Below are 122,500 nucleotides of genomic sequence, written 5' to 3'. Positions count from 1 at the left end.
TGGCTCTAGGAGAGAGAGGTGGTGGGAGACTTAGTGAAAGTTGGCTCCAGCCTGCCACCTGCTGGTGAACAGATAGATGTGTGGAGAAAAGAGTCTCATGTACTTCATCTGCACATTATAAATACAGTAAGTATTCACCACTACGCACCCCTGAATTAAGTATAAGTATATAAAATTATAAATACTCTTTTGATCCCGTGAGGGAAATTTGGTCTCTGCATTTATCCCAATCCGTGAATTAGTGAAACACACTCAGCACACAGTGAACACACAATGAGGTGACGCACACACTAATCCCAGCACAGTGAGCTGCCTGCAACAACAGCGGCACTCGGGGAGCAGTGAGGGGTTAGGTGCCTTGCTCAAGGGCACTTCAGCCGTGCCTACTGGTCAGGGTTCAAACCGGCAACCCTCCGGTTACAAGTCCGAAGCGCTAACCAGTAGGCCACGGCTGCCCCTCAATTAATACATTAACAGAGGGGTTCCCAACCTGTTTTGGCAGGTGACCCTATTGATGTTGTCACAAAACATTGGCGACCCCAAACATTCACAACATGAGAGAGAGTGCATCTCATCTCTGTTGTAACATCCAGTTGAGAGTGGTATTTCCGCCCTAATGTCCTAGCAAGCTAATTTGTTTGTTTGACTAACTTGCCTGGTTGTTTTGCTTCTTTGAAGCAATCAAAGTAGCAAAGTTGTGTTGCTCAACTTTCAAAGAAAAGCACAAGTCCAACTTCTCCAAAGTTGACGCCAACGCCGATTCAAACAACCGCTCTTCGTTCGCCATAGCCACCTTCCTTGTTGTTCACCGTCACAGGACTGTCGCTATCCTGTTAAGCCCGCCTTAAGACTCTCTAACAAAATAGAGCGCTGTGATTGGATGAGGTCCACGGCGTCAGCCAATAGAAATCCCTATGGTTTGATACTAGACGTACAGGCTGAGCAAATTAATTTGCCGCCGCTAGGGTGCGTCTAGATTTCTAGGCTACCAATCATGTGGTGTGATGTGAAGACATCGTGCCAATCATGTGTTGTGATCTCGCCGCTGGAGCAAGATTGGTGTCGTGAAGCCTTGCGCACGTGCAGTTCGACCCAAAGACTGTGCCCGATGAGTGCCCATAAAACATTGGTATATGGCCGCCGAGTGGAGGGATTTGCCTAAAAGGACTTTGGTCATACTCAATTCTAGTCAGAATATGAGTCTGATACTGCTCCATTGGGACGTAATTATGGGAGCGTTTTTGTTTCAAACATAAGCCTAATCTAAGCGTGCTCAGATGACGTGATAGACCAGACGCTGTTGCTCACCTGTCCATCATCGTAAAGCCTGATTTGATTGGTCCGCCTGATATAGGGCGAGCATACTTCCACCACAATGAAGCAATGCCAGACTGAACTTCCCGACCTCAGTTGTGGGCGGGACTAAGTTCGGAATGGCACCCAGGCAATTATTACCCATAATGATCTCATGCGGGATGTCTAGGTTTGTTTTTAGGCTACATAGTTAGATTGCCATGAAGGATCTGATTAGTTACTTAACTTGGATATCATGGGGGTTTTCATATTTTTTTATATATATTTATGTAATGTGCTGGTCAATTGTAAGAAACCCAATATCTCAGCCGACCCCATTTGAACTCCAGGCGACCCCACATGGGGTCCCGACCCTAGGGTTGGGAAACGATGCATTAACACAGTGATGTGAATTATGGATGAATATGGATGAATAATAACTGTCATTTGAAGTTAAAGATAAAATAAAATCTTTGAAAACACATTTAACACATTTAACAGTTATGCTGTTCAGAATTGTAGCGGTCAGTAAAAGGATGCTCAAAAAGGCAGGTTACTCAGACATGTTTTAAATGACAACACATGATAGACATGACACGTAGATGATGGGTGCGGTGAAGCAGCGGTAATGTCACCGCATAACGGTCCGTCTCCCGGAGTTCAATTCCTGAACTCACCGCCAATGCAAGAATATGTCGCTTTGGATTAAAGTCAAATTTAACTTTAACTTCTGCATGACACTTCACCGCGGGTTACGTGGGCAACAAGGCCGTGTAAAAACAGGGCGGGATCGGGACTGACCTCACAGCTCACTCTCATGAAAGGACTGTGCGCCTCCCCTCTGATCTGAGCACCCAAACAGCGACCATCTCCTGACCAGCACTGAGGCAGTTCAGGGACAGATCAGGCCCAGATTTGGGCCGAGATCAGCCCCGAGGCAGGGAAGTGGCCATGGGAGGCCTCTGCCTGCGGCTGATACTAGAACAGATTAGCAAGCAGGTCTGGGCCATATCAGGACCAGGTCTGGGCCAAAGTCAGTGATCCGTATTTGACCTGCTGAGGCCCGGTAATGATCAGTCCGTTTCACTGCAGGGCCTGACGATCAGTCTGACTTGTGCACTCAGTGTATGTGTGTGTGTGTGTGTGTGTGTGTCTCCCCTCTGCATCTGCTGCCTATTGAGATGCAGAGAACTGTGAGCAATCTGGGGGCGGGAAATACCCCTCTGTTGATATAAAATCTTACCGTGACTTCCTCACACAAGGGACAATTACACAGACCAGTGGGCTACACACACACACACACACACACTGTACACACACACACACACACACACACTGTACACACACACACAAATCTGCTACCCTGGGCTACTCTGACAGCCACAGCTAGAACTATCACCGATGGAGGCCGTAACCAGAACCAGAACTGGCAGAACTATGGGATCTGAACTAGAAGTAACACTAGATCACTAGAACGTAGAACCGCACTGTCAATCTGCCAGAACAGACACCCTGGTCTAGAATTACAAATAAATGAAAAAACTAAAAACTTGGACCAGGGGCTTACACTACACCACTGACAGCACAAGTAGCCTATCAGTGTGGGAATAAAGCGTGTGAACTTGAGGAAGGTCCGTCAATATGCTGACCGCAGCATTACTCATCTAAGGCCCCTGTCCGTGGGGGACGGCTCTGAACATGTTAGAGTTAGCAATCAGACAGTGTATATAGTAGGGCTGCACAATTTATACATTTTTAATCAAAATTAAAAAAGGATACAATTAATTGTGCAGCTCAAAACTCTGTCCCAGTGGTTAATCTTCACATCTATGGTTATTACATTTACATTTAGTCATTAGCTGATACTTTAATACTTTCATATTTCATGTCATCCTTCGTGTGTGACAGACAGTGAAGCTCACCTAACATTTAGTCATTAGCTGACACTTTTTTTTTAAAGTATATTTTTTGGGGCTTATTATGCCTTTAATGATAGGACAGTGGAGAGTGACAGGAAGTGAATGGGAGAGAGAGTTGGGGTGGAATCCAGAAAGGACCGCGGGGCGGGAATCAAACCCGGGTCGCCGGCGTGCCCCAGCCAGTTGCCCCACAGCTGGGGTCATTAGCTGACACTTTAATACTTTCATATTCATGTCATCCTTCGTGTGTGACAGACAGCTCACCTAACAGGGGTGTTGTGCTTCTCGTGCACTAGGCTTGCTCACTGATCAAGACCTCCTGACAGAAACACTGATCTGAATTGGAATGTACAGAACCCAGCCAGTGTCCTGTACTAGGCTAACTACCCGAATGGGCCGCCCACATGAACAGAACCTCTGACTGACACTCGGCTGACCTCACTGGGGCTTGTCCACACCCACTCAGCCCACGTTCAGATCTCCAGCCATCTGCACACACACACACACACACACACAGGACCAGGACTTTCACTTCCTACTTTGCCTGGCCGGGGCGGGGTGTGTATGGGGTGACCTCATGCTTCGGGCTCCAAGCAACATAAATACCAGAGGAAAGGGCGGAAAACACACACACACACACACATGATGCAATCCACATGCAAGGGCAGCCTTATATTTAGTGTATGTGGGTTGGCGACTCTCTTCCCAAAGGGTACCAGAAAGTTCCAATAGTTCCTATCCATTCACTGAAAAAGAAAGGCATCCCGAGTCATGTGGTTCCCTTTGTGAGTGATTCACACATCAGCTCAGCTAGCACCACGTCATCATTACGCCCCGGAGTGGAGTATGTTAGACATCACTTTGTGACCGGTCAGACAGTGAGAGGCCTTTGTGAGAATCTGTGAGTAGGCGAGAAGCCCTTCACGCAGTCCCTGCGTATGAATGCTTCACTCAGTCCCCTCGTGTTTGGGAGATAACTGGCCGCAGGGCATGTTATCTGTGCAATTTGATCTTTCTGGGATTCACTCATTGGAGGGAAAAAAAGGTGTTCATGGATTGTTAAGGATGCTTGGTGTTAAGACACCGAACCTTTCATCATCATGAGGTAATCTGTCTGTTTACTAGGAACTCTCCATCAAATACTTCCAAATGGAGTCATCTCCGGTTCTTCAATGGAGACTGGCCAAAGAACATTTAAGGGTTCTAGAACGCACCCTTTCCTAGACCCAGTGATGTCTGTCTTGCATCCAAGACATAAAAAACAGGGTAACATGGCTAAGGCAGTGAGTGTGTCTTTACAGTAATGATGTGAAGCCAGGAAGTTGTATGTTATAGGTCTACTGAAACTGACTGCACCTAACGTAGAGACAGCAGGTGACTCTAAAAACTTGGACTTCTTGTGGTCTGTACATACCGCATCCAGGCCAGACCGGAGCCAGAACACAACCAGATCAGAGCCCAACCAGTACCAGAGTCGTTTGCCATCTGTCATGTGAGCAGTGCATGTGATAGACAGACGTGTGGAGTGGAGAGAGAGGCATGCTCAGGAGTGAGAACAACCTAGGCCAGTCTCTCACACACACACACACACACACGTCACACACACACACACACTCTCCATCACCTCAGGCGCAACATCAGCAAAACACAATGATGGGAAACCAGGCTTCAGAAAGTATAAGTCCTACGGTACCACATATTTATTCTAACCATTCACTAAACCATCTGCTTCTTATAATCTCAACTCTTCAGCCAGGTTGATAAGAAGTAAAATCACCTGTTTTAGGTTCACAGAACCAATACAATGGTTGTGTACAAGGTAGGACTTTTACTTTTTAAAAACATCTGTGGTCTACTCGGCTTCCACTGCTAACAATACCATCAAGGCCCCTTCAAACGTCTTGACAGGCAGCAAGTGATGACAGAAATGATTATGCAGCCGGATTCTTTGCAGACTTTGCAGTCAGTCAGTGCTTGTCATTGCAGTACACGAAAAGGAATTTGGAAGTTTGAGCCATGTTTATTAAAGTTTTAAAACATCTGAAAGAGATTTGGGGGGATGTAATCAGCAGTTTAAGTTAATTACGTCACGGCCATTCAATTTTAGCTAGTTTCCATTCACACAACGTGTGCTGTCCACTGCATTTAGCCATAAAGGTTCCCATGGATTAACACACATTCAATAATAAGATAGATAGATACTTTAGTGATCCCCAGGGAAAATTCAAGGTCTCAGTAGCATACAGACAACACACACACATTTACTAGCAGCAGAAAAAGTAATTAAAAGTATATATATATATATATATATATATATAAAAGTATATAAAAGTATAAGTCTTTCACTCCTCGCCCAAGAAGAGAACATTTAACGTCCACAGTTAGCGTCTGCATAGCACAGCTCTAAGCCGAGGAAGTGTACAGCTTTTCATGTCTTATTTGTGACCCGTCACGCCATGCGGCTGAAGGCAACACTCAACACTAATGAGTGCGCAATGAGGCTAACTGACATTTACCCAACAACACCGAAATAACTGACCTGGCTAGTGGCTACTAAGCATGTAGGCCTACTCTTCATTTCCAATGTCCAATCTGACTCACTTCTTCCGTAACCAAGAGTGAGCAAAGAAAGAAATACTAGGTAGGGAAAATATATCCATCGTTTTGCAAAGGCATCCATGTGACAGAGAAGCGGCAACAGAGTCGAAACTGTTTTCTGCGTTCCTAAATAAAGCGCATAGCGTAGGCTACTTTGGATTTACTGTGTGGCAATTTAAATGGCCTTGTTAAAGAGAGGATATTTAAATAGCTCATATGAGCGGCTGGATGTGGCCAACGAAGTTTGCAACTGCACGGCAGGTTTAGTCTAATATAGTGTTGCATCCTGATGCACACCACATCTGGCTATCTGGAATAACCTCCCGTTATAACGAGATAATGAGACTTCTAAGGATTAACTTTCAGAAGCTCGGACAGTTGACCATCATTGATGGACTTAATTCGTATGCCCCATACATTCCCCTCTACATCGTGCGTAAACTCCTTCTACGCCGTCGTGTAAGTTAACCGAAGGCGGTAGGATAAGCAGAACAAAATGTGAGAAACAAAACTTTCAAAAAACATGACCTACCTTTCAAAACGTGGGTTTCCAAGGAAGTCCCTTCCCTCGGAACATATGCGATAAAAGATTGAATTGATAAACAAAACAAGAAACCTTCAGGCGACAATGTAGGCTAAGTCTGAACGCGAAAAAAAGTTTGAGTAGCTACGTCAAAATGTGCCGGAGTTATGGAATAAAGTCCATTGGCCACGATAGTACCCCGGCCAAGCGATGGGAGGGTAGTTCATGCCTCTTTAAGGTAAAAGGATGTTTTGTAATATGTGGCGTATTCGGCCTCGGATAAATGGGAAATGAACGTACTTCCCAGTGGGAATGTATGCTTGGAATCTGCCTTAAAGACACAGTTTGCTAGCAAAGTCATAATTTGCAACAGCGCCAGGAGATTCCAGACATTCTCAAAGGGAATTATTTTCTATGGTCTGAGTTTCTAGACTGGTACAATTTGTGGGAGCGTCAAGTAAAGCATACATTGAAATATAGGAGGTGAAACATAATTGTATAACAATTTAAACTCATCTGGATTTCAGTAGGCCTAAAATATATCCTTATTCTCTATGTGTAGGTAAATTCCCAAGGCAACAAAAAATGACAAAACATGCAATTTTGAGGTCTCCTTTATCTCAGCAGCATGTTAGAGCTGGAGTGTGGGGGGGATCAACCAGCAGTTTACATATAATAAATACATGTAAGATCAGAGTGTAAGTAAGAGATAGGGGAAGGTTGGGTGCCTCAAAGCCAGCATTGAGACACACTCCAGACGGAGAGAGCATCGACAGTGACACGTTCAGCCCACACACTTCCGTGTCAGTCCAAGATCCATGGCCAGAACTTCTCCTGAGATGACCCAGCTGTCTTGACACATATGTTGCGATTCACAAAGTCAGCACCTGGCCAGCTACACTGCATGTAGTCATGTAAACATGTCAATATAAATAATGACTCTGATGCTGGTGGAGGTGACCATGCATAGCAGCGCGTCACATGACTGGGTCTGGCTGCTGCAGTGTGGCCGCTTTCTGCCTCTCGTAGATTTCTTTCAAAACCAGCAGAACCGTGTCCTCGGACTCCCTACAAAAGCACAAACATACAGGACGTGTTTCTAATGATAAGGGATAAAAAGTACTGTCCAACTAATCAGACTGCTCAGGGTAGAACTTTACAGGTTACTACAAAATGAAGCAAAAAAAAATCAAGAGTTTTAGAACAAAAAAGATGTCAGCTTGGTGGTCTGTTCTCAATGCAAAACACATACAGTTTCAGACTAATGATTAAACATTATGCATTGCATACCGTACAACAAATGCAATCCTCTTTGCTGTTAAGTTTGAACACATTCAACTAGTTTCTCTGCAGAGCTGTCCCTCAACCACTCACCAGTAGCACAGATGGCTCTGAATAGCAAAAAGATACTGGTTGAAGATCTCGATAGGCTTTTCCTGCAGGACGTAATCAAATCGCCTTCCTCCATTGAGCATTCCAACCTTAACGTCCTTCCTCAGAGCTTCCGGTCCAGTTCCCGCAGCAACAGTCTGGACTTCCATTCCTAATAAGTTCCACAGAGTTCCGTTCTGTTAGAATGGTTCTGACTGAGAAAGATATGTTCTAGAAGCTCTAAGCTCTTAGAAATTATCTGGAACATAAGTCATTTTCATTCTAAATCTTGACCTGTACAATGGGCTTTAATGCCTAATCTTTCTGGAAGGGCAAATACCCTGTATGTCATTTTACTTTATTTTCTCAATTAATTGAAAATGGATTTAGATCTCAATTTACAGCCAACATTAGAACATATTTAGAGTTGAATGATTGTTGTGGTGAATTTACAGGCGTGCGTGAAACCTACTGTCATCTTGGGAGTCTGAGGACGTGTTGAGGGCTGCATCGCTTACTCCACCCACCAGGGGCAGCGCTGAGTTGGGTACCTGAGAGAACACTTGCCAAACAGTGCGAATAGAACCCAGCAGCTCTGAGCTCACCCGCGTCAGGCCGTCTTTGAGCTCTACAGACACACACACACACACACACACACACACAAACCGTTATTCAAAGCGTCAGCGTCAGCTTGTGGTTGCTGTGGAGGGTGCCAGCTCCGAGTTCCTGTGTCATCAGAGCGAGTGGTAATTATGTGGTAGAGCTAGCTGTGGCTGGCATTACCGAGATGCATCCTCTTCCGGCCCTTATAATGGGGTATCTGCACAGGGGGTAGCTCCACACCGCCCGCCAGAACCAGGGGCTCGATCCGGTAAGCCACAGGGTCATACTGCAACACAGAGACACAGAAACAACGCTAATGGACCCTTTCAACAAGGTAAACAAAAACAATGCTTGAACGTTCTATTTGGGCCCCAATCTACTTCCTCTGCATTAAGATAACATATGGAATGTTAAAAAGGAAGTCTTGTGGGGCCAACTATGATGCTGATAATGGAACTCTTGAAAGGGTCCATATCACGAATATAACACAACACAACCTAATGCAACACAACACAATAAAACACAACACCACACAACCTAATGCAACACAACACCACACAACACAACACCATAATGCAACACAAAACAAAACAATGCGTATAACATGTACAGTAACACAAAACACCACAATATAACATAACACAATATAACGTAACGTATACAGCAACAAAATACAACTCAACACAAAACATAACAAAACAAAAAACATATAACATGTATAGTAACTATACTAAATATAACAGTAATCAGGTCACAATAGTGGCTTTTAAAGTAAATGTCTGTAATTATGTTATTAGGTAATATACTGTATATTTGTTTGTAATTGTGTAAGTGAGTGATTGAAAAGGCCACTGCAGAAGTAAGGCTTCTCACAGGATGGTAGATGTTGTAGAAGCTCTTGCAGGTGGGCAGGCTGTAGCCCGGATCGATCTTCTTCAGCCCTCGGACGGTCAGGAACATTCCGATGGGCGAGCCCAGAGCAAAGAAGGCCTGCGGGCAGAAGGTCAGCTGGGGGTAGTTCACGGACACCTGCAGGATGGAAGCAGAAGCATAGCTCGACGTCAGCTGGGGGTAGTTCACGACATCCGGCAGACACCTGTGGGTCGGTAATAGCGTAGCGGAGCTGGGCTAACATGCAGTGACCAGAAGAGTTTGAGCAAGGCAGACACTTAACCCCAAGTTGCTCTGGGGAGAGTGGCCCTTGCAATAATTGTAAGTCACTCTGGTTAAAAGTGTCAGCCAAATGATTGAGCGTAAGCACAAGCTGGCGGCCAGTCGCCTACACTCTGAGGAAAACAGTAGGAGCTTTGGAGATTCCAGAGGAACTCTCTGGCTTGTCTCCATGGTTACTGCCTTTGATGATGGATAACAAACACACACACACAATGAAACATTTTAAGTGTTTGTTGTATTAGTCAACTATCAAGACCACTTCCCCAGCTTTGAACATTTCTGTTCAAATAAGGCTTGGCAGTTAAATATCTTTCAGTTCATTTTTTTAGGGACTGGTGAAGGTATTGAACCTTTCATACAGTATATGTCAAAATATACTGTAGTTTGAATAATGTATTAGTACCAAAAGTGTATTACATGTATATGAAATCATACACATTACCATAATAGTATGTATGTATGTGTAATATATATGTTCAGTTTATGAGTTTAAATTACATACATTAGTGTAGCACATTGAACAATCTGTTTATTATTGTGACATTATTAGTGTAAACCACTTGTCATATCAGTGTTATGCACCTGTCCAATGCCCACGTTGGAACACTGGTAGCTGATAGAGGTGGTGTTGGAACATTCTGGGATATGTGTCCAGTGTTGCGTAAGACCCTCCTGGGCCGCCGGCCCGTTCAGAACCGGCGGAGAGGTCCCTGCTCTAGAACGCTGTGGAACATGGCAGGGAAAAGGGAAGAACTGTTTCAATAACAACAACAACAATGCACACACACACACAGACAATAGCATTTTATCTGGCCTGCACCGGCTCCATGGACCTGGCGTGTGTGCAGAGAACTCCTTATTGTCTCGACGCTCAGAGGAAGTTGCACAATAAGTCAGAACATGAGCTGAGCATTTTCCATAGCCACAAGGCAGAGGCGTAGTTAAGGGGTGTAGAGAGAGAGAGAGAGAGAGAGAGAGAGAGAGAGAGAGAGAGAGAGAGAGAGAGAGAGAGAGAGAGAGAGAGAGAGAGAGAGAGAGAGAGGGAGAGGGAGAGGGAGAGAGAGAGAGAGAGAGAGGATGCGTGCTAGGAGGGGGTGTCTTTTAATAGAATAGTCTGAGACCTTCCATTTCTTTGCCAAGTCCAAAATTTTCTTGCGAGGTCCTAGAGGAATTCCGAGGTCCTTCAAGTCATTTTCTGAGCAGAGAAGCTATTTAGAGAGAGGGAGAGGGACAGTGTAAGAGAAAGATACCACAGTGACTGGTACGCTAGCTCATGCTTAATTCAACATTACGGACTAGATAGATAGATAAAAACTGAGTAGATGGACTGTTTATAGTAAAAAAAAGAAAGGAACAGAGAAGTTCTAAGAAGACAGAGAAAACCGCTAGAGAAGTGATAGGAAGAAGAGAAAAATAAAGAGTTTAATAAAATTGCACGCAGTACACTTGGTGTGCCGCACTAACCAGGGACTCTGTGTCCACCTGCTCCCGGTGAAGAACTCGGAAGTGATCCTCCAGCCCCCTCCCCACCAGGACGTCCTCCAGGCTTACAGGCCCGCCAACCTGAGGCTCAGAGGCGCCTGACTCTGACTGACCGCTGCTCTCTGACTGCAGGAAATATGACATGCAAACGTCAACACATTTTCTGATGTTGATGAAGTCCGACACATGATTACAATGCAAGATTGTAATGCAGAATGTGATGTTGATGAAGTCCGACACAGGATTACAATGTAAGATTGTGATGCGAGATCACTCTCATACTCCCATATATGGGTACAGGTCATATCCAGCTGCTGTCTACTGATTATTTATGAAGCAGAATCAAGAGATCTCAATTATTGACAGAGGAATTCTGACATAGGCTACTAACATACCAACACAGTATAGCAACAATATCCGGTTGAAAGCAGCTATATCTATTTACTTGGCCAAACTATCTCTGTATGGAAGGAGGAAAACGTTTCTCCAAACACCATGTCTGATCTAATCTATCATTTGAAAATCACACTAAATGGGATTTAGAAGGATGTTTGGAATTCTTGGTGTTTTAGAGTGTAATTCACTCAAAAGCCACTAGGTGGAGGCATCAACATAAAAGAGTGGAGAAAGAACTTCTATAGAGAGATGCCCGTGGTTACTATATTTATCCCCTTATCTAGAAAGACATTTGCATCCCAGCCAAACAAAGATACACTTGGTGTTGTAATAATCTGAGCCTGTTACATAACATTACGTTACGTGACTATGAGCAATCCTATGACCTCATCAACATGGGACAGACACTTAATAAGAAGATACTATCCAATGTACACTGGCTAATATTAACATATTAAATTTCTAGGTTTAACACGACTGACCCAATAAGCCAAAGTTCTTTACATGTTCTATTTAGAACCATTCAACTTGTGAAGGCTACGGAGAACACCTTGAAGATTAATTTAAAGAGCACAAGGCAAAGGTCTCTGGAGGGTTTAAGAGTGAGGATGCTGGAACCCTGTGCTATTGGTGTGTACAGCTCCCGTACCTCCTCGGCCATCACTTCATCAGCGTCTGTCTTCTGATTGGTCAGGAGGTCAAACAGGATGAGAGAACCTGCCAGAGGAAAAAGACTCAGTGACCACAGCTGCAACAGGACATCATACCACTCAATTTCCACACACAGCACACGCATAGCTGAATTACATAGTCAATACACCGTTATACCATTACATGGACAATAATCTAATCATTCTACCATCATATGCCGAAAATGTACTGAGCTAGAACAGAGGATTTCTACTTTGGAATCAAAGATGCATGCCCTTCCATCAACGACAGATGAACTACGAGAGGCATCTCATGAAGTGAGTACAGCAACTACTGGAAATGCAGAGAATGTAACCCAGCAGTCTAATATCACTGCTAATAGAGCAGATGAATGCATCGACCTCACAAAGGGAAATGTGAGTACAGAGCCTTGGCACAGGCAAGGTGCCAGACCAAAAAACGTAATACAAGAACTGTAATTACCTCAACACCAGTAAATTCAGATGTTAACTTCAGGCCTCGTATCAGAAATACAGACAGATCAGCAAACTACTAATGGGCTTGTGGTCCTAAGGGAAGCCCACAGCCCCCAACACTATGGAACAGATTTGAATGCCTCCGGGACGTGAGAGAGGAATTTCCCAGGGAACAGACCCAAAGCAGGCAGTGATCAAACCACAACAATAGAAAGATGGGCACAGACAAGAAGCAGCACTCAACCCCTATTCATCCCACAACCCTCGTTCTAGGCGACTTTGCTGTGAGACATATAAATGGGGAAAGGATGATTGTATGTTGTTTCCCAAATGCTTCAGTGTCTGACACAAAAAACAAGCTTGCAGAACTGGTGTCAAAATATGCAACTATCAAGCGCATCATTGTGCATGTTGGAGCAAATGACATCTACAGAGAACAGCTGTATGTCAAAGAAGATTTCAAGGAACTTTTCTCAGCCCTATATGAGCTTGGAATACAAATTTTCATCAGTGGCCCACTCCCAGCAGAGGGAAGCTTTGTATTTTCCAGACTATTCAGTTTAAACACCTGGCTCGCAAAAACATGCTTTTCAGTTGGGATGAATTTGATTGACAATTTTAACCTTTTTTGGAATCGCAGGGAATACTTCAGACCAAATAGCACAGAGCTGAGTTGGACTGGGGCCAAGATCTTAACCGAATACTATCACCTCTCTCTCCTGCACCCAACATTTTTTCTGCCAACCTTGAGCCGAGCCTCTGATAAGCGCTCAGTGGCCATACAGACGGAACAAGCGGATGACATCAACAACTCAGCTAAACCAAAACACTCTGCACAGGCTGAAACAGATATGCCCAAGCTCCCCTGCTGTGGGGCCCTCTGATAACCACCCGCTAGCCTCCACTGAAATGCAGACCTTGGAGAAACATAAACAACCAGCTCAACAATGCCAAGCCATGTCCACTGGACAAGATAAGATGGGTGCTGCTAAAATGACTCAAAGTCAATCACTGGCGTCAAACTCCCTGGAATCTCAGCAAACAAATGGATGTGATGAGCATGAGGAGATATCCTCTCAGCAGCTTTGATAGGTGCTATCAGAAAGGAAGGGTCATGTTGTAACACCAGTACCAATACCCCTCCCCACCTCCGTCGTCTCCTTGTCACCACAAAAACACAACAACATGGAATACACTACTGGAATACATGCTGAAAGCGGAGCATCTGCAACAAACTTCCCAAAACCTCAGCAGGCAGATGGAGACTCTGGATCAATTTTCAACCCCAACATCCTTGATTTCCCATCACCACCCACACCCAATCACGTCCCCACCCAATCAAACTCCCCAGGCCACACAAACCCCCCTAATCTCCCATCCCCATCCCCACCCCTTCATCCCACCACCCACTCAAACTCCACAGGATCCCCTGAATACCCATCACCATCCCCACCCAAGCACATGATGTTCCCTGCAAGAATGGAGAGACTGCTACCAGTAGCCATGCAGAGTTTTACTAGCCCAAGATCATTAGCACCAAAGAAGCGAAGGGCACCTCCACCCCCTCGCCCTCCCCCTCCCCGTTTAGAAGGATCTCTTAAGCAGCAGCAACCTCTTAGTTCATTTTCTCAGCCGGCATATAGCATGGAATGTGCAGTGGAAAATACAGATGGCAGCAGCAGGGGACAATTATATGATGACTATTGCATGATATTCTCAGGGTCCCTGCAATATAAATGGTACTGACAGTAGTTTTGAGAACATGCCGGGACCCAGTAAGCCCATGCCATTCTCTATTCCTGTATTGACAAGAAATAGAACACAAATGCATCGAGCTTATAGGGTAAACCAGTCCAATCTCCTACCCGTACCACATCAACCTCAGATTTCCCCCATGGATCATATTTCCCCAACACTTAAACTAGCAAAACTAGCACTCCTAAATATCAGATCTCTTTCAAACAAATCATTCTTAATTCATGATCTAATTTGCACACACAAACTTGATTTTTTACTTTTAACTGAGACATGGTTAGATCAAGCAAACAGTGCTGCTACTCTCATCAAATCAGCTCCCCCAAACTTCAGTTTCTTGAGTGCTACCAGAGCAAATAAAAGAGGTGGGGGGATAGCCACAATTTTCAAGACGTCTTTTCAGTGCAATCAGTCGTCATTCGGTGACTTTACTTCATTTGAATATCTGTGTGCATGCATTAAGTCTTCTCCTCAGATTTTATTACTGACAATTTACAGGCCTCCAAAACATTCAGCTAAAGTTTTTCTTGAAGAGCTAGGTGAACTGCTATCAGTTGTTTGCATAGAGTATGACTGTCTTATTATATCAGGGGATCTAAACTTGCATGTGGATAATCCTGAAAACAATTATGCCAAGGAATTCATTGCACTAATCGATACTTTCTCCCTAACACAGCATGTACAGGGGCCAACACACTCTCTCGGCCATACCCTCGACCTTGTTATCACAAAGGGTCTCGATGTCTCTACAGCTGTTAAAGACCTGGCCTTATCTGATCATTTTTGCGTGTTCTTTGATGTGTCTATGTCCCCACACACTCAAAACACAGCTATGATGGTAAAAAGGAGAATCATAAATGATCAGACAAGTGCTCTCTTTGAGCAAGCACTTTCACTAAAGTCAGGTCAACTGTCAGACTCTGAAGACTTATTTGATCACTTTAATGCAAAAATGGCAAACATTATGGATGACATTGCTCCATTACAATTCAAGAAAGTTAAGGACAAACAGAAAGCACCATGGAGGCAAAATCCAGCAGTTAAACTTCTAAAAAGAGAGTGTAGGAAGACTGAAAGAAAATGGCGTAAATACAAACTTCAGATCCACTATGAAATCCATGAAGAGATGCTCCGCACATATAACTCTGAAATATGCAAAGCAAGACAGTCTTTCTTTTCTAACATTATCAATAAAAGTTCAAATAACACTCGTATTCTATTTTCAACTGTTGATAAGTTAACAAATCCCCCCTCACAATTAGCGCCTGAACTTCTCTCAACTAATAAATGCAATGAGTTATCTTTTTTTAAAGGTAAAATTGACAAAATCAGACTCAACATATCTGCTCAATTACAAATTCAACAACCTGAACTTCCAGCAACAAACAGAGGGAAACTAAACTTGATGTCAGAGTTCAGCTTGATAGACTTGAAAAAACGGTACAGAATCTCAGCCCTTCCACATGTGTCTTAGACACTCTGCCTACCAATTTCTTCAAAACTGTTTTTCACCTCATAGCGGCGGATGTCCTTCAAATTGTAAATGTATCATTGCTGTCTGGCACTTTTCCTAAGTCACTGAAAACAGCTGTTGTAAAGCCACTTCTCAAGAAGAATAACCTGGATGCCTCCATGCTAAACAATTACAGGCCCATATCCAATCTACCTTTTATTGGCAAAATTATTGAAAAAGTAGTCTTTAATCAATTAACCACCTTCCTAACATCAAATGGGTATTTTGATTACTTTCAGTCTGGTTTTCGGGCAAATCACAGCACTGAAACAGCTCTCATTAAAGTTTCCAATGACATACGCCTCAACACAGATTCAGGTAAAACATCAGTCCTAGTGCTACTGGACCTTAGTGCAGCATTTGACACTGTTGATCACAATATTTTACTACACAGACTAGAACACTGGGTTGGATTTACAGGCATAGTTATCAGCTGGCTAAAATCATATCTACAAGAAAGGAGCTTCTTTGTTGCCATCGGAAACTGTACCTCAACACCAACGTCCTTGACCTGTGGTGTTCCCCAGGGGTCGATCTTGGGGCCACTATTATTCAACCTCTATATGCTCCCACTTAGACAAATCATTCAAAATAATTTGATTTCATATCATAGCTATGCAGATGACACACAAATTTACTTAGCTCTATCACCAAACAACTATGGTCCTCTTGAATCTATGTGTCAGTGTATAGAACAAATCAACACCTGGATGTCTCAAAATTTTCTTCAGCTGAACAAAGAAAAAACTGAAGTAATTATATTTGGTAAAAATGAGGAAAGACTTAGGGTTGCCACTCTCCTTGACACAAAAGGGTTGAAGGCAAAGGATACTGTTAAAAACCTTGGTGTATTAATTGACAGTGATCTAAATTTCAATAGCCACATGAAAGCGATAACTAAATCAGCTTTTTACCACCTCAAAAATATTGTCAAACTCAGAGGGCTGATGTCAAAACATGACTTAGAAAAACTCATTCATGCATTTATCTCCAGCAGGGTTGATTACTGCAATGGACTGTTCACAGGCCTTCCTAAAAAGACTATTAAACAGCTTCAGGTGATACAAAATGCAGCAGCTAGGACTCTAACAAAAACTAAAAGAACTGACCACATTACTCCAATTCTTAAGTCCTTGCACTGGCTTCCAGTAAGTCACAGAATTGACTTTAAAGGACTATTGCTTGTTTATAAATCAGTAAATGGAGCAGGACCTAAATACTTGTCAGACATGCTTCAGCAGTACACACCTTCTCGTCCTCTCAGGTCCCAGGTGAAAAACCTGCTAGTAAAACCTACAGTTAGAACTAAACATGGTGAAGCAGCTTTTAGCTGCTATGCGGCTCAGCTGTGGAACCAACTTTCGGATGACATTAAAAAGGCCCCAACTGTAGCCAGTTTTAAATCTAGACTTAAGACCAAACTGTTCTCAGACGCTTTCTGCTAACTGTGCCGAGTTACAAATTCTGAATCTGCCTCGATAATTATTCTACTTTGTCTTTTATTACTTTTTTTACTACTTTTGCCTTTGTTTTTGCTTACTAATTATTCTTTATTTTTAAATGATTTTACCTTGTGTTTTATGTTTTCTTTTTATTATGATCTTTACCTTTTAACTATTCTTTGACTATATTGCCCTTCTATGCTTTTATTTGTTATTATCGTTTGGTTTTGTTTATGTAAAGCACATTGAATGACCTCTGTGTATGAAATGTGCTATATAAATAAACTTGACTTGATACATCTCGTCTGGCTGTCAGCTGTATGTGATGATATATTTTATATATATATATATATATGGGGCTGTGTCGTACTGGTGAGGTCATTACATTCGGTGTGATTATGTTGTCGAGGAGATGGTATAATCTATGGCGTGTGATGGTGTATTTTCAGCACCTAGACTGTGGCCAGCCAGGGAGACGGCTCCGGTGAAGTCTGGATGCCGTTGGAGGAAGAGTCGGTGCAGCCGGTTGATCTCCGTGGCGACCGCGTCCACGATGACCTGGCAGTACTTGGGGCTGTTGTAGAAGAGCACGTCTAGGATGGTGTCGTTCCCAAACTTACGCAGCAGACTGATGCTGGGCAGCGTGATCCGCTCCATGTCTCTGTGGAGAGAGTGTGTGTGTGTGGACAGACGGTTAGAACAATGTGTGTGTGTGCGCGCATGTGGACAGACCATTAGACCAGTGTGACCTAGTAAACATCTCTAACCTAGTCCCATGTGTGTGTGTGTGCGTGCACTAGTAGTCCTGGGAAAGGTTAGCTCGCTCACTTGTCCACGCCGGTGTCTTCATGCAGCACGGTGTGCCAGGTGATGGGAAGGAACTCCACGCGGCCCATCTGACACGGACCCTCTGCCGTCTGACGGAAGTGGGAGTTGATCAGACACAGAGACGCACTGCGGAAGTCATTCACTACACAGTGACCACAGTGTGTGAGAGAGAGAGAGAGAGAGAGAGAGAGAGAGAGAGAGAGAGAGAGAGAGAGAGAGAGAGAGAGAGAGAGAGAGAGAGAGAGAGAGAGAGAGAGAGAGAGAGAGAGAGAGAGAGAGAGAGAGAGAGAGAGAGAGAGAGAGAGAGAGAGAGATTAAAAATCCAGAAAGCAGTCAAAACACAAAAGAAGAGGGATGTGCCTAATAATGCCAAAGTTATTAATTACGTAAGGGATAATGTATAGAACACCGGTCATTATCGGGAAAATAAGTTTCGACAGGGCAAACCGGACCCTGACACGCAGTGAAGGGGTCTTACTTTGCCCTGAAGGGACATATTTTCACTTTTGAATGAAGTTCCTTTGCGAGAAGTGATCGGACTACTTGCGGAGTGATATGAAATGCGTGATTTAGAAGCACAAACCCGTTGCTATTGACAGCGGTCATTATATGTTTCAGCGGTCATTACATGGTGCACATTTCACTGTAAAAACGCTGGGAAATCCCATTCAAGTCAATTGAGCGTTCTACTAGCATTGTGAAGAGCTGTATTAAAAAAAATATATATAAAATATAATAAAATTGTTTCCCATGACATGATCCACCATACACTCTCTACAGCAGCAGAGCTCAGAGAAGCAGATAGCCGAGTTGAGGTAGGTATGTGTGTGTGTGTGCGTGTGTGTGTGTCTGTGCGTGTGTTGGGGGGCTTTCAGAGGGGGATCTGAGAGACTCACCACTATGCACTAGAGTCCTGGTGGGGGGTGGCGTGGGGTTTTCAGAGGGGAGGTGTGTGTGAGACTCACCACACTGTATCAGAGTCCGCATACGCAGGTCGCACGCTGGGCCAATCCCGTGCACCATGAACACCAAGTGGTCCACTGTCTCAGGCTCCCCTTAGGAACACACACACACACACACACACACACACACACACACGTATATAAAAACACACACACACACACACACACACACACACACACACACACACACACACGTATACAAAAACACACACACACGTATATAATAACAAACACACACCACATTTCAGAATAAATACACATAAGGACACACATTTTACAGGTGCAGTAATTGCTCAGACAAGACTCAGTAATATGACTCTATTGACAATAATAAAACAGCAGCAAAACATGTTTTGGATACACACAACACCTTCTTCTCCAAATGTGGAGACAGACACACACACACACACACACACACCACACACAAATGTATGTAGTTGATAAGGGTTTGGATGTATTTGGCACAACGTTGGACGTGTTTTGCATGGCTTTAGATGTGTTTTGCATGGGTTTGGATATGGTTGGCACAGGTTTGGCAGGGGTTGGATGCAGTTGCCATAGATGCATCACCTAGGCTACTGTACCTTCGTGCACGTCCAGTTGCATGTTCTCCAGCCCTCTCTCCAACACCCTCGGCGGGGTCGGCTCTGTGGGGGAGGCCGGCTGTTTGTCTTTGTCTGGGGTGGACGGGAGCTGTGTGATAATCTGAGGAGGACATGTTGGGACAACACCAGTCATGAGTGTGTGTCTGTCTCTGCCTCTGTGTCTCTCTCTCTGCGCATGTGCGGAGTGAGTGCTTGAGCGTGAGTGGAATCTCTTTGAAACCGTCTTTCTAACTTCTAACTTTTGTGCGTCTTATTTCCGTGTTTTCCTGTTTTTTGTATTTAGCACTAACTCTAGTGTCGCTGTAGATTTTTTTTAGTTTGCGTTTTTTTTGTAGTTTGCTCTCCCGCCGAGTCTGCGGCTCCTGTTTGGAGCGGGGCTGCTGCGGGAACAATGGATTTCGATCATTTAACGAGACAGCATGGCGTGAGAATTGTTTGTTCCGCAAGTGTTGAAGAATGTAGTTTGGTGGTGGGTCACGTTGTTGGCCATGGATATGTTAAATCGGCCTCTCGCATGAACAAAGCGATTGTGATTTTTCTTGGTAGGCTACAGTTGCAAAAGCAAGGGAGGTAGTTGCGACAGGTGTAGAAATAAACAACACACTGACGCCTGTACTCCCTCTCAGTTGCCCATCTAAGAAAGTGATCATTTCTAATGTTCCACCTTTCATTAAAGATGAACTGATTGAACGGGAGTTACAGCGGTTCGGCCGGCTGGTTTCATCTATAAGGAAGATTTCCCTGGGTTGTAAATCGCCCCTTTTGAAACATGTGGTGTCGTTTAGAAGGCAGGTGTATATGGTGCTAAATGACGGTGAGGCAGAGCTTAATCTGGTGCTTAAATTTAAAATTAGTGGTTTTGAGTATGTGGTTTTTGCTACGTCGGACTCAGCCCTGAAGTGTTTTCACTGTGGAGGTGTGGGTCATGTCGTTCGAGACTGCTCAAGACATAAGAGTGACAGTGCAGGACAGCCAGCGACTGGCTTGGCTGAACCGAGTGAGGGTTCCCCTTCAACTCGTCCCCCATCCGCAAGTGGCTTGGCTGATCCAGTTGTGAATGATTCTTCCACGACTCGCCCCCCGTCCGCTGTCGGTCTGTTATCGGAGCGAATTGGGGTGGATAGTGGCCCGTCTGGGGCAGAACTAGTTGAATTTGGTCCTGTGGCCACACATGATTCTGTGGCCGTAGATGGCACATCTCCGGTGGCTGGTTTAATTGATGCCAGCGTGACAGTGAATGACCTGATAAATAAGGAGCTTGCCGCGTTAAGCGGGAGTAATACGGTGCATAGGCCTTTAGAGGACATTTGTTTTGATGATGGCGTTGGAGCTTCGGGCTCACAGGCGTCTGTGCAAGATGTTGAAATGGTCACATTTAAAATCCCGGTAAAGAGAAAGAGTGAGCAGGAGGAGGGGAACGCTAGTAAGGCAAAGAAGGAAGAGGTGCGCCCGACTGATGATAGCGACAATGAGTCTGTTTTCTCTGACATGTCGGACTGCTCGTTGGGAGACCTCGCCGCATCTGGTGAGGGGCTACCAATGCAGCATAAAGCAGAAGACATAAGCCGCTTTCTACGTGATACGAAAGGGCTGCGTAACGTTCAGGTTGAACAGTACTTTTCCGATTGCGGTCAATTTATTAATGATGTTTCCCGTCTGATAAGAGAGCGTGCTTTCACTAATAAGGAGACTGCGCGCCTCCGAAAGTTCCTGACAAAGCTTAGGAGACAGGTACGGGAGTCGTCTTCCCCGCCCCCGGTGACATCAGTATGATGAATACGTTTCGAATCTGCACCCTGAATTTAAACGGTGCACGGGACAAAGCGAAGAGGTTAACTTTCTTTGATTTCATCACCCTGAAACGGGCGGATGTTATGTTGGTGCAAGAAACTCATAGTGATAATGTTAACGAGTTGGAATGGAGGAGGGAATGGGATGGCCAAATTGTTTTTAGTCATAAATCCTCTGTAAGCGGAGGTGTGGCGATTTTATTTTCAAAGTTGTCCATACCTCTTTCTTGCCACGTAGAGGAAGTAGTTCCAGGCCGACTTTTGACAGTCAGGGCCGTTTTTGATGACTGTGTAATGTTTTTTGTAAATGTGTATGCACCAACGAATGGGGCAGAGAGGGTGCGTTTTTTTAGTAAGCTTGATGAGGTGTTCAGTGACCTGGATCCGGACAGTCTTGTTTTTATGGGTGGTGATTTTAATTGCACTGTTGATGATCGATTGGATAGGAATCACTTGGAACCTCATACTCCCTCACAGCTGGCAGTACGACAGTTGATTAATACCCATGAGCTGCAGGACACATGGAGAACTTTGCATCAGAACACCAGACAGTACACATGGACTCATAGTAGAGAGAATTATATTTCCTTAGCTCGTTTGGATAGAATTTACATTTTCAGGCAGCATCTCAATAGTTTAGTATCATGTCATATTTTGCCAACGGGTTTTTCTGATCATTGTGCTGTAGTTTGCAGTGTGAGAATTAAGGCTTTTAGGCCTGGGAGTGCGTATTGGTGTTTTAATACTTCACTTTTAGTGGATGACCATTTCAAGGAGACTTTTATGTTTTTTTGGGGGATTTTTAGCCTACAAAAAGGCTCTTTTTCCTCCTTGCGGGAATGGTGGGACCATGGCAAGGTTCAGATTAAGCTTTTCTGCCAACAGTATACCTTAAGCGTTACTAAGGATATCATTCTCTCACTTCAAGGTTTAGAACATGATATCTTGAACTTGCAGAAGTCTGGGATGTCCACGGAGCAGTTTCAGCTCTTTGAGGAGAAGAAGGGCAGACTTACTGACCTACTGGGTGTCAGGGCACAGGGGGCGCTTGTACGCTCCCGCTTTCAGAGCGTTACCCTGATGGATGCTCCGTCCAGGTTTTTCTTTAATTTGGAACGGAAAAATGGTCAGAGTAGGTTGATCCATAGTTTGAGGTCTGAATTTGGCCAGGACCTGTCTGAACCTGCTCAGATTCGTAACTATGCGAGACTGTTTTACTCTAAGCTGTATGACTGTGAGTTAGTGTCGAGTGATATCCTGTCCAGCTCTTTCTTTACTGGACTGCCCAAAGTGGCGAAAGAGTGTTATGCTGCACTTGACATGACTCTTACGCTCCCGGAGCTTGAAAAGGCCCTTATGGGCATGGCCAGTGGTAAGTCTCCTGGGATTGATGGGTTACCCATTGAGTTCTACAAAGTCTTTTGGCCCTGCATTGGGGAGGATCTCCTGGCAATGCTGCGGGAGAGCCTGGAGGAGGGGTGTTTGCCCCTTAGCTGCCGCAGGGCAGTTATCACCCTTTTGCCCAAGAAAGGTGACCTGCGGGACATTGGGAACTGGCGTCCTGTGTCCTTATTATGCTCAGACATGAAAATTCTGTCCAAGGCTTTAGCTTTGAGGCTGAGGGAGGTGATTGGTCAGGTGGTCCACAATGATCAATCCTACTGTATACCTGAGCGGTCTATTTTTGACAATGTGAATGTGGTAAGGGACTTGTGGGATGTCTCACATGATCTGGGTATCGATATGGGGTTGATTTCCTTGGATCAGCAAAAGGCCTTCGACCGTGTGGAGCATGAGTTTTTGTGGGCCGCCTTAGCGTCCTTTGGTTTTAGTCCCGTTTTTATGAATATGGTAAAAGCTCTTTATTGTAATATTGAAAGTGTGCTGAAAGTGAATGGGGGTCTGAGTGCTCCTTTCAGAGTCAAGAGAGGGGTCAGGCAGGGGTGCCCAATGTCTGGCATGTTGTACTCTCTTGCCATTGAACCGCTGCTTCACAAGCTTCGTACTGTTTTGGGGGGTGTTCTTTTGCCTCATTGTAATGATCGTTTCTTTTTGTCTGCTTATGCAGACGATGTGACTGTGTTTGTTAATGGTAAAGATGATGTCATTATGTTAAATAAAACTGTTTTGGATTTTCAACATGTATCATCTGCGAAGGTGAACTGGGGAAAGAGTGAAGCCATTTGGTTTGGGGAGTGGGAGGAGAGGTGCTCTGGGTTGCCTGGTGGGCTGGTGTGGAAAAGAGAAGGGTTTAAGTATTTGGGTGTTTTTTTGGGTAATGACATTTTTGTCCAAAAGAACTGGGAAGGGGTCTTGGATAAGGTGGAAGGCCGCCTGGGGAAATGGAAGTGGCTACTTCCCCAACGGTCATATAGGGGGCGGGCACTTATAATAAACAATCTAGTGGCCTCTGCGTTATGGCATAAACTTGCCTGTATGGAACCCCCTGCTGGACTACTGGAAAGCTTGCAGAAGGAAGTGGTGAACTTTTTTTGGGACAAACTGCACTGGGTCCCACAGGCAGTTCTTTTTCTCTCAAAGGATGATGGGGGACAAGGACTCGTCAGCCTGTCTAGCAGGAGGGACACTTATCGATTTCAGTTCGTCCAGCGGCTGCTCACTGCTTCGACTACTGTGGCCTGGAGGCCGCTGGCTCACACTGTGCTGGGCCTGGACACGGCTCTGTTTCAAATGGACAGTGAGCGACTTGGGTTTAATGGACTACCACCTTTCTACAAAAGTCTTTTTAGGGTTTGGGGACTTTTTACCCGTCAGTGGGCTGGAGGGTTATCCTCTGTTCACTAGCTACTTGAGGAGCCGATTGTGTTGGGGTCACGTTTTGATGCATTGTGTGATTTTCCTGGTCTCACAGCCTTGCTTTTTGAGAAGGGAGCCCTGCAACTCCGGCAAATTGTTGACGGGGCAGGTTGCAATTTCCAGAATGTTCAGGCGGTAGCCTCCTTTTTGGGTCTGAGGGGTATGTGAAGTGATTTATTGACAAGCTTAAAGGGGTCCCTGAGTTGCCAGGAGAAAAGTCTTTTGGAGGACTGGGACAAGGGTAATGTTCTTTGTGACGATAGGGATGTTTTTCCAACAGTCTTACTTTCACCTGCTTTGCTAGAATGTGGTCATGCTAGTCCGCTGCTAGTTTCTGGGGACCAGGACAGTATTGTTTTGTGTTCAGCTAGTGGGAAAGTTCTGTACAAGAATCTGGTGAAGGTGTTCAAAACCAAAACCACTCTCAGGGGTAGGATGGACAATGTTTGGAGGGATAGGTTGGGCATTGATGATAAAATGAAACCTGTGTGGAGAGTGATTTACAAGTCCCCACTGACCAAAAGAACTGGGGATCTTCAGTGGAGGATCTGGCATGGTGCTATTGCTGTTAATGCTTTGGTATCTGTGATAAATCCTGCACTGAGTGACATGTGTCCTTTTTGTTCTGACAGGGAGACTATTCATCACTGTTTTATGGATTGCAATAGGCTTTCCCCTTTATTTTGTGTGTTGAGCCCTTTGTTTTATTCTATGGGAACAAGGTTCACAAAGCAAAAGTTTTATACTTGGTTTTTTATAATCAGAGACAGATGTCAAAGTGTGAACTCATCAATTTCATTAATGGCCAGGCGAAGCTGGCTATTCATCTAAGCAGGAAAAACAAGGTGCAGCAGAAAGCTGGAGATGATGTTGCAGTTTTCAAGAATTTAGTCAAGTCGAGAGTTACTGTTGACTTATTTTTATAGATTAACAAGGGCAATTGATGTTTTCAAGGACAAATGGTGTGCTGGTGCACTGTGCTCTGTAACATGTTTTTCTTTTAAACTCAGCTGTCTGTGTCCTGTCGTCTATTGTCCAAATGGAACACATGAAGTTGTTCCAGGGCCATTGAACTGTTCAATGCTTCACTTATAGGGAAGAGGAGAGATAGACTTCTCTGCATAGTCTGTCTGCCTCGTCACCCCCTCCATGTTTGGATACTGTCTGTCCACTAGCCACTTTTACCACTGTCTTTCTGCCTCACTGTTTGCGTGCTATATTAGCACATGTGCATAACCCCTCCCTCCATGCCACAGCCGAACTGTGGCCACACTTTTCTTAAAATAGTTAAATATATAGACTTTATTTCTGCATTGTTGCACTGTTGGACTTACTCATTTGCATTATCACCATGACCACTATCACCATTGCACTATCATCATGACACTCGTTCACATAGAGCACCTTACCTTACCTTACTATGTACAGACAATCACAGGCTCAGTCCCTGCCTCAGTCATTGCAAGCGCCTCTGATTGATTAATCACCACTATGTGGATACTGTTTTTAGAATTGATTTATATTAAGTGTTAGTATAATTTGTATTTTAGTATATTCTTTATCTTCTACTGTCCTTATTGCTTAGTTGTGTTTTTATATTATATACTTTAATTACTTTTTCTGCTTTTAAAGAATGTGTATGTGTTGTCTGTATGCTGCTGAGACCTTGAATTTCCCCTGGGGATCAATAAAGTATCTATCTATCTATCTATCTAAGTGACATGTGAGTTCGATCCAAGGGGCTGGCAACATTGGAAGGAAGGCACTTGACACTAGGTTACTCCATGGAGAATCTCCCCGTCAGTACTTCACTGTACGTGGCTGTCATTGGTTGCTCTATGTAAGAGTGTCTGCTAAATAACACATTGATATCTAAAGATGAAATCATACCTTGGGACTCTGCAGAAATATGGTCTCTCCTGTGGGGAGCATCACCTTCTTCTTCCATTCATTTTGGGCCACAGCTGTCTGGTAGGACTCCTGCATCAGCAGCGACACTTGGATCAATAAATAGCTTTAGCAATCATTAGTTAGTCCACACTACATTTTAGTTTTTGGCAGAAAATCGAAAGCTGCGCTCCCTCAGCAAGCTGAAGTGAAAAACTACAGTGGTCTAATTACGCTCTAATCATTTTGTTTCATGTGAATAATTTATGGTTATAAGATTGCTATACTACTTCTTGTCAAAATGGTGCTGGACCATGATTCTTCTCCTCACAGAATTATGCTGAATGTAGCAGTCCAACTCCAATCCAACCTGATCATAATAAAACATCTCATTTATTAAGCGTTTCTTATGCATTATGGTTTGTATAGTATTTATAGTATGTATTTATTTTCATTAGGCTATAGATTGAATTGACATTGTCATTTTTTTATTGTTGTTCTCCTTGGTGTAGTCTTACCAACTTTTTAACTTGTTTACTGTAAAATTTAACTATGGTATTGTTGAATTTGTATGTCGCACCTATTGTATTTGTATGTCGCTTTGGACAAAAGCGTCTGCTAAATAATTTCATTTCCATTTCGTTACTTTCTTCCACAGACCTGAGATGCTGGTGTTCACTTCACTCCCTGCAGTAACGCTCTGATCAGTCTCAGTCAGCCAGTGACAGCTTGGGCCTACAGATCCTTGGACTGGGCCTCTCACTCACCTCCAGAACCTGGCTGGTGTTCTCACTGTAAGGGGTGTAGGCGCTCTCCTTGTTCCCCTTGTAGAACCATAAGCACCGCCGGACCTCGGAGGGCGGCTCGGTCCAGTACACGGCGTGGCGGCTGCGCTCCTTCAGGCGCACGTCGTAGCGTCTGCCCTCGACTGGCACCACCACGTCCCGCTCGCTCCCCACCTCCTTACTCCACACTGGCACACAAAACCGACCAACCGCAGTCACATCACCACTCACTCACACTCACACACTCACTCACTGTATTCAAAAAAAGTAATGATGGCTGTGGAACGGGGCAACAGTGCTGGCTGACAAGGTTCACACCACAAATGGCACCATCTCAACCAATGCAGTAAAGACAAGAGGTATGGACTTAAAAGATCAGAGGTTTGATGACATTTAGTGATGTGCCATCAGCAGCATTGATGAATTCCACACTGTTATCCTTTCCTTTTTGAGATTTAAGTTGGGGCTGTGAGTCTAACAGATTTAATGTCAGTTTCAGAAGAGCTACAGTAGGAGCTCAAAGAAAAAGAATATCAGTTCAAAGAGCACTAGGCCATGAGAAACAAGTCCCTGACTGATTCAATGAGATGAGCTCAGCTCTCACATGCCTTTGGAAGCTTCAGACAGCTGCGCTGCCACTAGGGACCGGTTTACTCACCGTGCGCTTCCTCCAGCTTTTGTGAGTCCTCGTAGCTGAGGGGGAGCCAGGGCTCTTTCTCCCCGGCAGGCTGCCGGTAGAACCAGTGAGGTCGCACCGGCTCACACGAGCTCTTGCAGCTCTTACTGCTCATGGTGCCAGCGCCTTTGTCAATCTCAAGTGATATTTACGCTACAAGGAAAAAAAACATTAATCAAGTAAACAACCGTTTCAATTGTCCCTCACCTGTGCAAAGTGGTATAAGTAAAAAAGTAATATATTAACCCTATTATAACAACCATGTTAGACAGAAGTTGACATACAGAATCTGGATTAGACCAGCACAACAGACCAGTCAACAACAAACAAAAGTTATTTTTGTCCATCCCCAGTACAAAACACATTTACCCGTCATCAATACCAACACATGGTATGCCTTTTAAATCAATAAATAATAATCAATAGGCCTACATCCAAATCAATAAACAATACCAGAAGAGTTGTTCCCTTGACTGAGGCTGAGCAGTCTGATAAGCTGTTGTTGACACAGGAATATAGAAACCTATGTATGTAGTTAATCAGTGTCTTAATTGTTCAAACAGCTAGTGGAACATATCTTTTCCTGAATTCATTTAGAAAAATAGCCTGATGCATCATACAGTCTGCCTCGTAACGCGTCTAAAGAAGTCATAAATAGGCAATTATTAATTAGAGGACTTAATAGGCTACAGTCAAAACGCTCGAACACTGAAAGAAAAAAAAAACCGTATGGGATAACTTTTGTCATTTATAGCCTCTTTGACTTCTGACTGTAAGACAGATGTATATATAACAGAAAAAGTTACGCAGTTTTTTTGGGAACAGAAATGGTAAATTAGGCTACTAACCGTTTGCCGCTTAGCCTATAGATTGATAATCTCACCGCGCATAAAGCATTATGATGAGGTCAAAACACTGTCTGTCAAACTGTCGCAAACTCTCTTTTGTCACTGCTCCAAAATAAGGAACAAGCTATTCTGAAGTAGCCTAGTTAGAAATCATCAAGTTACCTATCGTCAATGTGCATGCAGGTTAGACCCTTCCCAAATCCCCGCCTTCAATAGTTTGACTTAACCTCTCTTCAGATAACCCCAGAAAGGGGATTTTACGGTTTATCATTATTTCTGACCCGATAGATAAACGAAAAAAGTTGCCCTCTGAAATGGTTTCGCTGAGTAAGGTCGCTCATGATGACACGAGTCAGCGACTCTTTATGATTGTGTAAGCTGTTGCTATTTAAAGTAAATGAATGGGACATGCAGTTATCCATGGGTTTCATCAGGTCCCTTTCCACAGGTGTGTTAATCAAGCAGAATGCAGTCTGCATTCATAATCTAGGTGCTTGATTTTAAACACCTGTGGAAAGGGACCGGATGAAACCCATGAATACATAAGCCTATACATTGCCAGTTGGTCGGCATCTAACTACTAGATGACATTACAGAAAAGGTTTAAAATAGCCGTGCTCATAAAGGCTGCTAGTTATTTAAGTAGGAGTGATGGTTGCAGTAGGCTATAAATCGCTCATCGTGTGGCATTGTGGTTATTCAAATGTGTAGACCACAATTTTTATATAGATTATGGAAGTGTGGGCATCATTTCTTGGTGAAATTGCCTCATGAGTAATGTCATAAAACAGTTTCATATATATAGTGGTTCACTGTGCTCAGTAAAAACAGAGAATGCCACAAAACATTTTGAATACTTGAGTATTTTAATTATTACAGGTGTCTTTACTTAAATCATTCAATTACAGTCTTTACCAATAGTAAACCTTTCAAACATCATGGCAACAGTAAGCTTTCACAGTCAATGAGTCATGTCCAAAAGAACACAGTGTTCCTTTTAGGATGCAGTACAGTAAAGATGAACTATGGGTGATATACGTACACCCGCAGATAGTATGGTCAAAGTTCTTACCTAAACAAACATAGTAAAGTTCTTTAAAAAAAGGTCAACCAGTAAAGTCAACATACATTTGACAAGTTACAAACTCTGTTGGCAAGTGGCCTGAATTGCATGTCTAAAATTCATAAATAAACAGTCATCTAACCATGACTGTGGACACTCTGACACAAACTCCCAATGTGTTTTACACAGGATCTGTTAGCGCAGAATACGGTTTATTTCACCACGTCAAAACCCTCCAAGAAAAGCGTGCAAGGCTTCATTCGACCCTGACTGTGCCAGAGGCAGCTCGCTGAAAACTCCACTGTCTGTCGCGCACACATACTAAAGTTCCTGAATGTTTAACACAATGCTTAACACGAGTGGCTTATGGACACCCAGCGGAGGCCAACCCAGTGCCTGGTGGCAGTACCCCTGTGGGTGAGACTGTATAACAACAGGCAGCATCTATAGAACTAGTCAGGGGAGCGTGAGACTGGGGTAGAGGGGTAGTGGAATAAATAGTTGGCAGAGTCGGGGTAGAGGGGTAGTGGAATGGTGGCAGAGTTAGGGTAGGGGTTGTGGAATGTTGGCAGAGTCAGGGTAGGGTGGTAGTGGAACGGTGTGGTGGTAGGGGTGGCAGAGTTGTGGCCACCTTCAGGTGGGTCGGAAGGCCCTGATGATGTGGCCACAGAGCGCTCTGCCACACCCTGGGAATGTGCTACTGAGACACTACACACTCCCAAGTCTGCTCCAGGGGCATCCACAGAAGAGGTGGGTCTGTTCTCTCTCTCTCTCTAAATTCAAATTCAAAGAAGCTCTCGCTCTCTCAATTCAAATTCAAATAAGCTTTATTGACATGACAAGAGTGCTTGTGTTGTCAAAGCATGTACACAAATTCAATACACTCTCTCATTCATTCTCTCTCTCTCTCTCTCATGCTCTCTTTCTCTGAGCCAAGTGGACACAGCTGACAGCTGGCAGCATCTCCAGCTTCTCAACAGCTCGTCGTATGCCTCTGCTAACCCTCAGAAGTGTTAGATAAAAACCATCACTGACGGTCAGGCATACGTTTAAGCTGACCCGTACGAAGAGGACGACGAGCTGAAACATATTGCTCAAGGCATAAGAGAGGAACCAATGCCTGGTTCCTCTGAACTGCGAGCACACATTAGCACTTGCTGTCATTCACATCATCCATTCAGCCCTGAGGAAACAGATATGGGTGAAAGTGGGGACAGTCTACTGTGTCCTCTGAGCTGTGGAAAACCCCAGGAGTCTGACTAAGAGAGCCGGTCCCTTCTGGAATGGACGTGAGGATGGGGGAGTGGGTGAGATAAACAGAGAGAGAGAGATGGAGACATAGAGAGAGAGAGAGAGAGAGAGAGAGAGAGAGATGGAGGAAAGGAAAGAACATGTGAAAGAGAGAATGAGTGTGAGAGATGGAGGTAGATGAAGGGACAGAGGGGGAGAGGGAGAGAGGGGGGGGGGAGGGAGAGAGAGGGAGAGGTTCTCCTAGAGTGGCAGGAGGTATCCAGATCGGTTCTGCTTGCTCTCCTGTGCTCCCCCGCAGGCTCCGGAAGCTTCTCTGAGGCGGAGCGGTCGGTGGCAGTCCATGTCGCTGAGCGGCGGGTAGTGCTGCCGATAGCACAGGTACGAGAAGATCATGCCCAGCAGAGACCCCACCAGCACGTCTGAGGGTCAAGGGTCACAACACACGTTACTCATGCAGTTCTGCTTATGTTGCCTTGGTGATGACATTCCAAAAAACATCAGGTAAAGGTCTATTTGAAGAGTTTGGTTCCAAAACGCTACAGTATAACCACCATTTTAATGATTTTTTATAAATTTATTTTTTACATTTTGTTTTCAGTCATCTGCAATTTGATTTATATTACCTGAAATTTCTGTATTTTTTGTATATTTGGTAGAGACTGGTGTAGTGTGGTGAAAAATATTTGTGGATGTCTATTGGTACTTTGGGATGCACCTCTCTGCAGTGGGTGTGCCTTCCAATTAGAACTTGATTGATGTACCATGTGACCCTTTCTACCTAATAAGTATGACGTGTGTCTATCTTGATTCAAGTCTGATGAAGAGCGTGTAGCTCGAAAACGTTCACTTGGTGAAATTAAAGAAAAAGCAAAACGGGAGCAAGTGTGCGGACATTCAATTTTGTTTTTTTATTACCTGAAATACACAATTAAATAGCATGACTTTTTCATTGTTTTTTTAAAACGGAGATATAGCATTTTGGAACCAAACTCTTCATTTAATGGGACGTAAAGAGGGGTCTACAATATGCAGCTACCATTAGGGGCACCTAGATAAAGTGCTACAAGTGTAACATGGTGTTTTTATTGTTGCATTAACATAGGACATGAACAGCACTAGTATGCCCTGTAGTTAGAATACACCTTCCGGTTACACTTTACTTGACAGTATCGACATAAGAGTGATATGACACTGTCATAAACAAGTCATAAAAGTTTATGACATAACGCTTCTGTCATTAAGTGTCATTTGGTTTTTGTCATAACAAATTAGGATTAGGATTAGGGTTAGGGTTCATGTGTCATGACAGTGTCATGTCACTCTTATGTCGATACTGTCAAGTAAAGTGTTACCCAACTTTCTGTTGCTATTCTATTTGTAACAGAGGTCAGTGGATATACCTCACATATTGAGCTCTAAATGCCTGAGTTTGTACCTACTCTCTGATAAAGCAAAGACACCTGTTCTCTGTGAAATCACAGCACTGGACTCCTGTGGTTGGAGGTCCCCACAGGAACAGAGCACGACACCCACTGAGGCATCTGATAACAGCAGGTGATAACAGCAAGCTAATCTATACCAGCCACGCTAAGGGACGTCACACACACACACACACACACACACACAACGCTGACGCAATGCTCAAGGAGGCAGCTAACATGAGCTACGTGGAGTTCCTGGAAGGCCGAGTGATATTACAGTTGGCGCCCACCTTTGTTCTCTCTCTCTCTCTCTCGAAATTGAGGACCAATCACGCTTAGTGGACACAGAGACAGTGTCCATTGAGGGTGCGTCAGTCAAAGATGTGTTAAAGCAGGGCGCACATCACACAGTGTAGGTGCTGGACCCAAGGCAGCGCAATAGGGGCAGCCGTGGCCTACTGGTTAGCGCTTTGGACTTGTAACCGGAGGGTTGCCGGTTTGAACCCTAACCAGTAGGCACAGCTGAAGTGCCCTTGAGCAAGGCACCTAACTCCTCACTGCTCCCCGAGCGCCACTGTAGCAGGCAGCTCACTGCGTCGGGATTAGTGTGTGCTTCACCTCACTGTGTGTTCACTGTGTGCTGAGTGCGTTTCACTTATTCACAGATTGGGACAAAATGCAGAGACCAAATTTCCCTCACGGGATCAAAAGATTATATATATTAATACTTATACTTTATACAATCTGAAAAAAAAGTATCTACATGTAGAAGTCCGACTCCGCACACTGTAGCTCCCTTTTCATGCAATTTTAATAAGATTCCCAACACAGTGACATTTCCAGTTTTATGCTCTTCTTCAGCCGAGATCAAAAACATCACTGTTTTGGGAATCTCATTAAAATTGCATTGAAAGGCTTCTAGATACGAATTGACATTGCACTGAGGGTGCATCCCCATGTCTGCCTGAGTGATGAATGGCCTTCATACCATTTAACTACTTCATTTGGTCCCAATATGCACCATTGTGCAGTGTGAGTTTTGTGCCAGAGTTCATTATCTGTATTTGGTTTTGGTTTGTATGCTCTGCTTTGTATATGACACACAATTATACACCTACAATAAACAAAGCAAGAAGATAACTATGCAAATATGCATGTCCAGGTGCCTGTGCCTCCCTGTCTCTCTGGACTTTTATATGTCTTCCTACCGGTCTGTCTGTCTACCTGTCTGTCTACCTGTCTGTCTCTCCATCCATACTCATAGTCATCCGCTCATCCGCCCTCTTCATCAATCACACAAAGTCAGGAAACACACACACACACAGGGAACACACACACACACACACACACACACTTACCCTGCCAGTGGGGTTTGTAGTCAGGAAACACACACACCACACACACACACACACACACACACACACACACACACACACACCGACTTACCCTGCCAGTGGTGTTTGTAGTCGCAGGTCCTGGACACGGCGATGAGGATGGCACAGAGGAGCGGCATGAGGAAGATGCAGAGCCTCCAAGAGCGCCCCCTGCCTACGGGGCTGAAACAGTGCAGCTTTCCCCCCAGGTACAACGCCGTAAAGCCCAGCCCTGCAAAGGCAACTGCAACGACACAGACACACACCAAAATTAGAGTTGGATGGCGGACGAGTTTTGACACAGGTCTACAGCACGGAACACCAACTGCCAACCACCATAGGTACAAGATCCACATATATTAATTAAAAACACATATTAGTGATATTACATTAAAAACATATACTCTACACCCACAGTTTAAAATGCAAATGGAACAATATCACTCTGAAGGTAAAAGTGAAAAGAGAGTGTTTCCTAGTGTCCCATTTGTTTATTTAAGGCATTTATTTATATTCTTTAAGAGAATATTAATACTTAAGGCTTAATACAGACAGAAAATATGCCTAGAGTGTACTGCATTGGCCACAACAGTGTCGTTTGACAATGGCTTCAGACGGAAACCACAACAAAATCTACGCACTGTGCCTTTAACAGCACTATATTTATCTGTGTGATCCAACCAGATGCTGTGTAAGTCTGGAAATAGGAACTGGTACCTCTGTGTACAACATCACAGGCAGCCACAACAAACAGAGCCCTATGATGACTGAAAAACAACACACACCTCCTCCATGACAAACAATAATAACAACAACAAGCTGCATTCATATGGCGCTTTATCAAGACACCCAAAGCACTCTACAGTGACAAACAGGAGCGCATCTGAAAAAGACCATCTGAGGGAGAAGAAATCTATTTCTCCCACTCGCGTCTGGTCTGAGTCTGAGCTCTGACAGGGCTTCTGAAGTCTGCCTAGCGTCAGAGAGATTCATAACCCAGTTGGACTGGGCGAGCTGACCTGCCAGAGCCAGGCCAGACGTCTGTGCTGGTGAGAAGGCAATTACGGCAGAACAAACAGCTCATTTAGCGCTCGCTCGCATACGCTAACGCCATGACAGCAAACCCTGGCAAAGCTGAAGCATGTTTACACAGCCTCCGAGAGGAAAATCTGTCCATTGCTTCCATATGCCGCACGCAGTCAGACACACACACGTTTATTACAGCAGCACAACACCATGACAGTGCCCCTCCAGCTTTACTCTATAACACTTTTTTTCCGGCATGTTGTACATGTTTTATGCCCTTTTACCATTTCACTTTTACCATTTTGGCTAATTCTTTAACATTTGCATTTCATGTTTATTAAATATGCAAAGTATCAATGACAATAAAATAAATAGAAAATAAATTAATCGTACAATATACCGACCAAAGATTTCAGAGTAGCCGCATAGCGTTCAAGAATCTTTGACTTTTTTTTAGTGGGAGATTAATAAATGGGCATTGAATAAGCAAAGTTAGGCTAACCACAACCACTCAAGCAAGCAGTAAAGCTAATTACCAGATATACATCAATTCTACATGGACATATATTTGCATTAATGTATTTTTGCAAGTACATTTTAAACTGCTACTACAAAATTCCCTGATATTCCATGACTTTGCCCCACAAATGATACAATTCCATGACTTTCCATGTCTGGAATAAATTTCCATGATATACCAGAAATTCCATGACCCGTGGGAACCCTGGTACTTCCTGGTTGGTATTTGCTAAAAAAAAAAAAAAAAAAAAAATACAGCACTGCCAGGGTCAGCTACAGAGTGGCACAGACCTATACGTGTTCTCCTGGACCACTTTAGCACATGTTTTAGGTTTTTGAGCGATCCTCAGCTGTGAGGAACATGTCTGTGTGTGTGTGTGTGTGTGTGTGTGTGTGTGTGTGTGTGTGTGTGTCCTCTTACAGGAGGAGTGTCCACTGGGGAAGCTCTTCCTGCCCTCCATGACCACATCCGGGTCACCGCTACACCTCAGCTCGGCGTTGAACTTCCCGTCCGGGAAACAGCGGTAAAAGAAGTCTGGCCGTGGCCTGCAGGGTGTAAAAAACAAACAAACAAGCAAACAAACCTTCACTCACAACAAGCAAAGAAAACAAACTCACTGCAGTCTGAGCAACCCACCCAGTCACAGGATGTGGTGGGCTTCTACAGTAGGGCTGGTACCAGAGGAACTGCTGTCCCAGAAGACAGCCTCACCCCGTCCGGATGTGCTTGATGGTTTCGTCTTGCTCACACACACTAAATATTTAATCACACACAGGCAACAAAAAAGACTCGGGGAAGTACTGCACTTCGGGGAAGCCTTATCTATCTCTCTCTCCCCCCCTCCATCTCTAAAGGGTAATGGGGAGAAATGTGAGGTTTTTGAAGACTTTCTTTGATTTACTGTATTGTGCCGGGGTAAGCCTTGCCTTGTTCACTGATAATCTAACGTCTGAGTAATCATGAAAAGGCAGACACTAGTGCAGCGAAGGAGTGTTAACAACCCCCCTTCCCCCCTTCCTCCCTCTCTCTCTCTCTCTCTCTCTCTCTCTCTCTCTCTCTCTCTCGCAGTAATTTAACTTTCAGAAAGCAGTAGTTTTAAATTATGCATAGTTGGAGACTGCCCTCCATATTCCGGAAGGAATATACTATCAAATACTCTCCTAATCAGAAGACATATGACAAATACTCTCCTAATCAGAACATTTGACAAATACTCTCTTAAGCCTGCGCCAGGGCCTCTTCCAGATGCTTTGGTCTCCAAACAAAATGGTAAGGATAAGTTCAGAGTTCATCTGTAGAATTGGCCTGTAGTCTGGGCATACACACATATTCTCGATCACAGACAAACACACACATCTTCTTTCTATCTCCACTATCCAACCCCTGTGAAAATTTAGGACCAAAGCAGTCAACAGTTCAACGGCAGATACCTGGGTCAGTTTCTCAGACACACACACACACACACACAAACCTCCAATCTCACACACACCTCCAATCACACACACACACACACACACACACGCACCCCTTCAATCCCCCATCCCTGGTCCTGTCTCCATACTCACCGGCCGACAGTGAGCTTGACCGCATTGGTGAAGACCCCGTTGAGCACCAGAGTTAGAGTCACAGCTAGGGAGAAAGCACACACACACACACACACACACACACACACGTCACATGACGACCGGCATTACGGGAAACATGCAGAGCAAAGCGGCATTGGGGTCGAGAAGCACTACGGAAAATTTCCCCTCGTCCTCCCATCCCACCGTCGCCCAGCAACCCTCGCTGAGGCTCCCAGGGGACGGTCTGGTTTACATTCCATGCCCAGATCCCAATCTAGAGACCAAGTCTATCCAGTCATTACACACTAACTGACTGCAATCAGATGGTCAGAAGGCAGGGAGGTAGTGGGGAAGACTGGACAACATGCACTTGAGTTTAATTAATATGCCTCAGTGCTTATGAGAGCAGCAGGGACTGATCCCAATCAGAGAGGCACACTTTTGCCTTCTTACCCACAATGCACCATCCGATCCTACCCAGGGCCGCGTTTTGCAAAACCATAGTTGCTAACTAAGTTAGCAACTTTGTTGGTTGCAATGCAATTTCCCATCGCCAACCAAATAAGTTGCTAACAGGTTAGCAACTATGGTTTTGGGAAACGCACCCCTGAGAAAGTGTGTGCGCTACCCTTCTTACCAGGCTTGGAATTTCACCATTCTGGGGGAAAGGCCACTTGGCCTTCAGTTGGGCATATTTGGTGGGGGGCACAAAGGCCACATGTCAGGGCACCAAGGCCAAAGTTAACTATACAGTAGTAGGCTATAAAAATGACCAAAGTTGTATTTAGCCTATTCACTGCAGTAGACCTGCATCACTGTATGAAACATTATAAAAACATGAAACATGACATATTACATATAACTGTAAATCATCTGATCATCTAATAAAAACAGATATCTAGGCTATATATAACATTTATTTTATATTTGGCCTGCTATGAAATCATGTATTGAACAATTTAAATGTAGCACAGCTCAGCTTTAAGAAACTCAAATAGCCTAGATGCATGCTTAGCATTTTGTGATCATTAAGGCTACTTTCACAAACTCTTAGTCAGCTGTCCTCTGATTTACAATATCTAGGCGATATTTGTAACATTTATTTTGTATTTGGCCCATTATGAAATCATGTGGAACAATTTAAACACATTGTAAAACTTAAAGCCCAAATTTGGAGACATCCATGCATGTCGAAATTTACTGCAAATTCAAAACTGGATTACTTTGGAACGGCTAACTGTACAGGGGACTGCTTTACACCTTTGTGTTCGGTAAGGTCTGCTGTTTATTCTGATGTGGTTTGTCATGTGTTAAAAGAAGGGTTCGTGAAGTATTCCACCGAGATGAATGGGTAGGGAGATCATGGACGCAAAACCTTCAGTAGAATGTATGATTAAATTGAATTATATTATTTACTTTTGCCGTGAAATTCCTACCCTGCTTCTTACCCACAATGCACCATCCTACCCTAATGTATGCACCATCTTACCCAGTGAAAGTGTGTGTGTGTGTGTGTGTGTGTGATCCACCTTACCCAGTGATGTGTGTGTGTGTCACACCTTACCGAGAGAAAGTGTGTGTGTCTCTGCACCATCTTACCTAATGAAGGTATGTGTGTGTGTGTGTGTGTGTGTGTGTGTGTGTGTATGTGTGCATGTTCCACTGTACCCAGTGAAGTGTGTGTGTGAGTGCGGACGCTGCCAGGCAAGGCGCCATCCTGCACATCGGAAGAACTTTGGGGTTCAGTGTCTTGCTCAAGGATACCTTGACAGGGTCAGGAAAGGTCAGGAGGAGTCAGGCTCAAATCGGTAGCTTTCTCGCGTGCATGCGCGCGTGCGTGCGTGTGTGTGTGTGTGTGTGTGTGCTCCATCTTACCCAGAGAGGCCTCCTTCACGTCCCCTCGGTCAGCTCTCCTCAGGAAGGCAAACAGAAAGATGGCCACCAGTGGTGTGAGGAGGGCGATACTCTAGAAAACACACACACACAAACACACACAGAACAGATTAATAAGAAAATTAAAAATACCAGTCGCAGGATAGAACAGAATCAACTACAATGGAGCAGAAATGAATAGCACCTCAGGTTGATAAACATCCACCAGACAAACACAAACACACACACAGAGAGAAAGAGAGAATAGCACCTCAGGTTAATAGACATCCACCAGACAAAAATCCAGAAATCCAGTTTCACTACAATATGCAGCATGACTCTTTTATGTGAAAGGCTTCACATAAAAGAGTCTGAGAGAGATAATGAATAGGAGACTTAAGTCTCAACATTTGGATTCAGTGCCATGGTTTCACTGCTATCCGTCTTCCTGATGCAATAGGACACATTCAAATGTAAGTTAGATTCTTAGACGAGGGAGCCTACGTTCAAGCAGTTTGGTACCAAGAAAAAAAATCACACATGCACACTTTTATAAAAAACGCTAGACATGTGATTTTTTTTTTAATGTCACTTTGGATAGAAGTGAGTGTGAAAAAATCGCAAACTTAATCCATCTCGACAACAAATATCCATAGCAACACTGACAAAGATGCATTCTCACTCAGTTTGACTTTTAAGCATCTTCTAAACCCTGTCTTGCTGCATCCTCTGGCTGTGTGTTTGCTGTCTGGACTGCTGCTGCATTTTCCAAGGGCAACATGGGAGAGCAGAGGTCAGGCCCAAATAAAGGCTCGAATTTCTCCTGCTCCCCCTGAGCACCGATGCATAAAATAATAGCGCACGCCTGCTGCTGCTGGCACACACAGCTCTGGTCGTTTACTTATGCATCTAGCTGACGCTTTCAACCAAAGTGACTGACAGACACTAATAGCAGAGGCCAACTTGATCAAGGAATCACTCCCATTACATTTAGTAGTACTGCATGCTAGCAAGTTCCTTAGCTACTACACTACCAAATGGGGGGGGTATATAAAGCTATTGCCTTACTACCTAGAGGTGGAATGAAGCAATTCATTTCGCCAACACTTTTACCCAAAGCAACTCAAAGCACAGGCCAGGTTGGGCCTAGGCTTAGTTTTAATCTGAGTGCACGCTCTGTAGGAATCAAAGCCATGCATGTGTGTGTGTGTGTGTGTGTTGAGAGAGAGCGAGGGGGAGAGGGAGGGAGAGAGAGAGCGAGCATGTGTGAGAGAGGGAGAGAGCGTAAGCATCAGTGTAAAGAAAGACTGGAGAGGTGAAGTTGTTTAGTGCTGCAAATGTGTGTGCTGTGTAGTTTACTCACAAACATGAGGTTGGTGGGCACATGATCATTTTCCACGTGGTGGAACTTGTAGAGCCACAGTTCTTCGGGCTGGATCTCTCGAGTAAAAGGAGGCAAAGCCTCAGTAACTCTGACGAGAGAACACACACAGTCTGTGTGAGGGAGGAGAGGACAGGAGAAGAGGAGAGGATAGGACAGAAGAGGAGAGGAGGGGAGGAGAAGAGGAGAGGAGAGGAGAGAGGGGGAGAGCGTAGAGAGGAGGGGAGGAGAAGAGAGGAGGGGAGGAGAGCCACAACCATGAAGCTCTACACCAGACACAACCACAGGGATGGAGCCATTCAAGGCCATGCTTTGTGGTTCTGATGCTTTGTGTGTTTTTAAAGTGAATGCATGGAGGGGCTACCATGCAGGAGTCAATAGGCCCTGATAGTATTTTTTACTTTCTTTTGCTTTAGTTTGACATTTCAGGCCTGTTAGACAAGTTAGACAAGAGAAGGCGGGTACTTTGACACAGACTAGGAGTGTCAAAATGAATGCGACTATTTCCTTATGTGCTGTAGTTTTAAGTGATGTATCTACTAGCATTAAGAAATCGATGATAATGTATTTATTTTGCATTTATTTAAACCTCATATTAAGTATAAAATGGAGAGCGTTTGTCGTGTGATACTCACAGAAACACGGCTAAAAGAAGAAGTCGAACCAGCACTTCACCGATGAAGCCATTGTCTAAACTCTTCTTCATCTTCAGGTCAAAGTCGTCATCAAATCCCTTATCGTCTCACCTGTACCAGAAATCAGAGAGGAGACGACCAAGCAGAGGTGTCAGAAAAACCTCATAGGTTATCATTTGCAGTTTACACTGATAGCAGGCGACAGTTGCATACAGAGCAGAGATATCGTTAGTGGGTTGATAGGTCAGTTCGCGAAAGGATTCCTTCAAGGCAATCTGATGTGAACAGTATGTTAACATCGTTAAGGTGCTACACAAAAATGCAATATGCTCTAACGTTAATGTAACAACACTAGAAGCAGAGTTCGCGTTATTTCAAGGGAAACGCGGGCAGGGCAGACCCAATGTAAATATGACACGTTTCAATACTTCAAACCCCAACGCAGGCAAAGCTTGACAAAGAGCATAGCAAGCGCCCCCAAAACGATCATTTATGGCATCGGCGGAGAGCGCAAACGTATCCGGGAAGACCACCCGCTGCGTCTGCCACATCTGTACAGAACCTAGCAAGCGAAACATTTCCGTGAATAGGTTAGCAACACTCTTTCTCCCCGTTGTACAGTGAGGTTTGTTTCATACGGACCTTCCGACGCACCCCTTGCCTCCTTTAACCGACGGATGATATCGTCGATTGTCAAAAGCAGGCGTTAGAGGTGAAGATCGTAGTTCCGCGTAGTAATGATCATGTCATATGGCACAGTATCGAGACCTACCGCATTAGAAATCACCGATGGAGAGGTTTCTCTCTGACGGTAACGTTAATGAAACACTACCACGTCATATTTTGAGGGCGGCATCTATGGGTCACTAGCAGTATTGCACCGAAACTCCACGGGACTGTCTAGTTTAACCATCACATTGTAGGCTATGCAATATGCATCCATTTGCGTAAAGTGGGTGGATGCTTTTGGGCGATCGAAAGTTGCAGATAATTACAATATGAATGACATGGTGACAAATTAGGCAAGAAACTTGCCTTGACATTAATTGCATGTGTCAGACTAAATGAACTGTGCTTCAAACACGAACATTCAGAACAGTTTTATTGAAGTCAAACCAGGCATGTCTGATACCGAGTAAATCTGTGGAATGTTACTTAAAGTACTCTCAGAATATTCTATGGATTCTGAAGAAAAAACATCTCAGAAATAACGTTAGTCAAATAAAAATTTTACAGATAAAAGGAATGTACAAAATGTTCCTATACCGTCACAAACATTCAGAAGCAATATGTTACAGGCATTCTGTTGACACTACAATAGAATGACAGTTGGATTTGTTGCCATCTAATATATACAATTGGACAAGCATCATTCTCTTACACAATGCAAGTACATGGGCTAAGTACTATAGCCAAAAAAACTCTATTCATGAGTATATCATTTTATAAAACTGGGAGAGGACATTCATACTACCCAAGCCATATCGTGTATGATACTTTTTTATTCAGATGGAGCGTATACTTCAATCCAATGTTTGTGGTGACATTTACACCGACACAAAACATACAATACACAAAACAGAAACTAGTTTTGTCCAGTTGCAAGATTTAGTAAACAGTCTTTCTCAAAGGAATGTGAAATGAACACATCAAAACAAATAATATTTCAGTGGAGCTGGTGAGACAATTTCACCTTTTTTTCGACTCCTAATAGCAACTCTAATACTGGTCACCAGTATGGAATTGCAAAAGATGCTTTTGACTAACCGGTCACTTTCTCTCGCTCTCTCTCTCTCTCTTTCTCTCACATACACACACATCAAAACGATGTATGTATGGTGCACACATAAGCAAGACATTAATAAACAGAAAAATGTAGGACATCGATCTTTACTCTCAATACTGTGTGGGTGTCTAAATTAAGACTAGAGTGAGTGAATGAATGACGTACTGTATGTGAAAGGAACTCATGGCAATACTGATGTCAGCAAACAGATTTTGGCTAGATTTCTCCTATTGTTGATACTACTGCTAGGTCAAGCTTAATACTCCAAACCCCTCGAGGTCCTTGTCACTGGATCTGTTTGGCAGCTGAAAACCTCATCAGTTTGGTATATGCTATGGTGTCAATGAAAGATACTTTTACTTAAAAGGCATTGCTATGGCAGTCTGAGGAACCCTTTGAGAACCGTGGAACCGTTAACAGTTTCATACAGGGGTCTCCCACAGAACAGCCTCACTTTAAAGAAGAAAATAAAACTCTTTTCCTTTACCACTAGAAGATTTTTTTCTTTAAAACATAACTATACTAAAAAGTCTGAATGTTAATTTGATTCCCCCAGAATCAAATTATTCATGGAGGGAAATGTCAATGGTATTTACTGAAAGTGCCTATTGATTTCTATGGAAAACTCTTAGAGCATACTCTTAAATTGTACAGTTAGACTCTGTAGCATTACAATTAAAGCACATTTAAAAAAAGAAAAAATACTGAAAGGCCAGAAATGTGAACAAAGTGAAAGTGCTGATTGGTGCACTTCTTGTGAGACTAAAATAAAAGAACACAAACAAACAAATAAACAAACAAACAAACCCAAAAAAAGCATACAAGGCTGGTAGCAGTACAATGTCACGTGTCCCACGCATCTCACCGTAGCAACAGGGCACCGTCCCCTCATAGCTGACGTTAATGCGATTCCCTTTGTCAAAAACATGCCACGCCAATGCCACGGCCTACAACCATGCATTTCGAACCAAGTGGTGTCCAAACTCTGCCGCTGACCAGAAGCAAGATAAAGAATATGAACACAAACACATTTCAAGTAACCCCGGCCAGCATCGCTTTCCTCTCGATAACGCAATGGAACAGCCTGGTGGAGTGAATATGTTATAATTCTCTTAGAACACTGGAACACGGTCAGGTAAAAATGACTACTCTGGGCCTTGTCCATGGTGCAGCAGTACCCTAAAAAAAAAAAAACAAGGTCACAGGTCAACGCCATAGTAACACAACTTCTATCCCATTCCTGGTCTTAAAACAGTGCTCACAATGGGCACAGCTTACTGGTAAACGAATGAGTTTTTGGACCAGCACAACACGGTACTTCACATCACAGCAGCTAGCAGCTAAGTCCAACACATTGGCAAGGCAATGTTCCATTTTTTTTTTTTGGCTGTTTTTGAAAACCACTGCCATGGCCTATGAACACTACTGAGATTGGCTCTTGTGGACACGAAGGAAGAGGAGTCGTCACAGAAAGATGCTACACTATGCTGCTCTGCAAGTCCCACCCTAGTGACCCTCCCCAAGCCTGTCCACTGATGGGCCTGGCCAGGCTTTCCTGGTGGTCAATAGTACGATTAAGACAACGCCGTGGCTTCACAGAGGAGCGCACTTGAATACTGTGTGGAGCACGGTGGGAAGAATATCTGGAGAAGATCCCGGACGGGCACATAAGAATATATAGGTAGGTATTAAAAAAACAAACAAAAAAACAAAAAAACAACACCTTTATCGTACAGCTTCTTTGTATGTAACCGAAATGGTCGTCAAGTTCTAAATAAAATAAAATACAGATGATTCAGGTAATATTTACATAATAAAACTCACTGGTGAACCACACCTGACGCACAAATCATAAAGTATGAACTACAGTTTAAAAAATAAAATAAATAAAAACAAAATCAGAGGCATCACAGCTATTACAATTGGAGATAGTGCTGTTCTTCTGAGCAAGGTGAATCCTGGTGGTAGACCTTTCTATTGGCACCTGTGCAATATCATAAGGAGAGTTTAAACAATGCGTGAAAGAAGTGATTTTCAGTAAGGCTTCTTCTAGGATTCGGATGGCAGTGTCAAAAACATCTACAGAGGGCAAATGTGGGTGGGTTTTTTTTTACTTTAGACAACAAAAACAAGATATGTAATCAAATGGGCTCCATAGCAAGCCCAAATAGGTCACTTGAAAATGATATTAATTACAGAAATAGTAATAATTAAAAATTTTTAAAAACAACTATAAATGACGCAAATGCTACTTCACATTCGCATCCTAGAGCCGGAACGGTCCCAAAAAGAGAACCAAAGGCAGGTTCTTCTTTGGGTCCTCTTCACCAGCTTTTACCGGTTCTAAAGGTTCCACTGTAGACCTCCTCGTTCCTCTCCACGTGATCGATTCACGTCTTCAAGTGATACACATTGGTAGCGAAGCAGAAAGTCATGTGCCAAATGCAGAGCCAAGTGCCTATTTAGGCAGTCAAAACGAGAAAAGCAAATACCCAACGAACAAATGTTAAGATCACATACAATGAGAATACGCAACAACAGTGATATCAAATGGACTAGTATACTGTAGTAACAATACATTGTGTGTTAATGTAAACATAGACATATAAATATATTAATATATAGATATATATATATTTGAAAAATCACAAAGTGGGATGAGGAGACATTATTAAACAAAGTCTTTGTCATGGTTTGATCTGGCGTACGATATGTTCCCACCGTGGGTAAATGTTTTGAAATGTGGCGTGATCTGTGGGGTTCTGAATCGAGAGTGTTCTCGGCCCCAGTCTACCTATTTGAGCCCGGTATTTACATGAGGTACAGAAAATAAAGTTCTTGGGTCGTTGGTACCATATGGAGAATCATTAGCCAGGTCCACAGACCGAGAGCCAACCGTTCGACAACGAGGCTTGAAGCGAGGCTGGAGATCCGCTGGAGGAAACGAAAACCATCGGCCGTACAGGCTGAATGAAGGACATAACAGTCTAGGACTTCCCACTGCCTACAGAAAAGGAACACTTAAAAAAAGAACAGCGGTCACATGCAATGATGAGGGAAAAGTGTGTGTGTGTGTCTGAGAGAAGAGGGTGTGTCCATGTGATGTATAAAAGGGAAAACAAAAACAGACGAGTCTCCAGCCTTTTCTGCTTACGCTGGCAAAGTAAGCTTATGTTTCGCAGCCTCAGCTGTGGCCTCAGCGTCTGATCTCTCTCTCTTCTCTTTCTTCTCTCTCTCTCCCTCAAACTCTTCTTCCATTGGTCCGGTTCACTCGGCCGGTTCCTCAGGTGACTCTGGCTGTTCTTCCTCCTCTTCCTCCTCCTCTTCCTCTTCTTCCTCCTCCTCCTCCTCGTCCTCCTCTTCCTCCTCCATCTTGACCTTGGCGTGCCCTTCGTCCAGGGGCCGCTGAGGGTTGTGCTTGGGGCAGCAGGGGCGGCCCTGCAGGGCTGAGGGCACCAGGCCGCCCCGCTCGTGATCGCGGCAGAACGACGTGGGGCAGAAGTCACAGAAGACGCTCGAGACGCGCTGGCACACGTCACACTGGTGCCACGGACACTCCCATCGCCCTGGTAACACAGGTAAACACACAGACGTAAACAACCAGCTTCTGGATGCAGTAACAGCATGAAAAGTACAGCATGCTTTCAAATATTTTTTTTTAACATTTAATAAAAATAAAATAAAAATGGGAGACGTGTGAACAGTAAGATTAGTTAAATTAAGTGCTTGCGGTTATTGATTTTTAATCAAAGTATCTCTTTAAAATTGGATTTCCAAAATGTCGTCATGCAAAATGTAATGTAGCAAAACTCTGTGACTTCCTAATACAACACAGAGTGCCATTCATCTGCGGAAGCTACCAGACAGGTTTCGCCAGCACATCTCACATCAGACAAGTGCAGTTTGACAAAAAAATGCTGCTGTTCCTGCTCCCTCCTGTAGAGGTCAGCCAAGGTCTTCACAGGCCAGTGCTCTTGAGGTGTGTCAAACAGCAAGGTAAGCATTAAAGGAACGCGCTAACTTTCCGGGGGGGGGGGGGGGGGAATAAATAATTTCCCTTTCTAATGCTTTAACCATTTTGAGACCCTCCATACTACTGATTTAGTATTGGATGAATATCATCCGCCTTTGTTATTATCCCTAAAAAAAATCATTAGCAGCTTCCACCACTGAATTAATTGAATCACGTTTTTTAGCATGTAGCATATATGAAAGTTGTGTTTTTTTCAATGCAAGTTGTGTTATTTTCAACATACATTGTATAACAAATAAAAAAAAAGGAAACAACACAAACTGTGTTGTCCCTATCTGGACACATGTGTTAAAAACAAGTCGTGCTGTTTTCAACACATTTGCTTTAAGAGTGTATTATCCCCACATTGTCCATACTCATGCTCCCTTCCACATTTAGCACATCTGAGAGGGCTACGTAGGCCCTTCAGCAAGCACTGTGCCTGTCAAAGATGCCTTCATCTCGGTTATGTAAGGACTCGAGGTGGAGCAAGGCGGGGTGAGGGGGGGGGGGGGGGGGGGACACTTTACTGCACTGGGGTTCCACCCCCGGCAGAAAGTAGACACTCCTGCACAAAGAATGCAATCATGCAGAAAAATAGGCTACACACACAAGCAGGTTTTAGCTGCAGCTCAGTATAGTCCATTAAGCATGTAGATTTAGCTTCCAAAGGTTCTATGCTCCATTTGATTTAGGTTCTATGTTTCCATTGATTATTTAAAAAGGGTATGAATAATTTTGGACTTACCATTTTTCATAAAAAATGCTAAAAAAGATTATTTTTTTGATTCCATGTTTCTACCACATTGTCTTACAACCTTTTGGCATGTGGCAGTGTCATTTTCAGTCAGAACAAACATATTGGTCAAGAGAAAAATCAACATTACATCAATATTTGCCAGGGGTATAAATTATTTTGTTCTTAACTGTATGCATTATGGATATATGTTTTTTGTGGGGGTGTAGTGTGTGTGTGTGTGTGTGTGTGTGTGTGTGTGTGTGTGTGTGTCTCTCTCGGGGTGTAGAGTGTGGGTGTCTGTCTGGGAGTGTATGTGTGTCTGGGGGTGGGGGTGTTGTGTCTGTGTGAGTCTGTGTAAATGTTCTGTGTTGAGCTGTGGTGTTGTCATCTGTGTGCATACGTGTGTGTGTGCGCGTGCGGTGCCTACCATAGGGTGGTGTGGTCAGGTTGAGGCAGAGCACGTGGTAGGCTTTGGGGCAGTCCTTGCGGTCGCACATGACCAGCTCGCCGCCCTCGCCGCAGCAGAAGCAGCGGTACTCGTGGCTCTCCGGCTTCAGCTTCCGCTTCCGCGGCTTCACCTTGGAGTTCCGCACCTTTTCCTCCTTCTCCATCACCACCGCACTCTGCACAAGTAACGACACGACACTGGTGCGTCTTTCACACGCTTTCCACAACACGCACACACACAGTAATCTGCTGCTTGCAGATCAATGTGATACCTGCCTTACGGTGGTGATCCACTGATACACGACATACGCGTGGTGTCGCAATGCCTCCCCTCGTTCAGACGTGTGTGGGCATTTCGTTTAAAATGTCAGTTTGCAGCTCATAGTCAGATCGTTTTAACTTGTCTTAAGTGTTTCTCACAAATGGACCACTTGGCATAGGCATGTATTTAACAGTATATGAAAATATTAATAGCCTATACAAACAATGCAAGCCATTTTAAAATATTGTTTTATTTAAATTACTCAATGCAATCTCAAATCCTCACCAGAAACACCAACAGTCAATATATTTCTCCAAAATCGTTAAAACGTTCATTTGTAAGCGGAACCACAGTTTCACAGGCACCGTTGCGGTAGAACAAAGACCTACAACCTTGTGCTTTCATTGGGTAGTCGCGTCACGTTCAATGGATTCATTTGCATAAAGATGGGCATCGGCCAGCTTTTTGACACAACATTTTTTCAAATGCAGCGCCGCCTTTGCGCTTTGTGGGCGTGTTAAAGTCACTTGACGTCACCCATAGGAATAGAGTGGAGTGCAGCACGACAGAATGTTGTGTAGTAACAGTGGATCACCACCGTTAGGCTGCTTTTACACCCTGCTTGTTTGAGGCAGGTGCATCTTTCACACGCTTTCCACAACATGTGATCCTTGCCTTAGGCTGCTTTCACACCTGGCTTGTTTCAGGCAAAACCCAAAAGATTGGTTCGCTTGGGAATAAGGTCAGACTGCAATTGTACTCCGTAATCTAACCCAGATCTGCCATTTAACCTCAGATGGGGTGCACTGAAAATCTAGAAAGATTAAGGGTCTGGCCATGACTAATGCAATGGCCCAACTCGAGGGGCGGGTACCAAGCATGCATTAGAAAAACTCACTGCATGCAATAGGATAACACTACGACCAATGTTTACTGACTAATTCCGGAATTCGACAATTGGATAACACTACGACTAATGTTTACTGACTGATTCGTTGCAGCGCTATAGTCATCTGTTTAGCTCGCCTATGGCCCGCCTATATCCGATACACCGATGTGATTGGTTCCCCGCGATACAAGGGACATAAGTAACGTGCATCATTACTCATTGCCAGAGTGACTCGCTGAGCAAATTCGAATTGTGTTCCCGCGAGAACTCTGGATTTCCAGGGTGGGGGTTGGGGGGGGGGGGCAGTGCAGGGGACATAGAGGAGTGTGTGTGTGGGTTGAGGGGCAGTAGGGGTAACAGTCTTAACATAAAGCATGCGTTTCTGGCCTCACCTTGGGTTGAACTCCGAGGAACCCACTGCAGTTCTCCGCCCCGCAGTGGCACGATGTCCGGCCGTTCCCCAGACAGTCCAGGTTATAGTTGAAGGTCAGCTCTGTATCTGAGGTCAATCACAATCACAGAGAAAGAATATGAATCATCAGAACGTGATGAGACACATTGCAGTATTAAGGTTAAAGCTGAAGTTCACTGATCTGTAGCACACTCTTTTATCAAAAGTGACACAGACTCACAACAGCAGAGGTGCGTTCAAATTCGAAAACATAGGCGTAAATTTGTGAACGTTAGCAAACAGTTCTCCGTTTGCTTGGAGTTTTCGGCGAACGTTTGCCAACAATCGCAAACAGTCTGAGGAGGTAGTTCTACACAAATATACAATGGAACTGGATGAAGGTAATAATGCAATTACTGTTACAATGGAATGTAATACCAAATCATCCAAATTTAACTGTTCAAAGAAAACATGTTCACCACAAACGTTCGCCACGTGCCAAATTTGAACGCACCCGGTGACATTACCATTCATTACTGAGCCGTTCCAACAATGTCCTAATACATTTCTCAGAAATACAAAGTGTTTCCAAAAGACTGTCTGTGTGGTGGACACACTTTTCTCATCAATCAAAAGCATGAGAGTATGTCCAGTCCAACACCAGTTTTCAATAGTAGAGTACACTGTATGTTCAAGCACTTTAACGCTGCACTCGGGGCTACTGGCTCAAGCACGTTAACAGACCTCCCTCCCTCCCTCCCTCCCTCCCTAGCTCGCCCTCCCTCCTGACCTGCAGGGACGTCGCAGAGGGTGAACAGGCCGATCCGCACTTCCCCATTCACTGTCCACTTCTGCGTCTCGCAATTGGGGCTGCAGCTGTGGTTCATGAAGCGTGCTACGTTCCCCTTGGGTCCGGCATCGATCACCCGATCCTGCAGCATTACAGAGGGTACACACACACACACACACACACACACACACACGTGTCAAAGGCGCCGGAAATAATCTTTATAGTGATTACTAGGGCAATCTGGGAAAACCCTTCACATAGTGCAATTTTACCTGATGATTCTGATATTATCCTAGCAACATCCAGAATTTTGGGAGAATGGTATCCAGGATTTTGCTAGGGGACAGTGTCTAGAATGTTGCCAGAATAGGATCAGAATCTTAAGTTGATGAAATTTCACCAGAGAGGGTTGAAACGGAGCAAAAATCGAGAATTCATGAGTGCACCATGTGAAGGGTTTTCCTAGATCGTATCACATATTTCTTACAATGAGGACAACCTTTCTCTATCAGTTTACTATGTAGGAAGTAGGACACCTTCACTGTAAACTCTGGTTGCCTTAATTACTGTAAGTGCCATATAAATGTTAATTGTTGTTCTTGGGTAAAAATATCCCACAAATATCATAATGTCAATATCAAATATCATACACTCCTCTCTGCAGTGCTGGCTGGACAGGAAAGAGAAGCTGGCCATGGTGGGTTAGATTAGATTCTGAGGAAGTTTTATCTGCGACGCTACTCACTTCCTGGGAGTGTAAAAAAAGAGACGCTACGCGCTTCCTGGAAGTGTAAGAAAGAGACGCTTGCCTTGGTGAGTGTGAGCATGTAAAAGTCGGTCACATGGTTCTCGTGGGCGTGGCGGATTCGCTGACGGCACTCCTCGGAGTCGATCAGCTCCCCGACATACTCCATCACAAAATCCCCCTGAACACATACACACACACACACACACACACACACACATTATTATTTGAAGATTTGTCAGATACTGCCAGCAGCAGTAAGGAGTGCTGGTGGAACTACCCAACGAGCATCTAACTGAAATGCAGGCAAAACAAACACCAACCTTACAAACACCAACAGCAGCAGAATTAGCATTGACAAACCCTAGCATTGATAGCATGTTAACTGGTGTCTTTAAGTATAAGTATATGGTATAAGTATATATTCTCTTTTGATCCCGTGAGGGAAATTTGGTCTCTGCATTTATCCCAATCCGTGAATTAGTGAAACAGACTCAGCACACAGTGAACACACAGTGAGGTGAAGCACACACTAATCCCGGCGCAGTGAGCTGCCTGCAACAACAGCGGCGCTCGGGGAGCAGTGAGAGGTTAGGTGCCTTGCTTAAGGGCACTTCAGCCTACTGGTTGGGGTTTGAACCGGCAACCCTCCGGTTACAAGTCCGAAGCGCTAACCAGTAGGCCATGGCTGCCCCCTTTTCACAATACAAATGGCAATGTCATGCGGAAATGTTTTTTTTTTTTTAAACAAAGCGTGAATATCTGTCCTTCACATGAACAAACACCATGAACGTTCATTTAAAGATTATACCAGAACTGGTAGCTATAAACATCAAAAAAATAAATAAAAATAACTCCTGACCAGGGACTACAGATTTAAATTAGCCTCTGTGCTATAATCTGGCCCAGTTACAGTATACACTGTGCACAGTCCCTGTTAAATAAACGTATGAATAAAATACAAATAAACACACAATTAGGGCTGCAGCTATCGATTCTTTTTGTAATAGATTAATCTAGCACTTTATCGATCGATTAATCGGATAATTTTTTTTTGTATTTTTAAACAACCAAAACAAATAATGCATAATGAAAATGACATGGCTGTAAAATGATCAAGCAATTGGCACAGAGGTATTTATTCTAACTCCAACATTTGGCTCCAAAACTAAGCCCATTTATTGCAATTTACCCATTTACTGTTTATAAGTGCCAGTGCCAACAATTAAATAATGTTCAAAATGCTCTCTGTAAAATTGCAGCCTCTTGTGCATGACTTAGCTGGGCGAACAAAGCTGTTCATACTTTGTTGTGAAGTGCTGGGAGGGAGAAGAGGGAAAGCAATTTAATGTATTAATATGCACAACAAGTTTCATGCTGTAATCTAGACCTGACATCAAAGTAAATATCTGTTTTATGTAGATTTCTACACTTTCAGCATTTACCATTAGGCTACTAACAAATAATTTTACCATTAGGCTACTAAAAAATAGCCTACCATTAGGCTACTAACAAATAATTTTACCATTAGGCTACTAAAAATTAATTCCTGGGGTGAGCCTATTTACTATGTTAACCTAGCAACCTGTCTGTGTGTGTGTGTGTGTGTGTGTGTGTGTGTGTGTGTGTGTGTGTGCACGCGTGCGGTGCTTGAGGGAAGATGAGGGTGCATGCATGTGTGTATAAGAAGGGGTTCTTTTTTAGGCATACTGTCTTGCAATTGAACGTGAATAAGTTTACTACTAAAAAACATCAAAGCTAAACATTATATCACGACATCGATACAAATACAGTATTAAAATCAGCAAACATCAATGTAGGCTATAGGCTACGTAGATAGATGATAGATAGGCTAGATAGATTGATAGATTGCCTACTTTATTGACGCTTGGTGAAACAGCATGGAGTGGATGTTTTCGGTTCAGATGCTTGTTCTTTTCCTTTTTGAGTATGTAATGATCCCAAAACTTTACTTGAAAACTTTAGACATTCTCTGCCATTTATGGACATCTTGACTCCGCCATCGCGCCAGCTAAATTCAGAATGTAGCCTATCACGATTCACACGCTAGTGGTGTGCTTCCTGAACAACGGTCCGTGTGGAACAATCAGATCCCTGCACGTATAGTGCGTGTCATAGGAATTTAACGAGGCTTCGAGGCAGGGTTTTTGCCTCGAGTAATTTTTTTAATCAAGTTATTCGAGTAACTCGATGAATCGTTTCAGCCCTACACACAATGCAAAAACCAGTCCTATAAGCTGTTAAAAAACATGCTACAACACGACACACACACACACACACACACTCACTCACACAGACTCCCACCTTACAAACTCATCAAGGTAACACACACACACCTTCTTGAGGTCCTGCTTGGTTTTGAGGCCCCAGCCGCGATCATGGGTCTTGATGACCTCAGTGACGGGGTAGTGGCGTCGGGAGAAGCTCTGGTTGTGGCAGCGGTCGGCGGCTGGGCAGACCTGCGGGTGGCACTCGTACTGCAGCATGCGGTTCAGGCACTGCGAGTCCTGGCTGCAGGGGCGCTCGTCTGACGGACGGCAGTTACAGCGCGGGATCTCCGACAGGTCGGCCACGTGGAGCTGCACCTTCCCCACCGGCTTGTTGGACTGGAGGGGGATAGAGAGGGTATAGGTTAGGGGTCTCTGTGTGTGTACTACCTTGAGAAGTTGTGAGTGAGCGAGTGAGTTTGTAAGGTGGGGGTCTGTGTCTGTGTGTGTGTGTGAGAGAGAGAGAGAGTGTGTGTGTGTGAGCGAGTGAGAGTGTGTGTGAGAGAGAGAGAGAGAGTGTGAGTGAGTGAGTGAGTGAGTGAGCGAGTTACCTTGATGAGTTTGTAAGGTGGGGGTCTTCGGGAGTTGCGCTCCTGTTCCAGGGCCTCTTTAGTTTCCCTCTGCGCTCTCAGCTCCTGAAACCTCCTGGCAGCTTCCTCAAGCGCTGAACACACACACACACACACACACACACACACACACAAAGTGCACAACACACACACACACACACAAAGTGCACAACACACACACACACGCGCACACACACACACACACACACACACAAGAGCACAAAACACACACGCATGCTCTTTACCTTCCATAGTATGGTGTAGAAGAGTACATGCAATAGGCTACATATATAAACTTGAACACAGATATGTACACACACACACACACTCAAAACATACGAGCAAATGTTTACACTGATCCTCACTAAGTTTATCACCATGTGAGGTTTCGGTCATGTGTGAACACACACGTGCCTTCACACACAGATTTTAGTTACACAAACACACTTCTCAACTGTTTAACAAACCGAATTACTTAAATAAAAAAAATAAAAAAAACATTAAAAAAAAAACGTTCTTGACAACATGTCCCAGGTGCAGCTGGCCTCACCTTTCTTGAAGGTCTTGTTGATGCCAACCTGGCCCTCGGCGTAGTTCCGGTCGCTCTCCACGTAGGGGAACACTCTGCCCTGGTTGCTCCAGTAGTAGTCGTGGGAACCGAAGAAGAAGACAGGGAAGTCGCCGACGTCATGCTTCAGCGTCTGGATGTTGGTCGGCACCAGACGGGGGTTGCAGATCTCAGCCGGCCACCACCTGCCCAGGAAGAACCGGGGAACAGTGCAGGGTTAGGGAAGGACCCACACCGGGGAACAGCAACGGGTTAGGGTAGAACCCGCATCAGAAAATAGCTAAGGGTTAGGCTAAAACCTGGGGGGCGCTGCCGCCACTGTTAAAAAATAATCTAGCGGAAACACTGTTAAAGGTGCTCGAAGCGATGTTACGCGATGTTTAAGCTGTTGCATACTACAAACATCCCCTCACCATCCTCTAACTGCCTGTGCCCTTAATACACTGTAAAAAAAAAAAACATGGTCTTTGTGGAAAACACAGGCTCCAAAAACAGCAACAAAAACAATTTGGTCCAGCCTGGACCATAAAAATGTAGACTGTTCCAGCAAATCACCAACAAGATGTGCGTTTAGGAGTTTAAATTGCACGGGAGGGAGAGAGGGGGAGGGAGTAGCGAGCTAGCTCTCTGTTTTGTTGGAACTTCAACAGAAGTGATGTTACCCAACATCGTTTAGAGCATTAGTATCTTTAACAGCCTGAATCCCACACTAAGCCCATGCTGTTGTTCATGCAGGTGCATGTCTGATTGCCCCTGTGTGTTACCAATGAGTGAGACTCACCGGTAGTTGCCCAGCTTGACCCAGACGATCTGCTTGTAGTGCGGCTTCTTGCCTGTTCTGCACTCACTGCAGAGCCACACCCCCTCGGGCATCTCCACATTCAGACACTCGGGGTGGAAGGCCGCCGGACAGCCCTCGCAACACAGCAGTCTTCCTCCTTATCACACACACACACGCACGCACACACACACGACACACACACAGGCACACGGCACAGGAGCACAAAGGGTTATTACGTGCAAGTCTTCGTCCAAACAGCAGGGGGCGACATTCTTCAAAACGTATCCCTCGGCAGGCAGACAGGCGTGGCAAGACAGGAGGCACGAGGTTGTGAACTCTCTCGTTCCATAAATACTTCAGACAACCAAAAAGCAACTCTCTCAGGGTCCTCTCCTTCCTTCGCCACGCGCAGGCCTCCAAGAGAGGCCGAGAGTGGAGGAGCAAAGCACGTCTGTTTTCACAATCACCTAATACCTGCCACGACTGCTTCCTCTGCCACGCGTGGAAAAAAAATGACATGGTTTTTGGGCTCTGCCTCAGGATAAGTTTGGCTGAATGTGCCGTCGGGGGGGGGGCAGGGATTGGTTGGTTTGGTTTGGTTTGGTTAGGGGGGGACAAAGCCAAGTGCATGATGGGAGACGGGAGGCCGGAAATCACCACAGATAAGTGCCACCATTCCAAAGCATGCGGGCTTCCCAGGGTGTGTGTGCAAGGTGTGTATGTGCAGAGTGTGTGTGTGTGTGTGTGTGTGTGTGTGTATGTATATATGAAAATGGGGTGTTGGTGTCAAGGGCAGTGAGCACTCACTGTCTCCCACCCAGAACCCACTCATCTAGGTACATTTTGGATGGCGTTCTCATACAGACTTACGATATGAATGACTGACCCGTGAATAAAACAGTAGTTACGAAGAGAGGATTTGTTATCGTTTACCAGGTAAACAATTTTGTTTGCTCATCAATCCTTTTCAGACAGACCACCATTTTAACTTTAGTTTTCATTCGTCACATGCTTTGCCAATCATTTTTCAATCTGAATATGAACTGAATATGAATATGAACTCTGTATGAGTTCATATTCAAAGTAAACCAAAACACCATCCAAAACACACTAAAAGCCTAACTGCAGGACACACAGGGTTTGAGTTTGAGGATTCGAGTCGTACGATGACTAACGGAATCAGCGACAATCAGAAAAGCATTAGGTGAGAAATTGGAAGCACGAGCGAAGTCTCTATTTAGAGCAAGCTGGGAGACGAGTGTGTGCCTGTCTGTCTGTCTGTGTGTGTGTGTGTGTGTGTGTGTGTGTGTGTTGGGGGGGCCAAGCGTGGCGCAGAGAAGCAATTGCAGGATTACGGGGAAAGGCAGCAGAGACAGCGAGGACACGCACACATACCCACAAGCAGAGGAGCCCAAACACTGACTCACTCTGAAGCTGTGTGTGTATGTGTAGGAGCGTGGCCTTTCAATGGCTCTGTGTGTGTCACTGTGTGTGTCATTGCACAGGTACCTAAATTGAGAACATTACTGACTTTTGGTTGCAGGTTTTGCTACTGGAAGTTCAAATCAGAATCAAAATCGTCCAAACAGCCACTAACTCAGGAGACACACAGTGTGTGTGTGTGTGTGTGTGTGTGTGTTTGTTGGGGGGGGGGGGGGGGGGTTGGTATCCAGATCAGCACCAGATCTGAACCAGTCAGGTGCCAGACAAGAATACCACAAACATAAACAAAAGCAAAACAAAGAGAAAAAACTTCAAGCACATAAATGATCGATCGAGCAAAAGCAGCAAAAAAGAGGGGCGCATTATGAAGCAGCAAACTGGAAAACATGAGTTTACCTTTGCCAATATTCTTTTGGGTAGCTGACGAAGAAGAAGGAATCATAGGTAATGTCATCAACTCAGCACGATTTGACTCAGTCAGAAGGAAGTGAGACTTAAAGGTATATGAGCTTAAAATGCGGTCAGTGAGGTCGTGCACTACAAGGCCTACACAGGACAAGACACACAGGAAGAGAGGTGAGATGCAGAGGGACACTACCCGTGATTACAGAGAACGAACACACACATTCGCGCACACACACACACACACACTCACGCACTCACACGGGCACAGACACACCACTCACGTCAAGACACACAGTTGAAAAAGAAATCAAAATCACAGAAACATAGACAAAGGAAAAGGAGGATGACTTGTGAAATGACGTGAGCGGTGTAGGCTTGGGGACCTTCTGCTGCTCCCAGGAGCTAGTGATCATAGTGTATTTTACAATACTATAGCCTATTCATCATTTATGATTAGTGAGCATCATAGTGTATTTTATAACACTATAGCCTATTCATCATTTATGATTAGTGAGCATCATAGTGTTTTTTATAACACTATAGCCTATTCATCATTTATGATTAGTGAGCATCATAGTGTATTTTACAACACTATAGCTTGTTCATCATTTATGATTAGTGAGCATCATAGTGTATTTTACAACACTATAGCCTATTCATGATATACGATTATTACGATGGCCTATACATCATGATTTTCCATACATTTTAGCATGTTGGTGCACTAGAGCTGTAAACTCTGTTTGCTCATGTAACTAGCAATATTAGCATTACTTAGAATAGTTAACTAGTGGTTGGTGAGTATTAATTAGGTTGATTCACCAAATATTACGGTACATCCAGTAAAGGATGCCATTTTGAATGAGAGTAAAAAAATACTGTGATGATTTAACTGATAAGATTACTCACTGCCTGATTAAATATACCAAGTTCTTTCATATTTCAGGCTACAGATTAAAATCATCCTGTGATCTGATCACACGAATGAAGCAATTCTTTGAAGCTAGTAGTAGAATCGTCATTGACATTTCTCAGTACACTTCAACGGCTATGAATACTGAGAAACACCCAGTACAGAGAAGTTTCCCATGCCCACGCCAACCTAAAAATGACGTCACAACCAAGAGCTCTACAGTCCAATCAGATTATCTATTCTACAATCAACAACTACTGTGCAATCCAATCAGATCATCTACATCTACTTCTGAAGTCTACAATCAGGAAATCTATAAATAAATAAGATAGCCTCTGTTAAAAGCAATTACTGCAATTCAGAGCACTGGACAGATGTTTGATCAAAGGGTAACTGCTGCATTGCTATTGAAATTAGTGATGGCAATGTATCAGAAGAGTAAACAACCAGGAAAGAGAAAACAAACACAAACAACAACGACTGGATCTTGTAGGAGAGAAACAGGGAAGAAATTGAGGGTTAGTCTTAAACAAAAGTCAAGAATGACTGTCACATCTGCAGTGTATGTCTGAGGAGACAACAGAGCCACTGAGCTGTTAGAGCGAGCGTTCTCCCTCCCTCTCTCACTCACACACACACACACACACACACACACACACACACACACACACAGAGTGAGTGGTGTTAGAGGACTACAGGAGATCTTCTCTATAAAAAGGGGGGGACAGGATGTGAGCACTAACACACACGTTAGCTTTGAGGTTAAGCACGAATAGCCCTACAAGTCACAACTCACACAGGTTACTCTGACTGCACGCACACACACACGCACACACACCTACGCTTCTGCGCATAGCTTCGCAGAAGAGTGAGTGTTAGAAAGCAAAGTCTCTCAACTCCAAAACTGAACAAAAACCTAAGACTGCATCACTTAACACTCCCTTAATCACTATGCTGAGGTAGGGGACAAAAGGATTATTATATGGTTTATAATATGATACCATAATGACTGATGCAGACTATGCTACATTTGCTTACAACATAACCACGATAACCACTGATATAGCATACCGCATGTGCACACACTAATGTACTTTATACTAAAGTACTTATCTATAAAGCATGGCTTGATAAACACTTATTCTGTAAGGGCTTTACAAGAATACTTGCACTGTAAGAGACATCTTTTAACAAACACGGGTGCTGTTGGTGAACGTGTGGGGGGGGGGTGACAGTAGGGGGTGTTCTTACCTCGAGCACAGAGGAAACACCAGCCTACGTTTACCGGTGAGCAGAGGTGGCCGTTCCGCCGTGCGCTCGAGTGGTTGCTGCACACCATGAGGTGAGGAGTGACCATCACACAGCCGGCCGCCACACAGCCGTCTCCCGTGTGATAGGCCACCGGGCAGCGGAGGCAGCGCATCAGACGGCCTGGGGGGGGGTGAGAGATGAGGAGATGGAGAGAGATGAGGGGAAAGAGAGAACAAGAGAGAGGAGAAGAAGGAAATCAGAGAGGAGAGATGGAAGAGGGAGAGAGAGAGAGAGGGAGGGAGGGAGGGATAGAGAGAGATAAGGAGATGGAGAGAACAAGAGAGAGGAGGAAGGAGGAAATCAGAGAGGAGAGATGGAAGAGGGAGAGAGAGAGAGGGAGGGAGGGAGGGAGAGAGAGCGATAAGGAGATGGAGAGAACAAGAGAGAGGAGGAAGGAGGAAATCAGAGAGGAGAGATGGAAGAGGAAGGAGGAAATCAGAGAGGAGAGATGGAAGAAATCATAGAAAGTTAGAGAGCTACATCAAGGCAGACATTAGTTTCAGAGAAAGGGATGCCTTTCCTGGTTTGAGAAGTTAGAAAACACATTACACATCACTACTTCCAAGAAACATGGAGAGGCCCTGGCCCTAAGAGCATGCCCACCTGTACTGCCCCTCAGAGCATGCCCACCTGTCCTAGCAATAAGAGCATGCCCACCTGTCCTAGCAATAAGAGCATGCCCACCTGTCCTAGCAATAAGAGCATGCCCACCTTTACTGCCCCTCAGAGCATGCCCACCTTTACTGCCCCTCAGAGCATGCCCACCTTTACTGCCCCTCAGAGCATGCCCACCTTTACTGCCCCTCAGAGCATGCCCACCTTTACTGCCCCTCAGAGCATGCCCACCCGTGCTAGCTCCCAGAGCATGCCCACCTTTACTGCCCCTCAGAGCATGCCCACCTTTACTGCCCCTCAGAGCATGCCCACCCGTGCTAGCTCCCAGAGCATGCCCACCTTTACTGCCCCTCAGAGCATGCCCACCTTTACTGCACCCCAGAGCATGCCCACCTTTACTGCCCCTCAGAGCATGCCCACCTGTACTGCCCCTCAGAGCATGCCCACCTGTACTGCCCCTCAGAGCATGCCCACCTGTACTGCCCCTCAGAGCATGCCCACCTGTACTGCCCCTCAGAGCATGCCTACCTGTACTGCCCCTCAGAGCATGCCCACCTGTACTGCCTCCCAGAGCATACCCACTTTTACTGCCCCTCAGAGCGTGCCCACCTGTACTGGCAATAAGAGCGTGCCCACCTGTACTGGCCTTCTGCAGGTCCCTCTCAAGACAGCAGGTGGCACAGCTGTGCTGGGGGCACTGCAGCCCGCGCGGGTCCACAGCGGTGCCCGGGTACTTCCTGGCACAGGCCTCGTGGTAGAAGCGGCCGCAGCCGGACACCGCACACCTCCGTACATCTCCCTCCACCACCTTACAGGAGAAACACGCATGCGAACCTACAGCAGGGGAGCGAGAGAGAAAGAGAGGAAGAGAAAGACAGAGAGAGAGAGAGAGAGAGAGAGAGAGAGAGAGAGAGAGAGAGAGAGAGAAAGAAAGAAAGAAAGACAAAGCAAGAGATGAGCCAACAGAAAGTATAATTTAGCTTTATGATATTAAGAACAGAATCAAATATTCCATCTGTGATGTGGTTTCAATCTTCATACAACATAAAATGCAACACAACACAACAGAAAACAACACAACACAACACAACACGTGAATGGGATTAGAATCTTTTTGCTCTATTGAGGCCTATTGAGGAATAATAAAGATGTCAGATGGACCAGAGGTCATCATGTTGCACATCAAAGGTCAGGCCCACCTGTTTTACACTCCTGGCAGATGGGCTCCCCGTCTGAGCCGGCCCCAAGGCATTCTGGGTGCAGGAGTCTGTTGCACTCGCCCTCACAGCACACCAGGGAGTCACCGAAGGACTCACATTTCTGCCGCGGACACACCACACACACAGAAACATAAGCAACAGCAGAAACTCATCAGAAACATCGGACTTGTCAGTAAACTCCCACCATCCCGGAGACAAACCAGCAACGAGCTCACGGCATCTGAAGGGCACCCTTAACAAGATTTGCTCTCGGAGTCCCCCTCTGGTTGAGAAGCGCAATAATAAACAAACTAAATATGCGTCTTTCGCAACAAAGTAAGAACATAACTCTGACATAATCTAGATAGAGGGAATGCACCGATAGCAGTCTGTAGAAAAAGTTCTCAGAATTCCTGTAACATAGCAGCTCTTTTGCGTTTCGATTTTGGATTTTTTTTTCGATTTTTGCCCCCTACAGAGGGCTGCTCAGACAATGGCAGAAGTGCCGTTCGTCATATTACGATGTTATGCATCATCAAAATGATTTTGGAAACATTATGTTAAGGTCAAAAAGCTGTTAAGGGTGCCTTTAAGCACATCCTCACAACAACCCATACATGTCAAAAGCCCCCCAGAAGATCAAAATCCAAATCTTTTTGGATCCAAATACTAAAACACATTCCTAGAACCACCCATAAGCAGTAAACAATGTTAAGGTGTTATTGCGAATATACGAGTGGAGTAAAGGGCATCTCTGGACACGCGGCTAGTGGCCAGTAAGGTGGCTGTTGGGAGGGGAGAGAGGAAGTGGTGATGGAGGCCCACCTGGCAGACGTTCTCCCTCTTGGACGAGCTGCCGCCCTGTCCAGACAGGTTGGAGTCCACCGACTGGGAGTCTGACCCGTCCGCATCCAGATTGGTGGGGCTGTCCGAGCGCTTCCCAAATCCCATCTGCTCCAGGACACACACACACACACACACACAACCACGTGCAAACACACACACACACGATTGTCAAGCTTTCTGTAATCGCACACTGTATTCTCCTTCTGATTTGACAACGCCTAGTGCACTGTGACGTGTGTCTGTGTCGTTTTGAGGCTGTGGACCAGACTATTTTCAGTTAAGCTTTTGAAAGCTGAGAAGAACAAATAGGACTGGATTGCTGACATCTCTCTGAATAGAAGGCCATCTCAGCTCAGCTTATCAGCATTTTTAGGAACAGACGGCGGCTTCGAGTCCGTTTGAACACTGGACTGATCTCTGATGCATCTCCGGTAGAAACGAGATGACGGTGAGGAGACATTTTGGAGAGTGGCGAAAGTGAAGCTGAGGCTCCCTGGACTGTGACCATTGCAACACAGGCCTATATTATGTAATACACAGACAACACAGCATATTTCTTTACTTCCCCTATAGAGCCCAATACCAATTCTCTGTCTTACCCCTTCACCTTAGTTTTGCAAGTTCACAGTGACAGAGGTCTGGCCAGGTCAGAATGAGCGGAATCTAGCCTACACCCTTGTGCAAAGACCTGAGAAAGAACTGATCTATTTGAATCCCTACTTAGTGTGTCACTTATCTTGTGACTTGTCTTTGTTGTTGTTGTTGCCTTTTTTGCCTTTATTTCAATAGGACAGGGAGAGACTGATAGGAAGTGAGTGGGAGAGAGCGATGGGATAGGATTGGGAAATGACCCGGGGTTGGACTTGGGACCCGGTGGGCACGTGGACCCGAAAAAAGGTACGGGTGCTGTAACGTTAGCAAATTGCACCACAGCCACCCCGACTTTTTTACTTTCCTAGTGCAGTGGTTCTTAAACTGGGGGGGGGGATATTGAAGGGGTTGCGGAATTATTTGCAGTCTGGATTAAAAAGACATTTATCTAAAGGTTTTTATTCAAAGGCTGCCATTGACATAATGTCTTTCGTGTTGACATAACCTACCTATGAGAAGACATTTTCTGCCTCTGCTTCCAATGCCCATCTCACAACTTTTCGAAACCAAAGTCTGCCAGTTAGAGAGAAGGGGGTCGCAAGACTTGGCCCATGTTTTCTGAGGGGCGCCAGACAAAAAGTTTAAGAACAACTGTCCCAGTGTAAAAACACCATCTCAGGGCGTCATCTCCCTTCTTCTGACAATGAACCTTGCATTTTGGATGAATGGACCCCAGTCTCATTCTTCATGTTTTGTTTTGCTTCATTTGCAAGAGAGTATACATGTTTGTGCGTAAGAGTGTATGTGTGTTAAGTAAGTTAAGTTATACTGTATAGTCCTGTAAGAAGTTCCTATTGGAAATTTGTTCTCTGCATTTTACTGCAGTGCACTGTACTATACTATACTGTATAAGTCACTTCCTGTCTGCCATGACATCACATCCTGTGCATCCCATGTCGTACCTGTGGATCATTGAGTCCTCGCGAGTCAGAGTCGGACGTGTCACGGTAGAGCGAGCTCGCCATCTCCACGTCGGTCGACGCTCGACTGCGTTTCTTCAGCGGCTTGCAGGAGTCCGAGATCTCACTGGCTCCTGTGGGTGTGAGGGCGGGGCTTACTGGGTCACCGTGACCAATCAGCTGGCGGCTCAGAGAATCCTTTCCCTGTGTACCTCTGCTCAGAGTGACGCTCTATAAGCCATCGCTTCTCTCTAAGTTACTCACTCTGCACCATGCAACTTGCCCAAGACATTACGCATCTGAAATGTGACATTCCAACTGGAGAAAATGTCCTGGGGTGCGTTTCCCAAAACCATAGTTGCTAACTAAGTTAGCAACTTTGTTGGTTGCAATGCAATTTCCCATTGCCAACCGTTAGCAACTATGGTTTTAGGAAACGCACCCCTGATTTTCACGCCTAAGAAGCTAACCTTTCAGCACGATCCGCTAACACTGGATATTTAAAACGTCATTAATCAACCAACTAACTAGCTTAACTGTGTTAATATGGTAGTGGTGTAATAACCATGGGGTCATCATAGGTCATAAGTCATAGGGGCCTACAGCTGTCGGACAAACAGAATCAGCTCTTCAAAAGAGACAAAGAGGCAACATAATAATACAAAATAAATAATAACACACAATCACACATTACCTTTCTGGAACCCCGTCCTCAAATCCATCTGAGGCGCAGTCTCTGCCTACAGGGGAATGTTAAATAAACATTAAGGAGGAATCCGCTGGGGAAAAAAACCCAACCCACTAGCTGCACCAAGACTGGCTTTACACCAGCGACCCTGTTGGTGTGAGTCAGGAGCAGTCATGGTGAGAAGTAGGCCAAGTCACACAGCAAGGTCAGTTTTTGTCTGAGAAATCACACATAGTAGCCATACACTGCAGGTCTCCGCTTTTAAGTGGTCAGAAGTACTAAAATAACACAAACAATGAAGGAAAAAAAAAATTGAATTAACGAGTTCTGTTCTCAGTAGTCATCATTTTTTTGTCTTTTATTCACCTGTGCTAATTGTGTGTGAGTTAAGGAGTTCTGTCAGCACTTTCCTTTGTTATGAGTGTCTAAGAAAGGCGTTGCATAGCAGAATACAAGAAGTTTATTTTATTAAAAAAATTAAAAACAAACACTGTCTGACACTACATTTCCCTCTTCAAAGATCGGTCACTGTGGTTCATGACTCTGAACTATGTGGAGGATTCTTATATATTTCAGTCATAACTCAACAGTTTGACCTGACTGAGGACGGCGTGGTTTGATTCACAACCCCTCTGTTGAGGTAAAAGCTACAACAGGTCATGACTTCAAAACTCCCAGTAGTCATGGAATAGCTATTTTTAGCCGCAGTGGCAATGTGAATGGAAGATTTTTAAAGCAGCCTGTTAATCATTGACTAAGAATGGCTTCTTTAACACAGTCACTGACTCCATTAAAACATTCTCTCTCTGACACACACGCACACACACACACTTTCCGGCCAGCTGGTGTGCTGCATGTCTCTGCATCCTAGAGCCTGTGTGTGTGTGTGTGTGTCTGTATGTGTATGTCTGTATGTGTGTGAGTGTGAGTGTGTGTGTGTGTGTGTATTGAGAGGGATGCTGTACCTTTGTGGGAACATGAGTATGTGAAGAGTAATTGACTGGTGCAGCTTGGTGGTTCTAAAGTTTTGCTAGTTAGACAACGACATAGGCGTCCATCTTTAGCCTGAATCTATAAAGCACTATTATAGATATGGGGATACAGGAAAAATTACAAGAAGATTTATTTGTGCTTTATGAAGCATTTATAATCATTTCTGAAAACTCAATAATGATTGAGACTGAGGTTTTTATACGATTGAGTCTTAAGATGTACCAGTAGTTGGTAACACTTTATTTGACAGTATCGACATAAGAGTGACATGACACTGTCATGACACATGAAGCCTAACCCTAATCTCTAACTTTAACCCTAATCCTACCCCTAACTTGTTATGATAAAAAAACGAATGACACTTAATAACAAAAGCGTGATGTCATAAACCTTTATGCCTTGTTTATGAGATGTTCATGTGCTCAGACAGTGTCATGTCACTCTTATGTCGATACTGTCAAGTAAAGTGTAATCGAGTAGTTTTTACCTGACGTTAACGACTGAGATAGACAGGTTTCTTACAGGTGGGTCTGAATGTTCAGGAATGTTTTTTTTTTACCTGCTCCTTTTTGACCTTCTTCTTTGGGACCGGCTCCACACACTTCTCAGACTCGGAACGACTTCTCACACACCTGCGCTGCAGTTTCCTCTCCAGTGGACCTGCGCGTGCACACACACACACACACACACACACACACACGTGTTTGAAGAGGTGCAACACACCCAACAAACCACAGACACACACAAAAAACAATTACCACCAACATCACTTCAAGCATACTTACAAATCACTCTCATATAAACATGCAACATCCACTCCCATTATCCAAAACAAGATCACAAGCCCAGTGTCTTCCCTGTCAGCAGACAGACAGAAGTCATCTAACCTGGCTTTGGACAAACTCTGCTAAGGCCTGATTCTCTGAGCTCTTCATGCATTTTACATGCAGACGTAAGATGAAGGCACTTTGCTGCATGTCTTAACCATGCAGTGATCAAGTTTCCCGAGCACGCAACTGCAACAACAGTGCAACTCTGCTCTGCTCAGTGGTGTGTGTGTGTGTGTGTGTGTGTGTGTGTACCTGAGGAGTGCTCAGTGGTATGTGTGTGTGTGTGTGTGTGTACCTGAGGAGTGCTCAGTGGTGTGTGTGTGTGTGTACCTGAGGAGTGCTTGGTGTGTGTGTGTGTGTACCTGAGGAGTGCTTGGTGTGTGTGTGTGTGTTTACCTGAGGAGTGCTTGGTGTGTGTGTGTGTGTGTGTGTGTGTGTGTACCTGAGGAGTGCTTGGTGTGTGTGTGTGTATGTGTGTGTGTGTGTGTGTGTACCTGAGGAGTGCTTGGTGTGTGTGTGTGTGTGTGTGTGTGTGTGTATGTACCTGAGGAGTGCTTGGTGTGTGTGTGTGTGTGTGTATGTACCTGAGGAGTGCTTGGTGTGTGTGTGTGTGTTTACCTGAGGAGTGCTTGGTGTGTGTGTGTGTGTGTGTGTGTGTGTGTACCTGAGGAGTGCTCAGTGGTGTGTGTGTGTGTGTACCTGAGGAGTGCTTGGTGTGTGTGTGTGTGTACCTGAGGAGTGCTTGGTGTGTGTGTGTGTGTTTACCTGAGGAGTGCTTGGTGTGTGTGTGTGTGTGTGTGTGTGTGTGTGTGTGTACCTGAGGAGTGCTTGGTGTGTGTGTGTGTGTGTGTGTGTGTGTGTGTGTACCTGAGGAGTGCTTGGTGTGTGTGTGTGTGTGTGTGTGTGTGTGTATGTACCTGAGGAGTGCTTGGTGTGTGTGTGTGTGTGTGTATGTACCTGAGGAGTGCTTGGTGTGTGTGTGTGTGTGTATGTACCTGAGGAGTGCTTGGTGTGTGTGTGTGTGTGTGTGTGTGTGTGTATGTACCTGAGGAGTGCTTGGTGTGTGTGTGTGTGTGTGTGTGTGTGTGTACCTGATGAGTGCTTGGTGTGTGTGTGTGTGTGTGTGTGTGTGTGTGTGTGTGTGTACCTGATGAGTGCTTGGTGTGTGTGTGTGTGTGTGTGTGTGTGTGTGTGTGTGTGTGTGTGTGTGTGTGTGTGTGTGTGTGTGTGTGTGTATGTGTGTGTACCTGAGGAGTGCTTGGTGTGTGTGTGTGTGTGTGTATGTGTATGTACCTGAGGAATGCTTGGTGTGTGTGTGTGTGTGTATGTACCTGAGGAGTGCTTGGTGGGTGTGTGAAAGTGTGTGTGTGTGTGTGTGTGTGTGTGTGTGTGTGTGTGTGTGTGTACCTGAGGAGTGCTCAGGGGTCGGTGTGCGTTTGCCGCTCTCCTGGTTGCTGGTCCACTCACAAGGTGACGGCTCCCTCTCCTCTTCACTGGACAGAATCTCAGCCTTGTCGCTGGAGCCTTGCGGAGAAGCCTAGGAGCGAACACCACACACACACACAAAATTGTCAGCCCCAACACACACACACACACACACACACACACCCCTTGTCAACACAATAAACAATAGCCCTGGGAGAGAAATGAAACCACCGATGGTGTAATGTTTTTGTCTGACGGTTCCAGATACTCTCTGAGCATAATATAGCTCATCTCCACAAATTCTCAACCTCCACAACAAACAAAACTGCACCTTACCTCCACAAACCCTCTCTTATCCATCCACATCAACCCACAACTGACTGACTTCAATGGATTCAAATTGATCAACAGGCCTTCAAAAATACAGTATATTCTGTAGGTAAAGAGCACCAAAGGTGTGTCCCAGCAGTGTTTCCCATACTTATTTGTGGCGGCCCACCACAATATCAACATTGACCACCACACAATGATTTTCCAGGTACTAAATTGTACTAAATTGTGCTTAAATCTGGTTAGCATCATTTTATGTAATTTGTTAAAAACTGTTGCATTCAAGTTAATTCTGTAAACCAACCACCACAAATGGTATTCAATTATCTGGGAAACACTGACCACACACACACACACACACACTTTGGCCCAGTGTGCCCCCCTCACCTCTGGAGAGGGCATCTGCTCCCCGCGCCTCCCCTCTTCCTCCTCCTCCTCTTCCTCCTCCTCCTTGTCAACCTGCTTGGGCGGCAGCAGCAGTTTTTCTTTGGGCAACTGCCAGTCGCACTTGATGATCTCCACGTTGAGCTTCTTCATGGTGATGGACAGCGGAAGCAGCTTCCGGGCCGCCGCCGTTTTCCACGCCGTCTTGACCGGTGCCGGGGACGACGACGACGAGGAGGACGCCGCGGTCACCCCCGAGGCCGTCGCCGGGCTGCTCCCGCTCTGGGGGTGCGAGACGTCCCGCCCGGGAGAGCCCCTGAGGCGCGGGCCGCGTCGCACGCCGGACTCAGTCTCCTCCTCTTCGTTATCTTCCTCCTCTTCGTCCTCCTCTTCCTCCTCGTCCCCATCGCTGCGCCGGCGGCTAGGGGAGGACTGCTCCTCTCCGCTGGTCATGCTGCACTGCCTGCGGGGCTGCTGTCGCCGAGGGCCTCCCCCTGCGCCTCCTGCTCCTCCTGCACCTCCTCCTCCCGCTCCTCCCTCCCTCTCCCGCTCCACGGGTCCGCTGCGGGAGCGCCGGACCTTGCGTTCCGGTTTGCCGACCTTTCGCGGTCGGCCGGTGGAGGCGGATGCGGATGTGGATGCGGATGCGGAGGCAGAGCCCGCGGTGCCGGGCGGCGTTCCGCCGGGCTCCTTGTCCACGTAGATGAAGGTGTAGTTCTCGTTGCGCTCCTCGTTGGTCATCAACAGGGCCGCCTCTGCGTGGCCGACGCCCACCTCCCACTGGGTACGCTCCCGCTGGGACTGAGGCTTCAACAGCTGGAGAGAGAGACGGGGGGAGGAGGATGCGAGCGAGCGAGAGGTTAGAGTGATAGTTAGCATCAATACCATTTGTAATATTAAAGGAGAATTACCGAGATTTTTCACATAGATCTCTGTTTCCTGACATCGCCGAGTACTGTCAATACAGAAAAAAAACTAAAACAATCCGTTCTACCTAGCTTGAATTGCTGCAGTCAGGCAGCTACAGTGCTACACTCTGGGGGCATGAGCAACTCGAGCAAGGTAGAACCGATTGTTTTCAGGGTTTTTTTCATACCAACAGTACTCGGTGACCTTGAGAAACAGAGAGATCTAGTGTATGTGAAAAATCGCCAGAATTCTCCTTTAATAGTTAATATGCATAGTGTTTATATGGCCAGTGGTCGCTTAGTGGATAAGGAGCTGGGCTAGCGAGTGGTAGCCAGAGATGCGAGGGTTCAACTACCGGCTGCCACCGTCGTGCCTCTGAGCAAGGCACTTAACCCTGTGTTGCTTTGGGTAAACTGGTCCTTCTTAGAAGATTATCAGAATCAGTTTTTTTATTGGCCAAGTATACTTACATAAACAAGGAATTTGACTTCGGTAGATGTTAAACTCTGTATACTTAACAAATAGACATCTAGTAGTACAAATAGACATGTAGTAGTACAAATAGACATCTAGTAGTACAAATAGACATGTAGTAGTAAAACATTCAATAGACTATAGTAATAGACACATACTGTACCTTTATTAACTACTACTGTGTTGCTTTGGGTAAACTGGCCCTTCTAAGATTATGTAAGTCACTTTGGATAAAAAGTGTCAGCCAAATGATTTGGTAAAACTAAAATTGTTTCTGCATGCCTGTTTGTGTGTCTTTAAGCGTACTAGATCCACGCCACATTTTAATATGTAATATGCAGTTATTACATATAGATATGCCCCATGGTAGTCTTATCTGTTACCTTAACAGCTATAGGAAGATATTTTCAGTGGCATCTGCGTTTTCAATTTCTTTTTATGATCAAGACAACATCCACCTAAACCCAAAGATGTTAAAGCGCTTCCGATGATTCAGGCATGTATTTGGACACCACGTGGTCTCGTCTGTACCTTCTGTCTCTCGATGGGGTTGGTGCTCTTGCGGAGCGTATCCGCCTGAAGCTCCTCGAACTGGGCCTGGCCCTGGTACTGGACCACCCTCTTCTCGTGGATCCAGGCCCGCTCCGGAACACTGCCGAAGAACTGCACGTGGTACTCCCGATGACCTGAGGGAACAGCAGCAGCAGTCTTAATGAGAAAACAGAAACTCACACACTCCCGAGTTTCAAGCTCAATTTCTTTCTTTATTTATTGAAAGCCAAGTCCACAGACTGATGTGTTTCTGCCTTGTGCCATCTTCAGTGTCTTACGAACAGCACAGTCTTACAGCAACCCAGCCTGTAGGACACTTACAACTCACACAGTCAACACAGGGGTAGCACTTCTGCATGAAAGTAGCAGAGAAAGAAAATGTTTGTCGTCATGTTGCAATCAATTTCATACAATTGAAAATCAATTGTAGGAGGCTGTAGGACGCAACACAAGTATCTCCAACAAGATTACTCTGCATAAGCTAAGCCAGAGTGTGCGTGAACCGAGCAGGGGTAACACTGGCAAGTTCCGCAACACTACAGTTCCGCCCAGTCTCCAGCCCCAGGGAAAATTCAAAAGAGAGTATTCTGATTCAAATCTGACTAGTCACCCAGCAATGACAAATAATCTGAGGGACATTTGATTAGGGCACCCTCCAAAATATAAAGCCAAACATTTTGCTCCCTCTTTCCCCACCCCACTCTCTCTCCTTTCTGACTTACTATCAGTCTATCAGTCCTCATCTTCCTAGTTCTACACTACATTCAGTCTCTTCCGTTGCCTCTCTTTTATGTCTACCTTATTTTTGCTTTGCAAGCACTTGTATTCTCTTCAGGGTAATTATTATAGCAGAAAATTATTATAGCAGCTATTGCTATAACTGTGCAACACACTCATCATCACCATCAGTAAATTCACTGCAATAGCTGCGCTAAACTGGAAGAGCGTTGGGGTGGCTTGCTGGTGTCAAGGGCTGGAAGATCGATCAATTTTTAATTGAAATCGCAACTTGAACTAATGCAATTAGCAAATGGTGATGGCTGTCATTAATTGTGCAGCTCACAACTCTGATTATTTAGGAGCACTCTGCTACTTCCTGAGACAACACAATGAATGTGTACCAAAATTTTAACCCTTAAAGGTGTAGGTTTTTGAACGTGTAGGTTTTTGAAGTTCCGCAACAATTGAAGGTTCTAAAATTCTATGTTGAATTCAATGAACCCAGATATTCGTTAGAACGTTCATTTCTCAACATCCTTTAAGGGTTAAAAAGCAACATAGGCAGCAGTACAATGAATGTACACAATAAAGGCAGAAATAGTGCTGGTCTAGCCGAAGAAGTATGATTTCAGAGTGTTTTTTAAAATTCTGATTTTGTTTTTTTCAAGTCAAGCATCATATTGTAAATTTTGAACTGAAACTTGACTTTAAAAAATTTAATTAAATAGAATAGAAGAATCCACTCATCTTTCATCTTTGGCCTTACTGACACCTGAGGTGCATTCAAATTCGGCAAACATTGACGAACGTTTGTGGCGAACATGTTTTCTCTGAACAGTTTAATTTGAACGATTTGGTGTTAACATTCCATTGTAACGGTAATTGCATTGTTACCTTCATCAAGCTCCCATCCAGCTCCACTGAATGTTCGCAGAAAACTACGTCTTTAGACTGTTTGCGAGTGTTTGCAAACGTTTGCCAAAAACTCAAGGCTTACTCAATTTGAATGCACCTCTGGTATACACAAGACTTAACAATTAATAACAACCATGTATCTACAAAGCTCCATACACCATGTTATACACAATATTGGCTGGTGCCTCACCTCGCGTGTTGATGCGCGTGTGGACCTTGATCTGGGGATCGCAGGACACCATACAGGGCCACCAGGGGTAGGTGCCCACCTTGGCCCACACCAAGTCCCCGATATCAAACTCCTTACAGCAGCCCGTGCCAGTGATGACAGTGGGAAAGTGCTTCTCAATCTGCTTAAACAGGATAAACACACACACACACACACAGGCTTGTCAATATAGCTTATGGTGATTAGCCAAAGCCTCACGGTCTTAAAGGACTTAAAGCGCTACACCTAGGTGCATCTGCGGACAGCGAGAAAGGAAGCCAGCACAGTCTTAGAGACGCAGAGGAAGTGTCAAATGCAGTAGCAATGAACAATAATCAGGAAAGCACTGCAGATATAAACAAAAAATGCTCAATTGTCACCAGTTAATGTGACATAATGCAATAACTGCACGTAGATTGTGGCATTGTGGCTGCAGTAGTAAGCTCTTCAGCTTATAGCTGCACATGTAACTGAATGAGTGGGAGCAGGTAAACTCCTGTTTGAAAAACGACAGCCACGGTCCCATTTCCACTCATTGTGGCATAAACAAAGCAGCACACAGAAGTGAACTGCATCAAAGAGAAGCTCATTACACAGCCTTCAGATCACCTCTGGACAGCAGAGCCTCCTGGTGCTTGCTTAAAACTAAAATCCCTAACTTTGAAGAGAAAAGCGAGAAGAAAACTAACTTTCTGTTCCTTCGCCTCTGCTTTGGGGCTTCTGATAATCCGCGCCAGCGGTTCGTCCTTTGATGCGACAACGCGTCTCTCCAGAGGGGGAGTGGAGACGGTCACCTCGGGGCCTCCTACCCTCCCTCCTCCTCCTACCGCTGCCTTGGTGAACGGCGGGGGCTCGTGCTCGGAGTGGAGGCTCTGCCGCCCGCTCCTCCGTTTCCTCTTCTCCTTCTTCTGCTCGTGGCGTCGGCGCGAGGCCTCCCCCGCCTGGAACTCCTGCAGCAGGTCACCGCACAGCGCTGACTCGAAGAGCTCGCGCCCGTTCTGGTACGTCTTGATGATCTTGAGCTTGATCTCGGGAGAGTTGGTCTTTTTGGGAAGGACGATGCCGGGCTGGAGAGGACTGGAGTCGGCGGATCCACCACCACCGCCGCCGCCACCGCTGCTGCTGCAGCTGCTGTCGTGGGTGGAGAGGAGAGGGGGAGAGGAGGGCATCTGCAAGGGGGGAGGTGGGGGCAAGACGGGAGTCATGAGAGGTGGAGGGGGTGGATGGTGGTGGGGGGGGTGGTGGTGGTGCTGCTGCTGGGTGGGCATCAGAGGCACGTTCTGGGTGTGATGAAGGTGAGGGTGAGGATGAGGATGAGGATGGTGGTGATGCTGGGGCTGGTGGTGATGAAGGCTCAGGTGGGGAGGGGGAGGGGGCGGTGGAGGCGAGGAGAGGTGTGTCGGGGGTTTCTCCTGAACCACCGGCGGTCTCAGGACCGTCGTCCCTTCCCCGAGCAGCATGCTGTGCTCGCTGTAGCCGCGGATTGCACCGTAACCATTGGCCGAGCCGTTAGGGAACTGCGAGTACAACGCAAACTTGGCCTGGGGGTCGTACGCACTCACGGCAGCTGGGTAGCCGTTGCCGACCACCGGCACGTCTTCGGGAGGGTAGGTGAAGCCGGGCTCCAGGGCCGCCTCGTAGGAGGGGGGGCCGCTGGCGTCGTCGCCAGGGTCGCTGACGGCATCGTACACGTCCTCCTGACGGATGTTGGCGGAGTCAATGAGCTGGGGGGGTTGCTGAATTGTGTTTCCCATGATCCGTTGCATGAAAGAAAAGGAGAAATCCATTGTTCTGCTCCAGCATCCTTAGGTTTCCCTTTTTCGTACAGGGCCTGAAAGGGACACACACACACACACACAAACGAGAGCATTAACTCACTCTAAATGCAGACATCACATCTCAAACAGGAATATGTTCATAACAGATATTCTTCCTTTCCTAAAGGAAAGCTGATAGGAGGTGGTTTTCAATGTACAGTAACATTGGAACAAGCTTCAAAATTCTGTTGCACAATACAAAATCCTGTGTACAAAAAGTCCTTTCGACATGTAGGCCTACTCTCAAGCCATCAACTACCAAAAAGCTGGCTGGTTGGGAGTTTTCCATGTCTTATCAGCATTAAGTCTAATGTTGGGGCCAGAAAAGTAGATACTATGAACAAACAATACAACAATTCTCAGGATCCTTATCTACGTTATGATGTAACTTCAATGTAATGCATGTTTTGTGTTGTTTAGGCCCATTTCATTTGTAGCATATGGGTCGATAGGCCACCGTTACTGTGACATCAACTTTATTAATCAAAGTTAATTAAGAATAGAACAAAGGTTTTTTTTTTACTAATGAATTAAGTTTGAATCAGTCACGACGTCTTGTGAGAGTTGTGTAAAGTGCCACAGTGGTGGGGTTTCTTGATTAATATCCCTGTCTGTTCTTAAATACGCACACGGCCCTTATCACGTTGTTTAAACTTTTGAACGGACTAGTGCTAGAAGCATTATCTTCAAATTGCCCAACGCTATAGAGTTAGCTAGCCAGCTAACAAGCTAGGTTTAACCTAATCAAAGCAAGATCATGATAACATCCTCTGTACTGCTGAATATGTAGCTAAATTATTACAACCACGAAAAAACCACGAACGATCATGGTGTTGGTGGTGTTCGTGAAAAATCACAGTGTGGAATATATGTGCTTAATAAGGCGATGGACGCAGCTGTATTGGGACAAACTTGGTACCCGGTTGCCTTTGATATCTTGAGGGATGCTAAATGGATCTACTGCTAGCTAGCTATCGATTGCTACCCCTGCATAACAACAGTGACTTCAACACTACCCAATCGGGGCAGGTGATAAAACACAAGCATTTCTGTACACCATTCGAAATAAATGGCACCAACATATTTTTTTCTGATTTTGACTGATGAAATAAGGCTAGTTCCTTGATAACGCATGATGCGGATGACCAAAACCATAACGCCAAAACACGAACATATCTGCCAATATGGCTGCCATTGCCCCTTTAAATCAAATTGGCTAGATTACATTTCCACCACTCGTTATATCGAGGAAAAGGAAAGCCAGAAAATATGAACTCTGCTGTACAAAGCGTAAATCGCTTTCCCCTGCGCTGCAAACCGTAATGAAATGCATAAGCTATTCGAAAAGCAAGGAAATAACAATAGAATGAAAACGTCTGTACCTTCAGCGTGTTCCATTCTAAACAAATGCCAAATATTAGATCCCTGCTTCTGTTCACACAAATGCACTATCATAGAACGATTTCAAGAAAGCAGCGATAATGTGCTTCGTCGTTTCTCAACTCTCCGACGGTAATGTTTTTTTTGAACGGGGACTACGCGCTCTGTCCGATCTTGGTCTCCATAGTAGCTAGTATTGTAGCCGTAGATTCGGGAGAGGCCCGGTTTTTTTGCAGGATGCAAGACCGACCTGGGGAAATTTGGCTCCTATATATTTTATTCTTGCTATCTCCCTCCCTCTAGCTGTAACAAAAGCGCCCTGCTTGGGCCTGTCTTCTCTCAGCGCCAAAACCAAGTCGCCCCCATTGGTTGCAGTGATGAATGTCTAAAGCATGTTGGGATGAGTAGTTTTTAATGATGATAACGTTATTGTCTTCAAATAATACATTTGCAGCGGATAATTTCTTAGAAATGAGTGAACAGAGACTGCGATGTCAAGGTATCATCAACTACATTAAATAAGTGAGGTAGGATGTATGAAAAGAAAATAATTTTGAGTGCATGTGGGCTTCAAGAAACGCATACTTGTTATGCAGCAGATGTGTGATGAAATGAAACTGCGTAGCCACGCTTCTCCTTTGACAGTTGATAAGCCAATTGACAGTAAACATCCAGCTTGTGCATAAGACGTAGACCCTGCCCCGATGATTAGGCCCTAGTTAAAACTCACACATTTCTTATTAAACGCATCCATGCATAATCCAAACAGCTATAGCATAATAAACAGTTACCTTGACAAATAGAAATTGAAGAGATGTCAGAGTTGCTGAGCCATGAACATATAGTAGCCTATGCAGCACATAGGCTACTCTTACTTTTCCAATTTCATAATATGAAGGGTAGATCCTATAGCCCAAATCAAATGGCTTGAACATGACTGACAGACTTTTCTCAGTTGCTTTGGTGCATCTCTCAGATCATAATGGAAATTCTCAAAACTGCTTGTCATATATCATCTTATCACATGTCAAAGCAAATGCACGAATTTCTCCCAACCTTGAACAAACAGCAAGTGCTTCAGTAGCCCATGCACTGATTGTGTACAATGCTTTTTTTTTTACATTTTAAATTGCTATGTCATTAGTCAAAATGCACTATACTGATATGCTGAATAGTCCTGTAAAAAATAAATAATAAAACAAATGTAATCTTTTGAGTCATTACATGCAAAGTATTAAACAAGTTGTCATTATGGTTGAGCATAGCTTCAATTGCAAAATCATGTCGTTTGTTACAACATTGGGAAGATCGGACCTTATCTGACACAAGATTCAAGTCGTCTGCATTTACCTTACCCTGCTGTGCTTATACCACCTCCCCAGGTTACACAGACACCATTAGGATTCATTGTACATGAACATTATACTGTAACAAATGTTTACAGTAAATGGTTTACAGAGTGAAATTAAACCAAAACTGCCACAGAAGTCCTGGCAGGGGGCACTGTGGCGCAACACCATATACGGGTCCGAGTCCCCCCATCCACCCATATGTATGTCTATTGTGTGCTCACCTGATAATCACTGAGTGAGGGTGACCCCAAGGAATATGAAACTGCTGACCCTCTCCAGCGTTTCCACTAATAGATGGAGGTGAATCCTGAATCCTTTTGGATGTACTATGTTTGTGTAAAATATATGTGCATGTGTGTGCATACATACATATAACCCGGGCGCCGGATTAAAGACTGCTCACTATGCTCTGGGTGTCTATGTGTGTGTGTGTGTGTGTGTGTGTGCGTGTGTATGAAAGTGTGTACACTAACTCCGCATGGGTAAAATACAGCTCACAAATTGCCCTACAGGATAAATAATATAACTTAAATTGTTCTGCCTCTGCCTCTGCTGCTGCCTTATGTGGCTACAAAGAAAACTTGTTGCACAAAAGACTGCACAACGACGCAAAGACTGCACAATGACGCAATGTATTGCTGCACACATTACAAGGACCCAAGCAAAAGGAGAGTGCTGTAATTTCCTGTGTATAGCCTCATGGCCCCAGGCATACACATTTTAACACTCAAGTCACCTACCTTATCCTTTGTCTTGGCCACATTGAAGAGGAGGTGACAGGACCAGGACGAGTTCTGCTGGAAATCTGCGGTATGAGGAGAAAATGTGAGAATAGAGTCTCATCACAGACTTTCTAATAAGGAGACACAGGACTCAAATCATCATCCATAGAAATGCATAGGGTTAGTTTGTAATGCCAATATTGGCAGTAGGCTAGTCTTTACACATCTCGCCCCTTCCTATATGCCTTCCCATTCCCTTGAATAGGAAAATAGCTGCCCGATAGCTGTCTAAAGTGTGTTACGAACATGGCTTGAAAGGACTTTGTTCACATGCAGTGCTCCTGCGCTGCTAACACGCTCATTCATTTTCATTCAGTCATTTATGCATTTCATGCATTTATGATGTAACTACATATACCAATGGCAGGGGACAGTCTCTCAAGCAACTCGGGGTCAAGCCCTGTTCAAGGGCACAACAGTGGCAAACAGGAATCAAACCCACAACGTTTGTGATTACTGTAGGCTAGGTCCTTAGCAACTACACCACCTCTGCCATACGCTCAGACATCATTTCAGCCCATTGACTGTGTAGTCTGTAGAATTCTTTCTTATATCTATGGCTTAGTTGCACAGTTGTCTGTCGGGGATAATATTCCTATTAAAACTTGGATTTTAATTCTGCATCTTTACGTTGGATCCAGTCTTATTTGGGGGATAGGGAGCAAGTAGATGTGAGTGGTACTATCTCAACTCCTCTTCCACTTACATTTGGGGTCCCCCAGGGAAGTATCCTAGGTCCGTTATTTTTTCTGCTGTATATAAACGACATGAAGTCAGCATGTGATTGCAATCTGTATCTTTACGCGGCTGATTCAGCTCTTTTAGTGTCTCATCGCAATACAGCAGAGAATTTACTTAGTTCAGAACTTCAGATAACAAATAACAACTACGGAATCAGTAACTTACTGCATACTTGATAATACATTATCTGGGGAGTGCATGGCTCTAAAAGTTCTGTCTAAAGTAAATCAGAAAATAAAATGTCTAGCTAGAATATCCACATTAATAGATAGACAAGCTCTCGAGATTCTTGCTGGGGCCCTAATACAATGCCACTTTGATTATGCCTGCACTTCATGGTACACAACCATTCCTAAGATTTTCAAACAGAAGCTGCAGACATCACAAAACAAATTAGTGAGGCTTATTCTTAAACTACACCCATACACATACCTCAACCCGGCTCATTTTAGTAGCCTTAAGTGGCTCAAAGTAGAGGATAGAGTAACATATATAAAAATGTGTATGGTACATAGAATAATTAAAAATAAAGTACCTACATATGTTTGTAATTATTTTTCTCGGGTAAATGCTGTTCACAGTTACTCAACAAGGGGTAGTACCACTGACTTTGTTCTATGTAGATTTAAAAGTTGCATGGGTAAGGGCTCTTTTCTGTATTTATATGGAATGGGTTACCAGCAGCATTAAAGTCAACAGACAATATTGATAATTTTAAGTCATCCCTAAAGAGCTGGCTGAGCAGTAGACAGTAGTATTGTCATTAGAGTTACATGCACTGTATGTACTCCTTCCTTCTCTGTTTTTATGTTGTATGTCTGGGGATGTTTGGTCCTCTCTATGTTACCTTGTTTTATTTTTGTTTTATTCCTCCACACACCACCAACATAATTACATTCACTTGCCTTTACCTATCACCTGCAAACACTGACACACACCACCAAATGCACACATTTTAAGGACCACAATGGAAATAAGCCCTGACTGATAATTGTACAAAGTTATTTTATTTATTTATTTATTTATATAAGAATCCAGATGAGCTCATGGAAGCAGGTATTTCCACAAGTGATGCAGTCTGAGGTGGACAAATTAAGTCAAAGTCAAAGTCTGAGGTGGACAAAGACCCCTCTCTTTAGTACATTGTGTGAGATGATGATGTGAGATGTTACATCAACCAGTCTAGTTCTTTCGGGTTGATTGTGATGACTTCTTTGTAGTAGGAACTTCTTAGGGGCGTTTTCCTCATCACTCTATTGGCTCAGGCCAAGGTTTGAGGTGCAGCAGAATCCAGCATTGCTGGCCAGGCCTTCAGGTCCCTTCATGGTCGACTGGCCAGGTTGGGATGGTTGGGGGTTGTCCAGACACAGCTTTTTCAAAACCTGTTCACATTTTGCACAAGGTTTTACCAATAGGATTATAACCACTCAGTAGCCTAACTAGCCTAACTCAGGAATGCAACGTGACATACTGATTTTAGTAGTTAAACATCCCTAGAGTGAAATAGATGCAGCTCTGGGAAATTCCACTGTATCTGTCCGCGAATCGGATTGGCCAGCGTCATGGCTGCGAAATACACGGCCATTGGAGTTTGCAGCTGTTTATCATGCCGCATCCCCTCTTTCGACCCTCAGTGCCCGATCACAGCGCACAGAGACGGGCCGACCAATGTCGTCCATTAAGGGTACCGCAATTTTTTAATTTTTGTATGGATATCGGCCACAAACTCATCGATCCATATTACTGAATGTTTCCTCTGTGTCGTCTATGAAGTTTCACCGACCAACGTGAATGGATTATATATACTGCGAAAACTCTATTACTCTCGTGCCGTCTCCGCTGAAGAAATTTGACCCTCTGCTTCGGGAGGAGTGTATTCTAGCTAAGCTCAGCTCCATTTTTTTACAGCCGTCATCCGATCTGTCAACGAATCAAATGGTCGCCGTCTAACAGTGGAAAGTTTTGTGGAAAGGATACCTTATATTTTAAAAGGTAGGTGTCTGACAATACACGTAAACATTCAAGGACATCTTAGATGGCTCTTGTCTAACACAAGTCACTCGACATTTGTTGTGTGACGAAAGGTAACCCAGCGTATTTAATGTTAGCTGGTAGCTTCTAGCCTAAGGTTAGCATACCCGGCTGTACACCGAAAGGAACACGGTGATCCGATTCGCCATTTGCGTTTTTTTCCGACCCGATAGATGTAAACGGTTCTTAATTAATTCGTTTTATGGATTGTTTTCTCACTTAGTTGATTACTGGATATATTTAGCTGTTTTAATGCTGAGTCGCCATGGTTTAGCCGACATGCTAAAGTGTTAGCTTCAGCACGCAAGCAGGGGCCTAACGTTACTGCAGCATAACATATGGTTGTTGTAGGGATTGGCCTGTGCGTGAGCAACTTGCAGTGTATGTAACGTTAGTTGCCCACTGTGTTTATGTGCTAAGTTAATACAGCTAATGTCTGCTAAGTTATGTGCTAAGTTAATACAGCTAATGTTTTATGTTACCGCAGGGATGGTGTCATAAGAAAGAGTACAAGGCAGTGCGGACCGAAAAAGCATGTTAATGCATTCAGCGACATTTGAAGTTTGCCTTGAACCGCTAACTAGCCAGCCAGCGAACATGTGTGTGAGCGGTGTTATGCAACAAGTTCAGACGGTTATGCAAGTTGTCGAAGCCATAGCTTTTTGTGTATTATCAAGATAACTTCATGGTTTAACGTTATCTCTTTATTCACAGTCATCATGGCGACTTCAGGCTTTTGGCCTTGTACCATGTTTGTTTTCCCTACTTAGAATCACTGGCCTATTATGGGCACGTGAGTCAGCTTGAGGTTGCAGTAGCTGTATCTGACCACCTGTCAAGCGTAGCGCCGTTCATCGCCCTCTGTCAGGACGGTGTTGGTCAGGAGAAGTACCGAATGACACGAATGTCGTCTTTGCCCACACGCCTCGCATTGCTCGTTTGTCAATCCGTCTATGTTTTTTCAAAGAGAAGGCTTCAGTTGCAGTTGTGCTGGTGCCTGTCGTTCACACAGTTTTGTTTACATTATAGGGGACTTCAACCCGATCGCGACATGACCGTGTTTAGTTCCCAAGTGCTGCTTGCTGTAACGAGATCAAGGTGAGTGATTTAACACGTAAAGCCGTTGTTGTCAATAAACAGAGATTTAGTTGTTTTTTTTGGCCTTAGTATCAACTGAAGTGAATACAAACACTGCGGTTGGTTGACATACTGTACTTGTAGGCTTGGAATCTACATTACTTCAAATTACTACACAATCGGGTAGGCTGTCCTACCTCTTTTATAAGTATGCGTTTACTTAGTTTTTCTGTAGAAATGTAGTTCTTTGTGACTGTCCTTATGGTATAACCTAGTTATTCTGTTTTCTCACACATGGCACATGAGCAACACTCAGTGAGTTGTTTTGAAAGTAGGGCGCTGATCATATGTCCAAATGAGCGATGACTTACTCTGTGTGTGTGTGTCTGTGTCTGTGTGTGTGTGTGTGTGTGTGTGTGTGTGCGTGCACGCTGATCACAGGGGATCCTATTTGCTCTCGAAGCGGCATGGCTGTGCCTCTCTGCCCTCCACTGCCTGCATTCGCTACCACTCAGACTTCTCCAACCGCCCTGCCCTGGTCGCCCGGGGACTGCGGCCCGCCTACCCACGATGCACCGCCAGCTACGTGCGGAACGGCTGCATCCCGGCCCGACCGCTCCACAGTTCCTGCGCATGGCTGCAGGAGGTGAAGGAAACTGCAGCAGGGGCACAGCCCACCCCGGGCGAGCCCTCTCCGGCCGCCTCCCCACCTCCCGCTGCTACCGCTTCGGCCCCGCCACCCCCGGCCCCTAGCAAGCCCGCGGAGAGGGCCGTCGTGCGCAAGTCGATCGGCCAGAGGATAGTGGACGAGCTGAGGCATTACTACGACGGCTTTCGGCTGCTGGGCATCGACACGAAGATCGCTGGACGCATGGTGTGGAGGCTCCTGCACGGCCAGCTGCTGACACGGCGGGAGAGGAGACGGGTGAGTCTGTGCTTGTCCGTATCCTCAACTGCAGTCATGCTCAGCACACCTGGCCTTACGATGTAGCCTGCCACTGTGCAGACCTGCCATTATAGACCCTTTCAACAATAAAAACAAAAACAATGCTTGAACATTCTATTTGGTTACCAATCTACTTCCTCTGCATTAAGATAACATATGGAATGTTAAAACGGAAGCCTTGTGGGGCCAACTATGATGCTGATAATTAGGGATGCACGATATATCGGCGGCCGATATATTATTGGCCGGTAAGTGAAAAAATTAAAATATTATTATCGGTCCGATAACAGAATTCTGGCCGATATTTTAATAGTAAAGTCCTACTTTAGGCCTACGTAAGGTCTGTCTGGCTACACTGAGCTACTTGAGCTTGGTTGGCTATACTTTTTCCTCAATATAATGTCAGCGGTGTGAATGTATTTCACCACTCAAACAAAATCTGTGGATATGCGTTCATTTGGGGATCTGTGCATCTCAAAATTGTCTCGTGAATGATCCGCCATTTAACCTTACCAGAGCGGAGCTCAGCCCTATCTAGAGCCGTCTTGTGCTGGTGTGTTTGCACTTTATCGCGCTGATCGGGGAAACAAATAAGCAAACTCGTTAGTGGGACGAGTACATAAGTTGGCCTAGTTCTAAGTTGTGTTTTAATATTATATTTGCATTACGTTAGCTTGGGTTGTGTATTACTACCTAGAAATATGCTAACCATTCCTGCTTCAGTTCCAGACAGGTCATCATAATAAGTTATTAAAACCTTTGGGGCTAACCCCTTTCATTTCTGCTGCAGCAGGTTGTGCGCAACAGAGCAGACGGACATAAGATACAGTCTGAGGAGTTGCAGCTTTATTCAGTTGAAACTAAACATCAGTTTCCCTCACAAACTCTGATTTGGTCACTATACTGTAGCTTATTTCCAGCTGAGCCGTTTATGAGCGTTTAGTCCTAAATTAAAACGATTCATACTCTCTAGCCACTCACTCGCAATTCACTGACGTCAGGTTCACTTAAAGGAGCCACACATACTGTAGGGCTAGGCTACTGTTATGTTGTTGACTGCCGCACTATTGAGGACTATTATGAGTTCTATCCATCATTTGGTGGTAGGTAAAATTGCGCTTATTAAATGCTTTCCCCAAATCACTTTTCACAATTTGTTTTCAAGAGTAATATTATCGGTTATCGTGTCTGTATGTATCGGCCACAACAAACCAATAAATATCGGGTATCGTTATCGGCCCTAAAATTCCATATCGGTGCATCTCTACTGATAATGGAACTCTCTTGAAAGGGTCAATAGTGCAGTCTATTACTCAGAAGACTGCTGTTACACTGTAGTCTCTCCCTAAGGAGGCCTGCTGTTCCTACCTTTTTATTAGTTCAGTTAGACCAGGGAGACGGGAACAATAAAAAAAATAACACTTTTTATAACCAGAAGGGAGAGGAGACTGGTGAGTCTAGGCTTGCCTTTGCGTTGCCGTCATACACTGCTGACTTGGTATTTCACTGTAGTCCGTCACTATGGAGACCTGGGATTATGGTCTGTCATTCAGATGATTTGCAGATACACTGTAGTTAAACCACATTCTACAGTCCTAGTCATTTGTGACCCAAGAACTCAGATCAGCTTGCTCCATGATTATGCAAAATAAGGGTGATGACACAACCATCAATATGTTTGCCTGTGGATGCACCCGGCACTGTTAGCTAACTGCACATGTGCCATTTGGATGCAGGTGTATGGCATTGTTGGGGGTGTAGGCCTGTAGGTGTGTGCGTGCGGTGAAAGACTCTTGTCCTTTAGCCTCCCCCGCATGCTTTCCAGGTCTCCTGCTGGGCATGTGTGGTCGTAAAGCACTTACTTAAAAGAGGCAGCACAGGCAGGGAAGCGCTTTGTCTCACGAAACGAACTACAACAAACACATTGTCCTTCTACCTTTATTATTCGAGTAGGGGGTGGGGTTCAGAAGCTCATTTGCATCAGGAAAGAGATGACTTTGGATCTTTGGAGGCCCAGGAGAGAACGACCCTGGGGAGTGGGACTAGGTGACAAAATGAGTTGTTTGACTGTTGCCATGGAGATGTGTGCATACTGCATAATAACACATAACAATGGCAGATACTTAATAATAATGCAGTTAATCACAGGCCTGCTTTTGATAGAGTAGTGTGGGCTGGAAGAAAAAAAAATCAATAACACACAGTGAGCAAGAGACAGGAGGGGGCAGAGTGCAAAGTACAGCCAGTTGTAATATTGACGTAAGGCTCATGTAAAGGTAGATTAAAACTCAGGGTATGATATATTAGCCTGGTCTTACAATACTCAAGTACATTTCATAATGTACAGAGAGTCTGGCCACTTTCCATTGCCAAGCTTTAACTTCCTTGAAGGCGAGTACTCTGTTGAAGTTTAGAACTATTGGCTCTGCCCAGAGCCACTCTGGATCTGCCATAACCAATCGCTAACGTTTGGTCGTGACGTATGTCATGCTCAAACTAGCGCACGACCTCTCGTCATCGTTCTCAGCCACCCCCTTTTTTTCGCTGATTGGACAGGTAAAATTTGGCCTGAGAAAACCCGCGAATATTTTCTGAAATCCCAGACGACGTACTGAAGGGAAATTAAAATTGAGCTTAAGTACGTAGGAGGGCGGAGCCAGGCTAATGATCTATGGCTAAACCATTTCACACACATTCTTTGTCTGTTGTCTGTGGGAAGTGTGTGTTTCCCCACCCTCTCGTGTTTGTATCTGGGTGTATTAAAGTGTGTGTGTGTGTGTGTGTGTGTGTTATCTCCGCAGCTCATGAGGACGTGTGCAGACCTGTTCCGTCTGGTTCCCTTCATGGTGTTCATCATTGTGCCCTTCATGGAGTTCCTCCTGCCTGTCTTCCTCAAGCTCTTCCCCGAGATGCTGCCCTCCACCTTCGAGACGGAGACCAACAAGGCAAGTCTAAATCTGGCGCCTCGTGGCCAATTCGCCACTGAACCCTGCTGTGAAACTCAAGATGCAGCACTGCCCTACTTAACTGTCTGTAAACGTGAGGGTAGGAGCCCTAGCCTATGTTACCAGTGTGAGGGTAGGAGCCCTAGCCTATGTTACCAGTGTGAGGGTAGGAGACCTAGCCTAGGTCGCCAGTGTGAGGGTAGGAGACCTAGCCTAGGTCGCCAGTGTGAGGGTAGGAGCCCTAGCCTAGGTCGCCACAGCAAGCTGTTGCTGTTTGTTTAAATAACAGCGTCTGAATCACACAGATGTGTAATGCAGAGTATGTGACTCACATGGATTGAATGCCTCCATCCCCTTGTGTTTATTGTCTAGCAGTATCATGAGCATGAGTGCTGCTGCTGTGTTGCTGTTGTTTTTTTTTGTTTTTTTTCATGTTTACGGTTTGTTGTTTGCAGGAGGAGAAGCAGAAGAAGGGTCTGGCTGCGAAGCTGGAGCTGGCTAAGTTCCTGCAAGAGACGATCGCTGAGATGGCCCGCCGCAACAAGGCCGCCGTCAGTGGAGATGAGGCCCAGAAGTTCTCCACCTACGTGCAACAGGTGAGCACACGTCCGGGGAAAACTAAGTGGGTTCTATGTGTTGTGGTTGCACTGAGGTTCTCCCCTTCACTGTAAAGTGTTTTAAGTGCTTGGAAAATGCTGTTTAAATGTGTATTATTATTTATTTATTGTTTTTGTTATTATAGAAATTATTATAGCGACGGCCATCATCAGTGCTTCTGTGCAGAGAGTTTGTGGAATGACCTAGATCGGTATTGCATAAGCCTTACAGATTTTTGCAGAATCCTTCGTTATTGTTGAAACCGTGAGCCAAAAGAGCTCAGAGATTACCGAGTCAGGAGTGCGAGGGGGTAAACGGGTGGAGGAGGAATGTGTACACTGTGACCCTATGCAGAGTTTTTCACTTCCATCATCCAGTGTTGCCCCAGACTAATGTGATGGGGGTCACCCTAATCCCCTCTCTGCTGTTACAGTACATTTCAACTGGCCCAGGACTATTGGGTGCACCACACCGATTCTTTCCCACCCTAACACCTCTGTCTCCAATTAACTCTTCTGACGCAAGCCACCTTGAAGAGTAGGATGTCAAACACCAGAGTCTCTCTCTCAGGGCCATTTGTAGGAATGTTAATAATCTAGGTAATCATAGGGGGACTTAAAAGGAGAAATTCTGTGTTTTTTTTTTTTTTTTACATAGGTCACCGAGTACTGTCGGTACGAAAAAAAAACAGAAAAACAATCTGTTTTACTATGTGGAATGTCTGACCTTTGAGTTGTGTTTGCAAACCTCAGGGCAAGTGGAGAGTGTTTTTGTTTTGCTTTTTTTAGTCCAAACCTGCTGCCGTGTATTGCCGGGGCAGGCAGTATCCACGCCAAGCTGTCTCTGTGTCTGTGTGACCTTTCACCCCTGACCTCTGACCTGTGCTCCCCCCTCAGGTCCGGCACACGGGCGAGCAGCCCACCACTAAGGACATAGTGAAGTTTTCCAAGCTGTTTGAGGACGAGCTGACGCTGGAGCACCTAGAGCGCCCCCAGCTGGTGGCTCTGTGTAAGCTGCTGGAGCTGCAGCCCATCGGCACCAACAACTTGCTGCGTTTCCAGCTGCTCATGCAGCTGCGCAACATCAAGTCTGATGACGAGGTGAGAGAGACAGAGGGTGTGAGAGAGATGGACAGATGGGAGGATAAGGGAGAGATGGAGGATAGGAGGATGGGGAGGGAGAGATGGGGAGAGAAAGAGAGAGATGGAGGGATGGGAGAATAAGGGAGAGACAGAGGGATAGAAGGAGGGAGAGATGAAGAAAGAAAGAGAGATGGAGGGATGGGAGGATAAAGGAGAGATGGATGGAGAGAGGGGGAGACTACTTAGAGTGACCAAAAATGGGACTTTGAAGAGAGATGGATGGAAAGAAAGAGAGGATGATTGAGAAAGGGACCATGAAGAGTGAGTGAACAGAAAGTAGAGCACATGATGAGAGGCAGGATGACTGAGGAGGGATAGACATGAACTGAGAGTAAACAACAACATGAAAGGAAAACAACCTAGACACAAGGGCTGACCAAAGTAAACAAGGTTAGAGAGAGGGAGAGAGAAAAGGGTTAAGAGATCTATGATGAAACAAACTCTTGTAAAAGCCCATACAAGTCTGGCAGCTTATTTGCTTATTTAAGCGGCTAGTCACAAGGCTTACTGAAACCGGTCACATGACTGGAGCAGACTCCTTCCGCGTGTTTATTTTCCTTGTCTTTTCTTCCCTCTTTTTTTTCTTTTTTTTCTACTGTGTTCGTTACCTGAGGCAAAACTTCTTGAGCGCATGTGTAAACATAGCCCCTCCCCTCACTCGATCTCAGACGTGCAAGTTATGTGCTCTTCAAAAGTGCACACATTGTTCTTGTTGCATAATCCTGTCTGTACGTGTGTGTGTGTGTGTGTAGATGATTGCTACTGAGGGTGTGACTGGCATGACGGTTGCAGAGCTTCAGGCGGCCTGTAGGAGTCGAGGAATGAGATCACTGGGGTTGACAACCGATCAGCTCCAAAAGCAGCTGCAGCAGGTACACACTCACACTCACTCTCGTGCATATCCATAAATACATGTTCTCAAATTCCCATATGCTACATACACATTCTTCTGAATGCGTATGTATGTCTATACATATACTCTTAACACAGACACACACACACGCTTGGTCTTAGGCACTTGCTTGACACAGCTGGGGGGAAATCCTGGCGTGCTTTACTGTACAGTACTCTGTGCCCTGTCCTCAGTACAGCTGGAACTCATCCATACGCCGCTTGTCCACTCAGAATCTAGCTCTTTTTGGATGTCTGATGCTTACCAGGGTTGTGCACAATTAGAATTGCAATTCTGCTTCGTGTTTGCTACCATAATTGAAATGCAAGTGAAAATCAAGAATTGAATTGGAATTTAAGAGCCAGTTTCAATTCAATTCTGGAATTTTGCACAAGCCTGATGCGTACTTGCTCTTTTTCATAGCTGACCAAAAGGGAGATGATTTGAACCCCCCGCCCCCCAAATCCTATTTATTCACCAGTGTTGTAGCAATTTGAATTACATAAATATGCCAGTTAGATTTGAAACCTTTTCAGATCTACAGTGGGAATGGAAACTGTCCAGTTTCAGACAGATACTGTTCTGACCTTTGACTTTTGTGTGTTTGTGTCAGTGGGTGGACCTGCACCTGAAGGAAAACGTGCCGCCTTCCCTGCTGCTGCTGTCTCGCGCCATGTACCTGACGGACCTCACGCCCAAGCCCCCCGTCATCCCGCCCGTGCCCAAGCTGGAGGTAAGCCGCGCACCGCACCGGAAAATTATGCGCCACGTCGTGTCCACTTCCTGTCTCACCTGGCCATCTCACCTCCTGCCACCGTTTCCCCCTTTACCTCTGTGTGTCTCACCTGGCCTCAACCTTACCTGTGCCGTGGTCACTCCTGACTCTTCCTGTTTTGTATTTGATTTGATTTATTTTGGATTTGACAGACAACATAATCCAAAGGATTACATGTTAAAGTGCAAACCCTTATTTCCAACATGGTCCTTGGTGTTAGGACAATTAACAAATGACATAAGACCTATTGCAGGACAAAGACAATAATATTTCATACTTTATACAAAACACCCAGGGTTGAGGAGCATTCTAAAATCAGAGAATCCCCGATCACATAAAATAATCCATCTACTCTAATTAAAAAGATCTGTTACTCTATTCCATTTGTTCCATATTTTTATTTATTTTTTATTATGTTTTTCTTTCCAGTCTTCTCTTTGTCCTTTTCTTTCTGCTTGTGTGTTCTCTTTCCCTCGCACATTCTCAGTGAAAAAAAATCCACAGTCTTTTTTTCTGGATGTTTCTGTTTTCATTGGTACCCATCTCACTCTCCTACTTATCCTTTAGTTACTCACCTGTCCCTCGTCCTTACCGGTGTCCAGCTACCCTCTCCTGCCTCTTTAAAGCTGTCCTCTGTGACCTCCCAGCAAAGTTCACTGGCTCTGCTGTGTGTGGGTGTGGCTGTGTGTGTGGTCGGTCACCTGGAGCCTTAGACACGCGATCAGGGTTCTCGTGTCCTGTTTGGAGTCTTGCCCAATGCACCAAAAACACAGTCAGTCAGTCATGTATACTGTAACCACTATCAGTGTGAACACAGAATGCCAAAGGTAGATTTTTAAGCAATAAGCCCCGAGAGGCCGTTCTATATCGTGAATATAGCACAGCTGAGGGGTGTTGTTAGGCACGAACCGAGCGAAGCGAAGCTGAGTGGCGTTAAACAAAACTCAGCTGTGCTATATTATTGCTTTTATAAAACGCCTACACATATAGGACATTAAAAATTGATTAGAAGTCCATGCAGGTGTGTTCTTGGGGGGGAGGTTTTAATTAAATGTAGGTGTACTATTTAGGAAGCCTAAACGCATGCATGTGCTGGATGTAAAAGGAGGATTGTTAGACTTGTGGCATTCTTGCTGCTTACGGGCTTCTCTGCTAATGGAGTTCCCTGAGAGGCTTCAGTATGAGATAGATGAGGTCTGTGCAGTTCTGTCACCATTTTGGATATTATATTATTATTATACAATTGTTATTATATATTATAATTTAGGCTTTTTCAATTTTTTCATTTGAAGCTATTGTTATGTAACTAATAATAACTATATAACTAATGTTGTGTTCATATACTGTATGTGGCTTTGGGCAAATGCATCCGTGGACATAATACTGAAACTGTAACCATAAGTATGTTTGGATCTGGCCAATCGGACCGTTAGCCTACAGCACCTGCAGTTTGTTAGCCTAGCTCAGCATTTTCCTACATTCACAAAGAAAGAGGCGAGCCCAACCCCAGCCCCTACCCCAGCGACAGCGACTTCTGCGTCATGACGCAACGTGATCTTTGATCCCTGTCAGGGCGGCTTTATCACTGCAGCCTGGGCACTTCTAGTCCCTGCGCATCCCAGCTCAGCCCATTCAGACCCAAAGTGATCAGCTATCTCTGTGTGTGGTTAAATATCACCCCATGTGTGTGTGTGTCTGTCTGTTATGTAAAACTTATGTCGCTGTTTGTGTGTTGCAGAAGGCCACCCCTCCTCCGTCAGAGACGGAAGCTTCAGCTAAAGGGAAGCCACTGTCTGCCTCCCTGGAGGAACTGGTGGACAAGGCCCCCATCATCATTGCCGGCAAGGTGAGAGTCGCTGCACCTGTCTCCCAGGCAGAGGGAGTCTTGGTGACCGAGACCTGTAGCTGAACAGTGGTAGTGTTGGTGACCCAGACCTGTATCTGAACAGTGGTAGTGTTGGTGACCCAGACCTGTAGCTGAACAGTGGTAGTGTTGGTGATAGATAGAAACCTGTAGCAGAACAGTGATAGTGTTGGTGATCGATAGAAACCTGTAGCTGAAGCAGTGGTAGTGTACACCATAGTGTTACTACTTGGCTCGTAAATGAGTCATTTCACAAATGTGTCAGTGTGACTGGTCTTTACACGTCACATGATTGTTGTTCGTGACATGACTTTGCTCCTGACCTCATCTCTGTGGCTTCATTAAGTTAATCATCTCAGCAGACACCAGGGTGTCCACTTACATAAAACTGCTCCAGGTCTCTCTTGTGCGTGATACTTGAGTTTTGCCTTGCCGAGGGCGCCTATCACATGTGTCTGTTTTCACTAAAGCAGCTCGGGCTTTTACTACAAAGCACCCAAATGCTGCTCATGAGAAGCAAAGGGAATGGAAGGTTTCAGTCACACTTTCTCTCTCATGGGTGCACAAACACGCCTGTATGACATGCTCAGTGGCTTGGATCTGATCAGTTTACATTAGTTTAGTTTAAAGAAACTAACTAGTTTAGTTAGTAACTAGTTTAGTTTAAGGAAAGAGGAAATCACTGATTGATTTTTTGTTTTTGTTTTGATTTGAAGGTTTTGTAGATGTGTTTCTGCTCTTTCTGTCTGCTCCTGTGGAGAATTAAGTCATCATTCCCCACCCAGAGGCTCCATAATGATATGACTAGCATTTTCAGTTAGCACTGCTCCCTGTGTTTACTAGCATCTGCTGCTTTTAACACGGCCCAGTGACCACTGTAAAGACTAGCATTTTCAGCTAGCACAGCTCCCTATGAAGTCTAGCTTTTAGCACTGACCACTGGTAAGAGTAGTATCTGATACTTTTAGCATTGATTACTGTTACAGCGTCTACCGCTGTTAGCACTGATCACTGATCAAGGCTAGGCTTGTATTTTCTATTAACACTAATCAATGTGAAGGCTAATAATTTCTTTTAGCACTGACCACCGTGAAGGCTAGTATTTTCTAGTACCACTGTGAAAGTTTGTATTGTTTTGTCATCACTGGTCACTATGAAAGCTAGTATTTACTTTTAGCACTGACTGACCACTGTGAAAATGAGCATGAGCATTCTATTAGCATTGCTTCATTAGAGCACTGAATAGAAATGAATCCGCCTGTTCTGGGCTCAATCTTACATGTATTTTGCACGAGTAACAATGTGGTGGTTTGGACTTAACTCGGTAGCCAACCACACTCCGAACCCAAATCGACCGAAATCCAACATGTCTGCCTCCACTGCCACTTGCATTTCTGTGCGTCTCTGTGCGAGTCTGCCGGTGTGAGCAGCAGAACTGACCGGAAGGGTCTGGTCTTTTTTAGGCGGAGGAGATGCTGGAGAAATCCAGGGTGCTGGACATGCCGTCTCCCGAGGCTCAGTTAATACATGTAAGTGTGTCCCGTCCATGTGGATTCCATTTCCCTCTTTCTTCCTCTCTTCCTCTCTTCCTCTTGCCTGAACAAACAGAAATCATAATTCAAAAAAAAAAAAAGATAAACAGAAATAAGCAGGCCGTTACAGGGCCAAACTGTTATGGTCAGAAACGGAAAAAAGAAGGGCTAGCAGTGATGGGTTATGTAACTGCCCTTATGTTTAGCCTTTTGCCCCGTACCAGCCGGGGTATATAATAAGATTAGCGTGCTTCTACTGCCCCAGATCATGCCCCCCCATCGCTCCTCTTAATCCAATTACTGCTTCTTATGATGTTCAAATATGCGGACACTGTTCTGTTACCCTGTGTTACCCTGGGTTATGCTGTCCTGCTGGGGGGAGCCAGAGAAAAGGGTGGAATGGTGAAAATGCACCCCTGCTGGTGCTTAGAGGGAGGGGTAGATTCTCGTAGGGCTAGGATGACCTTTGTGTTGACCCCATGTGTTCTGTCCAATCAGGCGAAAGGAGCAGAGATGGTCCAGAAGTCCAAGATGAGCGCCAATGGGATGTGAGGAGAGACTCTCCACCCCTGATACCCCCTACCCCTCCAAAACTTGACGACAACAGTGCACACCCCCACCCCCTCGCCTTCACACTCAGAACTCAAACCTCTACCTAACTCTACGCCTGACCTCTGACCTTTGTGACTCTTGTGAGAGGAGACAGGGGTGCTCGTCTTCATCCTCGGCAACAGGGGAACACATGCGGCCAGGGCGGCAGAACACGTCATAAACTCTGTTACGGGGGCAGGGAGAAGGATGCCCTCCCTGTCACGCACACGCACACGCACACGCACACGCACACGCGCACACACACACACACACACACACACTCGCCCTACCCCCAGCTCCAGGTCTGGTCAAAAGAGACTAGAACTTGTTCTCATGTGTTCTAAAGGTCTTAACCCTCATCCCCACCCGCGTCCGACCTGTCTGTAGCTGACGGAGCGAGAGGAGATGCTCAGAGGTAACTGTCTCCTCCGAGACTCCAGAGCTCCCGGCTGGGTCGGGTCGGATTGGGCGGGGATGGTTAAACATGGTTTAAGAGACCTCCTCTGCACTCCTGCAAGCTAGGAGGGGGCGCTTCTTCCCACCAAAGCCACCCCCCCCCCCAGCCACCTCTTGTGATGTTTACAGAATGGCTCTTTCTGTAGAACCTCTGTTAATCTCCGACACTCATCACACCTCATCTCGCCTCCAGATAATCAGGATTCAGCAAGTTGCCTCCTGCTGCCCAGAACCCATTCTCTCATTTGGCAAAGTCCTGCCATGTACATTTGTAAATATAACTGTAAAACTATCGGCACAATATAAAGTGCCATCGACCTGTACAGCCGGCTGTGTGCCATATCTTTATGCTCCTAAGCTTGGGGAAGGCAACGCTACTGGTTATAATATTAAGATATTAAGAGCCGGCTGCCGTTCTCGTCTTGGCTTGCAGGTGGATTGTAAATTGTAAGTGTGCGGGTTTTTTTGTTTTCGTTTTGTTTTTATTTTATTTTATTTTATTTTATTTTATTTTATTTTGTTGTTTTGATTTCCTGCAGCAGGGGAAGTTGAATTTGGAGTTTGCTCCTTGAGGAGAATTAGATTGTCTGTGCTCTGCGGCCTCTCTGAAGCTACAGCGTGGGCAGAATCTGCCATTTAAGGCACAGAAAGAAAAAAAAAAAAGCTTTTTTTTTTTTTGAGGAGTGTATTTAATGTGTGCAAGATCATTGTAAAGATGTTGATTTCCCCCCCTATTCTTTATTTTGTTCTTTTGCAATTCAGATTCAGAAAATAATTTAATTTGGTTGAAATTGGAGGTAAACAAAAAAGAGGATAGCTGTCCCTTGCAAAATGTATTTATTTCACTAAAGTCTAAAATTGGTTTACAAATTTCATAAAATGTACAAGTTTTAAAATGACGTACGACTACTCTCTTGCAGATAATGCGTGTAAATATCTGAGATGTAATCATGATGTTACCTTATTTGTATGTAGATTTGGTCCTCACCTTGCACTACAAAGAACCACTAAAATATGATTCTAATTATTGAAAGATGAGAATGATCTGTTATCAAGGTTATTTTTGTAACTTCCTCTGCCCCCCATAAACATGATAAACAGTAACGTCCTGCATCAGAACTGATGACAATGGGGCTTTAAACGCCCCCAAAACCACCACCTCCTTTAGGTGAATTTACTAACTTGCGCTGTTCACCTCTCAATCAGTGCACTGTCCGGAGGAGCTTGCCGTGTTACACGTGATTCCCAATTCTGGGATTCACCTGTTCGATTGTCCCTCAATGTTATTTTTGTTATTCTTTGTTTTTTTTTCTCGGAGGCAGTTTAGCCAAAAACAAAGTGGTCAACAGAAGGTGCTTAATGTGTACAACTCTTACCTCTGTTCTGAGCACAGAGAAGCATTACATAGACATGGTGAGGTGGTCTTGGTCTATAGACCACCATCTTCATCAATGCCATCGCACTTCACAAAAAATCGCTTTCATTCAGTCAGTTCAATCAGAACTGCACAGTGGAGTGATCACCTGTGTTAACGGGACTGTTCCTGTGTGGTAAACCTTCTTGTGATCCTTTTCTGATCTGATTGAATGACCGATGTGACATTCTTTCTTTATTCCTTTTTTTTGGTAACTTTATAATTCTGGGGGTAAACAAAAGAACAGGTAGAAGATCTTGCTCTGTGGATGTGGTCTGGATTTCCCTCTCTAAAGCAACTGTTTTGACGGCCTTGCGTTGTCAGTGAAACCGCCGTATGTTGTCAGATAAGACTGAAACAAAGGTCTCTTCTCTCTCTGCAGAAAGCCCTTTCCCACCACTGTGCTTTCTCATTGACATGTGTTCTAAGGAGAATTGATTGGCTGGGTTTTGAAATGTCTTCATGGTTAGCAAGCAGGGAGGGGAGGGGTGTGCTGTGAACTGGTCATGTTGGTGTGAGGCAACTCTCTCCCAGAAGTTCTGCACCCAAAATGAGCTGAGTTTCGTAAACTAAGCTGGGAGAGTCTGCACCAATCACATGCGCCCCATGACTTGCAGCCCACCTCATCCCTCCTCAAGATGACCTGTCATTGGCCCTGAGCTTTGTCACTCACACCCATAAGAGGACATTGGTAACGCTGCATGTGAGGGATTTTCATGCCATGTAAAACGGAAAACAAAACGAATCAAATGAAAATGATTTAAGATGTAGGTGAACACCAATCTGTACGCGTCCCAGATCAGTGTAAAGCTGTTTACTCAAATAAAGCCTCCATGTCTGCACCTTGGCGTGGCCAGAAGCGCTGCAGAAAGAGACTTTGGACAGAAAATACAATGATGGCATTAAACGGTGAAAACAAACTATGGAGTGAGTGTGTGTGTGTTCTTACACGTTAAGTGGATATGAAATAAGCATTTGAGGTCAGGATGTACTGTACACATGATGCATTTAATCGCAAGAATAATTCTCCTGGTTTTCCACAAATACACACACAAAACAAATATACAAATAATGATTTTGCGGGAGAAAAGTAGTTCAGAATGGGCAAACACTTCATAGGCTATTTATTTATAAATATCAATTCTAAATATCAAAATGAAGCCATACAGCTCTATGAGGAAGTAAACTTACACAGGTTTGTCACTAAATTACATACAGGCTAGCCTACTCCCCAGACCTCCACAGGTGCCAAAATAGGTTGTAGCCTATCTACCAGAAATGTTTCAATAGGTAGTAGCTCTGGGGCAATAGGTTGCTCTAGTGAACTCTTGAATGAAGAGGAAACGCAGCCACATCAAAGATTGCAGATAGGTCGCTATCTACAGTTTTCTGCCTCATGTTTTTCCAAACCCAGAAGAAGTTATTGCTGCACTGGAAGGGGGCCCGCGTGCTCTGTTCATTGGGTGCACTGCAGAATGCAGATTCGAGTTGCCCCCTCAGGGAAAGGTCTCAGTGCGGTGCTGCTGTAGACCTAACGAATGACCGCCTCCCGGGGAAGCCATTCTGCACATTCCACCCGTGTGTTCCCCTCTGGACTTCAAAGGCTTTTGGACTCTATTATAGTGACGTGAACACTTGGAGTATAGGGCAAGGACGTTCATGTTCTCCTATAGAGAGAAGGCAAAGGGCCAAGAATTGGGGACTGGAATCTGACTTAATGCCCGAACCGTCCGACGAAAATCAACATGATGACGCTAAATGACAGCCTCTGTCGGATAATGCTTTTAAAGTGATGCAGATGTGCAGAGCAATCCCACGTGTTATGCAACAATTAATATCAGAATGCTTGCATAAGAGAAATTCCTCCAAAAAGCAGAGCATGCAAACATTTTGTAGGAAGCTAGGAACCTAAAAAATAGCCTGTCATTCGTATTTGACACTACTTGAATTTCCCCTTGGGGATCAATAAAGTGTCTGTCTATCTATCTATCTATCTTGGTGCAATTAAATAATTAGGTGCACATCCTATATTATAGGATGAAAGTCATAGTTAGGCCTATGTTATGATAAAGTTAACCTGTTCTCTAAAAAAAAAAACATAGGCCTAGAGAAAACACAACAAACTGGCCTGGCCATTATGAGATAACCTACAGATAAACGTTCCTGGCTCGTCAAAGATAGTAGGCTAGCCTAATCGCGATTTAATAGAAGATATTGGCTTCTCCAAGTGCGGAGACCTGCGGCAGAAGCGTCAGGCCGGCGCTCATAAAATGGAGTCGTGCAGTGCAGTGCTTTCGTCAGCAGAGGGACACCTTTACACGCAGGTAACAGTATCCCCACACACTGCTCACACAAACAACGCTGCTTTTGATGTGTTCAAAGTCAAGTCAAGTCAAGTCGGCTTTTATTGTCAATTTCTTTACATGCACTGGTCATACAAAGAATTGAAATTTCGTTTCTTACTTTCCCATGCAGACATAGACATACTTTAAATACAGACATAGACATAGACATAGCCATAGACAATAAACATTAAATTAAAGTGCAAGACTGAAATATAGAACATGTATGTATCAAAATAGAAATATAGGACATATATATATATATAAAAAAAAAAAAATAGAGGTAGTTGTGTTGTATATTTATATAGTCTTAACAGTTACATGAAGTTTAAACTTGTGCTTGTGTGACCTGTATATTTACATTGATATGCAGTATGCAGTAATTTCAAGTATATCAGGCTTGATGTGAAGCAGCAACACGTTAGGCTGCGCAGTCACAGTGCAGTTCCACAGGGCGGTGTTGGGGGGGGGGGGGGGGGGGGGGTTAGGGTAGACAGGATCCTAGTTTCCTAGGTTCCTGGCTGGCTGGTGGGTGGGGGGGGCTGTCAGTGATGGGAGAGTGGGTAGAGTGTTCAGCATCCTGATTGCTTGGTGGATGAAGTTACTTGCAGTCTGGTGGTGCGGGAGCGGAGGCTCCTGTACCGCTTTCCAGAGGGCAGGAGGCTGAACAGTTTGTGTGCAGGGTGGGTTGTATCCTTGACAATCATTAGTGCTTTGCGGGTGAGGCGGGTGGTGTAAATGTCCTGCAGGGAGGGGAGTGGTGCTCCAATGATCCTCTTAGCTGTGTTAACAGTGCGCTGGAGGGTCTTCCTGTTCTGATCTGTGCAGCTTCCGCCCCACACTGTGATGCTGCTGGAGACGATGCTCTCGATGGTCCCTCTGTAGAATGTAGTCATGATGGGAGGCGTAGCACTTGCCTTCTTCAATTTGCGCAAGAAGTAGAGGCGCTGCTGGGCTTTCTTCGCCAGTGATGCTGTGTTGGTGGTCCAGGAGAGGTCGTCGCTGATGTGCACCCCCAGAAATTTTGTGCTGCTCACTCTCTCCACAGCATCTCCGTCGATGGACAGTGGTGGCAGTTGTTTGTGGCCTCTCTGAAAGTTGACAACAATCTCCTTGGTCTTTCTGACATTTAGCAGGAGGTTGTTGTCTTTGCACCATTTAGCCAGCAGGTCTACTTCTTCTCTGTAGTGAGCCTCATCGCCCTTAGTGATGAGGCCCACCAGTGTTGTGTCGTCCGCAAACTTCACCAGATGGTTGGAGCTGTGAGTGGTTGTACAGTCATGTGTTAGCAGTGTGAAGAGCAGGGGGCTGAGCACACACCCTTGAGGGGCCCCCGTGCTCAGGGTCAGAGTGCTTGAGGTGTTGTCCCCGACACGTACTGCTTGTGGTCTCTGCAACAGGAAGTCCAGCAGCCAGTTGCAGAGGGAGGTACTGAATCCTAGCTTGTCCAGTTTGCTGATGAATTGTTGTGGTATTATGGTATTGAATGCTGAACTGAAGTCTATGAACAGCATTCTCACATATGAGTCTTTATTGTCTAAGTGGGTGAGGGCTGGATGGAGGGCAGAGCAGATTGCTTCCTCCGTGGATCGTTTGGCTCGGTATGCAAACTGGAAGGGGTCCAGGGTGGGGGGTAGGGTGGCTTTGATGTGTGACATGACTAGCCGTTCGAAGCACTTCATGGCGTGAGTGCTACAGGACGGTAGTCATTGAAGCATGATGGTGATGATTTCTTTGGCACAGGTATGATGGTGGCAGTTTTGAAAAGTGATGGGATGACTGCTTGCTCCAGAGAGGTGTTGAAAATGTCTGTAAAAACATCCTTCAGCTCTTCTGCACAGTCCTTCAACACTCGTCCTGGTATGTTGTCTGGGCCTGCTGCTTTGCGTGGGTTAATGGTGGCTAGTGTCCCAACTTGGAGTTGACAATATCTCGGGTGGATCAGCTGGAGGACTGAGTGAGTAATTTGGATGACGCTGACACTAATAATCATGAAACTGGTGAATTGATGAAATCGCGAATTGATGAACTTGTTGATCAGATGGAATACTTGGAGAGTAAATCCAGGCAGAACAACTTGTGTATCTACAATATTCCCGAAAAAAGCGAGGGCAGTAACATGATGGCCTTTTTTAGTTAGATGCTAGCAGATGCCCTTGGAATATCTAGAGATCTCAACATTGTGCGATCCTTCCATGCCTATAAAGAGCGTCAGAACTCCGTACGGCCGATTATTGCTACTTTCCTCAACTTTGATGCAAAAAGAAGGGTGCTACAAGCGGCATGGGACAAAAAGGAAGTGATGTACAAGGACGCACAAATCTACCTCGATCATGATTTCACTTTCAAAGTCAGGCAACAGAGATCACTATACAAACCTATTAGAGAACAACTAAAGATCCAGAATATCAAGGCGCACATTCAAGCACCAGCAAAGCTGAAAATCTTCTGTAACGATGGAACTACAACGACCTTTGCAAACCCAATAGCTGCCGCTAAAGAACAGGAGGAGGAGAGGGGTCTATACAAAGCTGGCAGAGCGATAACGCACCATGTTGGTGAATGAAACTCAGGTATACTATAAGATAATGTCTGATGGAAATAAGATGGTTAAGACTCATTGGACTTGTTATTTTTTGTTTTGTTGTTGGACTAAGGTAAATTATGATTGGTATATTGGAATACTACATAATTGTTGGAAATTGCAACTTGGTTACTCTTTGTTTAAATTATGAATGTTAATTTCTGGTTGAATAAATGGAATGAAATAAAGATCTAAATATCTTTAAGCTGGCTAAAATTATGCGTAAGTAGGGCTAAAGTTGAAAAAGGGGGGGGGGGGGGGGGGGTTTCTACAAGTTGAGGGGATAAGGGATGTATTTGCCTAAGTTGGCGATAATTTAATTTGGACTACACCAACTATATTAAACAAAGGGCTATATATGCTAAACAAAGAATATATGAATTTGGAAATAGGCCAAGTAAACTATTAGCACATTATCTCAAGAAAGAACAAACTCAAAGAACAATAATGGCCATTAAAACTGATCTGGGGCTAACTTATGACCCGTTAGAAATCAATAGAAGCTTCTGTACTTTTTACAGTAAGCTTTACACTTCCGAATTGGACTCCAGCTCTGATGTGGAAAACTTTTTGAGTGGTCTGTCCTTGCCTCAGACTTCTGTAATGGATCAACATGACCTCAATCAAAATTTTACTGAAGAAGAAGTATTTTCCACTATTAAATCATTACCAAAAAATAAATCTCCAGGCCCAGATGGATTTACTGGAGAATTCTTTCAGATGTTTTGGCCTAAGCTTAAATCAATTTTTATGTTGATAATGAATGACTGTAACAATAATGCCCTCCCTGACTCTATGCATACTGCAAGAATCTCTGTGATTTTAAAAGAAGGGAAAGACCCTCAAAACTGTGCCTCTTATAGACCGATTAGTTTGCTCAACTTTGATTACAAAATTATTACGAAACTGTTATCAAGAAGACTTGAAAAAATACTTCCTAAGCTAATAAAATTAGATCAAACAGGGTTTATCAAAGGCCGCTGATCATCAGACAATACTAGACGATTGTTTAATATCATACATCATTTAAATCAGCATAAAACCCCCACTCTTTTAATATCCTTAGATGCAGAGAAAGCATTTGATCGCATTGAGTGGCAATTTCTTTTTTCAGTTTTAAAGAAGTTTAAATTGGGGTCAAAATGTATTGAATGGATTAAAGTTATAACAAGCGCACAAATGCAACAGTCTGTACAAACAACATAGAATCTTCAAAGTTTCAGTTACATAGAGGCACTAGACAAGGATGTCCGCTGTCCTCAATGTTATTTGTTCTTGCATTAGAACCTCTTGTCATAATAGGTAAGCAGCAACATACAATTTCATTATATATCCAGATGATATTTTATTATTCACCACTTCACCTACCTCCACTTTACCTCATATCCTGGCAACAACTGATATCTTTGGTACCTTATCGGGTTATAAAATTAATGTACAAAAATATGTGGCCTGCCCCATCAATATTTCCAAGGAGGATAAAATAAACAGAGAATGCCCCTTCCTTTGGTCCATAAATGGATTTAAGTATCTTGGAATACAAGTAACACCTTAACTTGACATGTTAGAAAAAGAAAAGTATATGCCATTATTTGATGATTGCAAAAATAAACTCCACACTTGGTCTTCCCTTCCATTGTCTCTCATAGGGAAGATTAATGTCATTAAAATTAGTATCCTAAGCTCATATATGCTTTCCAGATGCTTCCCTGTTATCTCTCACCTTCTTCTTTTAAACTACTTAATAGATATATAACAAAATTCATCTGGAACAATAAAACACCAAGGATCAGATTTGTTACATTAATGAAAACTGATTCAAAGGGTGGGTTAGGACTACCTAATCTCCTGTGGTATTATTGGGCTTGTCAAATTAGAAATGTGATTATTTGGAAGGTAGAAAATAGTTCCCTTTGGGTATCAATGGAATCACTGATGTGTTATCCTATAGATATTAACTCATTAATTTTCACCGATACACTTCAATACTCCTCACATGTAGAGGGCTTGTCCCCACTACAGTCAACACTGAAAGCTTGGCAAGACTGTAATAAACATTTAGGCATACAAGGTCATATATGTAAAAATTCACCCATTGCTTTTAATCCTGACTTCCCTGTATTATGTCAAACTGACTTTCGCAACTGGACATCTCAGGGTTTAAACACTTTTTCTGACCTACTCATGAACAACTCAGGCTCATTTAAAACATTTAAAGACATTTGCACAGAATTTGAAATCCCAAGATCAGACTTCTTTAAGTATTTACAAATTTGTCATGTTATTTCTTCCCTACCTAGTAAGCAAATAGTCAGATTACACAATACAGAATTTGAGCAATTAATTAATTCATCTAGCTCAGTTAAAGGCAAAATCTCCCAGTCATATAGAATCTTATCTGCTAACTCCTCTAATTCATTTCTACCTTTAAAAACTAACTGGGAGCAGGACCTTGGGCTGTCTTTTAGCAATGAGGACTGGATACATTTATGCAATAAGATGACTTCTCCTTTAGCTACAAACATTTCAATTAAAGAAACCAACTACACATTTTTGTACAAATTCTATTTGACTCCAGTTAAACTTAATAAATTTGACAATTCAATCTCACCTGTTTGTAGAAAATGTAATGGTGAACTTGGAACTTTTATGCATTTGTTTTGGGAATGTAAACCTGTCTACTGTTTTTGGGAGATGGTCCACGAGGCAGTTCAGGATATCACTGATTGTGTTTTTGAATTGAATCCTATGCTGTACCTGATGAATTATAATGAGGACAGCTAGCCTGACGAGCCAGACCCACATTAAAATGTAGGGTCTGGGCACTCACCATTCGCAGTGCTCAGTCCGAGGGGCGGGATAATCAGTTGTCTTTCAAATTCCCTCTGCACGCAATAGGACAGCGGCAGCGCTATGAGTCCCATGCGTTTCCCACCAGCGGAGCTAGTTGGCTAGTTCAAACGTTTGCCAACTTAATAAAAGCTTAACTCGTGTCACACTGTTCGCCAACAGCAACATCCATCTTATTTGTTTTCAAGTAGCAGGGAATTCAAGCCAAACCGTTGCAACTCTGCCATCAATCATTATGTTAAGCCCACCTAACGACTCTATACACGATTTCATTGGCCTGATTGAGTTTCGATTTCTGGAGCTCACAAGCCAACGGAGAGTTGCTAGACTAGCCCTGGCTGCAATGTAATTTGCTGCCGCTAGGGGCGCGTTTAGATTTCTAGGCTAGAGGACAGCTGGTTTATATTGGAAAGGAAAATTGTGATCACAATACTTTGTCATTTTGCCAAAAAATGTATCCTCACAAACTGGATCTCTCAATCTAAACCTACTTTGGTCCAGTGGCTGGAACAGATAGTTGCATTTCTCCCAATGGAGGAATTAACAAGTCAACACCATGGTAGATTGCATTGCTTCACATCTATGTGGTCCTCAGTATTAAAATACTTAGAGAGGAGGAAACAACGAATCATGAGCTAAATGGGTTGGATCCCTCTTTTCTCTCTTTCTCTCTCTCTCTCTCTTTCCTTTTCCCTTGTAACTTATGTGATGTCTGTTAATGTCCCGTTTTTATTATTATAATATGTCTATAATGTAGTGATGGGGACGAGACCGCCTATGCCGAGTCCGAGTCAAGACCGAGTCTTTGAAGGGTCGAGACCGAGTCGAGACCGAGTCTGTTGGTTTTCAAATACAGTCGAGTCCGAGTCAAGACCGAGTCTTTGAAGAAGCAAGTCCGAGTCGAGACCGAGTCCTTTAGGAGTCGAGACCGAGTCGAGACCAAGACCATAAAACAAATTCAGTTTTAATATTCAGAATTTAATATCACCCCAGTTAATAATCAACAGTTAGGCCTACAGACTAAGCTAGATTGGGAATTGTTTAGAGGAGCAGTCTTAACGTCTTAATATGGACTATGCTGACCTACAGACACTCACCGGCAGCAGAGCCATAGAGATAAATAAACGACTCTGACGGCAGTATCTTTGCATTGCACCATGGGATGTCATTTTCAAATAATGCCGGTCAACATTGCATTTTATTATTATTGTTGTTATGTGTTGTCTGTTTTTTTATATGAACATAAAAAATGCGTTGGTCTCGAGGACTCGGTCTGAAATTACGAGTCCTTCTCCTCCCACTGTGGTCCGAGACCGAGTCAAGACCGAGTCTTTGAAGGAACGAGTCCGAGACGAGACCGAGAAAGCAGAAATTGGTCTCGAGACCGGACTCGAGTCCGAGACCGGACTCGAGTACTACATCACTACTATAATGTCTGCCATTTCATGTCTGTTTTGGTGCTCTTGTCTTGTCTATTATTACACTTTTTATTTTTTTCCTTCTTGTCCTTTGTGTGTGTATATCTGTATGAAAAATTACAAAATTGTAAATAAAAAAAGAAAAGAAAAATAGCAAAACAAAAGCAAAAAAAAAAAAAGTTTAGCCTAGATTTCATGTTTGTGCATATTAAGCTAAAAAAATATATAAAAATGTGCATATTAAGCTAAAAAACCTGCATAGTGTACCTTTAATTTAAATTAAGTGGTCCTTAATTTGTTGTCTAAATATAAGGTGTCAAGTCAGGGATTCCCTTTATTTGTTGTGATTAAGGGGTCAATTAAGGATAATTTAAGTATATCTTAATTTTATTTTAAGGTGTTAATTCAGGGATTCCTTGATTAAGGGGGTACATTTTCTCCTTAACACAATCTACGCACATTTCTACTTAAAACTTATAGAAGGGTTTTAAGGTCAACAGTAAGGAATTTATAAGGGCTAAAATTAGACTATTTTAAGAGACGTGAAGTGTTCATAATAAACATGTCAGGCCTTATCTCCCATATTCCTTGGAAAGAACATGATCCTGGACCCCGCCTCCTAGGATTTACCCAAAATGCTCTCAATGAAAATGAGCCTAAACTCTCCTTATAAGGCCAGCGTTTGTGCGTGTGTGTGTGTGTGTGTGTGTGATAACTCTGCTCTATCGTAGACAGGACTCAACCCCAGAAACGGAGGTGGGAGCATAAGTAACCCATTGTGTTGCTGCTCTTCAGCACAGCTTCACGTTTCTCAGAGGACCTGCAAGACTGCTCTCAACCTACTTCGCCTGATTTGCTTTGTTGGAGCCACACAGATGTCTACACAACATCAAAATGGTAAGGCCTAATGGTCTATTATGAAATTGCAAAACGCATTGTTTAGACTAAGCCAAAGACCATGGCATTCCTTATGTGATTGCCGTATAAGTTACAGTAGCCTAATCTTAAGTAAAAACAATTCTCTGTCCACCACAGATTCTACAGTTGGAACAGTTTTTTTCTCAGTTGGGTAGAGGATGTGTTCTATACCCAAAATACAATATTAATTGTCAAATTCTGTCTTTCTTTTTTACTGGGACTAAACAAAAAACAACTTATGGCTGTTGGCAACATTATTTGTCCTTTAAATGCATCAATTAGCTTTGAAAAACACATTTGAGAGGTGGTGTCAATTAAATGCACTGTACTACGGTCAGCTGACCAATTGCTGTTGGAAGTGCCCAAGTCCAGGCTAAAAACCAAGGGGGACAGAGCCTTTGCAGTAGCAGGCCCCAGACTCTGGAACTGCCTTCCCCTCCACATCTGTGCAGCCCAGCCCAAGTCGCTTTCAAATACTCTCTTTTTTTACATTATTTTAACTCCTTCAGTCATTGTCTTGTTGCCCTTTTCATTTTTTTTTTCTTTCTGTTTTAGGTCATTCTTTTGTTTATTGCACTTAGCACTTTATTGTGAAGCACTTTGGTGCAGCTCAGCTGTCTGTAAATGCGCTATAGAAATAAAATTGGACTTGACTTGATTTGACTGTAGACCCTGTTTAAGAGGATTGATGGTAATACATAATCCTAAAAATAGTCAGTTCTGCTTGTAATTAGCCTGTCTTCTGTTGCTCTCTATTTCATAAGCGGTCTGGGAAAACCCATTCATTCTTTATTGCCAAATGGGGAGGCGATAGCTTTATGGTTATTGAGTGAAAGTAAAGGCTTGTAGAGAAACCGCAGACTCTTGTGTTTGACAAAGGCTCTCTTTCTGTCTTTCTTTCTATCTTCAGCCCCTCTCCAGCCCCAATCATCTTTCACTTTCACAGGTGAACACCCTCTTAAAACAGCGACAGGCAAGTGTGCTGTTGTCTCTGGAAAAAAGGTTGTTTTTAAAAGACAAAATGCAAAACATGAACCAAAATGGAAAGTATGGAAACTCAGGAAAGGTGAAGCCCAGGGCAGAATTTGTCTGGTGTTTGTATGGCATCACAGGAGTGAAGATCATATCCTCATTCAGAATGGAAATACGGTGAAGGTAGGCTATATATTCCTGGTTGTCACATACACTTTTTCTTTGAAACACTCATTTCTACAAACATGCCACATAGCATAGACCTCTGAAGTTCGCCTACAAAAAAAACTGCCATCTTTGAGATCCGGTATCTTGCGATTTTTCCTATGGGAAAATAACATGGGTTTTTAAATTACAGCGTGGAAAATAAGTATTGAACACGTCAACATTTTTTTCAGTAAGTATACCTCCAGTGAGGCTATTTGCATGAAATGTTCACCAGACATTAGTATTAACTTAAGTAATCCACACATATTAAAAAATCCAAACATTAATGTCCATAAGTAGAGTTATGAGTAAAAAAGTGGAATGGCACAGGGGAAAAAGTATTGAACACGCTAAGAAAAAGCAGTACACAAAGGCAAGGAAGGAATGGCAAGGAGCGACCTGGAATCTATACATACTGTAGTTAGAGAGTAATTATCCCTCCTATCTGTGCAAATTAATATAAGCTGGGTTAGTACATATTGATGAGCTATAAAAAAGGTTTTTCGTTAAAGTTGTCACACAAGAAACATTTCATGATGGGTAAAGCAATATTATTGTAGCAAAACATATCAATGGAACTGGTTACAGATGCATTTCAAAACTTCAGAATTATCCAGTAAACAGTATTGGAGCCATTATCTGCAAGTGGAAGAAACATCACTGCATCATCAGTCAGCCATGTACAGGATCTCCTCACAAGATTTCTGACCAGGAAGTCAGAAGGATAGTCAGAAGGTAATGCATTCCACCGCCATGGCCTCTATGCACACTCATGCATGACTATAACTGAAGAAAAACATATTGAAGCTTGTTGAAAGTTTGCTACACAACATTTGGACAAGCCTATGAAATACTGAGAGCATGTATTCTGGTCAGATGAGAGCAAAATTGTACTTTTTGGATGTCTGTCATACTACACCAGCTAACCAGTAGGCCACGGCTGCCCAATTGAAGTTATAGCTTCAATTTCAGTTTTTTTCAACTGCTTACACAGCTTGTCACACAATTTTCTAAACATGTCTTCCAAATAGCCCCATACCAAATCTGCAAAACCATACACTAATTCTCAGTGTTTGACTCAGTTTTCAATTTCCTAAAACACATTTTGCAAAACACCTCACACAATTTTCTACCTAACACACAAAAATCTAACAGGAAGTAACTTGATTTCGTTTTTCAAACACAACCCATCAAAATGCCACTCTTATTCACCAGTGCTTCTCTCTCTCTCTCTCTCTCTCTCTCTCCTCACATGTGTAAACACTCATTACTTTACTGAACACCATCCAATCATTGCCTTAGTATAGGCATATGAATAGATATACTCTCTATACTGTATAGGTATAGACCCTTTCTATCTGCTCCTAGAGGATTTCTGGTTGAAATGTTCAGAACCAAGCAGATACTTGAAAGGAAAATTACTGTAATTGGACTTTAGCTTAAAGTAATGTTTTACAAAAAGTCGACTTAATGTTAAGCTCGTCTTTTTTGCTCTATTTGTGTTTGTCCCCAAGTTACCATTAGCTCAATACATTTTTCTGTGCCTCCAGAAATGGCTTAAGAATGCTTAGGAATGTTTGTTTCTGTAGTTGAAAGGGTCTATAGGCCTATGAATACACAACCCCCCCCCCCCCCCCCCCCACACACACACACACACACACAAACACACTTTTCTTTGGAAAAAGCAGTGATTTGGTTGTAGTCAGTCATTTCCGTCTTAGGCAAAATCAGCGTTTTTCAAGACTCCATGTATATCTGGTGGTCATTGTATTTTGCTTTGTTTTTTTTCTTGTTGGCTGTAAAATACTGTAAAAATAATAATTCGCAACAGCAAATTATTTGGGAAAAATCACTATTTTTGGTTTCAATATTGCTTGCATTTTTACTGTGTATTTCAACTTCTCTCTTGTATGGAAATACATAAAGCCCATGAAAGATAGAAGAGTTTTAGGTTTTGAGCAACAGTGTGTACATGAAGTATCCAAAATGTCATATTATGACAAAAGTGTTTATAATGTGAGGCAAATGTTTGCTTTAAATATGTGTTTATGACATTTTCAATGTTGTGTGTCATTTTGCTGGAGATTTGAGGATAAATAGAAATAGAGTTTTGAAAATGTGTGTAAACAATTGTAAAAAACTAACACCCGGATCTCCTTATATGGGCAAAGATGGCAGCTTTGGTTCTTTTTTGTAGGCGAACTTCAGAAGTCTATGGGTTTTCAACCAGTGATCCGCACCGCACCACAATCACATACCAAAACCAACCAACCATCATAACCACAACCACTAGTGGATCAACGCAACACTCTCACAAATCACACAGTGCACATGTACAAGACACTTTTCCCACTGATTGACCTTACTATTTACCCATCATTTAAATCAGAATTAATGTTCTGAGTTATGTTTAATGTTAAAGTATTTTAACAATATTATGTGCCTTATTTTCCCCCCAGCTCAAGCGTGTCCCTAATTTTGAGAAAAATATAAAGGGATACCTGAATTATACTGAATGTCATTTTCATTGGTGCAATCTGAATGGAAATAAAGGCAGTTTGCAGTGTGCAGCAGCAAAGGATTTATACTTGGCAATTGGCAAACGTTGGCTGATTGCCAGCAAAACAGCAGAGCCAGCACTGTTCGAGTTGATTTAGATGTTGATTTACCACAAATCACATATCTTTAATTCCCCTCTTGCAACTGTTTTAATTAAATCATATTTGTTTTATTGTGTTTTATTACTCTTTTATTTATTTTGTCTTAACCCTCCATGGCATGAATTTAATTTTTTTTCGTAGAAAAAATATTTTGCCCCATCTTTAGAGAGCTTGGGGGTCCCTGTAGGAGAGTGTTTTTCATCTCAATTTCATTTCAAGGTTCAACTTCATGCTTATGCATTAGACTAGGCATACTAAGTTCTCTCCCTAATCCTAGACTTTCACATTGCTTGTTTGTTTGTAATGGATGCAAAACAGCCTATTGCTGAATGTCTATGGAGGGACGAATGGGACGAATGGAATGTCTATGGAGGGACGGCAATGAGTAGTTAACAGACAAGACGCCATCTATCTGAATATCTGCAATCTAGCAATCTATCTGAAATAACACCTATTTGAAGCCTATTATTCATGTCACATATTGTGTGTTAATGTAGGCTACATAGCTTAAACTGTAGGCTATGTTTAAACTTTTCCCGGTTTTGTTCGTGCATTGATCACCTAAAAAGTAGCAGTACAACATCCACATGCAATATCTTTACAACAACAACGCCTAATTACGACCCATTCATTTGGACAACTTTATACAGCCCTATAAAGGCTAAAGTTACCTTTAGTTTTGTTCCAATTAACCGTTGTGTGTGCACTTTAACATCAGCCTAAGCAATATTCCAGCTGTGCTAAGGTTTTGACAAGCACCACAATTTTGCCTACCTTGTTGTTGCCCATCTGAAATAACTCCTGGCTTTGCTTTGTTCCCTCCATCCTTTCGTTGTTTTCAAAAAAACGTTTTATATCCATGATGGCCATGAAGTCTTGAGTTAGTGAATTGGCTTAAATCAGCTTATGTGCATCGCAATACATCGCAACTCTAGAGGGAGCTCTACACTCGCCAAAAATACCTAAACCTGCATAGTATAGGCTACCTTAAAAAAAAAGTAAAAAAACTAAATAAATAATTATTTTTAATATAAAAATATTAATGATTAATCGATAGTTGATCATTAATTCTCCCGACGATCAACTAAGACAATTTAATCAAATGCCCTTCCCTACAAGCCACAAGAACTAATAAAGATGTAGAATACTGCCATTTCCTTTAAAGACTTATGCTTATTTTCCTATGTATGTGTGTGTAGAGTACATGTTTGTCTATACCTGATGGACTCTTACTTTGCTGGGTGGATTTGAGGGCCCCTGTGGGCCACCTATGTTTTGTCTGATTGTGGCTACCTTTGTTTGCCATTGGTTAATTGATGATCCAATGTTTCACACCTGTTCAGCCACTCATATTGATGTTTTAAACCGACTTGTCTCAGAGATTGTTCACTTCCTAACAAAGGCATTTGAGCCGAAATGCGTCAAAGTGTTTTTTTTAATCATGATCTGCCCATAAAATAAAGGCATTTTAACTATTTCACCAGATGAGTGCCTAGGTATCTTCTAAGTTTTGCAAAGTACCAGCTGAATTTCAAACTCAGACTATTTTATTACTATAATGTGTTATGTGTAATAAAGTTGTAAAGGCGTTTAAGACAGCATCATAAAGCTTCATAACTCATAAGTGTCATGAGTATGCCTGTAAATACTTACACATAATGTCAATAAATGTGAGGATTTATGAATGCTTTATAATTCTTTATGAATGTGTTTCATGCTTTATGCATACTGGGTTTATAAGAAGTGTTACCAATATGCCTATACAGCTCCTTATTTCAGATAGATACAGTAGCCTAATGATGCATGTTTGTGCTTTAGGCTTACCTCAACATGTAAAGACTTTTCCTTTACTAAGTGAGTCAACACTGAAGTGGGGGTGTGTCAAAGAGGTGGGACAGATTTCGCATTGCAATCCTGTTGCATAAAACCTGACTGAAGTTGAGAGAGACGGATAAGAGGAGGGAGAGAGACGCATGAATTTAGAAGCTGAAGCTGTCTTGGAAAAAGATAGATAGATAGATAGATAGATAGATAGATACTTTATTGATCCCCATGGGGACATTCAAGGTCTCAGTAGCATACAGACAACACACACACATTCACTAACAGCAGAAAAAGTAATTAAAAGTATATAATATAAGAACACAACTAAGCAATAAGGACAGTAGAAAATAAAGAATATACTAAAATACAAATTATACTAACTAACACTTAATCTAAATCAATTCTAAAAACAGTATCCACATAGTGGTGATTAATCAATCAAGAGGCGCTTGCAATGACTGAGGCAGGGACTGAGCCTGTGATTCTCTGTGCATAGTAAGGTAAGGTAAGGTGCTCTGTGTGAGTGAGTGTCATGGTGATAGTGCAAATTAGTAAGTCCAACAGTGCAACAGTGCAAGAATAAAGTCTATCTATCTATATATATAACTATTTTAAGAAAAGGTATAAGTGTGGCCACAGTAGGCTGTGGCATGGAGGGAGGGGTTATGCATATGTGCTAATGTGCTAATATAGCACGCAAACATTGAGGCAGAAAGACAGTGGTAAAAAGTGGCTAGTGGACAGACAGTATCCAAACATGGAGGGGGTAAAGAGGCAGACAGACTATGCAGACTATGCAGAAATACAAACTAGGAACTCTGGGATTATAACAGTCTCCTCCAGGATGCATCTTCTACTGAAATGCGTTCTCATCCTCCAAATTATTATCCTTTTTGCGACAACCAGCCAGGCGTTGCCATGCGTGCCGTGTCATATGATAAAGCGCAAGGAACCGAAGGACTGCAAGGGGGCGCTGTTGACTAGTATCTGCCAGTGCTGCAAAGAGTGTGCCAAGCAGAAAGGAGAGTGCTGCGGCGGATTCTGGGTCTGGGCGGGACCAGGGGCTGAAGTGCAACAAAAAACCGTCCGGTTTCGCCGGAGTTTGTGAAGGTCTGTTGACACCCGGGACACTGTGTCCGCGCATGTGTGTTTTTAAATAATGAATGTTAACAGTTTCTGATACGTAACTTTCCCCAGCTATTTCTTATTATTTCTTAATAATAGGCCTACGATTGATAGTAGTCTTAGAATTAATTTAGATTAAGTGTTAGTTAGTATAATCTTTAGTATATTTAGTATATTCTTTATCTTCTACTGTCCTTATTGCTTAGTTGTGTTTTTATATTATATACTTTTAATTACTTTTTCTGCTGTTAGTGAATGTGTGTGTGTTGTCTGTATGCTACTGAGACCTTGAATTTCCCCTGGGGATCAATAAAGTATCTATCTATCTATCTATCTATCTATCTATCTCTAGTCTAAATCTATCATGACATAGGCCTAGTTTGTAGAAGGGACATTATGAGACGTTTATATTGTGAAAACATTTATCATAGTGAAAGTGTACGATAATGTGTGTGACTTCATTATCCGACACCAAGAACCCCTCCAATGGATTTCAAGATTTACACCAACAGTACCCAGGTTCTTTCCTCCTAAGATAATAAAATATTTTCCTTCACCCATAGAATCTGATTCTGCTAGTCCAATCGGAATAGACTACTAGGCAGAGAATGAAAGTCATGAAACAGGTGAGTATCGTGTTGTTGAAGAAGTTTCAGTTTTCAAAGCTGGAATGGTAGAAATAGCACCCTTATAATGTGTAATAAAAGTGTATGTGTTGAATGCTTTACTATCTTTTTTTCCACAATATTTAAAGTGTTTGTAGGCATCCTAGTTCTCTTTCAAAACATCCTCACATGATCTTACAGGTGTGAGGGAAAGAGTAAGCCACATCTATTCTCTAGTGACCTGCACCATGTCAGTGAAGTTGAAATAAACAAACCAACATTTACATGACTTAGTAAAATAGTTTGTTGGCTATACAGTTTTAGACAAAACATCTGCACAGCTGACTTTTTTTGTTGTCAGATTCAAGAGGAGCTCATCCAGAATGGTCCACCCAGCATGTTGTGGAGCTGGCGGACCAGTGGGCCAATCAGAATGCCATGCTGTGCTGTCGTATGTATTAGAAGGATTTGTTTTTATTCTTTATATAGGCTATGGTGCCAATTGCATGTGTCAAATGTAATGCAATATGAATTGGTTGTTAGTTAGCAAGCACTAATACCTGAATAAACTTAACCAAATTAATAAGAATTAGACCTCAATACTAGGCATGTGTAGGCCCTACTATGTGTAAATTGCATTCAAGGTGCATGCCATTGTATTTGTTTTGTTAAGGTATACATTTCTTCTTATTGCAATTGGGAAATACCTTCTTATGTAGTTGATGCCTGTAACAACAAGGCTTTGGGAAACATCTTCTTATGTAGTTGATGCCTGTAACAACAAGGCTTTGGGAAACATCTTCTTATGTAGTTGATGCCTGTAACAAGGCTTTGGGAAACATCTTCTTATGTAGTTGATGCCTGTAACAACAAGGCTTTGGGAAACATCTTCTTATGTAGTTGATGCCTGTAACAAGGCTTTGGGAAACATCTTCTTATGTAGTTGATGCCTGTAACAAGACTTTGGGAAACATCTTCTTATGTAGTTGATGCCTGTAACAAGGCTTTGGGAAACATCATCTTATGTAGTTGATGCCTGTAACAAGGCTTTGGGAAACATCTTCTTATGTAGTTGATGCCTGTAACAAGGCTTTGGGAAACATCATCTTATGTAGTTGATGCCTGTAACAAGGCTTTGGGAAACATCATCTTATGTAGTTGATGCCTGTAACAAGGCTTTGGGAAACATCTTCTTATGTAGTTGATGCCTGTAACAAGGCTTTGGGAAACATCTTCTTATGTAGTTGATGCCTGTAACAACAAGGCTTTGGGAAACATCTTCTTATGTAGTTGATGCCTGTAACAAGGCTTTGGGAAACATCTTCTTATGTAGTTGATGCCTGTAACAACAAGGCTTTGGGAAACATCTTCTTATGTAGTTGATGCCTGTAACAAGGCTTTGGGAAACATCTTCTTATGTAGTTGATGCCTGTAACAACAAGGCTTTGGGAAACATCATCTTATGTAGTTGATGCCTGTAACAACAAGGCTTTGGGAAACATCTTCTTATGTAGTTGATGCCTGTAACAACAAGGCTTTGGGAAACATCTTCTTATGTAGTTGATGCCTGTAACAACAAGGCTTTGGGAAACATCTTCTTATGTAGTTGATGCCTGTAACAACAAGGCTTTGGGAAACATCTTCTTATGTAGTTGATGCCTGTAACAACAAGGCTTTGGGAAACATCTTCTTATGTAGTTGATGCCTGTAACAACAAGGCTTTGGGAAACATCTTCTTATGTAGTTGATGCCTGTAACAACAAGGCTTTGGGAAACATCTTCTTATGTAGTTGATGCCTGTAACAACAAGGCTTTGGGAAACATCTTCTTATGTAGTTGATGCCTGTAACAAGGCTTTTTCTTTTGTCTCTTCCTCACAACTATCTTTTTTCTTTTTACTTTGTTCCTTTTTTCCATTTTGTCTCGTCCTTGCACTCAAGTGCCATCCATGGACCTGTCGGTCAGCATGCCAGTGCATAATTAACTACACACGATGGCTGGAGATGGCAAGGCTGAAATGTGACAAACATGTGATCTTGTGATCTTGCCCCCATGCACAGTATGAAGGATGGTAAGAGAGGCAACAAATTCCATAAGAACCACTTTGGAGAGTTACAGAAAAAGGTACCATCTTGGGGTCACTAAGTCCCCCAAAAAATCTTAAAAAGTGACCTCACTGCTAATAGATTATTTAGAGGGCATGCCAGGTAAACGCCTTTCCAGTCATTTAATTACAAATGTAAACGGCAGGAGTTACTGAATGGTACAGTGACTTTGTCTGGAATTGTGGTCTATTGATAGATAGATAGATAGATAGATAGATAGATAGATAGATAGAAAGATAGATAGATACTTTTATTGTCATTCTCACAACATGGGAGCATGAGGAGAACGAAATAAGAACTCAGGTCTCGGTGCCAACCAACTACTATAGTGATTATTAAATAAATAAATAAATAAATAAATAAATAAACTTTTCCTCATGAGTCCTATCCTTCTAAAAACTGTCAGATGAAATGGAAACACTTTAGGTGGGTTTGACGTACAAGAATGACTATACTGAAAAGCTGGTAGGCTGCAGGGCAAAGTGCAAAGTCTAACTAAAGCTTGCTTAACTATGCAAAATCTAAATTTATTTGCAAATTTAATACCATCAGGGAGATCCTAAGCACACACAGCAGTGGGCCAGCTAAAAGCTGTCTCACACCACATGATGCAGTTCATGCATGATAACTTTACTCATAGACTGACTTTGCACTTTGGCCAGCATTAAATTAGGACCCTTGGTTTCCTTAAGTGTTAAGCATTCTCCACTCAGCTGTAGGTAAAAGCAGCACAGACTGGTGAGTTAAACAGCATTCTTTCATTTCACCTCTTAATCATTTCTTGTGCTGCGCAAATGTTTTGAAATGTACAGTATAGGTGATTTCTTAATTTGCACGTGTTACCATCCATTTGTTCATTTGTATGTGTTTTGTGTATTTTTGGCTTTTTGTACTTGCACTTTTCACCATACAAAAAACAGCAATGTGGGAATGTGATGTATGGATGCTTTTCTTTTTTTAGTTGTTTCTTGCATATATGATCACATTTCCTTTAAATTTAGTTTGGGCTTTTAATACATTTTTTGGGCTTTTATGAGAGTGGGAGAGAGATGGGTTAGGATTGGAAAATGACTCAGGTCAGACTCGAACTTAGGTCCCTGTATCGGTCTATCTGGAAAGGACATCATCGACGCCCGTTTCTGAATTACCAAAAACACAAAATCCAATCACAATAGCTTATCCGGCATGGGCCGGACAACCTATGACTGCTCTAATGGCAATCTTGAATTTCCCCTCGGGGATCAATAAAGTATCTATCTATCTAAGAGGGTTCAACAGATATGGACATGAATTTTCTTTGGAATTGCAAATCACAAGAAAGAAGTGTTTGCTGCACTTCTGAAACAATTTGGTAAGAGTTTAAAGGGACACCAGGCAACGTTTTTGTGTTAATTAATCATCTTCGTAAGTCGGTATATGGTTAAATGACTCATTACAGGGCGAATGAAGGCTCTCTCGCCCGCCCCTACTGCCTGTAGGAAGAATATCCCACTTGCAAGTTCAGTGTATCCTACCCGCCGACCGAAGCAGGATCAGTTTACAGCACAGAGGCAGGCTAACGAAACGCTAGAGATTGTTGCAAACGTGTGTATAATGGCAGAGCCGGCGAAAACCCTTGACGGAAGACGCAAAGAAAAGGAAAAGAGCTTCAGACCGAGCGAGGGGGAGTTTCGTAGAGAAAAAGCATCAGGCTTATAATAATAATAATTTTTACTATTGGTTATGGCTTTTACTTTTGGTTATGTGTGTGTGTGTGTGTGTGTGTGTGTGTGTATGTGCGTGCATGTGTATTTGTGTGTGTATGTGTGTGTATGTGTATGCATGTGTGTGTGTGTATGTATGTGTGTGTTTATGTGTATGTGTATATGTGTGTGTGTGTGTGTGTGTCCTTATGACCTGCTGCAGTGTGTGGAGTCTGAAACCACCATGCGTCAGAATAATGACAAAATGGAAACACACCGACAACACAACAGTGCCACTTGGAAACTCTTCTTCAGTACAATAAACACTCTCTATTCTTCAATTGGCCTCTTCTTCATCAGCCATTGGTTGTTTTATCCCCAGCGTAAACAAGTCTCACCCCTCAACAACACACAGTTTAAAACACACGCAAGCCTCCAACACCTCACCCATTTTCAGCCTCTCTCTCTCTCTCTCTCTCTTTCTCTCTCTCTCTCCCCTCTATCTTTAACGGATGTGGTTTTGCGTTGCAGTTTCCTGGCTCGCTCAGAGGTGTGCAGAAGCTCAGAGCGGCATGTCATGTCAACTGTTTGTTTCTGTCTCCGCTGAAAGTCCCTTTGTCCTAAGAGACGACAACAGTTCTCGGCAAGCGTCTGGGCCGATGCCCACTGCCTGACGGAGAGAGGACGAAGACGCTGGACACTTCGGCTGGGCCAGACGAAGGGAGCGCAGCACAGGAGAGGGGGACAAAGAAGAGAGAGAAAAGAGGAGGAGGAGAGGGCAATGGCGGCCCTCCTGATGCGTATCTTCCGTCTGGGTGCGGAGAAGAAACGCGTGAAGCAGTACGAGAACCTGCAGAGGGATGTGGACCCTGCGGAGGCCTGGGAGACCCTCGGAGAACTGGGGGACGGAGCCTTCGGGAAGGTCTACAAGGTAGGAGGGGAGGAAGAGCGTCATCGTACACACACACACACACAACACACACACACACGCATGCATGCACACACACACACACATGCATGCACACACAAACCCACACGCACACACATGCATGCACACACAAACACACACAAACCCACACACACACACATACAAACACACACAAACACATACACATCACACCAGAACCACAGGTTGGGCGATAGAGATATGCCACAACACCACACCACACACAAGGCTCAAATGAGACACTCAAACATACAGTAAGCTTTATATTCACTTAGCCCCATTGTGAAGAGTCAACAGGCGTCCGCACTGGGACAGAACCTACACCATCCTCTGGAGAGCAATGGCCTATCTACAGTGTTTGAGCATCGGTAGGATAAGGGGCACAAACATCACTCCATCACACACAGGACCCCTCCCGCTCTATTAAGACTCACATACACTATTGCATAACATTCACCTATCCACTTTGTCATGAGAATTGATTGTCATGGAACAGGCTGTATTGTGAAAGAGACTCCAGTAGCTTGAGTTTGAGTTCTCTATTTGACCACACACACACACACACACACACACACACACACACACACACACACGGTAAGGGGCAGAGAAATACGACTACTGTATTTGACCAGGTCAAGTAGGATGTGGCCTTTTGGACTGGTCAAATGTAGCGGTCACTGCCCCTACCATTGTCTAGAGCAGTGGTTCTCAAACTGGGGGTCGCCAAAAATATTTTGATGTTGACATACCTATGAGAGAAGACATTTTCTGCCTCTGCTTCCAAAGCCCATCTCACAATATTTCAAAACCAAATTCCGCCAGTTAGAGAGAAGGGGGTTGGCGAGACTTGGCCCATGTTTTTTGGGGGGGTCGTCAGACAAAAAGTTTAAGAACCACTGGCCTAGAGGAGTGAGTGGTTTAGCAGCCACAGCGCTACGCCCGGGGTATAGATGGGGGATGGGCGCCTTGGGAGTGCTGAGCAGTTGGTGGTTTGGTGCCACATTCAAGTCCACTTCGCAGTGATGAGCTCGAAAGTGTGCTGACTTCAAACAGACTGAAAACATGTTTGATGTAAAAAGCTAAAATACTCAATTTCAAGCATGTCCAGTGAGATGTGAATGTTTTATTCAGTGGTGGTCCTGGGGTTACGTAATTAGTCAAAATGGTGGTCCCTGGTTCACAATCAGTTGAAAACCCCTGATAGACGCTATACACATACATGCTCCATATATACAAGAGGTATGTTAATTTTAAAAATGTGAATTTACAGTTTGTATGATTTTTTTGATAATATAACAAAATACACTTGACTGAGAATGAGATTGACTACAACAGTGATAATAAGGAATAATGATTTACATAAATTAAAATCACTTAATAATTTAAAGTCCTTATAATATTTTCTGGATCTATCATTTCTGTCCCTCTCTATTTATGTCTAATTCTTTAATGGTGCATTGGCTCTTTGCATTTCTCAAAAGACACGTTGCCTTGGTAACCGACAGACTGACATCGAAGCTCTGCTGCGGTTTTGCAGATTTCCTGCCAAACATAGCACGCAGAAAATGACTTCCTGTTTGACATTTTCACCCATTTATCTCTCCTGGTGTTTATATATACAAAAGTGTATATGAACAATCTATAGTCTGAAAAAGTATACTATGTCCATGAAAAACACAATACACATACAATCTGAAATAAAAATGTTAAAATTAAAAACAAGCAATAGCTCTGATGATGTCCTGTGTTTATGGTGAAGACACGCAACCGGGAAACCAACGCCTTCGCCGCTGCCAAAGTCATCGAGGTGCGGGGCGAAGAACAGCTGGAGGATTACATCACAGAGATCGACATCCTGGCAGAGTGTCACCACGGCAACATCATCTCACTGCTGGACGCCATTTTCTTTGAAGGCTGGCTCTGGGTGAGCAGACTCACAAGCCAACAGTAGATAGACTCAGTTCAACACCAAAACATGCTGATTGGCCTGCAAAAGCTAGTTTGTTTTGTTCTCCTTCTTCATGGGGTCATTGTAGTTACATATTATTTAGTTAAACAATCTTGCCAACACTTAGAACTGAATTCCATGTCTATAGAAAGTGTGCTATACATACAATTTGATTGATAGATAGATAGATATATAGATGTGTAGATAGATAGATAGATAGATTGATTGATTGATTTCTGTTGCCCTTCTGTAGATCCTTATTGAGTTCTGCCCTGGGGGAGCATTAGATGACATCATGCTTGGTGAGTGGCACTGAAACCATCTCCCCTAAAATTCCACATGCCACCTTATGTGTTATAAAGCATGTAGTGAATTGAATGTACAGTAGTGATTGTGTATGTATGGATGTGTGTGTGTGTGTGTGTGTGTGTGTGTGTGTGTGTAGAGCTGGAGCGGGGTCTGAATGAGCAGCAGATCAGTGAGGTGTGTTGCCAGTCTCTGCAGGCGCTCTCCTACCTGCATCAGCACCACATCATCCACAGAGACCTCAAGGCTGGCAACATTCTGCTGACCATGGAAGGAGTCGTCAAACTGGGTAACACACACACACACACACATATATTGTATATAGATGTACATGCATGCACGCACGCACACACACACACACACACACACACACACACACACACACACACACACACACACACACACACACACACACGTGCGCACACACACACACATACACACACTCTCTCTCACAAACACACACAAACACACACTCAAACCCAGGCAGAGATTTAACATGCTAAAATGTTAAAGGAGAAATCCAGCAATTTTTTTTACATAGAACTCTGTTTCTTGAAGTCTCCGAGTACTGTCGGTACAAAAAACTCCGAAAACAATCGGTTTTACCTAGTAGCTCAAATTGCTCCAGCCAACAGCTAGAGCTTTCAGGCAGCTACGGTGCTACATTCTGGGGGCATGTTCATGAGCCCCCATGTTTATACCCCCAGAGTGTAGTGCTGTAGCTGCCTGGCCGTTTTAGCTGTTGGTTGCAGCAACTCAAGCTAGGCAAAACCGATTGTTTTAGTTTTTTTCCGTACCGACAGCACTTGGTGACCTCGAGAAACGGATATCTATGTAAAAAAATGGCTTGATTTCTCCTTCATTAACTGTATATCTGAACCAGTCTATGCCACATACAGACCTGAACATATAACACATACTAAATGATGTACATCAATGAGTAAAAATCACAATAACCCCAAATCATACTATCTGTGCTCTTTGCTTTTGTTTTGTCCAGCTGATTTCGGAGTGTCTGCTAAAAATGACTATTCCCTCCAAAAGCGAGCGACGTTCATCGGCACACCATACTGGTTGGTGTCACAGTTTTATTTAAAAAATATACACAATAACAACCCACTTACTCTTAGACAGTAGTTTGGAAAGCACTCCCAAGGAAGTTAAAAAAAAGGAGAGGATACATATTTCTGTTTTAGCATACAAGCTCACCTCCTCAGGTGGAGGCAAATGGTTTGTTTATTGTGGTCCATCTGCCCTGCCTGTCCCAGGATGGCCCCTGAAGTGATCTACTGTGAGACGTCGAAGGACAACCCGTACACCAGCAAGTCAGACATCTGGTCCATGGGCATCACACTGATCGAGGCTGCGGAGATGGAGCCCCCCCACCACTCGCTCAACCCCATGAGGGTGCTGCTTAAGATCACCAAGTCCCCTCCACCCACCCTCGCCAACCCACGCCTCTGGTGAGCACAATCTATCGACTAATCAATCAATCAAAGAACCCACCAACCAGCCATTTAACCATCCAGCCATCCAATCAATGAAGGAATCCAATCAAAGAACCGTTCATTCATTCCTTCATTCAATTAATCAATCAATCAATTAATCAGTCAGTCTGTCAGTCACTTCAATCAATCAAGTCCCCTCCATCCACCCTCACTAACCCTCTGGTGAGCGCTGGAGTTTATTGATCGATCAGTTAGTCAGTCAGTCAGTCAGTCAATATGCACCCTGATAACTCTACTGCATGGATGCCTTCTTCACCCTTCTCCTTATTCTATAGATCATGTCCATTCACTTGTACAGTATGATGCCATATGATGTTTTACTGCACCAATCCCGTCTCAGTGTTCACTCTTATGATGCCATATAATGCTTTACTGCACCAACCCTGTCTCAGTGCCTGACCTCTGACCTTGCCCATCCAGGTCGTCACACTTCCAGGACTTCCTGCGTCGTGCGCTGCATAAGACTCCGGAGTCGCGCTGGGGTGCCCAGCAGCTGCAGACACACCCCTTCTCCTGCGCCGGACGTGACGGGCGCAGCCTTCGGGACCTCATTGCCGAGGCCAAGGCCGAGGTTACAGAGGAATTCGAGGCTGAGGTAGAGTCATGCTGGGTCACGCTAACACACACACACACACACACACACACACACACACACACACACACACACACACACACACACACACACACACACACAGAAACCTGGCCAAAGTCATTGAGGAGATTGAGGCTGACTTATCAACATTCTGAGCCATGCTAACATACAGACACACACACAGACAGACATTTAATTAAGTAACTTACCAATTTAAAATTCTGATACCATCCTAGCTATATCCTGGATGGTATCCCAGATGTTAATAGGGGACAGTATCCAGGATGTTGCTAGGATGGTATTATAATCTTAAAGGCACCCTTAACAGTTTTTTGACCTTAACATAACGTTTCCAAAATCATTTTGATGACACATAACCTCATAACATGACGAACGGCACTTCTGACATTGTCTGAGCGGCTCTCTGTAGGTGATTACTGACCTAGCAACACACACACACACACACACACACACACACACACACACACACACACACACACACACACACACACACACATATATATTATTTTGTAGATATGTTCAGTATGTGTATGATTGATGTTACGTTCTCTTGGTGTCTAGTCTCTGCTGGATATCCACAGCGCTGTAGAGGGCAGCACTGAGCAGGAGAAAAGACCATCTGTGTGTGGAGAGAAGATTGAGGACTTGGTGACCCAGGAGACACCTGAGGCCACTTCACCCAGTATTGCCCCTGAACCTCCAGCACCAGAACCCCCCACTCCAGAACCTCCCACTCCAGAACCTTCTACTCCGGAATCCCCAGCCCCGGAATCCCCCCCTGTGGAACCAGCAACACAGAATGTTCAGAACGTTGGCACGGCAACATCCAGGAAGAGTTCGTCAGCGGGGGACAAGGCCCAGAAGAGGGCCAGGCGCCGGTCAGTACCAGGCACACTGCTGTCCTTCCTGTCCCGACGCAAATCCGGCTTCTGGAGCGAGAACCCTCTGTCCTCTGGGGCAAAGCAGCAGGACGCCCCCAAAGCCAGCCAAGAGGAGGGCTCCGACATCGCTCCCGCTGCAGCACAGGCCGAACCTGCCCAGGACACCGTGGATGGCACCTCAGAGGACCATGACGTGCCTGCAGTCTCTGGGGCCATAGTAGAGAAGTCGGACACCACCGTGGAGATGGATGGAGCAGTGGGACAGACGCTTGGACATGCGGAAGCAGAAGTGTGTCAGCCACATCCATTGGATACACACACACCTGCTGCATCAGATACACACACACCTCCGTCAGATACACACACACCTTTGTCAGATACACACCCACCTCCTGCACCAGACACACACACACATCCTCCATCAGAAAAACACCCACCTCCTCCATCAGAAACACACACATCTCCTGCATCCAACACACCCACACCTCCTTCATCAGAGATACACTCATCAGTTCCTGCATCCCAGACAGATCCACCCCCTGCATCAGACACCCAGAGTGGTGCTGAAACACTAGTCATTGTGGGCCCAGACGCGCCCCTTCCTGTTACGCCACAAACCTCAGACAGTGGTGGCAACACCAATCCCACACAGGACGTGATGCAAGCCCAGCTATCTGCGCAGAGCTCCGCTCCATTGACACTGACCTCCCAGCCAATCAGCATCTGCGACTCATCAGTTGCCCAGATGACGGAGTGTGACGACAAAGGAAGTCCTCTGCTTCCTGCCCTCACACTGGAAAAGCCCCAGACTGCCCCAACGCAGGAGCACACGGGGCCAGTTGCTGGGGACTACCTGGACCTGGCCTCCAGCCCGAGGCCTGCCAGCGAGCAGGATGCCAGAGGCGTGAGCAAGCATCCGCCGCTAGCGGACCTTACGGCTGACGCCAGTGAAGACCAGCATAAGCTAGGAAAGGAGGGAGAGCAGAGAAGTGGACACCCGTCGTGGGGGGAGGAGGAGGAGGAGGAGGAGGAGGGTGGAGGAGGAGAGGATGAGGAGGGTCAGGGACAGGGCCGGAGGGAGGGTGGAGGTGCCCCAGGACAGAGAGAGGAAGGGGACGAGGTGGAGGAGGCGGGTAAGAAGCCAGAAACTGCCCCTGAGACCCAGGTCACCAGCACTGAACCCAAGGTCACCCAA

At 44.1% G+C, this 122,500-nt stretch overlaps 5 protein-coding genes and 1 long non-coding RNA gene across 16 annotated transcripts in view; 3 read left to right on the top strand and 3 right to left on the bottom strand.

The window, feature by feature from the left end:
* Positions 1-6,931: 6,931 nt before the first annotated feature.
* On the bottom strand, positions 6,932-28,802 carry ddhd2 (DDHD domain containing 2). 5 transcript variants are annotated; one of them, XM_042058875.1, is made up of 17 exons: positions 28,556-28,802; positions 27,528-27,698; positions 26,852-27,057; positions 26,088-26,177; positions 19,570-19,690; positions 18,920-19,078; positions 18,024-18,165; positions 17,648-17,856; positions 12,008-12,075; positions 10,945-11,088; positions 10,602-10,688; positions 10,063-10,203; positions 9,181-9,336; positions 8,488-8,593; positions 8,177-8,332; positions 7,708-7,876; positions 6,932-7,401 (listed from the first exon to the last, which is right to left on the bottom strand). In XM_042058875.1, exons 2-17 carry the CDS (start codon positions 27,658-27,660, stop codon positions 7,311-7,313), a joined length of 2,178 nt encoding a protein of 725 aa, XP_041914809.1. In that variant the 5' UTR covers positions 27,661-27,698; positions 28,556-28,802; the 3' UTR covers positions 6,932-7,310. The 5 variants fall into 5 exon arrangements, with proteins under 5 accessions (XP_041914809.1, XP_041914813.1, XP_041914811.1 ...); XM_042058879.1 differs by having other exon boundaries at positions 18,989-19,078; positions 28,556-28,800; XM_042058877.1 differs by having other exon boundaries at positions 28,700-28,779.
* A 438-nt stretch (positions 28,803-29,240) lies between these two features.
* Positions 29,241-41,339, bottom strand: plpp5 (phospholipid phosphatase 5). Of its 3 annotated transcripts, none has more exons than XM_042058899.1 (8): positions 41,143-41,339; positions 40,501-40,611; positions 39,848-39,956; positions 38,488-38,578; positions 36,613-36,676; positions 35,468-35,592; positions 33,575-33,745; positions 29,241-31,126 (listed from the first exon to the last, which is right to left on the bottom strand). In XM_042058899.1, exons 2-8 carry the CDS (start codon positions 40,569-40,571, stop codon positions 30,948-30,950), a joined length of 810 nt encoding a protein of 269 aa, XP_041914833.1. In that variant the 5' UTR covers positions 40,572-40,611; positions 41,143-41,339; the 3' UTR covers positions 29,241-30,947. The 3 variants fall into 3 exon arrangements, with proteins under 3 accessions (XP_041914833.1, XP_041914834.1, XP_041914835.1); XM_042058900.1 differs by having other exon boundaries at positions 41,273-41,300; XM_042058901.1 differs by lacking the exon at positions 41,143-41,339 and having other exon boundaries at positions 39,848-39,978; positions 40,501-40,589.
* A 246-nt stretch (positions 41,340-41,585) lies between these two features.
* nsd3 (nuclear receptor binding SET domain protein 3) lies at positions 41,586-75,000 on the bottom strand. Of its 4 annotated transcripts, none has more exons than XM_042058869.1 (23): positions 74,677-75,000; positions 72,167-73,308; positions 71,460-71,622; positions 69,614-69,768; positions 67,703-68,515; positions 66,968-67,097; positions 65,290-65,390; positions 63,744-63,789; positions 63,053-63,183; positions 61,479-61,604; positions 60,654-60,774; positions 60,091-60,288; positions 58,780-58,959; positions 56,607-56,756; positions 54,768-54,924; positions 53,969-54,171; positions 53,401-53,513; positions 52,919-53,188; positions 50,626-50,742; positions 49,817-49,958; positions 49,028-49,134; positions 47,465-47,660; positions 41,586-45,852 (listed from the first exon to the last, which is right to left on the bottom strand). In XM_042058869.1, exons 2-23 carry the CDS (start codon positions 73,262-73,264, stop codon positions 45,554-45,556), a joined length of 5,016 nt encoding a protein of 1,671 aa, XP_041914803.1. In that variant the 5' UTR covers positions 73,265-73,308; positions 74,677-75,000; the 3' UTR covers positions 41,586-45,553. The 4 variants fall into 4 exon arrangements, with proteins under 4 accessions (XP_041914803.1, XP_041914805.1, XP_041914804.1 ...); XM_042058871.1 differs by having other exon boundaries at positions 56,607-56,630; XM_042058870.1 differs by having other exon boundaries at positions 71,460-71,619.
* Positions 75,001-79,173: 4,173 nt separating this feature from the next.
* letm2 (leucine zipper-EF-hand containing transmembrane protein 2) lies at positions 79,174-94,731 on the top strand. Of its 2 annotated transcripts, XM_042058889.1 has the most exons (11): positions 79,174-79,541; positions 80,610-80,678; positions 81,099-81,582; positions 84,405-84,548; positions 85,004-85,144; positions 86,042-86,245; positions 87,040-87,159; positions 87,793-87,912; positions 89,693-89,800; positions 91,282-91,347; positions 91,849-94,731. In XM_042058889.1, the coding sequence occupies exons 2-11, from the start codon at positions 80,632-80,634 to the stop codon at positions 91,900-91,902; spliced, it is 1,488 nt and encodes a 495-aa protein (XP_041914823.1). In that variant the 5' UTR covers positions 79,174-79,541; positions 80,610-80,631; the 3' UTR covers positions 91,903-94,731. The 2 variants fall into 2 exon arrangements, with proteins under 2 accessions (XP_041914823.1, XP_041914824.1); XM_042058890.1 differs by lacking the exon at positions 91,282-91,347.
* Positions 94,732-103,803: 9,072 nt separating this feature from the next.
* On the top strand, positions 103,804-108,077 carry LOC121679855. The gene is made up of 3 exons (XR_006021447.1): positions 103,804-103,902; positions 104,834-105,078; positions 107,562-108,077. It is a non-coding gene; the product is annotated as an uncharacterized LOC121679855 (long non-coding RNA).
* Positions 108,078-115,627: 7,550 nt separating this feature from the next.
* The window catches only part of si:dkey-81j8.6 (serine/threonine-protein kinase 10), a 15,367-nt gene continuing 8,494 nt past the window's right edge, over positions 115,628-122,500 (top strand). The window contains exons 1-9 of the mRNA XM_042059942.1: positions 115,628-116,034; positions 117,809-117,973; positions 118,251-118,299; positions 118,443-118,592; positions 119,304-119,376; positions 119,572-119,766; positions 120,232-120,406; positions 120,986-122,332; positions 122,369-122,500. The exon at positions 122,369-122,500 is cut by the window's right edge and continues 1,044 nt beyond it. Of these exons, the coding sequence (XP_041915876.1) occupies positions 115,885-116,034; positions 117,809-117,973; positions 118,251-118,299; positions 118,443-118,592; positions 119,304-119,376; positions 119,572-119,766; positions 120,232-120,406; positions 120,986-122,332; positions 122,369-122,500 (2,436 nt within the window). The 5' untranslated portion in view covers positions 115,628-115,884. The remainder of the gene's footprint in view (positions 116,035-117,808; positions 117,974-118,250; positions 118,300-118,442; positions 118,593-119,303; positions 119,377-119,571; positions 119,767-120,231; positions 120,407-120,985; positions 122,333-122,368) is intronic.

The sequence above is a fragment of the Alosa sapidissima genome, chromosome 13, assembly GCF_018492685.1.
Source record: "Alosa sapidissima isolate fAloSap1 chromosome 13, fAloSap1.pri, whole genome shotgun sequence".
Taxonomy (NCBI): domain Eukaryota; kingdom Metazoa; phylum Chordata; class Actinopteri; order Clupeiformes; family Clupeidae; genus Alosa; species Alosa sapidissima.
Note: the sequence above shows the minus strand (reverse complement) of the source record. Positions and strands in the feature narration are given on the sequence as shown.

Coding starts and splice junctions, on each gene's coding strand:
- nsd3 (XM_042058869.1), bottom strand. CDS start 73,264: ATGGATTTCTCCTTTTCTTTCATGCAACGGATCATGGGAAACACAATT. Junction 69,769..71,459: donor CACGCGCATCAACACGCGAG/GTGAGGCACCAG, acceptor CTGTTCCCTCAG/GTCATCGGGAGTACCACGTG. Junction 54,172..54,767: donor GTCAAGCTGGGCAACTACCG/GTGAGTCTCACT, acceptor CTTCCTGGGCAG/GTGGTGGCCGGCTGAGATCT.
- ddhd2 (XM_042058875.1), bottom strand. CDS start 27,660: ATGAGCAGTAAGAGCTGCAAGAGCTCGTGTGAGCCGGTGCGACCTCAC. Junction 26,178..26,851: donor ACACCAGCCAGGTTCTGGAG/GTGAGTGAGAGG, acceptor CTGCTGATGCAG/GAGTCCTACCAGACAGCTGT. Junction 7,877..8,176: donor CTCAGACTCCCAAGATGACA/GTAGGTTTCACG, acceptor GGAACTTATTAG/GAATGGAAGTCCAGACTGTT.
- plpp5 (XM_042058899.1), bottom strand. CDS start 40,571: ATGAAGAAGAGTTTAGACAATGGCTTCATCGGTGAAGTGCTGGTTCGA. Junction 39,957..40,500: donor CTTCTTTTAGCCGTGTTTCT/GTGAGTATCACA, acceptor TTCTCTCGTCAG/AGTTACTGAGGCTTTGCCTC. Junction 36,677..38,487: donor CGTGAAGGAGGCCTCTCTGG/GTAAGATGGAGC, acceptor CTTTCTCCCTAG/CTGTGACTCTAACTCTGGTG.
- letm2 (XM_042058889.1), top strand. CDS start 80,632: ATGACCGTGTTTAGTTCCCAAGTGCTGCTTGCTGTAACGAGATCAAG. Junction 87,913..89,692: donor CGCCCGTGCCCAAGCTGGAG/GTAAGCCGCGCA, acceptor TGTGTGTTGCAG/AAGGCCACCCCTCCTCCGTC. Junction 89,801..91,281: donor CCATCATCATTGCCGGCAAG/GTGAGAGTCGCT, acceptor GGTCTTTTTTAG/GCGGAGGAGATGCTGGAGAA.